This window comes from Pleurodeles waltl, chromosome 5 (assembly GCF_031143425.1).
Source record: "Pleurodeles waltl isolate 20211129_DDA chromosome 5, aPleWal1.hap1.20221129, whole genome shotgun sequence".
NCBI classification, from domain to species: Eukaryota; Metazoa; Chordata; class Amphibia; order Caudata; family Salamandridae; genus Pleurodeles; species Pleurodeles waltl.
Genome location: NC_090444.1, coordinates 1,215,034,647 through 1,215,178,825, shown reverse-complemented (window position 1 = coordinate 1,215,178,825; position 144,179 = coordinate 1,215,034,647).

Here is a 144,179-nt window from a genome sequence, read left to right as displayed (position 1 = left end):
CCACATTAGTGCCAAAAAATCTAAGAAATCAGATAGGCCAAGCCACATACATTTCAACAGCACTACTTGTATCAACAGAGCAGTTGGCTTTCTCAAAGACCGACTTGCAGGCCATTAAAATCACCTTTAGTAATCATCATCACGCCCGCTAGTCATTTTTAATGTCTATGCCCATCCGCAGAAAAATCGGAAAGTACTGCTCTATGATGAATTATTAAATAGGGTGGAAGAGATACGATGCGCTAATCCAGCATGGGACATATTAGTGACAGGCGACTTCAATGCTAACTTAATGCACACTCCAGAACCAGATGAGCAACTGGTAGCTGAAAATGCCATATGGTCAGTGCCGCTGCAAACACTGCCAGCGCAGAAAAGACTGGACACAAGGGGTAAACAACTGGTAGAGGCACTAGAGCACATGAGTATGAGGGTACTAATTGGCAGGAACAACAATGACGTTCCGCCAAGCTTTACTCATCATAGTGCAAAGTCCGCGACAATAATAGACTATACAGCCGTGTCACTTCCTTTGCTAGCTCATGTTAGCAAATTTAAAAGTAAACCTAATCTCCATAGTGACCAGTCATTTCAGCACATAGAACTCGTTTGGAACGCTCTGTGCCTTCTTCCAGCTATAAAGGAATTAGGAACAATAACATCTATCAACCTAAACTTCCTGATCTGGTCTCAGTCTTCATTACCAAAGCTGTGTAAAAACAAAAAATCTTTGCTTCATTTGGCAATATGTCAGGACCTACCAACAGTGAAAGCGTGGGCCACTTTTCTTCAGTCAGTACCCTCTCTTGGCCTCGCCAGGCGTCAATTGCCACATAATAATCAGGCAAGGTCTTCAAACCTACCAGTAAAATTTGTAGAACTAAGGAAGGAACTGAGGTGAAACCTTAGACTAATAAAAGATAGCTCTCCTACAGCAACCCAATGAGCCCAAATAAAAACCCTGTGACAAAAAAAATTACAAGAATCAGGTAGGGCAAATTCAAACCAAAAAGGAGGAAGACTTCTGGCTCAAATTACTTCATAATTCAAGGAAGGCTAATTCAAGGGCCTTCTGGACAACAATGAATGGAATCGGCCCTGCAGGTAAGAACAATAAACTTCACATCAGTCCCAGAAGGAAAATGGTTGGAATACCTTGCCAACATTTTCTTTCAACCACCCTCATCTGAAGTAAATCAGCCTCTGAAGAAGTAAATGAAACTCACAGATGTCAGTCAGAGCGGGACAGCGTTTAGTGCCAAGAACGTCACCCTAGCCACCAGGAAGGGTTGCAGGGGCGGGCCCCTGGTCCTAATGGGCTTCCGTAAGCTGTCTTTAAGGCTGACCCTGAATATGGGTCAACAACACTGTCAATCCTGTATACTGAAGTTGAGTGTAACACAATCATTCCAGAAAGTTGGAGAGGGTCCATCATTAACCCAATATTCAAAGGGGGCTGTAGAGCAAACCCAGCGAGCTACAGATTGATAGCGTTAATTGACAAGGAGGCCAAATACTTCGCCACCTTAGTCCTGGCCGACCTGCTCATTTGGTCAAACTCAAATAACCTGGTTCCTTTGAATCAAACTGGTTTTAGGAAGGGATATGGTACAGTGATTAACATCCTTACACTAGGAGACATTGCCAACCGGGCAACATGCTTAAAGAAAAAACAATATTTATGTTTTGTGGACTTCAAAAGTGCTTTTGACCGAGTCGATAGAGCACTTCTTTGGAGCAAATTGCAAAGGTGGGGCCTGCAAGAGCGAACTCTTAGATGCATAGAAATGCTATACGATAAAACTTGGGTGCAGGTCAAGGAAGCAGATGGCTCAAATATTTCTAGGAGGATACCGACAAATATAGGATTAAAACAGGGATGTGTTTTGGCCCCGCACCTCTTCAACCTTTTTACGGCAGATCTCTCCTTGAAGCTGGATACAACCAACTCGCACTCTCCAAGGATGGGAAGTTTGTCCCTATCACACCTTTCATATGCTGATGATATTGTTCTGCTAAGCATACGAAAAAAGGGCTGCAGCGGTTGGTCACTACTTTAGGTGAATACGCAAAGACAAACAAATTAGAAGTTAACACCTCAAAGACAAAAACCATGTCCATGGGATGTCCTTTGAATCTAGCCAACAATATAAAGTTGAATGGCATTACCCTTGAAACAACTCACTGCTATAAATACCTTGGCATCATTATCGATAATAAGGCCAATTTCGCGCCGCAGAAGCGCTACATTGCACAGAAGTGCAAAGCCTTAACGTTCGCTTTCTGTACCCTAGCAAAAAGATGAAATGGCCCATCGTATAAGCCGTTACTGTCTGTTATGTCGGCCAAATTCCTCCCAGCCACTACATACGGAAGCGAGGCTTTATATGGGAAAGACGTCCCCCTACTGGACCAACAACACATAAAAATCTATAAGCAGGTCTTTAAACTTCCTGGCTCCGCTTCTCCCTCACAGGTTAGGCTAGAATTTGGCCTAATACAACAGCAGTTGGGCAGGAAAGCGCATACAATACAGTCCTGGTACAAAATAAGAAAAAATATGACCAGCCCCCTAGTCATGGCTTTATGGTATTCAGTGAGCAACAATCCAAAATCAGTATATAAAAGGTATCTGTATAATTCTCTGCAAGAGACAGAAATGATGCATTTGTGGGACTCCAACATCTCATATTCACTGTTGTGTCGAGCGTTAAAAAAGGAAATGGGATTGCAGTCTTTTCTAGCTGATAAATCTAAATTTGCACAACGCTCGCACGCCTGGCTTCTTATGCACACTTACACCACCTTGGCACCATCACAATATTAGATTTCAACTTTCGCACTACATATCAAGCGTCGTTTTCTGGCTCTTCGTCTAGGCGTTCTACCATCCAGATCGGACCAACCATCTTGGAAGAATGGAGGAGAATCTTCCTGTAGGTTATGTAAAGGTCCCAAGGAAGACATGGTCCATCTGATTTGTATTTGCACGGCCTTAAAGGAAGCACGACGACAACTTTTAAAACCAGTCTTCGAGAGGAATGGGACTCGTTCCTGTCGGCCAGCAGTTATGTCAATGTTTGACCCTCACGATCCGCAGTCAATCTGCAGATTCATCAACTTTTTGACTGTCCACACCGCAAGCGTAAAATTACTATTTAGGACACACCCTAGCTGACAGTTGGCTCACTTTTAAGTGTTCATTTATTTTATTATTTGTGTATTAAAGTTTTGATAATGTTATACCATGTGGAAGGACACATTTTAAGATGACTCAGTTAAAAAGGCAAAAGAAAAGCCCGTAGGCGCAACAGCAGGTTCTCAGACTGTGCACATTGAGTTAGCATGTAACATCAACCGCACCACGGGCATCAAATGTCTGCAAAGTTAGTGTAATGGTCACCCCGCTCCTCGACTGCTCTAGAATTGCAAGTGTATTTATTTAAAAGATTTTATAGAATTTTTTCCTGTAGTTTGTACTTTCTTTTATAGAATTTTATATATTGTATATAATGCATTGATTGTTATGGTTTTTATTAACTAAACAATAAAAATTTACTACGGATGTTTGCTGCTGTACAGGTCTAACACTCTAAATGGCTACTGTATTGCTCTCTCAGTGTTAGTCTTGACACTGTGAGGTTTTTGCAGTGTTTTAATGATTTGTGATGATAGTATTGGATTTATTTTAATGTACATATGCGTGAATTTGTACTTTTGTAGCATTATCGTTGAAATAAAGTTATTAACAACAATATTTCAATAAAATAATTCAGGTCGTTGCCACTTTTGAGAACCAATTGTTTTTTTTCAAAACTCCGGGAGCAGGTCTATGCCCCAGTTTCACATGTTAACACAATGTTGTATTCATGGCTATGTCCTTGAGCTATTACACCATACAAACTGTTAAGTACAGTCAGCTCTACCTACTAATCTTCCATCCTGGCATCTTCTCCTCCTCATGATGGGAACCTCACTATCAGTCATATAATACATACTCAATGTCTATTCACTAGCTGATGAAAAGGCATCCGGAAAAATACAGCATTTGCAGTGGGAAGAAAAAAAAACAACTTGCAAAGCAAACAGATACAGATTGTGCACACCTTTTAACGTCTCTTGTGTAAAGTCACATCCAAAATGGCATTTATATTAAGCAACTTTGAGTTAGACAAACATATTAATTCAGATGCTACTTATAATGGCTAAATCCAGACTCCTACTGCAAATCATATGATTAATATGCACACATTTAACATTTTAAATCACAATTTATTAATTAATGCATTTAATTATTCAAATGCAAAATTACACTCTCCCAGAACTAATCATCAAGCTGATTTCATGGAATCGTCCCAAGGGATAGAGATTTCATTTTCCATAAATCCCACTACCTCATTTGAATCAAGTAGCACAAGAAGAATTTTCCTCTCCTACTAGTGAGGTTAATGTAGCTAAAACAATTAGGCCCAAACTTAAGAGGGCCTAGAGCCTCCTTGCGCCACATTAACGTAATTTTTTAGGACACTTATGTGGCTCAATCAGGCCAAATTCACCGTGTAAGATTTACAAAGTGGCCCAATGCATGCATTGCGCCACTTTGTAACTCCTCGTGCCACATTATGCCTGCGCCAGGCATAATGTATGCAAGGGGGCATTCCCCCGTTAGGGGACCGCAAAAACTGGTGCAGTGGAATCTATGAGATTCGACTGTTCCATTTTTAGTGGCTATTTTTAACACCTGCACAGAGCAGGCATTAAAAGGGGGCACACCATTATTTATAATGGGCCCCTATGCACCCTGCAGGATTAACGCCAAAATCTTTAGAGCTAATCCTGCAATGTACTACAATAGCGTCAGAAATGTTGACGCTATTGTCCCTAACCTGTTCCATGGTGCGCCGTATGCTTAATACAGCAAACACATGGTGGCTGGGGGGCACTAATGGGAGCAAGAAAAGTGGCACTGCGCCACTTTTCTTAACTTTGGGCCTTATTGTTTTATGATCCTCTAGTGTTTGTGGAGAAGATAGAATCCTCCATAGAAGTACCTCCATTTGCTGCACCTCACAGACATTGCCACTGACACCTGCTCTGCTGATACAGATGCTAGACTCAGGGAAGACAATCTTTTTACAAATACTTATACCACTCTGTGGGTTCATGGGGTGGGGGAGGGTGAGATGTGTTTGTTTTGGGATGTTATGTTTACATACATATGTGCCATTGAAAGCGGGTGTTATATGCTCGTAGCATAAATGTGTTTTTTGCCTTTTACAATTCTTCAAGTGTCAATAAAAGAGATTTGAACTATAGTCCAGAAATAGTGTAAGGATAAAATGCTAAGGTTTTTTTTTTATGTGTTTGGCCTAAGTTAAGCCTTCCTCCCTAAAACAAAGTAAGCCAGTATGACTACCCGTGCCAGAACCAAGACTTATTAAGAGAGGTAATAATAAGGAGAGACACTGAAACCAAAAGAAAAAGGAACAGAAAAACGAGAAGGGGGGGGGGGTAAAACAAAGAAAAGACTGAGCAGGAAATACTAGAGAAGAGTATTTCAAAACAAAGGAGGTTTACTTTGAGGAACTGATAGTAGATATAGGAAGCAAGGAAAAGGATGAGAAGTATACAAAATAAAAATTTTAATTACTTAACTGTGGTTTCTTTTTGTTTATACCGAGGTGCTGCTGGGCGGAACAGTTGGAGACACCCAAAGAACAAAGCAGAGGAGGAAATTATTATTCCTGGAACTTAGTAAACCAGGACCTAATACTAATAATTAAGACTATCACAAATTTGTTAATCACTTGCCATTGTTTAAAATTAAAAAATAAACACATAAACCTGCACCTGAACTAACACATGTGGAGAATAATTTTGCAAGCCATGCGACACCTAGAAAACCCAAATCCAAGTAGCTTTCTCTGAATCTCTTAAGTCTGTAATTTTCCTAATGTATCTCTTCAAATCCTTACTCTTATCAGGGATGTAGGTGCAGCTTTGCTAGACCTTTAACATACTGCAGACCCCGTCCTCCTTTGTAAGAAGGATGTCTAACACAAGACGATACTGCAACATCATGGACCTCATTGCTATCATTTCAGTATCTACAGCCAAGAAAGAACCTACTGTACTCATGGACAATTGATTGATCTTTGGAAATAAAACACACCCAAATAGCCTGTACCATGCCATTCTTTGGACAATGTGAAATATGCTCAATCCCCAAAAACATTATACACTTGGAGTAATGACAGAATCATTTCCCCCAAGAATGCAAGTCAAATATTGACAAATTTGAAATCCTGGTCACAATCACTCTCACTGATGAATATTTTATTAAGGGAAGATTCATACTTACTCACACATACTTTCCCATTGTACTGCCAATTTAAGATTAGTGCTGGCATAACTTCTAAGTCTCTATGTTTCACTTCTTCCTCATCCCTTTGTCCCTTATATTTCTCATCCCATCCTGTTTTTTGCCTTTCATCCATTGCTCTATTCCTGTCTTCTATTAAATCCAAAGGTTTCTTCTTAACTTCAGATAAAGAACATGTCAAATTGTGTCTATGAGCATAGGCCATGCCCAGTGCCGTGATTGATTTAAGGAAACTGCCATCTGTCTTCATTGTCTTAGCATCGAAGTGATGATTCTAATGCTTCAACAAATGAACTTCAGTAAATACCAAATCATAATTAGAAAAATAATACATATATGGAAAGACAAACTTAACAGAAGACTACCTAGACATAGCACCCTATGTAAGAGGAATATGGTGATAGGCAGTTCCCTCTGAGGGTGATACAGGTAACTGCATGCAGGCATAACAGTTCTTTACATCCATCGAGTCAACATATGTAAATCAATTTAAAGTAGGAATATGATGAATGATCTCCTCCAAATGTAAAGCCTTATAATCTTATTCGTGCAAACTATTATCTATAGGACTCAGGGTCAAAGAGGTGACATAAGGCTTAAGCTCATCTTCTGTAAATGGTGTGGGCGAAGACAATCCCATAAATAGAATTATTAATATTACAATAGTGACAAGTAACACTACTCCTAACATATATCTACATCTACGTATAGCTACTACTATGTGTGTTATCAGTTTCCATAAGTTGTCTAGAATCAGATCATTGATTAGAAATTAGTAGCAAACAGAGCTTTCTCTGTATGGTCTACTTGTGCAAATGTAAAAAAAGTTCAAACATTGTGCAATGAAATTATGTACAAAATCAAGCTGCTTCCTTAGCCCTATTCCTTCTTCCTCTAAATGTCACCCTTACGTTCCTCTTGCTGCCTCAGCCCTTGGGACTCTTCTTTATTCTTTTAAACTATGTCTCTTTTCATTTTTTACAAATCAAAATTCAAATCAAATGATCACAATTTCTCTACTTAGTTCATCTAACGAGGGTGCAGTTTAAACTCAGTTCAGGTTGCAGTTCAAATTTATGGAGGCTCAACTGGGAGCTCACTTTTGTCTTTTATATCACAGGTTTCCCATCCTCATCATTATGTATATAGTATAAGTATGTTAATTCAGGGGATGAGTACCTCCAACACAGCACCCTAACTATTTTTGATATCCTGAGAGCTAGTTGCTTACTTTCAATGTCACTCTGGTCAGACTCCTCAGTATCATTTGGGACAGGTCTCAGTCCTTGTCCCGGAGGCAATCACAATCTCTGTTTTTTCTGCCTCCTCAGCCAACTGTCCACAGTTTCCACTCAGCGTAACACAACAATAGTCCCTTTGTCAGGGTCTGAGTCTGGCTCAGGTAGAGGTTCAGGCCAAGACTCCTCAAATGTCAGCTCAACAAGACTCCCCTCAGGTTAAGGATGTGCTGTCAAGGGCTCTTGCCAAGTTTCAGTAGTTATTGCATCCTCGTCTCACTATCTCTCAGTTGCAGATAGTGATTCTGGAAGAGATACTTTCACACAATCAAGATGACACTCCACTCTTCGAGTGTGGTCTGCATGAATCCCATTGTGGAAGACTTCCACACTTGACAGCTGTGTTCGTCAAAAGGGTAACTTGGTACACCCATGCCATCTAGGCTCCGGACATGATTTTCGAACATGCTTCTTCACCAGGACCCAGTTGCCAGGATTGAGGTCATGGCACTGCTCCAGATGTGGAGAGGCGGTAACATATTCAACCTGGCAGGACACAGAACAGACCACATCAACTAGTTCCAAGCAGTAGTCAGGAATTATGTAATCCGTAATGTTCATAAGCACATTTGTAGACACTGCAGGCAGTCTCATGGCTCTTCCCATGATTATCTCATGAGGTGACAATCTGTTTTTCTGTCGGGACACTGCAAAGACTCACCAGCACAAGAAAAAAAAGCATCTGTCCACTTCAGAGATAATGAAGCACACACTTTTGCCAATCTGGCTTTCAATGTCCCGTTCACCTGCTCCATGATGCCAAAAGCCTCTGGCTGATAACTCCAAAGTATTTTTTGTTCCACCTGTAATGCTGCACACAACATTTTCAGGATCTCGTTATTGAAATGGGTGCCTTGGTCTGACTCCAGCGAAGTCTAGAGACCAAAACTAGGTATCAACCCCCTCAACATCAAACTGGCTACTGTAAGACTGTCATTCCTCCTGGTTGATAGGCTTCCACCCAAAGCGAGTAGATGCACACATCACTAGGACATATGTCAACCTCGGATTCCACTTGCATTTCACTGCAGGATCGGGGCTTGTGGAACCTGAATCATTCAGTGGCTGAATGAGGTGTTACTTTGGAGCTGTATAAACCCTGAATTTTGAACCGGGTTCTCATTCATCATCCTGTTGTGATTAACACAACATTCCTGCTTCCAATGGCCCAACTTGTTTCAATAATGACAGGGATCTCTTCAAAGTTACCACATCAATCCTAGTGCTCTTGTCAATTGGAACACCATGACCTTGGAACCCATTACCACCTTGCATCACAGGAGCTCCATGCTGATATACTCCCTGCGTAGAACCAACATTCCCTATAAAAGGTTGAGTCTGACATCCTCTCAGTACTGCTTTCATCTGTGCCATCCTCAACTTCTCCTTCAACCGCTTCTCTTTCATTCTCAATCCTGTCACAAAAAGGGACACAACATTTCCCATGTCTTTACCTTCCAGATTCTCCATTCTACAGTTCTGCTTAACAGCTCTCATAATAAGCATGCCTTGACTCATTGGGCTCTTGAATCGTTCTGTCAGTTTTAACCCTATCAATGTCTTTAGCTGATATTTTCCATTTCAAAAAGGTTACCTCCTGCTACCCACAAGTCTTTTGAAATTTTCACAAACTGTTTGTCCTGCTTGTACCATTCCATTTGTTTCTCTCTTAATTTTGGAAAATCATTAGTGAATGACACAAGATCACTCCTACTACACCGTACATGGACATAAACTCCACCAAGCTCTTCCTTCAATGGAAAATTTGAAGCGATCTCTCCATCTTGTAAAGGTCGAAGCAGCCCTTTCTTCAGCTTCTTTGGTTCTTTCTTTTTGTTCCGTCTGCTTTCCCATTTATCCAACCAACTCCATTTCCGTTTACTACCAATTAACCCCTTAATTTGCATTTCCATTCCTGATGATCTCATATTGCAAATGTCACTCTCATCAGAACACACACAATAGCTTTTCTGCAATTACTTGTTCAATTTAAATCTATCTCATAAGTTTGGGATAATTTAGACAATTTACTCTGAGATTGCCCTTCACGATTAATAGCATCTTTACACATGAACACAAGTTCTCTCTTGACTTCCTGTATTTCTGGCTTCATTTTTTCTGGCTTTAGGATTCTGGGCACATGCCACTGCTGAACATTGCTAAGGTGCATGTACTCTTTCCCTGAGACATGGCAACATTGGGTTATCCACAATTGGCATATTTAATTTACTTATAAGTCCCTAGAAAAATCAGCGGTGGCTGCCCCAAATCTCAAGGGGAGGGGCGGTTAGGGGGAGGGACAGGGATAGGGAGCAAGGAATAAAAATAATTTTAAAAAAAATACCTCTTCTCGTCGCAGCGGCCTCTGACTCCTGCCGCCCTGATCCTCTTCTGGTGTCCCAGCAATCACTGGGACACCCGCACAGGCTCCCCAGCAATCCTGACACTGCTTTCATGCTAAACCTAACATGAAAGCAGTGTCAGGATTGGTCTGGGTGGCTTGGACTGCAGCTCAGACACAACCCTGGGGTCTGTGCAGTTTCTCCAGCTGGCTTTTCAACACAGCCAGACTGGAGAAACCTAAGTGTGCATGTGTGTTTTGCCAGCCTGAGACAGCCGGCCAAACACACATGTGTGCTTAGGTGCACTCTCTCCTCCTCCTACCTCCCACCGCCAATGGCTCAGCCCATCCCTCCCTTCACATGCTGCTGGCCAAGCCAGCAGATGAAAGATAAAATGATAAACAAATATTGTTTTATCTTACATCTCCTGACTTAGCCAGGGGGTCGACGCACTTTTGAGATTGCGAAGGAGCAGCCCCTTAGTAAATGCACTAAATGTGGCGAAGACCTGTAAATTAAATGCTACTGGTTGGCCTGCAGCACCGATTGTGCCACCCATTTCAGCAGCCCTTCAAACATGGCTCAGGCCTGCCATTGCACAGTTTGAGTGTCCAGTTTTAAACTGCCATGTCCCCCTGGCAAGTTAACCCTCTTACCAGGCCCAAACCTTCCTTTTCAATGCATAAACATCACCCACAAGGTAGGCCATGGAGAGCCCCAAGGGCAGAGTGCAGTATATTCAAAAGGTTGGACATGTACTTTTTAGGTTTCCATCTCCAGGTAGTGAAAAACTCCTAAATTTGTTTTTCACTACTGCAAGGCCTATCTCTCTCTTAGGTTTACATTGAGATTACCTGATTACATTTTGAAAGTGTAATTTCCAATTGAGAAAAGATAGAACCCCCATGTTTGGTCTGTGGAATCACAATTTAAAAACATAACTTATGATGAAGCTGGATTATAGAGTGTAATTCCTAAACAACTACTTTTAGAAAGTTGGCATTTTCTTACTTTAAGTCATCTAGGGTTAGGTGTAGGAAATCCAGATTTTGCGAATTGCAAATTGCGAGTCTGAGCGACTCGCAATTTGCAATTCGCAAACCCGGATGCAGGATTGTGTCCCTGACACCATCTGCAAATCGCAAGGGGGTCGCAAAGACCCACCTCATTAATATTAATGAGGGGGTCGCAATTTGAGACCGCCTTCCGATTCGCAGCACTAACAGGGATGGTGACCTGATGGAGACAGCAGACCACCATGTCTGTGACTGCTTTTTAATAAAGCAGTTTTTTTTTTTTATTGCAGCCTGTTTTCCTGTGTTTCACATGTGTGAAGTCCTGTGTTTATAGCTATATAATGATCTGGAGTATCTTCGGGGGTGCCTCTTTGCCCTCTCAAACAGGTATTCTCACATCTCCCCTTATAAAATTTCAAATAGCCTTAAAGAATTTCATTTTCCCAACAATATTGTTAACAGTCACAGACGGAATTTCAATTTCAACCAAGAAATTATTTCTCTTCATCCTCAATTCTTGTTCGACCCATGCCAACCGTTCAATTCCAGAGTGGCACACTGTGACATCTCTCTCACTCCATGCAGCGGCACCCCCTCCTTTACAATTCTTCACAAACACTTCTATACAAGCACAGTAGCAATGCCAAGCAAAACTTCAACCCCCTTGTTTGCTCTACCAAGGAATCAACAGTATTCAATCACACAAGAAATGGTCTGGTGCGACACTTTCCAGCCTACTGTAACTCACACTTGAGCGACACGTCAACCAGTGGGGAATTACCTGGATTTCACAGCACAAAAGGATCCACCACACCAACCACACCTTACTCTCACACAAAGATATTTGTCCCTATCTCAATTATGTAGTCGATGGTGTCCCATGACTAACACTACCAACTTAGAAGACAATTACAACACAGTGTATTATTCTGATAACCTATTACTGTCCCAGGATGTTAGGCTACATTGAGCCCAATACCCACTTCAACTTTACCACAAACTACAACTAAAACCCCATTAGAGGTAACCAACAAGGGAAATATTAAATGGGCAGCAGTTGCGAATAAGCTTCTGGTGCAGACACAGGTACACAAGTTATTTGTGGACAAATTAGCTGGTCTAGATGCGATTGAAGCAGCAAAAACTGATTTTGGAACCCTCCATTGTCAGCTGATGACCCAGATGATACAATTATTTGAGATCGACGTAAAGCAGGGAAGCTCTCAAAAGTCCCTATTGAGGTGTTGCCAGGAAAAAAGGCATCTGATGGTGGCTGTCAAAGGGGGCAGTCCCTTTGAAATTAGCACAACTAGGAAAAGATACTATTCATGTTTGGTAAATGCCAAAAAGAACTGGAAATCTGAACAGTGATCTGACATTACTGATGATCTCCCAAACAGGGACCCAAAGACCTTTTGGAAGCGAATCTCCAATGGTTTGTCTCCAACCAATAACTGCCTTGAACTAGTAGTCCAACCTCAGAGATGGGTAGCGCACTTCGAGTAACTTTACAGTAAATGAGGTAAGGGTAAAGACTAGGACAAGGAGATTTGGCCATGAACCGATGAGCCAGCACCCATTGATTTATTGACAGCTATTGCTGGGGCAGATGAAGAGAGAACAGATCAGAGGGCTGGATGGTATCCATGGGGACTTGTACTTGTCACTACCAGAAGTCTGGGTTCCATATTTAAATGCTCTGAGCAATGCTATCCTGAGTGGTCGGTCAATTTCACTCTCATGGCATGGAGCTGTTATCATCCCAATATTCAAAAAGGGCATCAGGGAAGATACTTCATATTATTGACCAATACCCTGCTAGATAATACACAGAGGTTTTGGCGATGTTGCAAGCTTGGATATCAGATAAACAAATGCTTGATGATGTGCAGGCAGGCTTTGGGTAAAAGTCAGCACTACTGATCAAGTATTTTGATTTGGGGCCCTATGCTGGAGGTATGTTAACCTTGGGAGATATCATCTCTTTGTTGCTTTCAGTGACTTGAGAGCAGCATTCGATTTAGTCCCAAGGGACAATCTATTGACAGTCTTAGAGGCATATGGATCCCCGAGCCTCCTTATCCAGATACTGAGAGTCTTACATGCCGAACCTCACACCAAGGTCCGTAGGAACATGCACGTATTTAACAGACAGAATTTCCATTAAACGAGGCATCAGGGAGGGTCGCGACCTAGCTCCTACTCTTTTCAGGCTCTACATCAATGGAGTAGTTATTTGGCTGAGGTAATGCAAGCATGGCACTCGCAGGTCTGCTGGTACTCCTGTGCAAATACTAATGTTTGCGGATGACACCCTTCTTATTTCAAGAACCCTTATGAGCTTTTTATGAGCTATTGGATTCACTTGCAGCCTTCTGTACCTCAAGGGGCCCTGAACTGAATACCTTCAAATCTAAGTTTATGACCATAAACCCTCATTGGTCTTTTAGAGGCAAGATGTTTATTGACGGAGCCATATTAGAGCAAGGTAAAAGCTGTGATTAATTATGTGTGAGACTGACAGCTAACCTGGCCTAGGGGCTGCAATTGGAGAAGAGCAGAGTTACCCTACACCAGAGAGCTGCGGTAATAGGGAGAAAGTATAACTCTATTAAGTGGGGCTCCTTGTCACCCACAATAGAAGTTAATAGGGCCACGACTGTTGCAGCAGCCATTTATGGTGTAGAGCTTTGGGGCAATATTGAGGCATCTGCCCTCACTTTGATAAAAAACAATTTATAAAGGACCTTCTTCATGCACCCTTCTCGATTTAGGAGTACACAGTATCCATCAGGTAGTCTCTCTCAAACCCTTGCTTTACTGGGTGAGTCTCTGGATAACTCGTGAGCTAGCAAAATATACAGAATCCCTACTCGACCTCCTCTCCTGTGACAAACAACTCTCTACTCCCTGGCTGAAGCAGATTAAGGATACTTGTGTTCTGATTAAAATGGAAAACCTGTCAAATTCTCCAAAAGATATAGTCAAAGCTGATATTCCCAAACTGCAACATTTATACTGGGAAAATATTACTGTCTGGTAACTGGAGCAGACAATCACCAGGGAGCTTGACAGAGCAGTTCTTGAGTAACAAATGTCACCCTTGGCTCGAACCCTTCATGAATAGGATATTTTCTTTCCAGGCTTACCGTCTATATGTTGAATTTCGTTATGGTAGTTTTGCCGTTGAGGTCTCTAATGCCAAAATGGGATAAAATAGGATGTTCCCCTACTTATTGTTCACATTTTGTATTGTGTAAAGAATCGGAAGAACACTTTATATTTTTTTCCCCAATTTATGTACAGCCCAGAAAGAAGTGGATTATTGCATTATGTAGAACGGAGGGGGGAGAGACATTACTGGGAAGAAAGGAGAATCATGCAGACTGATACCAGGGAGTGCAATATGTTGGCTGTTTCAAAATGTTTGCATTGGGTGTGGAAAATCAGAGCAAACCTGTTGCTCCCTAGTGACACTTAAATCTTGAACATCAATCGAGGGGATGAATTGTATGACTAGGGGCAACAAATAACCTTCTGCCAATCAATGTGCCTTCATGTGACTTCTTTTCTAGATCCCACTGTTTGTTTTACATCTGCCTGTTGGGATTTCATTTTTAAGAAGGATGTGAGATCAGGTATTTTATAACTTATTTATGTGATTTTAGAACTTTTATCTTTTGTTTATCATTGTCGATTTTTTGTCTTTTTGTAAGTATTGATTTTATGGCTGTTTTAGTCTAAATAAAGTAAACTAAACCACTTCAACTTCTTTGCATTAAGTGCTTTCCATCCACACAACAACTTACAACATCTCCGCATCACACACTCTCAGCAAAACACCACAAGCAAGACATGAGCAAGTGCAATGCCTGACCCTATTAATACTCACTCTTCTGCTGCTACAACTTAATTCCAGATTTCTAGAATACCGCTGCTCCTTCGAACCAAGACATGGGCTTTGGATTCGAGAATGGGGTTAAGTAAACTGGACTCTCATATGGATGCAGTGACTCCCTCTGTCTCAGTAACAGAACCGTCCTCTGTTATTATCTGAGAGCATGCAAGAGCATGATTTACAATCTGTCGCCTGAGGATCTTTTTTGAGACATTGAGGAAATCAACAATATTAACGAATTTAGATTTATATGAAGCCAATTTGCCGCACAGAATGGACTAAGAATCAAGAGTTGAGGTTAAGTAATATATTTTCAATCAATCCAATGTATATGTAAGTCATGAAAATATTGAAAATGTACAGGATTATTGCTGGCATGCTGAAATATCACAATTCATTTGGCCTCATCAAATTAAGATACAAAGCAATAACAACCAAAGCAATAGTGAAACTGAGAATCAGAAATGTGTGCTCTGTAAAGAAATCCCTGCACTCTCTTTCAAACATGAAATCATTCTAAATCATCTAGGCAGAATCCTAAATCAGGAATAAGGATTGTTGGAATGTAATCTTAGGGAAATTCTGAAATGCGAGAAGATATCAGCATAGCAAAGGCTACAATAGAAGTCCTCAAGAAAAAGGAATAAGTGTTTAGCATAAAGCTTCACACTTGTAAGAATTAGGGAAGCAGAGAGGTCTGTATCCCTTGAAGTCTAAAAAGTTCTGCCCTAACTTCTAGCAACATAAGCATTATTAAAACAAAGAGAACCCTCAACATGAATGTTATCTTCTCCTCCCCTCAGATCCATTGTCTGCATTCGCAACATCACCTGAATTTCTCATCCCACAGAACTGGGACAGTTACTGTAACCCTGAACATCCCATGTTCCTGGTACACGATAAACAGAAGACTTCAGCTGCTCATTAGATTTTCATGCCTCTTGTCAAGGTTTCTTCTCTCAGACCTTACTACCGGCAAGTAATACATGAGACAATATTCCTTTTCTCTAGCTAACGAGGCCTTGAAATGCACTTACAAAGGAAGAGAACACACTATCCAGGCAAAACACATTATAGATTTAAGGCCTTTAGTCAGTTGTTAGCCACACTTTAACCAAACATTTAATGTGCATGTCGAACACATGGATATACGTGCACACGTTAACTTTCAGAATAAACATAAAATGTAAAGACGAGGGATACATTTGACTTAATTAAATGCAACTTCAAGTGTGAAAATAAGCGTGAATAATGAATACATGTAAGCATTTTAAATGAACATTAGCATGCACTTTTAGAAAGCTTCGTCATTTAGTCATTATATTTCAATAATACGTCAAAGTATGCACACATTAATAATAATAAAACACACAGTATATATAATGTCAAGTACAAATGCACATCTCCTCAATGATTGATGTGCAAAGGATGGCGTAAAAATTGCACTACTCCACAAGCCAACGGATTCTTCTTTTGCTTCATAGTCTTAAAAAGCAGTAAAGATGAAGCCACAGTGTTGCTGCTGTTGCCTCTGAAACCTATTTGTAACTAAGGAATTATCATTTTTTGTTCAACTCATTAGCTCAGCTCCTCAAAAGGTAGTGCAGTGTACTATTTTGACTATACATCTAGAAGTGCTCTCAATTGATAGTTTGTGGGGTTAGATATGGATCTATTTTGAAACTGGATACATTGGTAAGGCTTTCCAGGATTTGGGAATTGCTCTGGTTGCATAGCTTGCTAGAAAAATAATATGCATTATGGATGCCTAATATTCTTGTTTATGTTTAAAGACAGCTGCTGGAATACCATGAGGGCCTGGTGCTGCATATTTCTCACTAAACTTGATAATCCTTATTCTTTTGACGTGGTTGAGTCAGTCTAGGTGAACAATGCTTGCTGTGTGTGAGCTCCATAAGAACTTTGCACTGCTTGTCTCTTTATGGTGAGAATAATACACTTTTTGGACAGAAAGCACTCAGTCTGTCACATTTGCATTGTTGTTAGCCATCCACATCGTTGGGTCTTCGATTTGATTAGTATAACTTCAAAACTATTGTTTATTACCAGAAGTGTGAGCTCCATTCAAAACCCTCCATTGTTAGGGGCGAGCGCAAAGTGCTCCGTCCCTCTTCTAATCTCTCTTTAGGGGGATTTTAACCACACCCATGTTACGTCATGCACTTTCATTGGTTCATGGGCTTGCCTTTTAAAATCTGCTTGTCTTCATTTGTGAAAGGCACGCAGATGTCAGGTCTTTTCCGGTGTTTAGCCCTCCACGAGAGCACCGGTAAACTACTGGAAACATACGAGGCTCCATGTTTTCCATATGGTTTCTGGACTACTTTTTCTCTTTATTTTGCAGCTTGATTACGCGAATTTTTTTTTTTTTTCATTTAATGCAGCAAGAAAAGTCTGGTTAGGAGTTTACAACTCGAATAGCTTTAAATTTAACGTAACGTGAGTCCCGTTGCATTGCAAATGCTTTATTTTCTTTAAGTTAAAGTTTTGTCTTCCAAATTATATTTGTGTATTCCAGTCAGAGCTGTCTAATCTGCTTGACCCCTTCTTGCCTGAACACTTTCAAGATTCTTATTGCCATATTTAGTTCCCTTTTTTAATCTTTTGATTCGAAGCAGTGTCAGAAACTTCTTCTTGGACTACCTACAGTTTTTTGGTTGTCTATACAAAGTGGTTAAAACTGTATTCATGATGTAGCTCCACATGTGATGCGTTGATACACAACCATTAACGATGCTGTCCGGCACAGGGACAAATATAAATGACAAGTTGTTTTTTAGCCTTGATCCCAATTTGGTAGTACTATGAGTGTTCCTTTTGATATGTTTCAAATTGGGAGTTAGGCCTGGATGAGCTATTGCCATGGCTCTATGAACGGCATATGTAGTGAAATTCAGAGTTATGCTCTGCAGAAAATGATCACTTTCAACCCAGCTAAACATTTTAAAATGGTGATAGTGACTAAAGAGATCAACGGATAAAAACGTGCAGATTAAACCTGGAAGCCTTTATTTCAAGATATGAGTGTATTTCATTGGGTTTTGTTGCATCTCCTTAAGATTTTCTTGTTTTTCTTTGAGATGTATGTTGTGAGTTGTGGGCTTTCTGCTAGCAAATCATCAGTATTAGAAGCTGATTTCATTTTCTCACTAAACTAATTTAGTATGCCTCTCTGTTAAGGATTTTAGTAAGTGTTACTTGTGAATCTTTTATAGTTGGAGATTTTAGTAAAGGGGATTTAATGCGTCCGGCGATATTTTTGGTTTTGTTTAAGACAGGTCTGTTCATTTTGATTGATTTTGAGTGGGGGAATCTCATTTACTGAGTCATCCTTTTTTTTAATTTCAATTGACACTTCAATGAACAACCATAAACAACAGAGCAGTGCACATTTCAAGGGAGTACTATGTATATAGAAATATTAATATGAATTCAGTCCACATCGCACTGGACACATTGTAAAAAGATCTATTGCTCTTGAAGTCTCATCCCTTCCCGACCGCTGTGCCTTACTCTCCCCTATTTACTGAGCACCCTAAACTGTTTTTCCTTGGCTTGGACTTTTTAAGAATTGTGCTCACGTTTGTTCTTGTTTCAAATGAGATCTTCATCACGTGAGCACCATCTTGGTTTGAGAAAGATATACCAAACACTCACCTTTCAGCTTCTATGTTAAAGTATGGAATATTAATTAAAACGGTATTTGATATTAACTAAATAAAAACAAAATGTAAGATACAATGTTCTGAATAACTAAAATGAAAGAAACCAAAAGTGTCCCAAAGTCTATGTCCATCTACTTTGAATAGTCACTGTGATGAATCCTCATTTACTCAGACCACAAGTGATGCATGCCGTGTTGATGTACCTGACAGCCTACCAGGCTCTGGGGACATTGTGTTGCCTTTGGCTATGTCCTATTGCCCCACTTCAAAGCCTACTAAAAACAGCCTTTGGTAATGACAAGTGTAGGAAGTTGGCTCTGTATGTGCTATTTCAAAGTAAGGAATAGCATGCACAGAGTCCAAGGGTTCCCCTTAGAGGTAAAATAGTGGTAAAAATAGATAATACTAATGCTCTATTTTGTGGTAGTGTGGTCGAGCAGTAGGCTTATCCAAGGAGTAGTGTTAAGCATTTGTTGTACATACACATAGACAATAAATGAGGTACACACACTCAGAGACAAATCCAGCCAATAGGTTTTTATATAGAAAAATATCTTTTCTTAGTTTATTTTAAGAACCACAGGTTCAAATTCTACATGTAATAGCTCATTCGAAAGGTATTGCAGGTAAGTACTTTAGGAACTTCAAATCATCAAAATTGCATGTATACTTTTCAAGTTATTGACAAATAGCTGTTTTAAAAGTGGACACTTAGTGCAATTTTCACAGTTCCTAGGGGAGGTAAGTATTTGTTAGTTTTACCAGGTAAGTAAGACACTTACAGGGTTCAGTTCTTGGTCCAAGGTAGCCCACCGTTGGGGGTTCAGAGCAACCCCAAAGTCACCACACCAGCAGCTCAGGGCCGGTCAGGTGCAGAGTTCAAAGTGGTGCCCAAAACACATAGGCTAGAATGGAGAGAAGGGGGTGCCCCGGTTCCGGTCTGCTTGCAGGTAAGTACCCGCGTCTTCGGAGGGCAGACCAGGGGGGTTTTGTAGGGCACCGGGGGGGACACAAGTCCACACAGAAATTTCACCCTCAGCGGCGCGGGGGCGGCCGGGTGCAGTGTAGACACAAGCGTCGGGTTCGCAATGTTAGTCTATGAGAGATCTCGGGATCTCTTCAGCGCTGCAGGCAGGCAAGGGGGGGATTCCTCGGGGAAACCTCCACTTGGGCAAGGGCGAGGGACTCCTGGGGGTCACTTCTCCAGTGAAAGTCCGGTCCTTCAGGTCCTGGGGGCTGCGGGTGCAGGGTCTCTCCCAGGCGTCGGGACTTTAGGTTCAAAGAGTCGCGGTCAGGGGAAGCCTCGGGATTCCCTCTGCAGGCGGCGCTGTGGGGGCTCAGGGGGGACAGGTTTTGGTACTCACAGTATCAGAGTAGTCCTGGGGTCCCTCCTGAGGTGTTGGATCGCCACCAGCCGAGTCGGGGTCGCCGGGTGCAGTGTTGCAAGTCTCACGCTTCTTGCGGGGAGCTTGCAGGGTTCTTTAAAGCTGCTGGAAACACAGTTGCAGCTTGTCTTGGAGCAGGTCCGCTGTCCTCGGGAGTTTCTTGTCTTTTCGAAGCAGGGGCAGTCCTCAGAGGATGTCGAGGTCGCTGGTCCCTTTGGAAGGCGTCGCTGGAGCAGGATCTTTGGAAGGCAGGAGACAGGCCGGTGAGTTTCTGGAGCCAAGGCAGTTGTCGTCTTCTGGTCTTCCTCTGCAGGGGTTTTCAGCTAGGCAGTCCTTCTTCTTGTAGTTGCAGGAATCTGATTTTCTAGGGTTCAGGGTAGCCCTTAAATACTAAATTTTAGGGCGTGTTTAGGTCTGGGGGGTTAGTAGCCAATGGCTACTAGCCCTGAGGGTGGGTACACCCTCTTTGTGCCTCCTCCCAAGGGGAGGGGGTCACAATCCTAACCCTATTGGGGGAATCCTCCATCTGCAAGATGGAGGATTTCTAAAAGTTAGAGTCACTTCAGCTCAGGACACCTTAGGGGCTGTCCTGACTGGCCAGTGACTCCTCCTTGTTTTTCTCATTATTTTCTCCGGCCTTGCCGCCAAAAGTGGGGCCTGGCCGGAGGGGGCGGGCAACTCCACTAGCTGGAGTGTCCTGCTGGGTTGGCACAAAGGAGGTGAGCCTTTGAGGCTCACCGCCAGGTGTGACAATTCCTGCCTGGGGGAGGTGTTAGCATCTCCACCCAGTGCAGGCTTTGTTACTGGCCTCAGAGTGACAAAGGCACTCTCCCCATGGGGCCAGCAACATGTCTCGGTTTGTGGCAGGCTGCTAAAACTAGTCAGCCTACACAGATAGTCGGATAGGTTTCAGGGGGCACCTCTAAGGTGCCCTCTGGGGTGTAGTTTACAATAAAATGTACACTGGCATCAGTGTGCATTTATTGTGCTGAGAAGTTTGATACCAAACTTCCCAGTTTTCAGTGTAGCCATTATGGTGCTGTGGAGTTCGTGTTTGACAGACTCCCAGACCATATACTCTTATGGCTACCCTGCACTTACAATGTCTAAGGTTTTGTTTAGACACTGTAGGGGTACCATGCTCATGCACTGGTACCCTCACCTATGGTATAGTGCACCCTGCCTTAGGGCTGTAAGGCCTGCTAGAGGGGTGGCTTACCTATACTGCATAGGCAGTGAGAGGCTGGCATGGCACCCTGAGGGGAGTGCCATGTCGACTTACTCGTTTTGTCCTCACTAGCACACACAAGCTGGCAAGCAGTGTGTCTGTGCTGAGTGAGGGGTCTCCAGGGTGGCATAAGACATGCTGCAGCCCTTAGAGACCTTCCTTGGCATCAGGGCCCTTGGTACTAGAAGTACCAGTTACAAGGGACTTATCTGGATGCCAGGGTCTGCCAATTGTGGATACAAAAGTACAGGTTAGGGAAAGAACACTGGTGCTGGGGCCTGGTTAGCAGGCCTCAGCACACTTTCAATTGTAAACATAGCATCAGCAAAGGCAAAAAGTCAGGGGGCAACCATGCCAAGGAGGCATTTCCTTACAACAAGCATACTTCTACTGTGCCTGACCCAAGAATTAGGATCAGTGCGCTTGGGAGCAATGCATATCTTTGGCTAAGCCCTAAAAGAATCCCCTGGACTTCAGCCTCTCATAGCCCAAAAGGCACGGGCTTTCGACACGGTCAGAGGATTCTGGGCATAGAATGTTATCTTTATCTATGTCGTGCAACTGCCCACCTGACCCCTCGGTTCATAGAGTCCACAGAGCACTGATTTGGGCCATTTCCTGCACCTGATTTTGCTAGCCCTGAGAGCCAAAGCTCACAAGACACAGTCTGGCATTGACTTGTGGGCTGTGCAGCAGAAAAGGCCCATGGTCCTGCACCTTGTTTGCTGGCCTACGTCGTGTTTTGGACAAGAATAAGCAGGTTCTAGATGAAGAGCATGGGTGAGGGTCATGCTCTGTTCCAAGTACTCGCTGCCCCGATTGAAAAGCCATGGCTTCAGCTGCATCTAGAGGGATCTGGGATTTGAACTGAATACCTCACATAGCCTTCTTTTGCAGGGATCCCAGAGGCTGAATGACGCAGTCTTCAACTTGCCAGGTGGGCACTAATCACAGGGGTGGTGCTTAATTCCTTATGTGTTGTCTCCCTGTCCACCAAGCCCACAGGATACGCCTTTGGCCTTGCTCAATCAGCTTTTGTTGATAGCGCTGCCATTTATTATCTGCTAAAGAAAGGGCAGTTCGAAAACACCCTCATTTATGGCTTAATATAGACTTCAACCTTGCTGCTCACTCAATCATTTTAATATTGCTCATATATAAAGTTCATAGCAAAACTTGAATTTCCTCTTTGGTCACTTAAAGCAATTTCTTGAGGGGACACTGTGTTACATAGTCTTAGGTTTTTATTTAGTAAACGTGGTAACAATATGTAAAAAGAAAATGTGGTAAATGTATGTAAAGTACAATCATATGAGGTTAATGTTTAAAATAAAGTAATGAGAGCATCCTGTTACTAGACGCCCTTCTGGAGTAAGAGGTGGCCTGTATACTCCACTGGTATATCAACCAATCCCCTGTGTTGTGGCAGTAGGCAGCAAAACAGTGCAGTTACAGAGGCCACTGCAATATGCCTTTGCGGAGTCAACTGCAGGGGAGCAATATCACAGGCTTCTTCTCAATGTCCCTGTGGAGCTCTGCCTTGACACTTAGTAATGGTCTTTGGTACTGAATCATGATTTCTTTTCTCGCTGATAGGGAAGGACTCAGAGACAACTATGTTTCTTTTTTTTTTAAACAATACTTTGGAACTTGTCTGCAGGTGATGCAATATGTGACTTTGCAAGTGATATCATTAATTATATCAATTCTTTTGTCATCTGTGACATGTGTGAGGTCATAGACAGGGCACTAGAAGAAATATGATTCTGCAGATAAACATAATTGAGGAATTTAAGTTCGTACTATGTTTTAGTTTGCAGCTATTAAATTTGTGCAACTGAAGCTTTTCTAGGAGAATGTATACTTATTTTGTAAGAGATTTACATTTTTGACGTGAGTAAACAATGATCCTTCCAAGCCTTCCCCTACATATCCAAACAATTGTTACAGAGATAGTGCTTTCAGAATGTGGGCCAGTCACAGAAACTACTGCTGGTGCATTAGAATTTACAGATAACATTCAAGCATGGTGCATTTACATCAGCCCTCCCAGGCTTTCTCGACTTAGTTATGCATATAAATCAATAACTAAGCCCATCACTTCCTGCTTCTTCTCCTTTCATATTTCCCACAAATGTTCAACATCATCCTTTGAGACCCCAACTGTAGAATGCATGAGCATCATATTTTACTGATGGGTCCCTTTTACTGGCAATTATTTGCAGACCTTCTTGGGATTTGCTCTACATGAGTTTGAGGTTCCTTTTTAAAATTCAGTAACATTAGAAATGTATTTCGAAAACCTTTCACATTATCCTAACATTATAATAAGAAGAGAGATAAGAAAAGTTTCTGTCCACTGCAGTTTTTGCAAGTAATATCTTTAAGTTAAAAAAAGAGATTAAGCTTGTCATCCAGTAATTAATCTAAACCAGGATGTGATGCCCTTTCCTGGGAAGATTGGCTCACAGAACTCAATTTAAAGTAAGGGTGGACAGAGCGGGCAGAGTCTAATTCCACGGAATTCCGTGGAGTTAACTAAAAATTCAGTGGGATTCTGTGGAGTTCCAAGAATGGCGGAATCGTCTGCCTTACCCATCGGATTCCCCCTTGACTGAGGCCACACTCTTGCACGTGGGCTTTTTTATGAGTCAATCTAATTTATAGACTTGTTCTTATGCATTTCAAGTGCCATGCCCAATAGATAGACATACTGCTTGTGAGAATTTGTACGGTTTTCACAGTACAGTGGTTGAACAATATACATAGACCAGAATTTCTGAACTCAGCTGCTGGCCGTATCGTCTCATCAGTCATGGTTTGGGAACTGGACACAATCCGTTCCAAGCTTTTTATTCTGCTACCCTCTTTAAAGTTAGCAATACATCCAAAGAACACAGACCTTCTTATGATAAACAGCAGTGTGCAATTATACATTTTTTTAGAGTGAGCAAAAACCTCCTAAATCAGTGATGCTGCTTCAAATACATTGTTTTTGTTGTTAATTTATTAGATAGGTTTGTGATGGAAAGAAGTGAGGCTTTCTTCAGTTTGACTTTTAGGGCCAGATTTATGTCAAAGTGGTGCATTGCGGTGCTGCGCCAAATTTGGCAGCGCCGCTCCACTTTAGAAATGCAGGGATGTGCCGTGTTTAAGTGAATACGGCGCACCCCTGTGTTGTCCCCTGTGCTGGCGCTAAATTCAGCTGCTAGAGCCAATGTAGGCATCCTTGCACCATCGTGCAAGGATGTCTGCGTTGAGGGGTGTGATTGTTTATGTGCGGGAAGGTGTCCCTTCCTGCACATAAACAATCACTAATGGCACTTTGGCACTTGTGTGTGTGCCGCACAGTGCAGCACACACACAAGTGCCAAAGCGTCATTTTCAAAAGATTGTTAATGTGCAGAAAGGGACACCTTCCCACACATATACAATTATTTTTGGCATTTTGCTCTTTCTATGTATGCTGAAGAATACAGCACGCTTAGAAAAAGCAAAAAAAGAGGAGGAATAAAAGTATTCCTCCTCGTTGTGCCCTGCTAATGCCACCCTGGGGGGTGGCACTAGATTTTGGCACTGCCTCAGGTTCACGAAATGACATAAATCTGATGCAGGGTCAAAATGCAATGGGTGTTACTGTGGCATGCCCACAGCAACACCCATTGCACGCCCCTTCCACGCACAATGCTGCGTGGGAAAGGGCCATATTTGCAAGGTGACATGAAGCCATAAAAAGTGGTGCTATGGGCCTATAAATACGCCCCTAAGTTTCACTCAAATTGATTTTGCGATAGGTCTGAAAAAATTACTGAACCTGACGCCGAGGAATGCAAAGCTATAAAGGCACAAAAAGGTAATTAATTACGAACGCTTTTGCCCACTCAAGAAATGTAATTCATTTTTTCAGAAGAGAATATGAAGAACTGTTGCTCTAAATTATTGTTACTAGCTGTATAGAACATCATGCAAGGGAGCACACCTGAGCAGTATCCAAAGGTGATCGACCGGAGGGGGCCACAACCAGTAAACATCATGAATGATAAATACATTAAGGACGCCAGTTTGTGTAACAGCGCTCAACTCACTTTTTTAAGTGTGCTACGCTGAACCCATTGAGTTGATTCTACCTAACAAATGCCCCCCCAACTCTCCTTCAGTTCTTTTCTCACCTCCACTCTGGGAGGAGTGCCTAGGCTTCGTTCTACTGCCTGTGCTGACCTGGGTGCTGTCAAAAATGAGCAGTGTGGGGATCCTCACTGCCACAGGCCCCTGAACAAGAGCAGGCCCAAGGGGTTTTTCAGGCTTCACATAGTGCGGTCACTCACCGGCAGGGGAGGGAGTGATCTGTCCTGGCTGGTTTGGGGTGCTGCTTGCCGGTTCAGTCACCACCCAAAGCAGTGACACTGTAGCCACCTGATGGAGCCCACCAGCAAGCCTTCTACCTAGTATCGCTGCTCATGCATCTTCTTTTTGGCCCACTGCTGCTGGGGAAGCCCTGTCAGCCATTTCATGAGAGTGCTTGCTTCTGTTGACATCATCGGGCCTGCAGGGCATGACCAAACTTAAAGCTGTTAAAGCTGTTCTTGCTCCCATCTATACTGCCTCATTTACACTGCTCATCGCATATCACAGTGCCATCTGCTGACCACAGAGGAGATTTCACTTAACTTAAGCCTGCCTTCGTACCACTGACCAGGCTGAGCACTGGTAAACTCTGCCACGCAGTGTGGGCAAGTTTTTGTGAACTCCGCACTCAAAGCAGAGTGCGGAGTGACAAAAAAAAGGCAGTGAACTCCACTCACGGAACAGAGTTTCCCACCCAGGCCTAATTTCAAGGACAGCACTCCCTAATGTTTTACTCTCAAAGCACCAATGCAGACAGCTGTCACCTAGGCCCATATGAACTTTAAGTACCATTGGTGGCATTTTTTTGAATAAATAGTCTCAGGCTCATAATATGCCTCAACAACATGTTGATGATGGCACTGGAAAAGTTTTGCTTGATGTAGATGTGGCGGCTACAAGGATTCTGGAGGCACAAGGTTTCATTATAGACCATTAACTTCCTGGCCTTCTTGGAAGAACTCTGGATAAGGATAGTGACCGAATCCCAAGTTCCTTCATGACATCTTTTGAAGTCCACTTTGATTGTGGTATTTTGAGGATCTGTTCACTGAAACATTATTATGGAGCATTTCTTAGGGCAGTTCTATAAATCTAAACCCAGAAGCCAGTGGAAAGGTTGTTTTATGGGCTCAGCCAATCGAAAGTGTTGGAGCAGATATGTTAATTAAGAAATGATTAATGACTTATATTTGTGTTTACTAATGAGAAAAATGCATAGAGAAATTAATAGTAGAAAATAATGTGCACGTTTGAAAATGTGCCCTCGGGAGTGAGCACCATATGTACTAAATTGACCAAAATATGCAAAATAATGAAAATATATGAGAAAAATGTAGTAATATATCAAAATTAAATGTTTTGTATTGTTAAGTTAGCTGAACCAGAGACCTAGTTCCACTGGGCCTTGCTCGCTCTGAACATGGAGAATTCGAACACCTTGCAAAGGCTGGTAACCGGGGACAGAGACCTTGAACCGCTCAGAGTTCAAGGTGCTTAGCTAGAACATTCTGCAATGTACCGATGGACAGGAGATGATGAAGTTAATTTGATACAATTATGTGTAGTGTAGGCTAAATGTACTTTCCCAGGACATGAAGAATAGAGGCACTGACTGAAGAGCCATATGCAACAATTTTGATACCTGAAGAGTCGGATGAGGTCCTCATTGCGAGAAGAACCAATCAGCTTTCTGTGAAAAAGACTATGCGCAAATTAAGAGATTTGGTAAACAAAAACTATAGGTTAAAGTCATATCTTCCGACCGACCGACCAATTAGCAATTAGTGGGATGGACTGGGAGACCCTAATAAAAAGTCATGACAAGGGGCAAGGAACCAGAACTGCGAGGAGAAAATTTATGACGTCAGGAGACGCTGTCTGAGGTGCTGATATTGGGTTCATACTTTATGAGCCTGATCCGTAGCTGACTGATTGATGAACTGAAGATGAAGACTGCCTTGTTGCTGATCCATCCTGGATAGGTAGCTATGAAAATGTTACTGATGATTTTGTGCCTTTTCTTCTAGGTACCAACTGTGCTTTTTATAGAGACACTCTATTAGGTAAATTTTTTCCAAATTAATGTTTTCTAAAAATAAATTGCATGAAGACCCACATGTTAATGCTAATCTTGGTTAGGTAGGCTGTTAGGGGTGACGCTGACAAATGACTGACAAACGTAATTGCTGAATTACATTATTAATGCTGGTATTCATAGCTTATAGTTTTGCATTGTCGCTGGTGTTTCATAAAAAATAATGACTTTCTATTAATGGATTAATAAAGATTGATTAATAAAGATTAAATCAACGGATGCTTAGAATTGTAAACAATAGGGAATACAAATTGTTAGCTCCTTCCTGAGTAGTAGTTAATTTTGAGTATTATGGTTTAGAGTTGCTTTTCATAGAATGTTCCTTGAATATTAATGTTAGCTATTATTTCAGTGGTCACTGCATGACTAGGATACTCCTTGCGATTCAAATGGTTCATCGACCTATACGCGTCCCCTTGTAAGTTTACTTACTAAGGGCCAGGCGCGCTAATAAGAGGTAGAATGGCAGGCCAACTATCATGACTAAGCTGCATGTAGACATTGATTTCAACAACAAGCACCTTTGTAGGAAAGCTTAATGTAAAGTAATTTCCAAAGGTGGGGTTGTTGAGGTGGCTAGTCAGTGGCCTCTTCTCAGGAGAAATTCCTCCACCAATGTTTTTACTCTGTTGGGAGGATGAGTCACATTTCACAGTCTGACAAACAACAGGGGGAAGTTCTTTGTCATTCCAAAGATGAACAACATACCAGTTGTAGTCTATATGAGTCATATGGAGGGATTCAAGTGAAATGTTCTCTTCTGGGAAGCTTAGGCATTCAGAGAGTTCAAATCTCCAATGAGGCTTTTCACATTCTGTGAATACACTGGTTCCTCAGGACCATCGATGATGGCAGTAATTGAAAGCTGCATATGATTATTTTAATTTACCTTAGAGGGATTTTACAGACCACTTAAACATTTGAATTCTGAACTTCTTCTTCTAATGTCTACCTCTGACTGCTCGAGGAAGGACATTATTTACCAAGGTGGGAGTCTGGGTACATCTCTATTATACGAGAATATCATATAGTAAGGATGGACAGCTGCAAAAATAATGTAACCAAAATATCTATTGCCACAAAATCCAGAAGGTAATTATTGATAGTAAAGTGTATGTTTAATGTTTTAACTCCACAAGTTTGTGTCTTGATGATGTCCATATCTTCACGTTCGGTAGATGTGGAGTAAGTATATTCTTACCCTTTGTATACTTAGCTTCATGATATTGCAGTAGTCAATATTTTATCTATGATATTTTTGAAGCACAATATTCCTCTCCACGCTATTCTGACATACCACTGAGTTCATCATACACCTATTGCTATTTGCCATGATTGCCAGGTATACCAGTATGGTTCGGGTATAAGATCACTACATTACCACATCCTGCCTTTTGGCATAATTTTATTCAAATCTCAGTCTGAATTCCAAAGATTCAAATGTTGAGTATATTTCAATTTCAAGTGAGGAACAACACCGACTTTTCCCCAAGCAGTATATTATGCCACATCCTACCCAAATTCGTCTAATGGGCTGGGGGATTTAGGAGCATGCCAAGTGGGTATATATCAAGCAAAGTTCACTTTTCATTTTATGGACAAAAGGGGCATTTATATCTACAGTAGTGAACAAACAGACTCCGAGTGGAGCCAGAATACTGAATCTGCGTAAGAAATCCCACAATGGTTCATTGCACGTTTGTAAACTCCATGGCCACTTAGATCACAAACAGATTTCTAAATTGGACCAAAGTAGCTGTTCTTGTCTCAAAGCTTTCAACAAAATTAAGTAGGGAACCACTGCTAAAGTGGATGGAGTGTTCAACTACCTCCTCAGCTTTGTAAGGTCCCAGGGGTGCAGTTGACACATACACCCACATACACTAGCTACATATTCATCACACATACCAACTTGTGGGAATTTCAGTTGGTGCACTATATACAGTAAACTACAATTCCAAGGGAAATGCGCAGAGTTTCGATTATGACCCTACATGTTTTCAACACAACTACCCTCTGTACAGCATATTTATAGTCAAGTAGATAACTGTACTAGTTAGAACACAAGCTGCAGGTTTCATAGCTCAGTAAAAAGGTGCTGGATATATTAATTCCTTGCGTGAAACTCATTATTTTTTACATTAATGTGGCCCAACGTGGCTGAAATCCCTGTGCCGTATTTTTACAGCACATTTAACGCATGCTCAAGAGCAGGCGTTGAAACGGGGGCTTCCATTCTCTTAAATGGGCCCCTGTGTACTCGACAGGGGTAGTGCAAATATTTTGGCGCTACTCCTGCAGAGTACATCAATAGTATCATGGGAACTGATGCTATTGCCTCCTACCCTGCGCCATGGCGCACCGTATTTTAAATATGGTGCACACAAGGGCGCAGTAGGGGATGCTAAGGGGCGTAGGGAAAGTGCTGATGCACTCAGTGCAGTGCCACTTACCATAAATCTGCTCCTAAGACCTGCAGACATGAATAGAAATTTCGCCGTCAGACAGGTCTTACTAATACACTTTACTTTAGATGACGATCAGAGACGTTTTAAGGCATGGGCAAAATGGGCTCTGGCCCGGGGCCCAGCCTTTCAGGGGTCACCTGATAGAGCAATCTTGGTTCCAGACAGATGTGCCCTGATGACCTTGAATAAGTCTCACATACTGTATTACTTTAGTTTATTTTGAATGTAGGTGATGTTTGACATTCTATCAAAGGCATTTTTGCAGAGAAATGTTGTGCTTATGTTTCATAATACATTCATAAAAAACGTTTCATTTGGATCACAGCAGGACTTCACATATGAGAAATGGGATGGTGTCACAGAAATTATTTGCAGTCATGTTAGTGGGTTGCTGCTGTGTTACAATATTGAAAACACACTCCACTACCACTGAATATCAGATGCAAACACATTTAGAATTTGGTTGAGTGTGCCTGTGCACTGTGAGTAGCCTGGCAAAAGAGGGCATGAAAGAGCTAAAATTGGATCATAAGTTCAAAGCTGTTCTGAACAGGAGACCCTAAAATACTTTTAGTCAAGGGTCTCAAAAAGCTTTAAGATGTCCCTGATGACATTATCAAATGGAATCTAATTTAGCAAAAGGCAGAAGCTTCTTTGAAATCTCAGCACTGGAAATGCTTAGTATCCATTGCTTTCTTAGTTGCCAGCCTCCAAAAAAATCCGAACTCCAATTTACTCTTTACTCACATACCGAAACAACATGCAGCAAAGCATTCTTGGTGAAAGGTAGAGGCAGAATGAGTCAAATTGTAACATTTGCTCGCAAAATGCTCTCTTATGGTCTCTTAAATCGTGAGTTTGGAGAATGACCCTTCCTTATAGCTACTTTTAAAAATGATTGCACATTTTTTATATTTATATGGAGAAACCATTTCACTATTTTTGGGAGTTTCATTCATTGTGTCCTTTTCGCGTTGGAAATATTGCCATGCTCCCTGTACTTCAACGCTGTTAAATACTTTCCTTTCGTTTTTCTTCTGTTTTTTCGACAAATGTTTACAGAATGGTTTTCCTTCAGCAAGAGCCTGCATGCAGGTGCAATTAGATATGCAGCACAGTGCTCTATTTACTGAGCATGTAAAAGCCACTTAGATCAATGTTCTCAGCGGCCATTTAAGATCTGAAATAGGCTTTCTCAAGCAAAGAGCTGACTCACCATTCAATCAATTCACTGTAAACATTAATATCTGCAAATAAAGAGTCTGTACACTCTCTTAAGAATTACTTAGCACTTGTCCATAATCTATTGCTCTTTTAATGGCATCATGATGGATTAGAGTATTCTGTTATTTACATCCTTTCAGAGTAAGTATGCACTATGGTAAGGGAAGAGGCACATCATGAAAACATCCGGGGAGCTGCAAAGCACCTATTTAATTATGGAATACCATTAATATATAGAAACGTGATTTCTCTATTATTTGTCAGGCTATTTAGATCGATAGATTAGATAGCTACCAAGATACCGGGCCACATCTCCTTTCCGTTCACTCTGGTCTTGTATCTTCTGCATATTACACCAAATTATGATTACTATATAGTGAGGGAAACACATCTATATTGTCACCATTTAAATCATTTTTGTTAGCAGTCCACTGCCCACATGGTATGCTGGATTTGACAATGCCTCTCTGCCACAATCTGCTTTGACAACAGAGTGGAAGCATAAGGCAGAGCTGTAGAGCTCAAATACAAGCTGAGAATGGAGGCAATTTTTCATTGAGGAAACAAGGAATAAGAATCAGACATGGAAGAGGAAGAACAAGGAGTAGAAATATGGGGGGAGATTGGCAGCTAGGTGGGATCTTCAGGAAGTAAAACAGGGGACTGACTAAGGGCTCTAGTGGCTCCTTGGTGCTATTGAAAGATGAAAAAGAAGGGAGGGAGAGAACAGGAGCAGCACAGATATGGTAAGAACAAATTTGTAAAGAGAGGATGGTACGCACTATTGTCCGTCACACTGTAGAACTGACGGCACTGGAAAGATACATTTAAAACTGCAGGCAGAGAGAGACCACAAGAATACAGCAATAGCAAGATGGGCAGTTCTGGTTCCACTCCATCACATCAGCATATATTATAAATAACCTATATTTTTCTAATGGTGATAACATCTAGTACATTCTGGGCTCTCCGGGAATCTCATATCTATTGTAAATCTGACATTTGGACATTACTAAAAATGCTGACTATTGTTTGGCTCTTAGGCGGTCGATATCCAGTCAGTAAATTCATAACTGGTAACTGAAAAAAAACTTAGCACAGTATGAACCCATATATCATTACGCCTTCTTCTCATAAGAGTGTCCTGTGATGATCATAGAGTTCGAAAAAAGAACTATAATGTTCAGGTAGCTCTAAGAATGTGCCTGCAGGGAGACATAGTGCTGGAGAAGACAGTTTTAGAATAATTGACTTTCCTGTGCAGAAAGCTGAAAATGCACATAGAAATGATTGTTGTTGCTGCTATTACAACTTTCTTAAATAAACAAGTCCACAAAACATTGTTTTCCATTTGTTTGTGTTGCAAATGTGTGTTGTTCAGAGTCTGTGAAAATTACGCTAATCATGAAAGTTGGTGCTGTGTTTAAAATAGTAGCTCACAGTGCACATCAAATCTGGGGAAACGTCCTTTATGCAGGTGTAATCTCACATAATTTCCAGCATTTCACTTTATGGATGTGAGAAGTAACGCCCAAGAAGTAAGGGCCACATGTACAAAGCATTCACAGAATCAGCCTGTTTGGAACTAGAAAAATGCTTTTTGGGAAGTACAAAGCACAAACTGCGATTCGGTAACTTGTTACCGAATCGCAATTTGGGTTTTGCGATTCACTATTAGGAAGGGACGTGTTCAGGGTATCCCTTCCCAATACCGAATGTTCAGGGTGTCCCTTCCTTTTTTTTTTGTTTAAAACGAATGTTATTAAAAATATTCAAATATTCTGTTTAAATTGATAAGAACATTGAAATTAAAACAATTGAGTAAAATATAGGGTTAAACAAATAAGTTGTTACAAATATCATGTTGATGAAAAAGAAAAAAATAATAATTTACAAGTCAAGACATAATAAGAAAATGCTACCTTGTAATATAAAACTATGTTAGCCTTATACATTAAACAGCAACTTAAGAAATATAACCAATTCAACAATTAGCATTTAGATAGGTGATAAAGGAGATTCAAGGGGGTTTTAACACTTCTTCAGAAATGGATTGATGTCAATTAGTACTTAATGCAGAACAATTTAGCATATTAGTTATAGATAACCAACAGAGTTGTCTTTTAATAGCTAAAGATAATGGAGTAACAAAATTGGTATCTAATCTTTGATTGTAGCAAACACCATACCACCATGCCAGGAAATAAATATTAAGTGCTTCTTTCAAAAATGGTGTTATTTGCTGCAATTAATAAATCCACAATTTGCACATTCATTTCACAATTTATCCAAATATCAGAAAGGTTACCCAAAAATACATTTGTGAAAGAAAAGGGTATGGAGGTATGCAAAATTTGAATAATTTGAGTCCATACCTGAAGCCAAAATGTATATGTATGCGGACATTCAAATAACATGTGTTTTAAAGTTTAATTAGAGATTTGACATGTCCAACATGTTGACATTATAGAAGAATTTGTTTTATTTGAAATATGTGGTGTAAGTAATAATCTGTTATATAATGAAAATAATGTTTGAGTAATGTTAGCCGTACTAGATGTTTTGCAAATTTTAATCCATATCTTATTCCATAAAGGGATAGGAAATGAGATCTGTAATTAATTTTCCCATTGTAATTCCACTAATGTTTTCTGCCTCAGTTGAGCTACGTAATTAAGATGAGAGTACATTTTTGAGGCTGAGGGAAAGGTTGGTAAAATTTGTAGTACAGGGGAAGGTGTAGGAACTTGGGAAGTTACGTACAATAGAGAGTTATACGATTATAAAATAGCTGTGGTTAAGAGTTGGTATTTGTTTTGAAAAGAATTAGGAAACTTAAATAACTGTTTGGCCTGCGTAAAGGAAAGTAATGAGTGATTATCTAATAATTGAGATATCTACACTAAGCCCTTTTTATGCCATGACTTCCAAAAAACACATTTATTATTAATCCTAATACACTTATTGTACCAAATTGAAGTATTAAAAAAAAATGATCTAAACTGGAAAATTTTGTTAAATAAAGATGGGATGTAATATTTTACAAGCAGTTTTAAGAACAGGTAATGACATATTGTCTGGACGCTGGGTAAGAGAAATACATTCCACAAACGTAAACTGATGAATAAAGGATAATTCAAACTCAACCCATAAAGGTTTTTGGTGTAAAGCATCTTCTTGATGTAAATGGGATGAATGTTGTGGAAAGAAAAGAAGTATGATAGAGTTGAACATTTGGAAAATTAACTCCCCCATCATGCTTGGATCTTTTCAGTTTAATAAGAAACATTCAAGATTTTCTATTATTCCATAAAAAGGAGATTAAAATAGAATTGATTTTCCTTAAGACGGAAGAGGAAATATTAATGGGAATATTAGGGAGATAGAAAATTATTACAGGGACAAGCATCATTTTAATAGAGTCTAGTCTGCCCCACCATGATAGAAACAAAGGATTTCATCTTGTTGTTAGATTTTTAAGGGTAGATAACAGAGCGTCAAGATTAATAGAAATAGTATCTTTCAAAGAATTTGTAAACCAGATGCCTAGATATTTTATTTTTACGGCATTCGGATGAAAACTTAAAAATGCAAATTCATGTTTAAAGCACCATTTATTAAGAGTGAAAACTCTCATTTTTATCAGTGTTAAGCTTATAACCTGATTTTTTAAAAAGTTTGAGACTGTATCTAAAAAGGGTTTTAAGGAAAGTTCAGGGGAAGATAAATATAATAGATATCATCAGCATATACTGAACATTTGAAATGTATGCCTCTATATTTAAATACTTGTATATTAGAATTCTGGCGAATAGAAGATAAAAAGGGTTCAAGTTCCAAGATAAAAAGCACAGGAGACAAAGGAGATCCTTGTCTGACTCCTCTGTGGAGAGAGAAAGGCGAAGAAGTTATACCATTAACAACAACTGATGCTTTAGGGGCACTATATAAAATAGATACTAGTTTGATAAATTTCTGGCCAAAACCGAACCAAGAAAGGGTAGCAAAAAGATAATCCCAATGAATGCGATCAAACGCTTTTTTGGCATCTAAGGATATAGTAGCTAATGATTTTGAATAAGTCTTAGATTTATTTAAAATATCAAAGAAAAGTCTAGTGTTATCTAAAAGATATCTACCTTTAATAAAACCCGACTGTTCCTTGCCGATTAAAGTGGGGAGGAAAGATTCTAGTCTAATTGCAAGAATTTTAGCAATGATTTTGTAATCAGTGTTAACTAGGGATATTGGTTGATTTTTTTTACATAATTTAACATCTTTACCTTCTTTTGGGATAACGCAAATCAAATCATCTTGAAAAGTACCAGACGCTTTGTTAGATGTTTCAAAAAAGGTGAAGAGTTTGTGTAACTTGGGAATAAATAATTTTGAGAAAAATAAACAGAACGCCTCAGGAAAACCATCTGGTCCAAGGGTTTTATTTGTTATAATAGTATTAATTGCTCACTGAATGTACCTTGAGAGAAATATCAGCATCTAAAGGAGAAAAATCTGTATTTAAGTCAAACTCTTGCTTAATAGAATTTAAGTATGTAAAAATGTCCATATTGGATGGTGAATGTTCTGGTATATAAAGCTTGTTATAGTAGTCAGAGAATTCACGCAAGACATCTCTGTCATTAGTGGCTGGGGTATGATCATCACGTAGAATCATTTCAATTTTAGATCTATCTTTTTTAATCTTTTGGTAGTTTGCTAGAAGCATGCCAGCTTTGTTCTGCCCTCCATAATATTTGGCACTTGATCTAAGAAAAAATGAGGCATCATTTTCTGCAGAGAATTTATTGAATTGTAATTTAGCTTTGACTAATTCATTTAGACATTCTTTTGTTTTAGATGTATAATAAATATGTTCAAGGGATTTAATATGTTTAAAGTCGATTGATTTTTAATTATAAAATTTCTTCTTATTAGAGACATAAATCAAAATAAAATCCTGTGAGGGGGCTTTAAAAGCATCCCATATTGTCTGAAAAGGGAGTTCAGGTTATCATTTAATAAAAAAAAATAATGTATAAAGTCTTGAAAGTTAAAAGAGAGGTATTAAAGCACCAATGTTTAATTTTGGGGGTAACAGAAGATAATTCCAGATCCAGTGTGACTGGGACATGATCTGAAATTAGAATAGTACCAATCTATGAACTTAGAATATGTTGAGATAGTGATTTTGATATAAATAGATAATCAATCCTGGACTGTGAAAAGTGTAATGGGGAAAAAAAAAGTGTATTCTCGCAACATGAGATTACTAAGTCTCCATGAATCAGTAAGAGCTCTCTGTGCAATAGCTGAAGTAACTTGTTTATGCATGGATGTGGGAATAAAATTAGTTTTAGAAGAGCCGTCTAAAAAAGGATCAAAAACAAGGTTACAATTACCTTCAAAAACTAAGTAATCATCTGTAATAGACATCAAGTTATTGGCAATATTTGGCTAAAACGTTTTATCCAGATGAGTGGGTGGGTATACATTCAAAATTGTTATTAGTGTGCTATTGATACTAAGTTTTAAAAATAGCCAACGGCCTTCTATGTCATTTTCCTGTGATACTAGTTTAACATGTACATTTTTTTTTTACATAAAACTACAACATCATTACGTTTACCCATGCCAGGGGATGTAAAAGCATAACCTACCCAATTAAGTTTAAGTTTACTAACTTCTTTATCAACAACATGTGTTTCTTTTAATAATGCTATGTCTGTGTTCAATTTGGCTAGATGTGTGAGAATTCTTTGTCTCTTAATAGGTGAACCTAACCCTTTAACGTTCCATGTAGTTATTCAAAGAAACTTAAGAAATCATTTATATTAAAGTTAAGAAATTCTACAAAAGTAACAGTATATCTATGTTTGGTATACACATAAGCAAATATAGTAATGTCCAGAAGAGAACCCTTAGAATAAAACTTGTAAACATAGAGACACATAAATTGACCATTGAAATAAGGTAGCGACAAAGTAATAGTTAAATATAAGATGAAAAAATTAATAGTTTATAACAATTGAAAAAATATTGAAAAATTAAGGAACGCAATATCATTGAAATCAAATAGAAGAAGATGACAAAATAGGCAGATAAAGCTATGAGAAAGGAAGTTAAGAAAAGGAATGAAGAAAAGGGAAAAGAAAGGAGGAAAAAGAACAATAAAAGTTGCAATGTTGAGAAAAAAAAGACATAAGGTATAAACGAACATAATGAACATACCTATGTACCACATAAGGAATTGAGGGTGGTGACACCACAAAGGGAAGATGGCGCGACTGGAACTTCGACAAGGTCAACAGGAGAGGGATCGGACCAAATACAGAGATGATGACGTAATCATGATAAATTCAACAACCAATACCTGATAAAAGAGACAAAAGGTCAGTAAGAGAGATGAGATACATAAAATATTATTTATATTAATAAGATCGAATAACAAAACATGAAAAAGAAGGACACTATCCAGAAGTGAAAAAAGATTAAAAGAAATTCAAATTGCAGGTTGTTTTGAAATGTCCATGTCTTCTCCTCTACATGAGTTGATGAAACGTTGCAAAACCTTGGGACCTTCATATACCGTAGTTTTATTTTTATATGTTACTTTAAAAGAGCATGGATGAAAAAGTCAAAATCTTGCGTTTAGAGTACGAAGAGCCGGTCTCATATCCAAACATTGTTTTCTTCTGTCAGCTGAAGGTTTAGCATAGTCCTTTGAAAAGAACAAATGTGAACTCGACCATGAAATCTTTCCTTTCGATTTAGCAGCTCTAAGTATTTGATGGAGTTCAACATAATCTAGAAGTAGATAATAACACCTCTTGGCTTTCGTGATAAAGATGCTTGGTGAAATCAATGACCTAATCGGTGGGCTCTGTGTATATTCAGTAATAATGTAGAAGGAAGTTCTAAAAGCTTAGGAAGAAAAGATTGAACAAATTTCATAGGGCCTTAACCTTCCGTTCCTTCTGGTAAGCCAATAATATGTAGATTATTTATTCTACACTTATTTTCTAAGTCTTCAGCATGTTTCCTGAGGTGAAGTACTTCAGATTTAAGCAATTGCAAACTTTGAACTGTATCTTCAACATCACTGACTCGTTGTTCCACTTGAGTAACTCTATTTTCCATAAGAGAGCAACGATCTGTTAAAGTCTGCAATTTGTTACTAGTTTCTTCCATAAAAGGTCTTAATGCACGGATTTCGTCTAACAGTAGCTCCATTGAAATAGTAGTAGGAGATTTAATGGGTGATGAAGGATCCTTTTTAACACATTTTGGCCCTCATTCTGACCTTGGCGGGCGGCGGAGGCCGCCCGCCAAAGTCCCGCCGTCAGATTACCGTTCCGCGGTCGAAAGACCGCCGCGGTAATTCTGACTTTCCCGCTGGGCTGGCGGGCGGTCGCCTTCAGACCGCCCGCCAGCCCAGCGGGAAAGAGGCTTCCACGATGAAGCCGGCTCGGAATCGAGCCGGCGGAGTGGAAGCTGTGCGACGGGTGCAGTTGCACCCGTCGCGTATTTCACTGTCTGCGCAGCAGACAGTGAAATACATGTAGGGGCCCTCTTACGGGGGCCCCTGCAATGCCCATGCCAGTGGCATGGGCACTGCAGGGGCCCCCAGGGGCCCCGCGACCCCCCCTACCGCCATCCGGATCCCGGCAGTCGGACCGCCGGGATCTGGATGGCGGTAGGGGGGGTCGGAATCCCCGCGGCGGTGCAGCAAGCTGCGCCGCCGTGGAGGATTCAATGGGGTGGCGGTACACTGGCGGGAGCCCGCCATTGGTGCCGGTCCGACCGCGGCTTTACCGCCGCGGTCGGAATCCCCATTGGAGCACCGCCGGCCTGTCGGCGGTGCTCCCGCGGTCCTCCGCCCTGGCGGTCAAAGACCGCCAGGGTCAGAATGACCACCTTAGTTGCTGAAGTCATGCCCACATTTTCTTTGGAAGTTGACTTATTAATTTGCGTTAGAGTCCCATTGGGAGAAGTGGATGCCACATTTTCCAAAATATTGCTATCCATATTTGTTTCACGAATTGAGAATGAATTATCTGCAATAGGCAGTTGCAGCGGTAACAGGAGACCGCACCTGGCTCTTAGTTCTTCCCATAAAATATGTTTGTGTATAATTAAAATTATTTGTTGGGAAGATTGAGAAAATAATATTTTTACATATAGAAGATATTGGAAGAGATTCAGACTAAATCTAACAGGGCAAAAATATATGTGTTAAAGTATGAAAGCCCTGGAGACAGAATTTCTGGAACAGAAAGTAAAAACAGTTTTTTTGAAAACATGAAGGATATTTAAGCAAAAACAGCATTGTTTATGAAGAAAATGAAGAGTTGCTTGAATACAAAATGGCAGCCGTAGCATTCTCCTCAGAGTATTCACTCCATTAAATAAATATAGAGAAGGGCATGCTTCTAGAAGAAAACCGACGTGCAGGTAGCAGAAACATTATTAGTGGTTTCCCTTACATTCAAATGAAATTTTTGTCCCTTCTAATAAGAAAAACGGCCAATTTTCTCCTGCAACCACGCCGGAGCGCACGGAGGTGTGGCCATCTTAAATCGGTGCCAAGCCATGCCCCCTTCCAGGGCGTCCCTTCCTAATACGGAATCTAAATGGTATGTATGATTGTTTTGTGACGTGATTGCGGTTGCAAAACAATTGCAGTTAGCACCAATTTCAAATTGGTGCTAACCCATTCACAAAGATGAAGGGGTCCCCAAGGGTCCGCTTCCCCTTCGTGAATGCATGCAAAAACATTTGTTAAGAGCAGCAGTGGCCCCACAGACCACTGCCTACTCTTAATAAAATGAAACTGAAACATTTTTTTTTTTTTCTTTTTAAACGTATCCTGTTTTCCTTTAAGGAAAACGGGCTGCATTAAAAAAAAATAGATTGCTTTATTCAAAAGCATTCACAGAAATGGTTATCTGCTGACACCAGCACGCCACCATCCCTGTGATTTCTGCGATTCCCAGTGGGTCACAAATTGTGACCTACCTCATTAATATTAATGCGATAGGTCTATTTGCGACCTACCGGGAACCACAAAAGATACTCAGTGGAGTTTCTTACATTTAGAATTGCAATTTCCTAATTGTGATTCGCATGGAATCACAATTAGGAAATTGCAATTCCAAATGTTCATACATGTGGCCCTGAGGTCAGTAGAATAGTTCGCAAAATGTATGATGCTAAGTTAGGGACTACTGTTTTTTCCTTCTTTTGCATATTTTGATTTTGTCTGTTGCTGTTTGGCCAAGAGCCATGGTTCCCAACCTTTCGCCTCCTGAGGACCCTCACTGATCACTGCTGGAAGCTGGGGACTCCCAAGAAACTTCTACCATTTAAATTTCAAACTTTAAAACAGTATTTTGAAAAAAATACACAAACAAGTGCACATCAAACAAATACTGGAATTACTATAGATATAGGGGGTCATTATGACCATGGTGGTCTTTTGACCGCCAGGATAAATGTGGCGCTCCCACCACCAGCAGGCTGGCAGTGTAGACTGCCACAATATGAGTGTAACGGGTTGGCTTCCTCCAACCTGCCACACCTCCACTCATACCGCCATGGCAGTTGGAACCGCCTGGCCAGAGATGGTCATCTAGTACCCGGCGGTGCACAGAAAACTGCAGGCGGTATTAGGAGCCGGCTGTCCTCCATGGTTTCTGTGGCAGTAGCACCGCCACGAAAACCATGGTAGAAAGGCTGCCAGTGACAGGGAATTTCTTCTTTGTCACCAGTAGATAATTCCCCCCCAACAAGCACAATCCCCCAACCACCCCAGCAAGCACAATCCTGGCAGCCCCCTTAAACCCAGCACGCCCACCCTTCCAGCAAGCACAATCCCGCCACCACCCCTTCAGGTACAGCGCCCCCACCCCTCTTCTGATATAGCGCCACAAACACCCCTCTCCCATCCCTCCACCCCCCGGCATACATTCACAGAGACACCAACACACACCACTCATACACCCATTCACCTACACTTACATACATGCTTCCATGCACGCATTCACAACTACATCCATACATGCTTTCCTGCACGCATACTCACACCCATCCATACACACATTCCTGCAAGCATACTCACACCCATCCAAACACGTATTCTCACACGCATACATACTCACATTCAAACATGCATACACACTCACATTCAGACATGCATTCTCACACGCATACACACTCACATTCAGACATGCATACAACCATGCCTATACACATTCATACACACATGCAGACACCACACACTCACACACAACACCACACACCCTCCCACTGCCTCTCCTGTCAGACAATCACCTTACCTGTTCCAGGGAGAAGGTCGTCTGTCAGGGAAGGGGGGCTTCCACCGATGGCAGCGCCCCACCAGCAGGACACCGCAGGCCATATTATGGCCCATAATATGGCTGGCAGTGTCCTACTGGTGGGGCGGTGACAGTGGTAGAACCACCAGAGCACCTCCACTGCCAGCACGACTACTGCCAGATTTCCGGCCAAAGTGTGGCGGAAATCCGGCAGTACCCATTTTATGGCTGGCGGTCTCCTGGCACCCGGGGCTTTGGTGGTCTTCATGGAAGAGGGCCATAATTAGTTTGTATTGAAAAAATATGCAAAAATCGAAAAAGTTTAATGGGAAGGTTGGTGCTGCATCTTGGCCACTAACTTTTCAGTGTTTGGTTTTACTTCCGAAACGTGATGGTCAGATTCTACATTTCACAAGCGATTTCTGTAGTTTATTTAGATACATAAGATCTCAGAAAGCTTTTTCACATAAATATTTGTGAGGAAAGAAAGTAAAATCTTAAGTGCCTTTCCTCTCTCCATAGCCCCTCTGTCACATGAATTTCCTCTGTTTTATATCACCTCTCATACCGTTGTTGGGTGTTGAAGCACTTTACATCACATACATATAGAGACAATTAATCAACCATGTGTTAATCAGTGTATAGAAAATGTTACATAAGGCAAAGTGGACTACAAGGTGTAGGATTCACATTTGATCAATGCTGGATGACATGTGTGAACCCTCCGACTAATGGCAGCAGGTGAGCCGCCATCTTGGGTTGCGGTCTAGTTGCCACCCATTGCTTCCCTGACCTCATATAAGGGTTGAGATGCAGCAAACATGCAGTGGACCCTCAGACTAATGTCCGCAGGTGATTCCTGTTTTACTAAGCATCTTTTAAGCATTTTTTAAATAAGAAAGTTTACACAGACAGTGTTTTTAGCAAATTTTTATTTCAGTCCTTGACCCCTTAGGTCCATGTTCAGTGGCCTCAGGTTGGTCCTAGCTAGTTTGCAGCGTTGTTTGAGGTGTTTTAAGGGTATTGTTATGAAGGGCTCCTTACTTTAGTTTTATTCTATTCCACTCTCCTTACCTTATGCCTCTTTTATCTATTTCTCCTGGGACAGGAAACCTGCCTTTCAGAGGGCCCCTGGCTCTTGGTATATAGCCCCCATTTTCGGATGCCATTTTCTACTCCTTTGGGGTTCCACCAGGGAGCAGCCATCTTGGGTTGCGGTCTAGTTGCCGCCCATTGCTTCCTTGACCCCATATAAGGTTCGAGATGCAGCGGACCTATGCAGTGGGCGTACCAAAGGCGTCATGGACTCTGCTCATTCTATCTCATAGAGGCTCACTTATTTTTCCTACCATCTGCACTCTCTCAGACCCTCTACATTGGAAGCCTGTCAGCACACTTTTTATCCATGGTCATGCACCATCTGTTACTAGGCACCTCAGATTGAATGTGTGACAGCCTCAGTTGATTTTAGTAGTACATTTAGCCTGCTCCTCCAGCTAACTCTAGATATTCACCGCCTTCTGTGTGACCTTTCGCCAGAGGCCCTGTTTCTAATGGAAACATGGCTCCATGAAGAATCCTCACCGGATGTGGCTCAGGCTCTTCCCCAGGGCTACCTGATGAACAGGATGGATAGGGTGAATACCAGACGTGGCGGAGTTTCCATCATTTATAAGGAGACTGTAAAATGCACCTCTCATCCGCTAACCATCACTGGCTGTGAAAATATGTCCTTCTCCCTTAAACTCAATCCTACATATACATTCTCTGGAGCCTTAATCTACCACCCCCCTCGTCTCAATGATCTCTTCATTCAATCCCTCCCTGACCTGGTTGCAAATTTTGTTTGCAATAACCCAAATTTCACCCTCCTTGGGGACTTCAATATCCATGTAGATGAAACTAGCAATTCAGCTGCCAAATGTTTTCTCCTAGATCTTGCAGCTTTGGATCTGGTTCAACTGATCTGTGACTCTACACACTACAAGGGTCACAACATCGACCTTGTCTTCAGTAACATCACAGACTTGATGGCTTTGCCTCCCTGCCCCTTCGTTTGGTCGAATCACTTCCTAATTATGCTGAAGCTGCCCATTCCCTCTATTTCTAAACCACCCCTTCTAACGAAACAACTACGCTGCTGTTGGCATAAGCTTAATGTTCATGATTGGTCTTCCACTCTAGAACTCTTGAAACCCAACCCCGTAGACCATACAAGTCACTTTTCAGAGAAGTTCAATGGTTGGATCTCCAATGCTCTTGATACAGTACTACCATTAGGCACTAAAACAGGAGGTCAATGCAACAAAGTGTTCCCATGGTTTTGTAAACACCTTGAGAGAAGTTTTAGAAAGACTTACGATAATTCTTTAAAAGCTGAGTATCAGCAAGCCATTAGACACTTTCATTCAGAAATCAGATCAGCCCAGGCATCTTATTACACCTCTAAAATTGAACAGTCCTTAAATGCTCTTAAGGAGGTCTTTCAAATTCTTAAAGGGATTATCCAGCCAGTCTCTCATAATGCCCTGATGGAAGCCTCTCAAGAACTTAGTAATAACCTTGCTTACTTTTTTCAAAACAAAATTCTAAACATTTATTCGGCTTTCCCAGACCCCCTAGGGTGTTAGAATCCCCTTGTCACCTGACTGTGCAACATCCCACTATTTCTCTTTCAGACTTCCCTCATCTTATAAAATACTCTGTCATTAAGTTCCTTCACTCGCTAATGTCGGGAACTCCACTTGATCCAGCACCCACGCATATCCTAGCTCTGGAGTCAACATTCATTGCTTCGGTTTCGACGAACCTCCTCGATTCTTCATGAGTCACGAGTCATGTTCCCTCTCATTGGAAGCACGCTATTGTCAAGCCACTTCTGAAAAAAACACATCTTGATGCAGCTCTTCTTACTAACTACAGGTCATTCTCTTTGTTGCCTGCTGTAGCCAAATTGATCAAAAAAATGTAAATAGCCATCTCTCAGGCTTTCATGAGAACCACAAATTCTCCACCCCAATCAAATTGGTTTTAGGTCCCAACACAGCATGGAGACTGCAGTGTTTACAGTAATAGAAGAGGTCAGAAGACGCCTGAATCAAGGTGGTGCTCCTGCCATAATTTGGCTCGACCTTAGTGCAGCCTTTGACACGGTTGACCACTCCATTTGTATTCGGAGAATGGCTGAGGCTGGTAACAAAGGCAGTGCATTAAAATGTCTCTCTTCCTTCTTAGAGGAATGGACTTTTCAAGTCTTCAACAGAGCCTATTTTTCTAACTGTCTCTCTCTTAATTGTGGGGTACCTTAGGGCTCCTCTCTGAGCCCCCCCATTGTTTAATTTCTATATGTATCTGTTAGCAGAGATCATAAAACCATATGGTCTGTGGCTGGTGTCATACGCTGATGACACACAACTGTTTTTTTCTGTCTCCACCATATCAAATATGGATCACTCCTCACTGACCCCCTGTCTCCACGCAGTAACCAGATAGATGTCTGACTGCAAATTTAGGTTAAATGAAGCTAAAACAGAGGTGATGTTATTAGGGAACTACTTTCCCCAGGGGCCCCAGTTGCCTATCCCATACTGATTGGGAGCCCTGCTTTATCCTAAGGAGAACATAAAGAGCCTGGGAGTCTGGCTCAACTCACGGCTGGTTATGGACCATCAAGTGAAACAGTTGGCCGCTACCTGTTTTAGTCTTCTTAGACTTTTAAGGAAAGATTTTAATTCTCTTCTATTTTTAGCTAAAAAGCTCTTAGTCCAGGTTCTTATTATCTTGTGTCTGGGCTATGGTAATGCTCATTACCTCTGTTCCCCTAAGTATGTGGTTAAAAGACTCCAGGTGGTTCAGAATGCCACAGCTTGGTTCCTTATGAATATTCCCAGTTACTACTCTGCCAAATCTGCCATATTCTCTCTCCATAGGCTCCCAGTGGAACAACAGATGAAGTTCAAAACCCTCTGCCTTAGAGTATTGCACAAAAGAGGCCCACCTCATTAAGATCAGTTGCCTCATTTTATATGCCTCTCAGGTCCCTCAGATCCTCGACGGCCGCCCTGGTCAGGCTTCCGTTGGTTAGGAGAGCATGGTGGGGTGGTAGGTCCATGTCCTATTTAGGAGCTAAACTTCGGAACTCCTTCCCTCCTGAGCTCCGCCTGACCAGCCATGAACTCTCCTTCCGCAGATCTCCAAAAACGTGGTTATTCAGAATTTAACCGCTGCGCTGGTCAGTCTGGATCCGTGTTAGTGCTGGGAGTCCACCGGTTAGCCATGTGCTCTAAAACGCACCAACTCTAACTGGTAGGCATATGAGAGTGCTTGGTCTGGAGAAGCACAAACTGATTATTCGGAACATTCAGAACACAGTAGTTAGCATTGGCTTTAATAATAAAAATGTATTTCCATGCAAACAAGCCTTTTTAGCAGCATCAGGATAATGAAATACTGGGAAAAAACATAACTTTCTAATTCTTCTATGCAGTATGTATGCAGCTCTTTGATGGCAGTGGATAACTCACTCTGCTATATTAGGATTGTAACCTCTGAACTACACAGTAACAAAATAATCTCTGTGACAAAAGCAATAACCCACTGTGCTAAGCATATAAAATACAGTTTTTTGATATGCATGACACATTTTCTTTGTAGCAGGTATATTAACCATCTGCACTACCTTAGATGAGTCAAACTGCCACAAGACAAAACTTCCATCTCTTTCCGCAACGTTTATTAATCACCAGCGTTATCTTGAAACCTTTATTTTTGCCTGAAAGCTGCTGGATTTACAAAGAAGTTTGCAGTGCTTTTAAAACTGCAAAAAGAACAGATGATGGATGGAATGCTGAACAATGCAAACATTAACCACCAGTCACAAAGGCCTAGGTTTAATCCATCATTTTTTAGCTTACCATGCCACCCCAGTATGGACCCAGCCATATGCAAATCAGTCTTGACCCTACTCCCCATGGGAACAGTCCAGCTCAAACTGCCACGCCAGGTCCTCCCTGGATTGGAACCAAGCATCTTAGGACCGGTTTCAGGGTATCACCCTTCATCAGCCAGGCTAGCTTAAATCCTGCAGCACAAATGAAGTAACAAATACAAAAACAGTCACAGGTTTCTGTCGATAGACCCCAGCTAGAAAAGGGCCTTCCTGCTGGCCCAGGCCTTTAGATGCCTGCGGGCCCCATATGAATGTGTCAAGAACCCCTGGGGGTCCATGGACCACAGTTTGGGAACCTGTGGCCTAGAGTTTGAACTAGGAAGTGGACGGCAGCCCATGTAGCATCAAGGGATGCAATTGTGAGGGCAATTGACGTGTTGGGATGGTGGAGGCTTGGGGTTATACGTATGTTGTACATTTCCTTGTGATTTTGTCTAGATATGTGATTATTCAGTGCCATTTTACTGTTTGGAGCCCAGTCTGCTGTATGCTATGGATGTAGTCTGCAATGTATTTTTCACATTTTTAGTGCTGCTGTGCTGATAATATATATTTTTTAATTATTTTTGCGGTTTGTGGATTACTTTGAATTTAGTTTATTTTGGTCTACATGTGCCTTTCGATGACCAGGGTGCTTGTTGTTCTTGTCAACAATTGTGTGTGTGTGTTTCTGCTAGTTTAAAAAGTCCTTGCCTCTGGCAATTTCTGCCTAGAGCTCGTGATGTTTTGGGACATTTTAATGCACATTTTATACAATTTTGTCAGTTTCCAAACTGCTGGGCTTTTTATTTTTTTATCTTGTTATTGTTTAAGTTCATATTGTTCCCTTACTCACTGGTGGTGTTAGGCCCAAGCACAAAATAGGTACATATTTGTGTATTTGTGTATGAACTAAAAAGGCCACCAGTGATGCTCCTGCTGCCCCTCTAAGATACAAAGGCATCCAAATACATTAGCTCTTAACAACCACACAGAATAATGAACCCTTTCTCCTACATGACACCCTAAATAATGAAAAACACATTATTATATTTGCTACAGCAGATCATTCATTAAGTCTAAGGGCCTCATTACGAGTCTGTCAGTCCAAAACCCGGACCTTCAGACCCGTGGAGTGGAGACAGCTGCGGAGCTGGTGGTCTCCCTCCTAGGAAACCGTGCGGGGGCATTGGTCTCAGCTCGGAGCCAAGGCCTATGTCGTTGCACAAAGGGTGCCACCAGCACCCTTGGATTGCATACTGTCTGCCATAGAATACAAAGACAGTGTGTATTCTAAGGGTGCTCAGCAGGGGGGTCCATACACTGCCCACCACATAGTCGTGGGCAGTGCAAGGGTACCCCTGTGGCCCCCAGCACTGGGTTTCCACCTGCATTTTCAAGGCACGGTCCCCACCATGAAAAGGTTGGCAGAAACTGGACTTGTGATCAGCATGGCTGAGCACGACTCCGACTGCCGTCAGGAACCATGTTCCTGTAACAAAGGTAGCTAGCCACTAAAACCTACTTATTTTTTGCACTCCTTGGGTAATTATAGAAAAGATAGAATCTTTCTGCATATTCTACACATTCCAAGCTACGGTATCTTTTATAAAAAATTGGCTTGTAATAAAGTGATTCTAATATCCTTTGGCAACAAATATCTAACAATTTTATTGTGTGTTTAGGTTTGTACTGGAGACTGGATTTTAATTCTTCATGTTTGCAAACATGCTCCTGAAGTAATGATGCTGACGAAGCTATTGATGTAATTTTTATAATTAGAAGAAGATTTATTGCAATCGGACAAACACGGCTCCTCCAGAAGGCCAGTCACATCCCAACTGCCTCGCAACGACCCGCTCTGTCATAATGAAACATTCTGATAGAATGTCTCTACATCGGAAACTTAAAGCAACATCTCATAATACATTATAACAGCTCCCTCATTCATTTGGAAGAGCTATGCACCAAGGATTTAAGTAGCTCATGGGAAAGGTTATGCTGTGACCATGTTTTTTAAGGAACATACTACCCTCTCTGTACATGATGAGGATATTGCAAGCTCCCTCAGAGTTCCAAAATCTTACAAAAAGGAACTCAGCCTTCTACATCATACATCTATATGGTCATGAAACTCTTGGTGACTTGCGCTATCCATATGATATGGCTAGGATATGATTGGTTAATAGACCAGAGAGAAATTGAGCTATGGAAAACAATTGTTTTCTTCGGTAAGAAGAGAGCAGATTGTCAAGGCCTTGCACTTACAAACGGCGACTAGAAAATAAAAACATTTCTCTGCTATATATAAATATTAAGAAAGGTGATTGAATATGTGCTCTACAGAGTATATGAACACATAGATGAACAGAACAGAGATTCACTCAATGATGGTTTTCAAAGAGGTAGACCAGTTATGATATTATGACAGGCTTGCTCTACTCATGCCTAAGTATAGCACAGTGAGTCAGCCACTTGAAATAGTCTCCCTTTATCACAAACAGACTTTGAAGCATTTTCATTGCCTAATTTTAGCATAATAGTCAAGAGACTGCCATAGGTGGTAGGCTGGATGAGGTGAATACTCTCAGTGTTACTGGGTGGGCCCTGTGTTCTAACTGCTCATAAGGCAAGATTTATTTTACAACTTAACTGCAAATGACACTTGTTAACTACCCGCTATACTGATGGCACGCTTAACCACCTACTATACCGAGACAACTCTTGGTACACTATCATCATTAAGAAATCTAGATTTAATGTTAGATTCTAGATTTAACTATCGTCCATTGGCAATTCTAGATTTTTATTCACAGGAGCTGGGGTGGGCTGAGTCCTGAAGAATGCTGTGCATGGAAAAGGATTGCCCAAAGGTGATGGAACTTCCTGGGGGTAAATAATTTTTGTTGTTTGCCTATTCAATACCTACCTGTTGGTGTCACGCATAAACCAACCAACATGGAAAGATGTCATGTATATTGCAGACCCATTATACTAGTCTTCCATCCATTGTTTTCAGTAGATATCAGACAAGTACTGACTTCTACTAAGAGGCACATGTTGCGCAATAAAAGAGAGAAGGAAGCCATTCCGAAGATGGCAAGAGCCACTTGGCTGCTGCAATGAGAAATGGTGTAAACATGTCTTTCCGTATGTAGTTGTCAAGAAAGGAGCTGATTCATATAGGTGTCTTTCCTTTGAATCTCAAACACCCTTTTAAGCATTCCGGAAAATCCCAGTGACTCATTGTGTCAAATATAACTAAGAGCTTCAGAAGAATCAAACCTGCTCCACTAACGTCAGTTGGCACTCCAGATGTTACTGAGTGTCTTACTGACACGATTTATTGTCTTAATGTTGTCTCAATGCAGTCACCTTGGATTTGCTGCAAACTCCTGTCAATTTAGCAAGGAAGTAGGTAACTTGGACTGAGGAGGCAAGAGTGAAATTATTAAGAGCAAACTTTAGTAATTTTAGCCTTTAATGTTGTCAAATACTTTTTGCTATACAGAGCTTAGAGGAGATAATGAAATTATAGTAAAAGTGCACATATCTGTCACTTACACTTAAGAATTGGTGACAAATATAAATTGTGGACTGTGTGAGGTATCTGGTGAAAGTAATTCTACCTGAGTATGTAGAAGTGTCTGTGACTGAGCAACTACCATTGCTACTTGATTGGCCTTGATTTTGCTTTAGGAAACCTCTGTAGAGCATCACACACTAAATGGGAATGAGAGGTGTTATTGATCATTTGAGTAATGAAATATAAATCACAGTGTCATTAAGATCCTTGCAATCTTTGTTGCCTTTAAGAAGTATCCCTATCTACATTATATATATTTTTCTTCAAGACACATTATCTCACTTAGCATGAAGCTAATTTTGTTTAAATTCATTTTTCTGTCATGCTTGGTGAGTTAATATGTACCTCTGGGTATTGTGCCATTTTTCAGGTTTCGTTGAGATTTTATGGTCTTATCTTCAGTGTATCTATAAAAGTCAAGTATGTCTCGATCAATACCTTTTTTTATTAATAGCACTTTTTATTGACTCATTTTGTTCTGCTTTTCTCGGTTTACATAACAATTAAGTGCATAATCAGCCTTTTTGATCACAGTAACAATTGACATGCAGGACAGTAATATTTTGATTCTTGCAAATACAATGTCTAGTGTTATTGAAGGGTAATGTAACTAGTTGATCAAGCAAGTGTCAGGTTATATGTGATTAACAAATGGCAAGCAATATATCACTATGGGGTAATCATATGGTAATTCTTATGGAACCAATGGAGGACCAGCTGCTTGTATCGCCAAAGTCTATCAAAAAAGATTCTATTATATGAACATGGAGCAACAGCTACATGTGGAAAAAACAAAATTTTGGACCCTTCAGCTATCTCCCACGGATAGCTCATCAAATCAAAAAACACTTGATGACACTGGAGAACCTGAAAGAGCAGGGAGGTTGTCGGATCTCTACTGGGTACATTCTGTTAATGTGATTTGTGGCCAATTTTCATTATTACTTCTACCATCCAGCAGATCCATATCACTACTGTCCCCACCCTATATTCTAGTATAGAGATCTGTCAAGATGGTGTCTCAATTAGTCATTATAGGGTACCTAAATAACCCCAGGGCATCCTCCATGAGGAGAGCCATACTTTCTGCCTGAGCCCATGTAAGTAGAGATTTTATTGATGCCTCGAGTGTTGGAGGCTCAGATGCTTTCCATCTGTGAGTATGGAGGTATTTGGCTTTCAAGAAGCCCAGATCAAGAAAATGGAGGGTAACCCTCTCTTTTTGTCCCTATGGTAAAGACCCAGAATGCATATCTTTTACTTATACAGCACTGGACGCCCTGTGCAAGCCAACAATTTGGCCGTAACACCTTGCCAGTAGAGTTGAAGGGATGGACAAGACCATAAAATATGTAGCAGATCTGCATCTACCAGGTAGCAGTGAGGGCATGCAGCGGTGACACTGTGGAAATAGCAGTTGATTTTGTCAGGGGTGAGGTAAGCTTTGTGCATATTGTAAAACAGTATACGTCTGAATCTAGCATTGTGTGGTGTATGTATAGGACTTCCCAGCACAGCAGTCCATTCCTTATGAGTGCAGGGACAGTTACGGTTGCCTTCCCTGTGGCTGTGCAGAGTTGTATACGACTGCTTAGTGTGGAGTTGCAACAATTCAGCAAAACAATGTATTAGGTGTTGGTCTGTTCCCATTACATGAAGATACTGCACCATTCCTATCTGTGAGTAATGAGGCATTTGGCCATCAAGAAGCCCAGATCAAGAAAACGGGAGGTAACCCTCTCTTAAGGTCTCTATGGGAAAGACCCAGAAAGCATATCTTTCACTGGTAGAGCGATGAACGTCCTGTGCAAGCCGACAATTTGGCCGTAACACCCTGACAAATGAGATGAAAGGATGGACAAGACCATAACATATCAAGCAGATCTGCATCTACCAGGTGGCATCACAGGCATGCAGCGGCAACACAGTGGAAACAGTAGTTGATTTTGTCAAGGGTGAGGTAAGCTCTGTGCATAATGTAAAATTGTATAAGTCGGAATCTAGCATTGTGCGGTATATGTATAGGACTTCCCAGCACAGCAGTCCATTCCTTATCAGTGCAGGGACAGGTAAGGTTGCATTCCCTGCAGCTGCATAGAGTTGTATATGATGGTTTAGTGTGGAGTTGCAACAATTCAGCAAACCAATGCATTATGTATTGGCCCGTTCCCATTACATGAAGATACTGCATTGTTAAGTGAATCAGATGTTCATGAGTCAGGTCACCCTGTTTACATATCAATGCTGTGAGTAGTGAGTTGTATAATAGGAAATTACAGAAACTTTGTAGTATCCATTAATGTCTCATATGGGATAAGGGTGCCATCCTGGTAAAGTTCTCCTAGAGTATGTAGGCCAGCAGCATGCCAAGTAACGAGTTCCTCCATCAAGGTGGAGGTGAGGTTTCTAAGTGTGCCTAAGAAGGCTAGTGCTGGCTCATAAGGAATGACTGAGCAAGTGGGTTGGAGGCTCTGGCGGTAACAACGAAATGCCACTCTCAGTAGCAGAGGGTCAGGGGCCCTCACTCATGTGCATGGGTGAAACAAGTGTTATATATGGGCCAGTGTCCAAGCTGGTATTGTTATGGTTGTGTCAGTCAGTTGTAAGGCAGATACCCATTTGGCCACCCAATGGAGCTGGGGTGTTAGGAAATATTGCTCTAAATTCAGCACAAGTACCCCACCCTCATCTAGGGGAGAATATAGTTTTGGTAGGGGTACATTGTGCCTCATTTCATTTCAAATAAATTATGTTATGTGCGTTTAAATTCCTGAAAAAAAGTTGCCGGGAAATACAGGGTGAGATTGGAAAATAGTATGAAAAGCAGGGAAGGACCACTACCTTCAGTAGGGCTACCCGGCCTGTAACCAACAATGGCAATGTTTGACAAAAGGTCATTTAGGATCTGATAGAGGTGGCTGTGTATGTAAGATTGTCATCAAATAAATCCACCAGAAAGTGGTATACTTCATCACCTAAGTACCTGAACTTCCTGGGCTGCCAGGGTATTGGCGTTCAGGGAATCTGACATGACTCACCCCCTTGACTCTGAGGCCAGAGAGGATAGAGAAACCATGGAGTGTTGTAGTAATCATATCATGGATGTTATGAACATCTCTAAGGTATCATAGCAGGTCATACAGGTAAAGGGATATGGTGTGCATTTCATATCCCCATGGAATAACCTAAGTTTCACCCTGACATCAGAGGGTGACAGCCAAAGGTTCTATAGTCAGGGAGAAGAGTAACGAAGAGAGCTGACAACTTTGGCAGGTTCTTCTGTGTATGGGCAATGGTTCTGAAACAAGGGAGCCAGTCTTAACCTTGATCAGTGGGTGGGTGTTTAGCAGGCGAACTAAGTGAAGGAAGTGGGTTTCAATATCATTATGGGTCAGCGCTTAAAACAAGAAAGGCTATTCTAAAGAATCAAAAGCCTTTTCAAGGTCTAGCACAAGGCATCCCACAAAAGGCCAATTTTGCTAAGAGTATTTCAGGCTACAAAAACAAATCTTATATTGAAGGAGGTGTTATGCACTGGCACTAATACATTTTGGTCCGCGTGGACCAAGGTTGGGGCCAGAGGTGACAGACCAAGAATTTTGGCTAGGAGTTTATAATCTGTATTGAACAAGGTCAAAGGCCTGCATGACCCTAACTCAGTGGGGTCCTCGTCTGGTTTGGAAAGCTGGGAGGCAGATAAGGTTGAGGCTGAAAGGGCTACCGCATATAAGACTTGCAGACGGGAAGTGATAAGTGAAGCATATGCCTTATACAATTTTGCAAAAAGGCTGTCAGGACCTGAAGTCCTACTGGTGGCGAGTGCACGGATGACTTCCTGTATTTCAAACTGAGTGATGGGGCAGTTTAGCTCTGTCTTTTGGTCAGATGTGATGCTCGGCAACATGACTGTGTGAAAAAAATTGTCAAGTTCACTAATATTGGAGGTGGAGACAGAGCAATAAAGTGGTTCATAATGTCCTGAGAGCTCATCATAGATTTCGTGTTGGGTGTGTAGTAAGGTTCCTGTAGCAGAGCGTAGTGCCATTATAGGGTGCCTCGATTGGTGTTGGCCAATAAGCCACATCAGCAACCAAACCGATCGGTCAGCAGTGGCATATGTGAAAGCTGAATGGGCAGTGTAGTCTCTCTAATACAGAGGGGCTCTCTGAACATGTTTGCCAGGTGGTGAAGCTTAGTTGGGTTGTGAGCCAACTGGGATTCACTGCGGAGAAGTACACATTCAATGTTGGTGATGTCGCCTTTGAGGTGTTTGCGCACATTCCATTGTGTTGCCCAAACAGTGCCCTATGACTTTGAATGCATTCCACTGAATAAGTCTGGTGGATTCTGTATTAGCATTTTGTTTGAAATAATCAGTTATGAATGCATCAAGAGACGCACAGAAAAGTGGGTCTTCCAGTGTCTTTGTCCGTAGATGCCAAGTGGGGATAGCATGGGGGGGGCGTTATCCCAGACGAACTGCAAATATGGTAGATTAAGGTTGGAATGGATACATCCTAGATAGTTAGTGTTAAGGACTGAAGGTAGTAGGTGTGCTGTACTGAGTTGCCAATTCATTCAGGTGTGCAAGTGGTGTTGGGCAGAGAAAAGGGATTACACTTTTGTGGCTTTATCAGACAGTCCCAAACGTCAACTAACTGGAGGTACTGGAGCCAGTCACGTAGAGTCCAGGCAGTGGATACAGCAGGTGCGTGGGGTAGTGGAGGGAAGAAGCGGTCGAGGCTTGAGTAAGGAACACCGTTAAAGTCTCCTTGTAGAAGCCATGGGATCCCGCTATAGCAGGATCCCGTGCTAGATAGTCAATTAAGGAAGAGGGGTTGTTCCAAGGACGTCTAGCTTTAGACCCGATCTCGGGCTGGAGGCAAGATAGGCATTGAAGGATGAGAGCCTTTAAGTGATTCATTACTGATTGCAAATACTTTGATATTGAGCAGTTCGACCACTACGCATGGTACATCCACACTTTTGAGCAATTAACAAAAACCCACCAATCAGATACTTAGCCCAACCGCTTGGCAGGAGCTGTCATACCTGGTGCACGACTTCAGCACATAGCGCTTGCTCATTTTATGACACTATTTCATGTGGGGTGCATGATTGGCTTAGGTGTGTGAGAGCCTACATTTGATACAATTGTGGAGTTGACCATAACTGGCTTATTAGCTGCCGTGACCAACCCTAATGTGTAACACATGAATACATTGGTATGGGGATATAGGTGTGGTATTGAACAGAACCAACCTTCTTCACGCCAAGTTCGACCTCTTGGCGACAGCTGTCATTCCAGGTGCATGCTTCCATCATGTGACCCTTTTGCACTAGCCTTACCAGTTCTAGCCACTGTACCTGGGGAATGCGGTTGCAGCAACTACAAATCAGAACCTACGTGTAACACATTACGTCCTACAATTCTGTTACTTATTGCTCGATCAGAATTCTACAATAGGACAAATTCAGAGGCCACTGGTCTACATACATGAGATAACTTGTTACCATTTTGGTGACTAGAATTAGGCTACCTTGTGAATCTGCGTCTAGGGATACAATCCTGCCCTGGGGGCACAGACACTCGAGCCTCTTTAGCTTTCACAGTGGCTCCTTTACATACAGAGGACTACCAATTATTATTGTTCCTATTTGTTGTAGGAGACCTACACCATGTTGGTGCATAGTAACCAAGTTTCTGTTCTTTATTCTCTTTTACCATGTTTTCAGATTAATATATTTGTTGAACAACGCAAGCCCGGAGTTATCCCCATTGGGCCATTCCTTCTGATTAGAGGAGGGTAAGAGTCATCCTATCTAAAGTAGGACATCTGTTTACTGACATGTGGTTGCCAGCACATCTCACGTTCCTTTGAGCACTGAATTTGTTTGAGGTGGTTCCACTGCGATGCTTGACACCAATTTACACTTGACAAAATGTACTACTTGTTGTCAATATTCTGCATGAGTAACAAATTAATTTTTACTCCACTTCCAGGGTCCTGTTTAGATTGCCATATCAACAATTTACCATATGGTATGTGTCTACATGATAGTGAGGATTAGGTTGTTTACCTATAGGTCCTGACAAATCGCCAATAGATCCTTATGACTACTGGAGCGAGAAACTTGTTGACTAGTTTTTGACAGGCTGTGTAGGAAGTACGAACACTTGACCACCTAAGTCAGTCCCTAGAGTAGGGGTACATGACACACAACTAGACATACTTGGGGGGGGATTGGATCATTGTACCTAGCCTCCCTCGCTTTCCTTGTTTGTAACCTTGACAGGGGCTCCATCTACATAATAAAGGTTTGTCCTTTGGATCCCCCTAGTCCATTATACCAGTTTTTCCATCAGTCCCACAATCTTGAAATCACCATCTGCAAAACTTTCTAAAAGATCTCCAGCAAAGAACCCCCTTGAGGGACCCGTCAGGCATTGTAGTGCCGGCCTGATGAGGAGCAAAACCCAATTATGAAGCATGTCACCGAATGGTGAGTGAGGGCTCTTGTTCCGAGTCCATAATGCTTGTAGGGACAGACTGACTTCTCCCCTAATTGGGAGTGAGGGTCCGCATTTCCTGTGGAACTGTGCATACTTGTTTGTTTTCTTCCTTGGTAGAAGAGCACCAGGAAAATGAGTCAATGGAGCCTGCTTGCTGATGCCAGTCCAATCTGGGTGCTGCAGCACAAGTAGCCCCAGTGCACTTAGTGGTAATACGTGTTGGCTGAGTTGCTTAGGAATATCCTGCATGGAGAGTAGCTGCGGGGGCAATGCCTTTGTTAATTTAAGCATGAGTGCTCAGTCAGTAGTTATCATAGGAAGTGAGGGGTCACTGGTTTTCCTGTTGTAAAGCACAGCAACTTGTGACACAGTTGCAGCACTGTCCTGAGCGCGTACGTTATTCACTGCAGGACCATGAATGCAGGGACCCGCTACCTTACACCAGTGTGTTGCTGAGTAGGGTAGCAGCACGTGCAGCCCAAGATATGTCTAACCTCGTTGTAAAGTAGCATAACAGCAGCCTAAGGTATGTCTAGGCAAGTTGGTCATGTTGAGGGCAGGCAACAGCGCTACATGGCCCTGGAGCAGGTATAGATTGGTAAATAATGTAGCTCCAGGATTGGCCTGGGTTTGTTCTATGACCCTCCACTTCATTGTTCGTGCTGTGATCAAGTTTGTCCTTGAGAGTTATGCTCTGGCGTTGCTTGATGTGAGGTCGTAGTGCAACATCACTCACTATTAAAATAAAATAAAATAAGACACCAAGGGCCAGACGTAGGAACGAAAGAAATTGTGAGTCGGAAATAGCTACTCCATGTGAATCGCTATTTCTGACTCGCAAAACGATATTCCAGTAAAAACCGCTATTCCAAATAGCGAATCGCAGTGGGGTCGCACCACAATTTGCGACCTAGCTTTTAGCGAGGTCGCTATTTGCGACCTCGCAGGAAGCGAGGTCACAAATTGCACGAAGGGTGTGGTCCGGTGTCACAAATTGAGACTGACACGCAAATTGCATGCAGGTGGAAATTAAACTTTTGAAAAACCCACTTCCTGGTTCTGAGTGATGACATCAGAACCAGGAAGTAACCACATGGAACAGGAAGGAGCCCACCCAGCCCAAACTGCAAAGCCACACCCAGGTGAGAGGAGCTGTAGCAACAATGGCTACACAGGACAAGGAGACACCCAGGGGAGGCAGAAAACGCAAAATGAAGTTTTCTGAGAAGGAGTCGGAGTTGCTTATGAGGAGTGCTGCCTGCATCATGAGGAATTATTTGGCAAGGCAGCAATGAGTGTCCCTGACAGCCAAAAAAAGAAGATCTGGCAGGACATCCAGAACAAAATTAATGCCATTGGTGTCAGCCACCACACTCTGGATGAAATCCACAAAAGGTGGTATGACCTTCGCTCCAGGATCAAGGAGAGGGTGGCGGAGCGCATGAGGGAGATGCATGGCACTGGAGGAGGGCCAGCTACTGTTCCACCCCCTACAGCAATTGAAAGCATGTTGGAGACAACTCTGGAGCCGGAGATTGTACTGGCCATTGGAGACCTAGACAGTTCTGCGCCAGGAACATCAAAATGTAAGTACCAAAATAAATGTATTTACACCAGCCTATGCACTATGCACACAATCACAGTATACATCAGCAGGCACCTCCAGAGTAGCTCCATTCACAGTTTTGCAAACTATAGAACAGTACATCATGAGCAATGTAGTACAGTAGTCCAAATATAGGCAAATGTTTATTTTGAGGCATCAAACATATGTGCAGTACTGACAGTGTATCCCATAGGTCCCACAGGTCTCCCACAAGGCCCCCCCATCAGCGCCACTTTGCAGGGAGAGGCTCATGGCACAGACCCACAGGAGGAGGCTGCCACAGACACCCCAGGGGACTGCAGGACAACACCACCCATTTAATCGGCACAGGAGACCATGGACGATCCTGCTCTGGGTATGGAGGCAGCCATTGGGACACCATGGCCAATGCCTATGGAGAGCCAAACACATGGATCATCAGGCACTGTGTGTAGACGACACTGCAAAATGCAGTCTGTGCGTAGGAAGGATGTTTCCGATGAGGATTTTTTGGGAAATGAGGCATCCTCATTGCAGAGTCAGTGCCTGCAAAATAGACAAATGCGGTTAATGAACCGTAACCTGGCAAATGCGGACAATGCACTTGAGTAAACTGACTACCTCCATAGACAATTTGGTCAGGGAACTGGTGGCTGACAGGGCACAGGCACGGCGCAGGGAGCGCAACACTGCTGCCTGTTTAGATAGGCTAGGTGTGTCCATAGGGTGCCTGGCAATCAATACAACCTGCCTAGCAAGGTGCACTGTCAGCCTGCAAGTGAAACTAGGGAACTTTGCAGGAGATGTGGCATGAGGACTTGCCGCATCAGCCATGTGGTGGATCTGCTGGAGACCAGAGAGGCTGCAAGGGGCATTGGGGATACCCCGCAGGACAGTAAAGAGGTCTCCAGTGTGAGTAGTGTGTCTGCCACTGATGCACGTGTGTTGGGGAGTAGCAGTGCACGGCAGGGCTCAGGGGACCAAGCTGGAGTGAGCCATGGTGGCCGTATTCGCAGGAGGCTGTGAGCTACTGACATGTAGTGTTACAGAGGCACATGGACATAATGGGCCTGATTCCCCGCCGCCCGCCAAGCGGGAACCGCCAGAAGACCGTTCCGCGGTCAAAAGACCGCAGCGGTCATTCTGGGTTTCCCACTGGGCTGCCGGGCGACCCCCAAAAGTCCGCCCGCCAGCCCAGTGGGAAACACCCTTCCCACGAGGAAGCCGGCTCCGAATGGAGCCGGCGGAGTGGGAAGGTGCGACGGGTGCAGTTGCACCCGTCGCGAATTTCAGTGTCTGCAAAGCAGACACTGAAATTCTTTGTGGGGCCCTCTTACGGGGGCCCCTGCAGTGCCCATGCCATTGGCATGGGCACTGCAGGGGCCCCCAGGGGCCCCACGACACCCCATACCGCCATCCTCGCCCGCCAGGAACAGGATGGCGGTATGGGGTGTCAGAATCCCCATGGCGGCGCAGCAAGCTGCGCCGCCATGGCGGATTCCCATGGGCAGCGGAAAGTCGGCGGTACACCGCCGGCTTTCCGCTTCTGGCCGCGGCTGTACCGCCGCGGTCAGAATGCCCAGCGGAGCACCGCCAGCCTGTTGGCGGTGCTACCGCCAACCACCGCCCTGGCGGTATTTACCGCCAGGGTCTGAATGACCCCCAATGTGTCAGATTACACTTGTTTTTTTTGCATACAGTAGCATAGTTAACAAATATTTCAACATTATAGTCCTTCAATAAAAGGGTTAGTTTGTTCAACTACACAACTGGGCTATGTGTGTCTTACATTAGTGAGTGTTGTCATGGTTGCTACGTACCTGCCATAGTAGTGGGTTGCAATGTGGTTCCGTCTCTGTCTGCCCTCCATTGCGATGCTTCTATCCCCAGGCTGACGGTGGGGTAGCTCTTGCTCCTCATCCTCTGAATCTGTGTCGTCAGGGGTGAGATATAGCCCATGTCTGATGGCAATGTTGTGTAGGATGGCACAGGTGACAACTATCTTGCATGCTCTTTCTGGGGCATGCCGAAGTGCTCCTCCACTTTTGTGAAGGCATCGGAATCGTGACTTCAACAAGCCAAACGTCCTCTCAATTACAGTTCTGGTCTGCCTATGTGCAATGTTATATCTCCTCTCATTCTGATTGCCAGGTGTTAGGTATGGGGTGAGTATCCATGGTCTCAGGGCATATGCACTGTCACCTGTTTGACAAAAGAGGCAAATTTAGCAGGGCATCACAGGGTTACTCAGTGACATGTATGTACGGCTTCAGAGTGTACTCGTCAGTACCTAATAAATATCCTTCTCCAAACTCCCCACGTTCTAGGCATTGGTGTATCCCACTGTACCTGAATATGTATGCATCATGTGTACTCCCTGGATATTTAGCCATTATGTCAGTAATTACATTATGCGCGTCACATACCACCTGGATGTTTAGTGAGTGGGTACATTTCCTATTGCAGAACACATAATCCAGATTTGCTGGTGGGCAAATTGCTATATGTGCCCATCCACACACCCATTAAATGGGGGAAGTTGGCAATTCTGAAGAAGTCCAACTTGGTTCTGTTCATTTCGGCCTCATTTCTGGGAAGGTATATATATCTGGACATGTGTGCGAGTGTGGCATCTAGGAAATGTCTGAAGAATCGTGAGAGTGCACTTTGGGATACCCCACCTGCCACAGCAATCACCCCTGATAGCTACCCGAGGCCAAGAGGTGCAGTGTGCAGAGCACTTTCACATGCGTGGGGATGGCGCTGCCGCCCATTGTCTGGCGTTCGAGCTCAGGTTTCAGCAGTTCAATTATCTCTGAGATAACAGCGCTGCTCAGTCTGTATTTATCATAAATCTCGTCCTCAGTTTGTTGGAATAGTGTCTTCCTGGTTCGGTATATCCTCTCCTGTCTCTGCCTCCTCCTCCTCCTCCTCTGCTGGGCAGCCTGGACTCTCCTCCTCCATACAATCACGTATAGTGCAGCCATTTTGAGTAGCCCAGATGCCTTCTGGATCTCCTTTTATACTTTGGTTCTGGTTACCACCTGCTATGAATCAGTGGTAATCTGGGTGTGCAAAACGGGCTTTTTGAGACTAGTCGCAATTTGCAACTGGCTTTTGCATACGGTTTGCGACACACAATTTGCGACTTCCTAATTGCGGGTCATAAAATCAGGTCGCAATTTTTGCGAGTTGGTAATAGGTTGCATCGCTATTTGGTACTCAGAAATGGGGTTTGAACATCCCATTTCACATTTTGCGGGGTCCCAAATAGCGCTGCAACCCTTTTGTGACTCGCAAACATTTGCTACATCTGGCCCCAAATCTGTACCAAATTTGCGTTCTTACCAAACGCTCAATGATCCCACCAGGCAACTGAATGAATAGCTTTTTTTGGAAGTATTTTAGTAATTGAAACCACTTCAGTAATCTCTAATTATTAAACCACGTATGTGTCCCTAAGTGAACCAGGAATATTTCACTAGCAACCGGGCAAGAGTTTGCACCTGCACCTCACTGAGCCACATGCCTCCTCTAGTCAGATCTTCTCACGTGCATAGATTCTCTCGTACAGTGACAGGTTAAATCCCTGTCACATTCCCTCCCTGAGATGCTCAGAGAATAGAGAGCCTAATAAGCTTTCCTCACACCAAATGTCTTGCTCAAGCCACTGTCACATGAGGCCCCTAGGACCACAGATCAAAGGAGCTGTTAACAGTGTCTGGCAGCTTGTAGGTTATACAACAGTAGTGTTTTCTGCTGGATGAGATCAGAAAGCAAGTTAATTAAATCAACATGGACCACAGTGTGTGTCTCATCTCACAATGTTGCAGTGAAAACCAGCACAGAGTGAGTATAGCAGTGGGAAGTATGATGGTTGCCATTCTTTCATGTCAGCATTACAGCTCTATATGCAAGTTCAGAGTCCGGCTCTGTGGTTTCCTTCTCTAAAGACACCAACTGGATGGTGGCCCATGTCTCCAGGTTTTCCCTGTACACATAAAACCAACTTCAGAAAGTACTTCTGTTTTTATGTATTTAATAAAAAAGAAACATTTTCCAACTGTTAAACTAATTTGACACAGGTGCAGGGCTTTTAAGTTGTCCCCGTTAGCCGTAAGCACTGACGCCTGGTGCTCTTGATTCACCCCGCCACTTTCACATGTCACTAGCCTCCACTGCATCAGAAGCAGGCTTTGCTCAAGAGAATAATATATAAAAAGAACAAGCCCTTGGTGCCATTCACACCAATATATTTCTCTAAAGAACATTAGAAATACAACGCCCTCTTGTCAATTTCATGCTCCAATAAAATCTCAGTGACAGACCATATGTCACAGTGTAGATTTTCCTAGGTATTGTGCCTAGGAACCTTCAAAAATATTCAGAAGTTATCAACCAAATTACTGTAAATGCCTCACATAAAAGACCACCATGAGCCGAATAGCTATTGCTCACCAACTGGCTCGCTGTATCATCATCGGCACTTTACTATAGTGACAGAAGAACTAAGCACCATGCATATCACTAATGGTGCTCAATGTGCATATCTACTAATTAACTTTACAAGAGTACATACCTTCCTAACAAAATAAGGTAAAAAGGATTCAAACAAGGCATGTCACATAAATTTTGCTCCTAGGCTCATGATTTAAAACAATATAAAATGCATAGACCACTTTTTTACGGCTGACATACTCCTTTGTCAAACAAGACTTAAAGGCAAATTAATTTGGGCATGAGGATCAGTTTCACTCAATGGTGCAATTTGTATAAAGCATTCCAAAATATCACTTTGAGTCATGGCTGTACTTGGTTTCAAAATAGGTTTAGTAACTGTAATACCAGTTTTGATACATATAGACTCACAAGCAGTTGTATTTTGCAGTATATTGGATTTACTACTTGTAGGGGGACGATCAGTATGCAATAGCATATCAGTACCTTGGGAACATTTTCTGTGTCTGCTCCGCTTTGTTTTTTCCTTTTTGCCTTTTTTTGCCTTGTGACCTTTTTCCGGCTCTTGCCGGTTTCCCCGTCCCTGACGCTGCCTCCCCTGCAGCCCCGCCCCCCTAGTACCCCCATTGGTCACACCTTCCCACCTACCAGCAGCTCCTCCCTCCCACCTCCCCTTCTCAATGGCGACTGCTGGGTGGCCACGCACAGCGGGCATGCCGCTGGCGCGCCAGATGCATGCCAGAGGCATGCCTGTCTGCGCCGGCCGTGCCTGGACCGCGCCAAGCACCCGTCCCCCTGGTCGACGCGTCTCCCACACCCCCACACGCCTCTACTCCACCACAGAGCTCCACGCTCTCAACCCCGGCGGGCAAACCACCTGCGCCCAGGCTGAACCCAGACACACCCCTACAGACCTTTCACATGTCACTCATGCCACTTCTTCTGCACTCAAGCCAACATACACCAAAACAACACCAAACACCCCAACCACCTCAGCTGCGTCCTCCTCAACGCCCACTCCATCCACAAGCAAGCCATTGAGCTTTGGGACCTACTTACGACAGCCTCTCCCGACATCGCCTTCATCACTGAAACATGGATGAACCCCTCATCAGAACCCGACAACACCATTGCCATCCCGGCGGGTTACAAAATCACCCGAAGAGACCGTATCAACAAACCAGGAGGGGGAACCGCCATAATACACAGAAACTCCATCAGGATCTCCACCAACACCAAGGACACCCTGGACGCTGCAGAGCACCTACACTTTCAGACACACATCAACGCCAACACCACCTTGAGAGGAACCCTTATCTAAAGACCACCAGGCCCCGTCCCCTATTCTGTGACGCCATCGCTGACGCTATCAGCCCCCGCGCTCTCGCCTCCACAGACTACCTGCTCCTCAGCGACCTAAATTTCCACCTGGAGAGTGCCAGCAACTGCAACTCCATTGCCCTGCTGGACAACCTCGCAAACCTCAGCCTCAAGCAACTGGTCACCTTGCCCATCCACTCAGCTGAACACACTCTTGACACCATATTCTCCTCCAGTAGCCACATCGCCTACCCTCACACCACCGTACTCCATTGGACTGACCACCACTGTGTCCACTTCTCCTTTCTGAAGCCCACCACCAACAACATCCTATCCCTCACCGCAAGTGGAACAAGATCTCCAAGGAACAACTGATCTCCAACCTCGCCCAGTCTACACCACCCATTACCAATGACCCCAACACCGCCGCCCTCAACCTCAAACGATGGCTCGACGAGTGTGCAAACTCCCTCTCTCCACTCAAAAAAACCAACACCCGCATCAACAAGACAGCTCCCTGATTCACCGCAGAACTTCAGACCTCCAAACGAGAATGCCGGAAAACTGAGAAAGCCTGGCGCCAAGAACCATCAGTGAGCAACTTCTCCGCCCACAAATCAGCCATGCGCAAACACCACCAGCTCATCTGGACCACCAAAAGATTCTTCTACAAAGAACGCATAGACAACAACGCACACAACAGCAAGGAACTTTTCACCATCATCAAAGAACTCACCAAACCCAAATCCTGCACCATCGACCCTCTGCACTCGCAAGACCTCTGCAACTCCCTCTCCAACTACTTCCACCGCAAGATCGCAGACATACACGAAAGCTTAATAACACCGCCACCCACCATCACCACCACCGACGCAGCCAACCCCACAGCACCCTGCCGCACCAATGTACTGAGCACCTGGACCCCCGCAAATGATGAAGAAATCAGCAAAACCATGAGCTCCATCCACTCTGGCTCTCCAACAGATCCCTGCCCCACCACGTCTTCAACAAGGCCAGCCAAATCATCGCTCCCCAGCTTCAGTCCGTCATCAACAGCTCCTTCGAGACCGCCACCTTCCCAGATATTTGGAAACACACCGAAGTCAACGCCTTGCTCAAAAAACCCAAAGCAGACCCTGAAGACCTCACAAACTACCGACCTATCTCTCTACTCCCCTTGCCCGCAAAGGTCATAGAGAGATAGTGAACACACAACTGTACCACTTCCTGGAGGACAACAACATACTGAACGTCTCCCAGTCTGAATTCCACAAAAAACACAGCACCGAGACTGCCCACATCGCCTACACTGACAACATCAGGACCAGACTTGACAAGAGTGAAACCGTTGCCCTAATACTTCTCAACCTTTCCGCAGCCTTCGACACCGTATGGCACAAAACCCTTCGCACATGCTTCTTTGACGCCGGAATCCACCACAAAGCCCTGGACTGGCTCACTTCCTTCCTCTCCGAAATAACCCAAAGAGTTTGCCTCCCTCCATTCTGGTCTAAAGCCACCAAGACCATATGCGTAGTCCCCCAAGGATCCGCACTCAGTCCCACCCTCTTCAATATCTACATGGCTCAGCTCGCCAACTTTGCCCGCCCCCATGGCCTCAACATCATTTCCTACGCCGACGACACCCAGCTCATCTTCTCCCTCATGAGAAACCGCTCTACCGCCAAGAACAACCTCCACGCCGGACTCCTCGCCATCGCCAATTGGATGACAGCAAGCTACCTCAAACTGAACTCAGGAAAAACCAAGATCATCATCTCCGGACCCAACAAGACAGCATGGAATGACTCATGGTGGCCTGCCACCCTAGGACCACCCCCGACACCCACCACCCACGCTCGCAATTTCAGCTTCATACTAGACTTCTCTCTTTCGATGGCTCATCAAGTCAACACTATATCATCCTCTTGCTTCAACACACTCCGTATGCTACGCAAGACCTTCAAGTGGATTCCGATAGAAACCAAGAGAACGGTCACCCACGCCCTTGTCAGCAGCAGACTGGACCACGGTAACGCCCTCTACGTGGGACCACAGCCAAGCTTCAGAGAAAACTCCAGCGCATCCAGAACGCCGCCGTACGTCTCATCCTCAACCTCCCTCGCCACAAGCACATCTCCACCCCCCTCTAATCCCTACAATGGCTGCCCATCAACAAAAGGATTGTCTTCAAAATCCTAATCCACGCTCACAAAGCCCTCCACAACACCGGACCAGCCTACCTTAATGAACGACTTAACTCCCACATCCCGAACCTCCAGCTCTCCTCCGCTCCGCCGACCTTGCCTTCGCAACAGTCCCCTGCATCCAACACACCACCTCTGGCGGAAGATCCTTCTCCCATCTCGCCGTCAAACTTGGAACTCCCTCCCCACCAACCTACGCAAGACCCAGGACCTCCTAGCTTTAAGAAAGTGCCTCAAAACATTGCTCTTCAAGCAGTAGCACCTCCCCACTCCCACCCCAGAGCCTCAAGACTCTATTGGGTGAGAAGGACACTTAACAAATTACTGATTGATTGATTGATTGACTAGTATGACCACCAAGATAATTGCCCAAGAAATGATCACATTTTTTTCCAGGGTGGGTTTTCCACACAAGCTCTTTACTGACCAGGGTACACCATTTATGTCACATATAATGACTCATAGAGCGATATAAGAAGACCATCAAGACACTCCTAAAAAAGACTATTTCTGAATCGGGACGTGACCGGGACAAAGAACTCCCATTAGTCTTATATGCCATTAGAACACATGTGCAGTCATCCAAGGGTCGGAGCCCTGTTGAGTTAATGTATGGTCGACCGCCCAGGACTTTGTTGGAAATGGGGTCCAAACAATGGGAAGAGAAAGAAGAAGAGGCATGGGACCTCTTAGAATATACCCAACAGCTGAAAGACAAGATCCAAACAGTCTGGGAAGATGTGAGAATACATATGAAGGAGGCACAAAACAAACAAAAGAAATGCTTTGACATAGAGCACAAATAAGAGAGGTCCCTATTGACAGTAAGGTCCTTTTTCTTCTCCCCTTGTCTGACAATAAGTTATTGGCCAAGTGGCAAGGGCCCTATCAAGTATTGGGAAAGATCACACCTGTTACCTATTGTCTGGATATTCTCCATACCTCATGGAAGAGGCAAATATACCATATTAACCTCCTAAAAATCTTGGAAGAAAAAGAGCCAACATTGAATGAGCCACTTAACACATTTCTAATTATGAAACCCCTGGGGATTCCCCGCATGCCGTCAGCAGTTGGTGAAGATGATGTAAAACTCCCCCTAGGGGATGGGTTGTCCCATACTCAAAAGTAACAGATGGCCTAACTGAAGAACATTGAGATTTGTTTTTCAAGATACCCAAGCATACCTCCCTAGTACAGCATGATAGAAAAACAGAAGAAGGCAAGGTGGTATGTTTAAAATCCTATCGCATATCAGAGGCCAGAAGACAGGTAGTCAAAAAAGAAGTATAAGAGATGTTGCAGGGTGGCGTTATTGAATCTCTACCAGCCCCTTGGTGTTCTACCGTACTCCTTGTGTCAAAGGCAAATGGAACCATATGTTTCTATATTGACTTTCGCCAGTTAAACGCCATCTCCCGATTTGACACATATCCCATGTCACGTGTAGATGAGCTAATTGGAAGATTAGGAAAAGCCTGGTACCTCTCCACCCTTGATCTCACAAAAGGGTGCTGGCAAATCCCACTTAATCCGACAGTTAAGGAAAAAACAGCATTTACCCTACACTCTGGGCTCTACCATTTCAATGTCTTTCACGGAGCCACAGCTACCTTCCAACGTCTCATGGATGCCCTGCTAAGACCCCATAGGCCATACACTGCAGCATACCTAGACAATATAGTCATTCATAGCCCACCTTGGGAACACTACGTAAAACAGATATCCCCAGTATTGGGCACTCTGAGACAAGTAGGCTTGACTGCCAATCCAGAGAAGTACAAACTGGCCAGGGAGTCAATAAACTATCTAGGGTACATCATTGAGAAGGGCCTCATACGACCACAAGTGGACAAGGTCGAATTCATTAATACAATCCCTTATCCTCGAACCAAGCGGACGTCTGATCTTTCCAAGGATGAGTGGGACATTATAGGTGGTTTGTTCCCCATTATTCTACAAATGCGGCTTCCTTAAGCGATCCCCTGGAAAAAACCCATCCAAACAAGCTAGCTCCATTAACTCCATCACAGCACAACAGCTTTAATCTACTTAAAAACGTCTTATGTACTGCACCAGTCTTAAAGAGTCCTGCTTAAAAAAATACTTGCAAACACGGGTCAGGGGTTGCTTTTATTCATTCCAGGTTGGCTTGGATGATATTTCACCAATCCAAAGCTGTAATACTGTGCCTGGAGTGGTGAAAGTCTTTTGTCATTTTACAGCTCGGTACGATGGCACTGGGCCGTTTTGTTGTACAAATGGCAAAAGATGTTGTCGCTTTCGAACTCATGTGGATGGCACTGTGCCAATCCTATGCTTATACACTTTGCGAGAAAAACAGACATTTGAGGTGAGCAAATCTAGAGTGTTGCTGGTGTTACAGGGTGCTTCTTACTGGAGCTCCTCTCCACCTAAACTTGGAAACTACCCAGAGTTCTCTCTTTTGTTATATATAGATATATATATATATTTAGACCTGGCGTCCTTGGCGTAGTCTCCTCTGTCTTTTTTGCCTCTGATTCCCATGTTTTGACTGTATGCTGGACTCTGTTTTTAATGTTTTTGGTACTCTGGACTCTTTACCGCTGCTGGTCAGTGTTAAAGTGCAAGTGCACTCTGTGTAAATTGTATGTATGATTGGCTTTTCCATGATTGCCATATTTGATTTACTAGTAAGTCCTTAGTAAAGTCCACTAGAGGTGCCTAGGGCCTGTAAATCGAATGCTACTAGTGGGCCTGCACACTGATTGTGACACCCACATGAGTAGCCCTGTAAACATGGCTCAGGCCTACATTCAGTGTCTGTGTGTGCAGTTTTAACCTGCCAATTCGATCTGGCACGTGTACCCACTTAGCAAGCCCAAACCATCATCCCTTTTGGTACATGTAAAACACCCTAAGTTAGGCCCTAGGCAGCCCCATGGTCAGGGTGCCTGTATATGTTAAAGGTGGGACATATACTGATATGTTTTACATTTCCTAAAAGTGGAACACTCCCAAATTCGGTCTTCACTGTTGAAAGGCCTATCTCTCTCATAGTTTAACATGGGGGCTGCCTTTAAACAACCTTAAAGTTCAGTTTCCGTTTGAGAGCAGACAGAGATGTGGAGTTTGGGATCTCTGAACCCACCACATTAAAAATACATCTTTTGGGAAAGTTGGTTTTTAAATTGTCTTTTTGAAAATGCCACTTTAAGAAAGTGAGCATTTTCTTGCTTAAACTATGATGTGACTCTGCCTACTTGTGTATTCCCTGTCTGGTTCAGACTGACAGTGGGCTGTTTGTGAATCCCCTCTAGACAGTGACACAAAGGGAGCTAGGGTGTAGCCTGTGTATTCTCATGAGCCATCTGGGATAGAATGGAATGGTCACTTACACCTGAATGGGCTGTGCCTGACTCACACAATCCAGTCTCCAACCCCCTGGGGTGTGTCTGGGGCCAGGGCTTGGCAAGGCAGGATATTATGAACAACAGAGACTTTCCTTTGAGGTTTGCCTGCTTCAAAGGTAGAAAGGGGTATAAAAAGTGGACCAAAAACTCCAGATTTAGAGATGACTTCTGGATTCAAGAGGAACCTCTGCCAAGGAGAAAAGCTGAGGAGGAGTGCTGCCCCTGTCTGTGACTGTGCTTTGTTGGGCTATTTTGAAGTTGGTGCTTCTGCCTGTGAAAGGGAACAAAAACTGGACGTTGTGGTATATTCCTGTTTGAGAAGAATCTCCAAGGGCTTGAATTGAGCTTGTCTCCTGTTTTGAAGTCTCAGGGCCATCATATTTTTGATGCAAACCAGGTACTTTGTGTAACAGCCATGTTTCCATTGTTTTCTATAGAGTAAGACTCTTGGGCCCTGATTGATACTTTTTGATGCAAAACAGTGCTAATGCAGTGTGCATCAAAAGGTAAGGCACCAGCATGCGCCATTCCCGGACGCCAGCCAGGCGCCATATTAATGGAATGGCAAAAACCTGTGCAAAGGGTGGGCTAGCCACAAAAAAAATTACATTAGCCAGGTGGGGGTGACGGTGTGGGAGAAGGGGTTTTTTCACCAATAAATTACGTTAGGCTGGTTAGAGTCAATAAAAATTACTTGATGCAAAACCATCCATACACATGACTCCTGTCTTATAAAAGACAGGAGTCATGCCCACCACCCCAATGTCCAAAGGGTCCCCTGGCCATGACCATCGCACCCAGTGCCATGTAAGGGGGCCCATTTCAGTCCCCCAATGGCACTTTAAAAAATAAAACAAACTACTTCCCTATACTTACCTGGGATGGGGTACCCCATCCCCTGCGGTTCCCTTTGATGTGGGTGGGGGTATCCCTGGGGCCTGTGGAGGGCACCTGTGGGCTCTGGGGATGGGTCCACATGTCTCCTAATGCCTGCCCTGACCCAGGTGTTAAATAATGGCACTAAGCAGGCTTAGCGTCATTATTTAGGCCTGCCTCCCCCCCCCTCCACGTGCACCATTTTTGCACTGGAGGATAAATAAGGCGCTAGGGCCTTAGAGTCACTTTTTGGATGGGTTCACGCATCCAAAAAATGAATTTAACTCCAATATTTAAATATGGAGTTAAGTTTGCGCTGAATTTGCGTCAAACAAATTGACACTAATTCAGCACAAACAGAGTATAAATATGCCCCTTATTCCTTTAAAAATCCACATCTTGACTTGTGAATGTTTGACTTTTGTGGTTTTGGTCTTGTTTGATATAGATAAATATTGCCTATTTTTTTAAAGTGGTGTGGTGTCCATTTTTTGGTGTTTGCACTGTATTACTGTGTGTGTTGGTACAAATACTTTACATGTTGCCTTTGAGCTAATCCTGACTGTTTGTGCCATGCTACCAAGGGGGTGAGCAAGGGTTATCTAAGTGTGTACCTCCCTGCTTGGACAGCATGCAAACTGACTGCCAACCAGAGACCCCATTTCTAACATATGTATATATATATATATATATATATATTTATATACACACACACATTTTGTAAATAATATTGTAAATAATAATTGTAATTTTTGTATTTAACAAAGGGGGAGATGTAGTGTCTTGTCAGTTTCATGACAGAACCCTTTTGGCTCCAAACGGACTCTGTGGAAGTGAAACATAGGTGTTACATCAAAATGTAATGAAAGCTTGGTTTAGCATGTTGAGTTCGCAGTTACACGCAGATGAATAAAGAGGTGTAATATTCAGCTCTGTGTGTGGCATAGTCATTAGCAGGTACCCAGGGTGGGAAGGACGCTACAAATACTCCTAGTAACTGTAGTTTAAGCAGTAGCAACTGCAGAAATGTGAGCCCCACTCAAGGATGTTAAGAAAAAAAACAAAAAAACAATGAATTTACTATTTGGGAGCAAACTGCTCTCTAATTTAGTCTGTGCATGTGGAAGAGCATGAATATATTTTGCATAATTACATACAAACCGTTAAAGTTTGTAGCCTCGAAAATAATCTGGCAGTGAAATTTATAAAGTGGCAAAAATGACATGATAGGGAACCAGATGTGACCCCGCGACCTGTATTTTGGGCCTTACTCCCGCTAATAATACAATTGCGACATGGCCACCACTGCATCTATACAGCTGAGAGGTGTACCTTCTGTGCAATAACCCTGAGAAGTGGTTTGTGATCCAGCCAGGGACTGCAAAAAATAATTTTAAGTTTAAGATCCACTGCAGTTCACAATTTGATGGATCTAAAGATCCTTAAGCACACCAGGAAAGAAAGGATGCTCTGAGACGAGTTTAATAGCGTCTGGTAGACTGAATGTCTAGATTCATGAACTGACTGAGCTACAGAAATGAGTATTAAGCTTTTTAGGCCCTTCCTCTAAACAGCTAGGCCAACGTAGTCTTAATCTGACACATCACTAGAAGATGAAGAAGGGGCCAGGTAGCTGGCATGATTCCATTGGAAACACCTATTCTGCATTCTGGGTTACAAGGATGAAATCCACCTTGACCTTCAGAAGACTGGTCAGTAGGTTGGCCATTAATGGAAAGGAAGAACTTTCATAGGGGTGAAAGGCAAGTCATTCAAATGTAAGTGAGGCTGTTTCCCAACACCCGTCTTCTTGGTATCTAAACAGAAAACCTGACGGAAGCATTTTCCTTGAACTGGCAAAGTGACCTATCTGTTGGTTCCAATCTTTTGCATATTTCCTTGAATTTGAATGTATGTAGAGCCAGACAAAAATCATGTGCTCCACTATCTATGTATCCCACAATCCATGAGCTTACCCACAACATCTTTGCTGTTGAGTCCCTTTTTACAATACGGTGTGGATGGCATGAGTAAAGATCCATGCCCCCAGGGAAATGAAGGAACATCCACTTGTGTTTGTATTGGAATTCATCCTCCGCACATAAAATAAAGTTGAAGTACAACCAGCACCTTCGGGTCAGATGAGAAGGTCACTGTATAATATCTGAAATTCTGTGGGCACAGGGGCCTGCTGATTTGGGCATTACTGGTTGGTGTGGTGCTGTGCCGGTGAAATGCTGACCGAGGCGCGTGAGGCGGTGGCTAGCCTGTCTGCTCAGACATGTTTACTTGTAAAGAAAAATACTATCTGCATATACTTTACTAAATGCATTATTGATTAAGACCCAGGGTAAGAGTGGAATATATATGCTCATTGTATAGTTAGTTGTTTTTCATGATTTCAGTTTTATGCTCTGTATAAAATCGGTGTATTTTATTAGAATGTTTTCTAAGAAGCAAAACGATGTCACGTCTTTGTTAGACCGGTACCATGGAGTCATTTGACTACTTCTTATAACAATCCCTAACACTTGCGCATTAGTTCTGCAGGGAGCTAAAAAAAGGGGGAAGAGGAAGGGAACCTGTGAAGTATTTTTAGCATTTGATCACACAGGTGCGCACACGTTCCTGGACATATTTGAGTAGCTGTTTCCTGATTCACTTCAAGAAACATGAACAGAAACAGAAACTCTAACTGGAATGGCTCACCAGGGAACAATTCATGCAGCGTAAACCAAATTAATGTGACATCATTATATTTTTTTGCATCACAGTTGAGTAGAAAGCTGTATTCTCAGTAACATTGGCTCTTCTGCTTAACAAACTCATCGGGCTTGTTTAGGTTTCCCCACATAAGCGTGTAAGCATTATAAATGGATAAAGAAAGTCGGTCTGTAACAGCACATTTTCAAATAAATTGGGAATATGACTACTAACAGATCACATTTAAAATCTGATTCAATACTTAATTACCACTAAGGCCCAGATTTATCAATACGTGTGGATGGCATGAATAAAGGTCCATGCCCTCAGGGAAATGAAGGAACATCCAGTTCAAAGGCATCAACAGTGACACAAACTTGCAATCTACAAGATCTACAAGATTTCACTGTGTCATTCTTTCATAATTTTTTAACGCCTGCTCAAGGGTAGGAGTTTGAGTGACGCTAGACTATTTAAAATGGGTCTCTCTGAGCTTTGCTGGGCACAATTTTTTACGCTAGTCCAGCAAAGCGCCACAACTGCGTCAGAAATTCTGATGCAGCTGTGCTAACGATTGCCATGATGTGCTGTATTGTAAATACATTGTTACCATGGTGATGTTAGGGGAGTGCAGGGCGGCGCAAGCAAACTGGCGCATCATGATTGATGCACCAGTTTGTTGTAAATAAGTCCCTTTATTTGCTAGAAAGTTGCCAAAAAGTGACACTAAGTAAAGCTATGTGCTCCTTTGCGCCAAGAGGGCATTATGTGTGGCACATGGGCACTCTAACTTTTCCACTCATGATTTTTAACACAAAGCTAGGGTCTTGATTTTGTACAATTGTATTTTGTAAGTTTGCACCACTTTTGGGTCAAAAAATGACGGTAATGCTGCACAAAAATGTATAAATCAGGGCCTAGATTTACTAATATTTTTAGACTGGGCTTTGCAGCAAAAAATATGCCTCCTTGATGTAGGCGTAAAGTAAGCGAAAAGTTTTTTCTCCAAACCTTTCAAACTTTACATGTGTGCTGCACTGTGCAGCACACAGACGATAGTCCCATTGCAAAAATGTTAGTAAAACTGTATCATAGTAGAAGAAAACCATGCATATTACCAGCAAAACGTTATTGGTATCATTTTTTTTTATTACCTTCATGTAAAGAAAAAGGAAAGATCATTTCTGAGTCCATATGCTATATGAAGTATTCCCTCATGGATATTCACTCTCGAACGCATGGTCTCTTCATGATTTTTTAATTATTCATTGCGTTCTTTGAAATGTTGATTACATTTTGATGTCAAGCAATGCCACAATTTTAATTTTAATTGTTAAGAAATCATGTGGATATGTGAATTGGAGGTGCCCACATCCATAATTGCAATGTTTTGCTTATCATGTATTTTCTTATCACGATCTGGGAGTGTGGCTAGTTTTGTTAATAGGATATCTCCCTTTTTTGTTGTTCCATGCTCATTTACTTATGTACCTCTCTATGATTTCTATGATTTCAGCCCCCTCTTTTCCACAGAGAGTTAAATAACAACATGAAATTTCAATTCCAATTTGGCGGTAAGCAGCTTAATATAGGTGTGTAATGTTCTTTTTTTCCTGCCACACCTTCAGTCTGTCAAGCTGATTTAAAACAGTCATCTAAAGTTCTTCAAAAAATCAAATCCTCACACTGGATGCATAAATAGAGAAAAAGAAGTATAACAGGTAGGTTTGATCCAGAAATTCCGATAACACAGTCTAATCTGTCTTTTATGATCCTAGGATTTCTTTTGAGAAACAAAAAAAAGCTGTCTAACTGGTTGGCCTGAATTCCGATTATATGGAACATAAAAGAAGAAAAAACTGAACAGGGCAAACAAAGGCGAAATATCTAATTAGGTTAACTTTTACTGAGATTTCTCAGCGAAAATGTGAATCCAGACGTGAGCATAAAGAACAGTACCATGTACCCATCCCAAAATGCAACCTCTCCTATTACCTGGAATATTCACTTTCTGGAATTTTCCACTGGTCCCTGTTGACTCAGATAAATTATTACTTTATTATGTGCGTGAGCTCTAATCCATTCCATAAAAGTGTGTGAGAAATTATCTCTTTAGGTGCAGTCACCCGCATATTCTTCTGACTTGTAGTGCTGGTTTTTGAACTTTGCACACTGGGGCACTACTGTTAATGCCCCAGTGTATGTGTGCTGAAGGGTAAAACATGGTAAAATTGGCTAAGGGCCTCATTATGAGCCTGGCGGTGGCGAGAGCACTGCTGCAGTTGTAGCGGTCTGCCAAATTACAAGTTTGGCAGTCTGATCGTCACCCAACCACCATCTTCGCCAGGACCCTACGGTATTGGTTGCACTCAGCCAAGGTGGCACTGAATTCAGCACTGCCCTGCTGATTACAATCTTGTTCTCCACCAGCCTTTTCATGGCAGTTTCACCACCATGGAAAAGCTGGTAGAGAACAAGTACAGGGGCCCTCAGGGAAGCCCCTGTGCTGTCCATGCCCATGGCATGGGCAGTGTAGGGCCCCCCTGACCAGCACCATCAGCTACGAGACAGCACTCGCCTCCTTCAAGGGAGCCAAGTGCAATCTTGCAGCACAGTTCCGCCAGTCTGATTGGCGGGAATGCTCTATTTCATTGTTTTCGCTGGTCAGCCAGGTCGGATCAGTGGAAGTTTTGTAATAGGGCAGATGCGACCGCCATGCTCGCACGTTTGGCGGTCCTGCGTTGGGACCACCAAATTTGTAATGAGCCCCTAACTCCTAATTAGCTAGCATAACTTTCCTTTAAGGCCAAAGTATATGGTGTAGAAAAATACACCAATAGCATGGACATGTTAAATGTCACCTATGGACTGCAGCACACATTCTGCCATCATTAGCCTGGGAAGGAAAACATGGCTTCTGGGTTACCCATATAGCCTGACTGCCACAGCTTTTAAGCCTGCTTGGAAACCCTTTTTGACAGAAAAGAACCCTACATTTCAATATCAAACAATACCAAATAATCCACCCCTATATAGGCCTTGTAGAGCTCAAAGAGGGGTTTCTAGTATTTAGAAGGGGTACATACATGAAATTAGTGTTGTACTGTACCAACAGTGACTAGCTCTGAAAATCTATTTTCACTATGAAGGGTTGTAGCTGTTGCATGAGAAAAATCAAAGTTCAAACTAAAACCAACACTCTGGGGGTCATTCCGACCCCGGCGGTCAAGGACCGCCGGGGCCGGGGTCGGCGGTAGCACCGCCAACAGGCTGGCGGTGCACCGCCGGGCATTCTGACCGCGGCGGTACAGCCGCGGCCAGAAACGGAAAGTCGGCGGTGTACCGCCGACTTTCCGCTGCCCATGGGAATCCGCTGCGCCGCCATGGGGATTCCGACCCCCTCACCGCCATCCTGTTCCTGGCGGTTTCGACCGCCAGGAACAGGATGGCGGTGAGGGGTGTCGTGGGGACCCTGGGGGCCCCTGCAGTGCCCATGCCAATGGCATGGGCACTGCAGGGGCCCCGTAAGAGGGCCCCACAAAGAATTTCAGTGTCTGCTCAGCAGACACTGAAATTCGCGACGGGTGCAACTGCACCCGTCGCACCTTCCCACTCCGCCGGCTCCATTCGGAGCCGGCTTCCTCGTGGGAAGGGGTTTCCCGCTGGGCTGGCGGGCGGCCTTCTGGCGGTCGCCCGCCAGCCCAGCGGGAAACACAGAATCACCGCGGCGGTCTTCAGACCGCGGAGCGGTGTTCTGTCAGGGGAACTCTGGCGGGCCTTTCTGTTCATTGTTAATTGTCGAAGGAGACCTGGGGAAGTGGTGCTTTTGTTTGGCTACCCACCAGCCTAGTGGTATGGGGACACAGCCCTTGGTGGCACAGGAGCAGCCTCTAAGAGCAGAAAGATGCTACCATCTTGAACTTGTCTCAGAATAGTGCACTGTGGGATAGTTTGCAGGAAGGCAAAATGATGCACTGAAACAATGGGAACTGTTGATCCTGGATACATTTTGTTCCATTATTTAGGGAGTGCCCAGGAGTCACCCCCATATAGTAAGTCCTACAAAAGTGACACCTCATCCAAAACTATTCAGAACACTTTCTGTACCAGTGGCTAAACAGAAGAAGACTCAACTTTCTGTCTGTGACCTTTGTGGACAACTGAAGGGTTGGGTGTGCTCTCACTTGTACCCAAGACAAAGATGTAGACTAGAAGAGTCAGTTGACTGACCTCCTGTGTGGCTACAGGAACACAATAGGCTGCAAGGGACCTTTTTTGAAGTTGCCATCTGACCAGTAGCAACTGGTCCTGGACCGGACCCTGCTGGCGACCTCTGCTGGATTGAGTTCTGGTCACTAAGTGCTGCCAATGAGATCCAAGGACTGTTAGAAATGACCAAGAAGCCCTACCACAGATAATCTGAAAAGTTAGGATCTTCAGAGCGTCAGTGGGCCCTCACAGAAATATAGGGTGATAAAACATAGAATTTTGAGAGGACTTTGTTAAATACTGCTCCGGGCTTGTCCCGTTGGAGGGTTTTGAGTTCCATAAAAAAAGACAAAGGCCCTGATTATAAGTCGGCTGGTGTTTTTTGACCCCCCCTGTGTAAACCCCTGCTTGTGCAAGGGCTGAAACTGAAAGTTTGGTGGTATTTACCACATCCTGTAATTACCAGATCCATTAACTATCTCAAAGTTACTTACATTTTATTAGGTTATATCTGGTGGAATTTAGACCCAGTTGGTGTATTTGACCTGAGCTCCATCGCAGTCGATCTGAAATTGCTTCTAGGTCTTGGTCACCTGCAAACTCTGACTACTGATAAGTGCTTTACTTGTTCTTGGAGCTTTTTGCCTTAAATGTTTAAAAATGAATCTCCCCAATTCCCCGTATTGGATTTGTGATGTTTTTGTGAAAGTTTGCTCTTTTTTTAGAAATTAGTTGTGTTTCAGGTTTCAAGTTTATTGATTAATTTGCTTGGTTAATTAAAACCATTGCAACAGTGAATCATAATATAAAACAGTGTGTTTTAAAACATGCAGAATGTGAAGCAAATATTTAAAATAGACAATATTATCAATTTTACTCAGTTAGGAGGCAAGCCAATAAAGTACTATGTCCAGTCTCCACCTCATTTAGGACAAGCTACAATAGTGTGCAATGGTGGGCTTTCTTCTGTATCAAGAATCAATTCTAAAATAAATAAAAGTGACATGTATCAAGTTAATAGCATCTAGCCATCCACCCTTTGGTTCCCCTAGCCTCAGGTTAATAGAAGCCTTTTTTAATTTGAGCCACTCCTCACCAACCTGCAGTTTAGCTGTATTTCTTCTGAGCTGCATGGAATAAAGTCACAGTTTATTTAGCCCCAGAGTATAAATGCCACCTGTAGCTTAATGCGATCTTGTGCCTGCTCCCTACTGTAAGTCTAGACACTTAACTTTTTTTTTTCCATTTATCTTCAGGTACCTCACCAGGTGACAGTTTACCTGTAAATCATCTGCAGCAAAATATGCCAAGACTGTCTGTCTCCAGCTACTAATGCCTCTAGCATTGAAGTAAGGACATGGCATGGACTTACGTTCACTCAAATGTTCTTTGCATTTGTAAATCATGTGGAGCATATCTTCAGTGCCAGTCCCATACATCTGACAGGCTGAATTCGTTTTCCAAGGCAGGAGGTGTAGCAGCAGATGCGGGGACATCCAGGCAGTAACATAGGTGTTCCTCTTTGACAGTTTTAGTGAATCCTGTACACAAGTAGGGTTGAGGAGAATCCTTATTGTAACTATGTAATAGGAACCAGCCATGGGCTCTGCCCACCAGTATCGCCTTGTCCTCTGACAAGGAAACTTGCTTGATGGTTTTATTGACCAGCCGTTTTGAAACTTGCATGAGTTCCGGTGGATTCCCATAGGCTCTCTATGTCCAGTCGCTTGATGGATTCGTGGAGGTAGTATCTTGCAGGACAGGTTTCCCTGGTTGACAGTTTGGCCCATAGATGGGTGGCAGGGTCCCTGGTTGTGTGCTTTTGATCTTGTGCCACCATTTGGTGTACGTGCCTCTTCATGCCAGATTATTCTGTAGGCACCTACTAGAATGCCGTTTAAGGTGGGTGCATCACTGCCTCTCATTGCTTCACTACCATAGGTGATTGTAGGCACCAACTTGGTCTGGACAACTTGAAGTAGTGAAGTTTGGCTGACTATTTTACTTTTTAAGATCAATGAGAATGCTCTGAATCTCGTCCTGAATGCCTCCTTTTGGGGTACAAAAGAGCCTTTACCATCCAGTAGCACCACCAGGTATATGTACTCATTTACTGTCTCCAGAGTTTTTTGGGCCAAATGCAAGAAAAAGGCCCTCTTAAGCTGGTTTGTATTCAGGTCCATGATCTTGGATTTGTCTAAGTTTATACTCAGGCCATTCCTGTCTGAGTAGGGTTTAGTGACATCTAATAGATAGCCAATGGGGTGCAACTTATGAGCACCAGATCATCAGCATGTAAGAAGTTTGAGAGATCTGTGATGCCCAGATTAGGCTCATGGGACTTGGTGCTGTTTAGCCTCACTGTTAAGTCCTGCCTAAACAAATTGAACAGGGTGGGGGCTAAGACACAGCCTTGCTTTAGCCCTAGGATCAGTAATTTCAAGACAATTAATGGAGTCATCAATTTGTTCAATTTATGCCACAATTTCCCCCTACCAATATGATCGAAAGCTGCATTGTAGTCTATGAAACAGAGATACAATGGCATCTTTATCCCCTTCACAGCATCAAACAGTACTGAAAGGGCTAGAATGTTAGTGATTGTGCCTGTATACTTACAAAAGACAGTCGTATTTGGAGGGATGATGGTGTTGTCATTACCGCTTAGGGTTAACTCCTCCAGAAGCACCCCGGCAAAGTATTTGGCTTCGTTACCAATGAGTCTATAATTTTTTGCATTATTCTTGTCACCATGTATGTAAATTGGTGAAATCAGGGAGACCCTCCCGGGTGCTGGGATTACCTCTCCTTTCATAGTTTATTGAAAGACTGGCACCAGGCTGTCAGCCCAAAAGGAAGGATACACTTTGAATAAAGAGGTGGGGGGTATGCCGTTAGGACCAGGTGCTCCCTCTTGTCTGCCCTTGGATATCTGCCTCCACGTCACTGACACCGATGTTGCTAGGGAGATGGAGTGTGGCTCAAGAATTAGTGTTCCTTCCTCTGCTCCCCCACTGGTATTCGCTTCTGATTTACAGTTGAAGTGCTCCCTGAAGTATTTCCACCAAGCCTCCTCTGTTAGGTGTGAGGTAACTCCGCTGTGAGAGGGACTTACAAATGTGTTTAGCCTTCACCAGAAGTGCGGAGTGTTGTGGTTGTTTGCATCATAGAGTAGCTTAACCCAAAGAAAGTTTTCTTTTTCCTTCTTTAAGGATCAGTTTAGCCTCTTTAAAGCTGCTTTCTTTTGTCTCAGTTCCCTTTGTAGGTTGAAGTTTGGTGTGCTGTAGTGCAGCTTTCTTAATATTTTGTTTATGGTTTTTATTAAGAATCTTAAGGCCATATTAACAAGGCCCTAGAGCTTCCTCCTTGTGCCACATTAGCATATTCTTTTTCCGTTAATATGGCTCAACATGGCAAAAATCGCTGTGCCATATTTAGAATGTGCCACAATGCATGCATTGCGCCACTCTGCGACCCTTGCGCCATATTATGCCTGTGATAGGCATAAGGCATGCAAGGAGGGTGTTCCGGCATTAGGCTGCCCGCAAAAATGGTGCAATGAAATCTAGAAGATTTCATTACGCCACTTCTGGTGTCATTTTTAATGCCTGCTCAAAGCAGGCGTTCAAAGAACGCACCCATTGAAATCAATGGGCCCCTTGCACTTTGCTCCACTAGCGTCAACATTTTTGACGTTAGTGGAGCTAAGCGCCACAATAGCGTCAAATATTTTGATGCTATTGGCGGAAGGTGTCCCATGGTGTGCCATATTGTAAATACAGCGCACCCATGTCGTTAGGTGGCGTGGGGGTATTGCAAGGAACCTGGCGCATCAGTACTGATGCACCAGATTCTCGTAAATCTGGGCGTTAATTTGTATTGCTGTGCGGCTGTTGTTTTCTTCTGTTGGGCTCCATCCATTGTCAGCTGTCCTCGTTTCATTGTAGTTGCATGTGCTTCTCCTAAAGCTTTTGTAAAGCTCTCCGGTACAGCTAGTAAGTCCATGTTTGCTCCTTTTTGTTCTTCCATTAGTCTTTTCACTGATTTCATAATAATTTCAAGCGACCGGGCTTCACATTTTATGCTTTTATTATTCACGCTATGAATAGAACCAATAGCTTCTTCTGGTTGGACAGTTGTTGTTGCACTTACTTTGAGTGTGATTTCTTGGGGGAGATGGTCGCTATTATCTTTTTCTCCTACATGGAAATCAGTAATTGATGGAAATAATGAAATAGTTGTAAAAGTGTAGTCTATTGATGTGCTGGCTGTTGCAGAGTCTTCTTGGAAACGTCCATTCAGGGCTCTGAAGCTTATATGCTTGCGGCCCCCCCAATGGCTTGTTTGCAGTTTTGTTTTGCTTTCACCGTTGATTATTTACCTGAGCGGGGACATTCCATTGAAGAGATTGATTTGCCAAAATATTGTCTTGTTGGATGCTAGTAAATGCATGTTGAAATCTCCTGTGATGTTCTGTGATGTTGAAGGCCGGTGCTGGCTCCTCTTCTAGCAACCTTACATAGTAAAAACGTGGATCCCGTTGCCTTAGGTTTTGGATGCAGATATATGCCTATTATTACTATGTTTTCATGTTTGGCTGTTATTCTGATGGCTTGAAAGTGCAATTGCTGTAGTTGACTGAAGATGCAACTCCCTGATCTTCTAAATGCTAACTATTGAAAAATATATTGCAAGACCTAATTGTAAATGGCAAAACGTCCTGTAGAACAAGTGATTGATCCAGTCAGGTCTCCTGCAATGCGATGAGGTCAAATGATTGAAAGTAAATTTGGTTTCTCAGTTCATTAATGATCGATGAGCATAGATGTAACACACTTTTTCTCGGCTTGAGCGCTGTTGCTGGTTTGTCACTGGGTCTTTTGCCGGCCGTTTATGGTGCTGGCTAGCCAGGGCCAGTCTGAGGTTACCATGACTTCTGAGTTCCCATTGTTTGAGGGATTTTTCATGTGTTGTGTTTTGACATTTTAACTGTTTTATTACAATAAAGTATTTTAGAGATTTCTCTAAGTTAAGCCTGTCTGCTCTGTACCAGGTTTGTAGTCTTTTTTTCTCGAGGTGGACTTACATTCAGCCCAATTAATAACTCCCTTTCTTACAAGCCCTCCCAGGCATTAATAGAAGGAGGTTCTTCTGCTTTCCAGCCAGTGGCCATTAAAATTAATAAAATTCCAGTTACAAGTGTTACCAACATCTAAATTAATGTAGTTTCCTGATTATGCCAACAGCTTAATCCAAACATGCAGGCCTTATTCTCTCTCTCTGTATGTGCATCATATTTCTGGTGAGGGGAGATATGATGAGGGAGTTGGGTGGCAAAGACATCTTTATGAATGAGGGACCAGGAGTGATGAAGTAGAGAATTAGAAAATGTCACTTTTGGATATTCAAGGCATAACAGATCATATGGTGCCGAGTAGCAGATTCTGTCAGGCAGTTAATGATGTTGGCCTACAGTGGGGAAAGAGTGATGGAACATAGGCGAACTGTGTGTTATCAGTGGGTAGGTGGTATGAAATGTTAAAGCTGGTATGATAGCCAAAATGGAGACAGCGTAGAGTGAAAAGATTATAGAGACGAAGATAGATCCTGGAGACACCTAGGGCCAGATGTACTAAGATTACAGTTTGTGATTTCCTTATTGCGAATCTTTGCGATTCGCAACTAGGATATCGCAAACTGCAATGTACAACAGTTTCTCACACACTGTTTGTGTTTCCCGAATGGGTCTCAAGGGACCTGCCGCAGCAATATTTATGTGACAGAACACAATTTGCAACCCATTGGGAAATGGCAGACATGGATGGTGGCCTGCTGGGATACCACCATGTCTGTGACTGCTTTTTCAATGAAGCTTTTTTTTTTATGCAGCCCATTTTCCTTAAAGGAATTTCTGTTTTTTTTTAGAAGAAGGCAGTCGTCCATGGCGCCACTGCCTGCTCCTACAAAACGTTGGCACCCACTTTCACAAAGGAAAGGGGTCTCATTTGTGAATTACCACTCCCTCTATGGAATCTATAAAATATGAATGTTTTTCAACCGCATTCCAGTTGCAAAACATTCATTCATACCAGCACAATTCGGTATTAGGAAGGGACTCCATAAACATGCCCCTTCCTAATACTGAAATACAAGTTACCAAGTCACATTTTGCCTTTGGTACATGGCAAAAAGCATTTTCCAGTCCCAAAAGGCCATCTGGGCTGTTTGCAACCGGAAAAATGCTTGGCTCATCTGGCCCCTAATGTTAGCAGAGTAGGCCAGGAATGAGCTGAGCATCAAGATGTTTAAAGGAGTAGGATGAGAACAATTATTGGCCTGTGTCACAATGTTGAGTGAAGCAAAGCAGTTTGGGAGATCAACAGTGTTAAACGTGGATAACGGTTCATGGAGAAAGGGATGATTAAGTGCTGATTACAGAAGGTAGGCATGATGAAATTAGAGAAGAGTGAGCTACCAGTTTCAGTAGGGTAGAGGGCAGCAAAGTTTGATAGAAATTTCATAGTAATTGAGAAAATGATTAATTGAGAAGCTTGTTTATAGCTGGCAGAGAGAAAATGTCAGTAATGTGTTTTTATAATTGGTAAGACAACAGCAAACAAAAAATTGTGGGTTCACTTTCATAACGAGATAGAAATTGAGTAGTTTAGAGAGAGACTCTAGGCTGCTAGAAGAGAGAGGGAGTATTGATGTAATGATTGGAGGACTGAAAGATGCACAGGAGGGTTTGTGGTTGTCAGAAATGGGACCATTGTATTTGGTGATGCAGTAGATAAAGAGGTAAACGTGACATGGCAGATTGGTGGAGAAGGGTGATGCTGGTGGTTTAATGATGTTGATCTAAGTAGGATAAAATGTGGTCGTCTGCAGAAAGATTAGATGGCATGAGTGAAGAGATTGGAGAATAATGGTTTGTTGTGATATTGTGGTTGTGATAAAGTATATTGATATGTATTTATTAAACCATTTTAATTTTTTTGACTGTAACTCCATACCAACAAAAGGAAAATATATCTAGTCACTTAGAATGACAGCTTGTGTATGGCTATTTCAGCACTAGTCCCTTTCTGTCAGTCAAGGTAGATATCAGCATATATGCCAATACACCCAATTCAGACGAGGGACACCTAACTTTTGAAGCTAAAAATGGCTACATTTTTACTGTCTCCCTACTGAAATGACCTCTGCTTCAATAAAAGTTAAGGGAGAAACAACATTCCCTTGAATTTTTCAAAATATCCTGCTTTCCTGTTCTGAAATCTTGGAATGCATGCATTAAAGACACAGATTCAGATCTGTAAAGTTCAGATCTGTAAAAAGCTAACACAAAACTTCAAAAGGTTTTACCTTTTTATTGCTATGGACCACCGCCCAAGTTGTATTGATCTACCTGAAAAAGTACTCCTCTGTATGATATAGTAAATAGAGTAAATTAGAAATGTGCGTTGTAGCCCATCCTCTGATTTAGTGCATTTTTTTTTATTTCTAGGTTCATAATACATACAATTCTATTACATGTTACAATGTTCTCATCTTTACAAACATGAGCCTTCCAAAATAACTAATTGCCTTATGAAAAATGCAGTTTTAAGTTATTTGCCTATTGATCGCGGGCACCGATCGTGTCCTATTGCATTTATTTAAGGTCCAATTATTTTGCATATGATGTTTCTTTAATATAGACACTCCTTAATTTACTCATCCATGACTGAAAAAAGTAACTCTTTTGATTGCTAATGTGATGTAATTGTAGATACGGCTATTAAGATGGCAATAAACCACAAGTGCCTTGGTGTTTTTAATACAATCTACTAGGCAGTTGCAGATATATTTCAAAATTGTATCCCAAAATGGATATAAATGAGTACAGTTACAAATCATTTGAGTTCAAGTTTCTATCTCACCACATCTTGGGCAATTAGCTAAGATATTTGGTTTTTGCTTATTATTGCTCATTGTTTGAATAATTCCATTCTACTGTAATTAGCTGTTAGAAAGTTTTCACAAACTTCTTCCCAAAATACGTGATTGAAACCACTAATTACATTCCTCCACTTTTGAAAAATGTGATCATGTAATGAAGGAGCGATATCAACTGAGTTCAATAATATGAAACCCAATATACTATCGACGGGTTTGGAATTCTATAATATATCTGCTTTATTGCCCGTGGGTGGATGAATTGTTTGCCTTACACTTAGTTAAAAACAAAATTATCAGGGTGCGACCAAGCTGAGCTTGGAGACAAACGCACATTAAGAGAGCTCTGCTCCACTTTGGCTTACTGCAGCTTAAAACACCCAAATTTCAGAGGTGAAGACACCCCATCACTACCTCAGGGTGATGCTACACCACCGGCCTCATCTACAGCATCCCCATAGTAGGGGTGGCACTGATGACACTGCAGCACTTTTGCATCAGAGACGACTGAGCCATGGCCATCTTACCCTCCGAAAATCCAAGAGCTGCCCTGGGGATATGCCGTCTTCCCTCAAGCCCTTGGAGGTGCGGAGGCAACAACCAGATGACACACCTGCGAGGAGGAGGACTGGATGTTCCTCCCGCTGAGGGCATTTGCATCCCCACAGGACCCCTGCTCAACGTCATGGGAGATGAGTTGCCAGCAACATCCAGTCCCCCCCAGAAGAGGCCCACAGTGATGACAGCAGCTCTGCACGTCTGGATCAGGATGACCAGCCTGGCCCATCAGGGACCACTGGACAGTCGGTTACCCTGCCACAGTCCCATACCACCACAGAGCCTCCCCCTCAGGAAACACCAGCACAGCACCCACCCAGCGGGTCCATGCCACTGTCCCCAGGACACATCAATCAGCAGTGTGTCCACCACTACAGAGACCCCAGGCCACCCCACAAACATGGGACAATCAGGGACCTGGGGTCAGTGGCAGTGGGCACACGGTTCAGGGGATAGAGGCACAGGACAATAGGGAAGCTGGGAGGACTGCTGTGTGACAGGGAGAGGACAGGCCCAGGGAACCGACCCTCCAGGAGGCACTCACAAACATCCTGGGAGCATACCTCCATTCTCAGGAGACCATGGGCCAGATACTGGCCAAGTTGCAGGAGACCCAGCGGCTGCAGGAGGGACAGTACCTGGGGATCAGGGGGGACCTCAAACTCATCTACACCATCCTGGTCACGATTGCAGGGGTGCTGGGTGACATGGCCAACACAATGAGGGAGGCAGTGGCACAACAACGGGCCCCTGACACTAGCCACACTGAAGAACAGCCCTCCACCTCCTCCGGCGCTAGTGGACAGGAGGCCCCGCCACTGGAATAACAGGCCATCAGCACCCCACCTCCTGCAGAAGGAGAGAACCACCACGCAAACGGTCCCTCTGATCCAGGCAGAAGCCAGAGAACATTGCCAAGACCCCCGCAAGGAAATAAGACTCTCCTGATTGTCACCCTTCTGTCCCACTCTGTCACCCTGTCAACCTTGAACTGCCATTGCTCCACTTCCTATGCCCCCTTGGACAATGCACCAGTGATACCAAGAGACTGGACTCTACCCTGGACTTTCCTCCACCATCACCCCAGCCCATTGCACATCCCCCTCTACTAATGAGCACTTAAATAAACACCCTTGGAACAAATACAAATCTGGAGTCTGTCAAACGATTCAAATATGTTCCAGTACAACATTGTTAAAGCATAGCAAGAGTAGGCCGCAGAGATCGGAAAATAGAGATGCCAAAGGGTACAGTAAGTGGCCATAGATATAGGGAAATCAGGCTGCCATGTACAATGTCCAACAGAAAAATGAAAAGTAAAGTGAAGTTACAGTGTCTTACCTGTGTGTCACTGGAAGTACTGCTGTATTATATTACTTCTGTTGTCCACATCTTCTTCCTATGCCTCCTGTTCCTCACTGTCCACAGGCTCCACCGCTGGCAAAAGACCATCTCCAGGCTCGTCCCCCTGCAGAAAAGGCACCTGGTGTCTTAAGGCCAGGTTGTGCAACATGAAACATGCAATGATGATCTGGCACACCTTCTCGGATGAGTAGTACAGGGATCCACCAGTCAGATGGAGGCACCTGAACCTGGCCTTCAGGAGGCGAAGGTTCTTTCAATTATCCACCTTGTTTGCCCATGTGCCTCATTGTAACGTTCCTCTGCACTTGTCCTGGTATTCCTCACTGGGGTCAGTAGCCATGAGAGGTTGGGGTAACCAGAGTCACCTGCAAATATTGAGGGACAACTGTTAGACACACACTAACCCTTAGGGACAACCCCATACCCAGACACCTAGTTATACTGGGTGGGGACCTTGGACTCACCTATTAGCCACACCTGGTGCCTCTGGAGTTGGCCGTCCACATATGGGATGCTGATATTCCTCAAGATGAAGGCGTCATGCACAGAGCCAGGATCCTTGGCATTCACATGGGAGATGTACTGGTCCGCCAAACATACCATCTGCACATTCAGAGAGTGATAGCTTATTCTATTCCTGAAAACGTGTTCCTTTCTCTGGTGGGGGGGGACAAATGCCACATGTTTACCATCAATGGCACCAATGATGTTGGGGATATGTCCCAGGGCATAAAAGTCAGCTTTCACTGTGGCCAAATCCTCTACCTGGGTGAATATAATGTAGCTGCGCATGTGTTTCCGCAGGGCAGACAACACTCTGGTCAACACATTGGAGAACTTTGGCTGAGACATCCCTGATGCCATGGCCACTGTAGTTTGGAAGGAACCACTAGCCAGGAAATGGAGCACTGACAGGGCCTGCACTAGAGGGGGGATACCTGTGGGCTGGCAGATAGATGACATCAGGTCTGGCTCCAGTTGGGCACACAATTCTTGGATTGTGGCCCGATCAAGTCTTTATGTTATGATAACGTGTCTGTCCTCCATTGTCGCAAGGTCCACCAGGGGTCTGTACACCGGAGGATGTCGCCATCTCATATTCAGCCTCAACGGTTGAAGCCTATGGAAGAAAACGGTGATCAGAGAGTGATATTCACACATCTATTGCACTAATGATTCATTTTTTCCATTACAGAACCAGTATGTATATCCCAGAGTTTGTTGCTGTGCCAGTGTCTGCTGTGACGCATTAATGTGCCATGCCTTGTGCCCCCTGAAATGGCGGCTGGCTGACCTGTGAGGAGGGACAAGTGAAAATGAGGTATTTCCGCTGGCGCTGTGTTGTTGCGATAGGCAGTCGAAGTCCGCCGCGCAACTTTGCATTGGTTATGATTGGGGCCTATGGGTTCGAGGAGCCAATGGAGATGTACGCCATCGGTGACGGTACACACCGCCGAGGACGTGACCGCCATTTTCTGTCTCTTCACTCACTTGCTACCTGACCTTCAACAGGAGAGGACCTATACTGCAAGTGCTGTTGTGACCTGTGTCTGGAAGCGACAATGGCTCATGTGTCTGGGGAAAGGGCCCCTGCCTTCACTGCGGAGGAGTTGGAGAAACTGGTGGACGGGGTCCTACCCCAGTACACGTTACTCTACGGTCCTCCAGACAAACAGGTGAGTACACTGTGAGCATGATGCATGGGCCATGAATGGATGGAGTGCTGTGTGTGTAAGCCACATGTGGGGGGGAAGAGGCATCCTGGCCAGAGTGCTGCATGTATGGTGGCCAATGTATTTGCGTCAGGGATGGGAGGGATCTGGTGAGCCATGAGTGCGACGGTCCGGACGTTTGACTAATTCCCTTTTCTGCCTTCTTTTCCATGCAGGTCAGCGTCCACCAGAAAAAGGGTATTTGGTGTGCCATCTCCAAGGAGGTGCAGACCCTGGGGGTCTTTGTCAGATGGATCAGCCACTGCCGCAAATGGTGGGAGGACCTGCGCCGCTGGGCAAAGAAGACAGCGGAGGCCCAGCTGGGGCTGGCCTCCCAACGAGGAAAGGGTGCCTGTCGCACCATGACCCCCCTGATGTTCTGCATCCTGGCAGTGGCCTATCCAGAGTTCTATGGGCGCTTGAAGGCATCACAGCAGCCACAAGGGGGTGAGTACAGATTCTGAATCCTGACTTTGCACGTGTTAAGGGTTACCTGGGTGGGGGATGTGGGCTGTGGGTGCACCTAGGCCGAGGCGAAGGTGGCAGGGTAGGTCCCTTGTTGGGCAGGCTCCGAAGCACTCCTACCCCAATGGTGTTAGTGGGCATCTACTACTGGGCAGGGTCCTGTGAGTTTCAGGTGTGCAGCTAATGGCGGTAGGCATTGTACCCCATGGGCTGGTGACTATCTTAGTAACTGGTAGTTAATGGCCTAGTGCATAGGGCTGCTACCTGTGTGATGTGTACAACAACGATGGTGGTGTTGAGGGCATTGACCAAGTGTATCCTCTGTCTCTCCCCCCCTTTTGTTTTGTCACCCTGTCCTTGTGTGCATTGGCATCATCTGGCGGAGGAGCAGAGGCACCGGCGACGAAGGGAGCACCATCCCACATGGGACGGTGAGGGCACCAGTAGGATGGAGGGCGAGGGGAGCACCACAACGGGGACAGGAGGGGAGACCACAGACAGCGACTACTCCGATGGAAGCTCCCTGGCAGTGGTGGACTATTCTGTGCCCACCTCAACAACAGGTACAGCCACCACCCCCCTACCAGCACCGCCCTCCCAGCAGCCCCTCAGCGTATTTTCCTTGCCCACTCACCCAGGAAGGTGGGCATCTCCTTCACTCCAGGCACCTCAGGCCCTGCACCAGTCAGCCCTGCTGCCCTCACTGAGGAGGCTATTGACCTCCTGAGATCCCTCACTGTTGGGCAGTCAACCATTCTGAATGCCATCCAGGGTGTCGAGAGGCATTTGCAACAAACAAATGCATACCTGGAGGGCATTCACTCTGGCGTGGCGGCCCAATACAGAGCATTTCAGGCTCTGGCCTCAACACTGATGGCAGCCCTTGTCCCTGCCTCTAGCCTCCCCCATCCAACTTCCTCTACCCAGTCCCAATCCCCTCAACCCCAGCCTATCCCGAGCACACTTTTAGACCAGCATTCACCCACATCAACACACAAAACTGTCTCAGGCAAACACAAGCACCCCACTTCATCTCACAGGCACTCACATAAGCACCATCTCCATGCAGACACACCAACATCCACTGCCTCCACTGTGTCCCACTCCTTCTCGTTATCCACCTCCCTCCCAGTAGCGTCTCCACTCACACCTGCATGCACTACATCCTCATCCACTACCTCCATCACCAGCACACCCATCCCAACACACCCCTCACTGGCAGTCACCACCCCCACATCCATGCACACGTCCCCTCTGTCCTCGCCCAGTGTGTCTGTGACCCCTCCTTCCAAAGTACACAAACGCAAGCTCCCACCCACCAAACAACCATCCACCTCACAACAGCATCCAGCACATGCACTTGCACCCAAATTCAGCGGACAGACACCTCCTACAACCACTCCCTCTTCCTCCACTCCCAAGCCTTCTCCCTCTTCTTGCCCCAGTGTCTCTAAGAAGCTTTTCCTGGCAAACATTGACCTCTTCTCTGCCCCTCCCTCCCTCCTTCCCTTCAGGCCAGGGTGTCCAGAACCCAGCCCAGCACCTCAGCCACCAAGTCCGCTGAGGTTCCTGCAGCTAACAGAGGCTCAAAGGGGGCACCCGTCAGCCCAGCCAGTGTGCCACCAACACCTGCCAAGGACAAAACCATTCCACCACCTGCCAAGGTGAAGAGGGGGACAGCATGCAGCAAGGGGAAGGAACACCAACCACCCAGCAAGGCCACCCCAAAGACTCCACCTGCCAGACCCAAGGTGACACCACCATCTGCCAAGGTGAGGAAGGGGCAGAAAACACCAAGCAAGACACTTCAGCCATCGGAGGCTGCAGGTGAAGGGCTGGTGGCTACCACCACAACCGCCAGCATTGCCAGCAGACCCGCCGCTAGCACACCACCTGCACCGCCACCTGCACTGCCGCAAACACCACTACTGTCAGCAGCAGTAGCCCCAGTGGGCAGCCGTTTGAGGCTGCAGGAGAAGGTCTTGGGCCTCCACCCACCACTGGCAGCACCGGAACCTGCACCATGGCCAGCACCACCACCTGCCCCACCCCTAGCACCGCTGCAGGCACCGCCGCAAGCATCGCCACCTGCACCGCTGACAGTAGCACCACTACCAGCAGCAGCAGCCCAAGTGGGCAGCCGTCCGAGGCTGCAGGAGAAGGGCATGGGCCTCCACCAACCACTGGCAGCACCGGCACCTGCACCACAGCCAGCACCGCCACCTGCACTGCTGATAGCACCGCCGCAGGCAACGCTGTAAGCACCGCCACCTGCACCACTGACAGTAGCCCCACTACCTGCAGCAACAGCAGCCCCAGTGGGCAGCCGTCCAAGGCTGCAGGTGAAGGGCTGGAGCCTCCCACCACCAATGGCAGCACCCCCAATAGCACTGGCACTACCACCAGTTTGCAGCCTTAACCGCCGCCAGGTGGAGTCTAGCCCTGCCTCCATGGACTATCATGCAACGTGGTCCCTGCAAATCTTGTGGCTCAGACACCCATGTGAGGGACTGTGAACTGCCACACCCCAAGTGTTGCCTCACTGGGCACAAGGCCCCCTCCAGAACCAGTTGGGATATGCATCCACTCACCCCCTCCTTGGCAGGATGAAGCACACTGGGCTCAAGGCCCCCTACAGAACCAGTGGAGATATGCATCCACTCACCCCCTTCTTGGCAGGATGAAGCACACTGAGCACAAGGCCCCCTCCAGAACCAGTGGGGATATGCATCCACTCACCCCCTCCTTGGCAGGATGAATCACACTGGGCACAAGGCACCCTCCAGAACCAATGGAGATATGCATTCACTCACCCCCTCCTTGGCAGGATGAAGCACACTGGGCACAAGGCCCCCTCCAGAACCAGTGGAAGAAGGCATCCACTCACCCGCTCCTTGGCAGGATGAAGCACACTGGGCACAATGCCCCCTCCAGAACCAGTGGAGATATGCATCCACCCACCCCTCCTTGGCAGGATGAAGCACACTGGGCACAAAGCCCCCTCCAGAACCAGTGGAGATATGCATACACTCACCCCCTTTTTAGCAGGATGAAGCACACTGGGCAAAGCCCCCTCCAGAACCAGTGGAGAAAGGCACCCACTAGAGAGACTGTGGCTTTGCACTCCCCAGGAGCAAGCAGTGGGCAAACCACCCACTTGAGAGGCATGAGAGACTGTGGCTTGCACTCCCCAGGACCAAGCAGTGGGCAAACCACCCACTTGAGAGACTGTGGCTTTGCACTCCCCAAGACCAAGCAGTGGGCAAACCACCCACTTGAGAGACTGTGGCTTTGCACTCCCCAGGACCAAGCAGTGGGCAAAATACCCACTTGAGAGACTGTGGCTTTGCACTCCCCATAACCAAGTAGTGGGCAAACCACCCACTTAAGAGACTTGAGAGCCTGTGGCTTCGCACTCCCCAGGACCAAGCAGTGGGCAAACCACCCACTTGAGAGTCAGTGGCTTTGCACTCCCCAGGACCAATCAGTGGGCATGGAGCCCCCTCGAGGAGCAGTGGCATTATTCCATCTTCTGGCTGAGGTGCCCCCCTCTTTACCTTCCCCCTGAGGTGCCTGTGTGTTTTCGACCTGATGCCCCTGCAGTGTTCTCTCTGTATTGAGGCAGGAGGCAAGTGTGGGCTTGGCCTATGATATTTGACCCAGTGGCCCACAGACATTTTGAATGGACAATGTACAGCCTTATGTACGTATTGTATATTTTTGTAAATACTGTTTTTCTATTTATTACGTATATCTGCCTATTTCTAAAATTTCACTGATTTAACTCTATTCCTTTAGTCCTTGCCTTCTTCCAGGGGTTTACGAGGTGTATGTATAATGTTGATGCATGTGTTTGTGTGTATGGTGTTGTGGGTGAGGGTGGGGATGTGGGGTTGTTGCATGTTGCATGTGTGTGTCACTCTCTTTTTCCTCCCCCCACCCCTGTGTACTAGGTGCACTACTCACCGTGAGCGTCGCCTCCGCCTTTTGTATTCCTGGTAGATGAGGAGGTAGACCAGCAGCAGCAGGACATGCAGCTCGTGCTCCATGGCGCCTTGGTTCTTCGTTTTTGGCGAACGGTGAGTGGTTTCCTTCCAAGTCCAGTTCCGCTGTGGTTTTGATGGCGTTGGTACCTCCCCAGAAAAGCTGGCGAATAGGCGGGTTGTGATGGGGTGGGCAGTACATTGTCTTCCGCCTGTCTGTTGGCGGTTGCCACTGCGGTGTTTGTTGCTACCGCTGTGGCGGTTGGAGTGTTAAAGTGGCTGGCTGTGTTGGTGGTTTCTGCCATCGTGATCCAATTTTTTTTTACTGCTGGCCTGTTGGCGGTATTACACCGCTTTAACACCGACCGCCAGGGTTGTAATGAGGGCCTAATTTCTCTCCAAAATACGATCTGATATAGGAATGCTGCGTACGGACTTTAAATACTGAGTCCAGGAGCTGCAGAGAGAGGTGAGAGATGTGAGGCTCAGTATAGATTACCTAGAATGCACTCTTGACACCAGAACGGAAGACTAGGAATGGCTGTGGCAGAGGGTGTTAGGATTAGAGGAACAAAATGTGGAAATACAAATGAAACAAGAGGATCTCGAAAAACTCCAGCTGCTGCAATAATATCTGCATCAGGGGAATACCTATAGACACCAGACAATTGGGGACCCAGACAGATCTCCCGCCGCACAGCTAGACTGGGACCATCGAGTCACAATGGAAAAAGCATTTGACCGTGTAAGCTGGGTCTTTCTGGAAGCACTGTTATCCAAAATCCATATTGGATTTAAAATTAGTAATAAAATAATGGTGGTTTATACCATTCCCACAGACATCATCAGGGTCAGCATCACTAGCCACAAAATATCACCATAGCTGGGGGGACTTGTCAGGGCTGCCCAATCTCTCTACTCCTATTTGCGCTTGGCCTTGAACCCTTAGCCATTAAAATTAGACAAACCCCTGAAATCACAGTTCTTCCTTTGGGGGGCTCTGACAATAAACTCAATCTCTTTGCAGATGATGTTCTCCTTACCCTAACAAACCCCTCCACCTCCCTTCCCGTCTTACTTGATATATTATTGGAATTTGAATTTGCATCAGGCTTGAAAATCAATGCAGACAAATTGTATGCTTTCAATTTCACAATACGTTCACAGGAGATACCTTCCCACAATCTCAAGCCCCTTTTCAATGGGCCTCTTCCTCAAATCGCTATCTGGGCTTCCAGTTCACACTTTATCTTGAGGATAGGACAAAAACCAACTGGAGGAAGCTATGGGGAGCCATACTGAAAAACCTTCAGAAATAGTGTCCACAATGCATTTCAGCCTCTGGCCTCAACACTGATGGCAACCCTTGTCCCTGCCTCTAGCCTCCCCCATCCAACTTCCTCTACCCAGTCCCAATCCCCTCAACCCCAGCCTATCCCAAGCACACTTTTAGACCAGCATTTACCCACATCAACACACAAAACTGTCTCAGGCAAACACAAGCACCCCACTTCATCTCACAGGCACTCACATGAGCACCATCTCCATGCAGACACACCAACATCCACTGCCTCCACTGTGTCCCCCTCCTTCTCGTTATCCACCTCCCTCCCAGTAGCGTCTCCACTCACACCTGCATGCACTACATCCTGATCCACTACCTCCATTACCAGTACACCCATCACAACACACCCCTCACTGGCAGTCACCACCCCCACATCCATGCACAAGTCCCCTATGTCCTCGCCCAGTGTGTCTGTGACCCCTCCTCCCAAAGTACACAAACGCAAGCACCCACCCACCCACCAAACAGCCATCCACCTCACAACAGCATCCAGCACATGGACCTGCACCCAAACTCAGCGGACAGACACCTCCTACAACCACTCCCTCTTCCTCCACTCCCAAGCCTTCTCCCTCTTTTTGCCCCAGTGTCTCTAAGAAGCTTTTCCTTGCAAACATTGACCTCTTCCCTGCCCCTCCCCCCCTCCTTCCCCTCAGGCCAGGGTATCCAGAACCCAGCCCAGCACCTCAGCCACCAAGTCTGCTGTAGTTCCTGCAACTAACAGAGGCTCAAAGGGGGCACCCGTCAGCCCAGCCAGTGTGCCACCAACACCTGCCAAGGACAAAACCATTCCACCACCTGCCAAGGTGAAGAGGGGGACAGCATGCAGCAAGGGGAAGGAACACCAACCACCCAGCAAGGCCACCCCAAAGACTCCACCTGCCAGACCCAAGGTGACACCACCATCTGCCAAGGTGAGGAAGGGGCAGAAAACAAAAAGGCAAGACACTTCAGCCGTCAGAGGCTGCAGGTGAAGGGCTGGTGGCTACCACCACAACCGCCAGAACTGCCAGCAGACCCGTCGCTAGCACCACCACCTGCACCGCCACCTGCAGTGCCGCAAACACCACTACTGTCAGCAGCAGCAGCACCAGTGGGCAGCCGTCTGAGGCTGCAGGAGAAGGGCTTGGGCCTCCACCCACCACTGGCAGCACCGGCACCTGCACCATGGCCAGCACCTCCACCTGCACTGCTGATAGCACCGCTGCAGGCAACGCTGCAAGCACCGCCACCTGCACCACTGACAGTAGCACCACTGCCTGCAGCAACAGCAGCCCCAGTGGGCAGCCGTCCAAGGCTGCAGGAGAAGGGCTGGAGCCTCCCACCACCAATGGCAGCACCCCCAACAGCACTGGCACTACCACCAGTTTGCAGCCTTAACCGCCACCAGGTGGAGTCTAGCCCTGCCTCCATGGACTATCATGCAACGTGGTCCCTGCAAATCTCGTGGCTCAGACACCTATGTGAGGGACTGTGAACTGCCACACCCCACGTGTTGCTTCACTGGGCACAAGGCCCCCTCCAGAACCAGTTGGGATATGCATCCACTCACCCCCTCCTTGGCAGGATGAAGCACACTGGGCTCAAGGCCCCCTCCAGAACCAGTGGAGATATGCATCCACTCACCCCCTTCTTGGCAGGATGAAGCACACTGAGCACAAGGCCCCCTCCAGAACCAGTGGGGATATGCATCCACTCACCCCCTCCTTGGCAGGATGAAGCACACTGGGCACAAGGCCCCCTCCAGAACCAGTGGAGATATGTATCCACTCACCCCCTCCTTGGCAGGATGAAGCACATTGGGCACAAGGCCCCCTCCAGAACCAGTGGAAGAAGGCATCCACTCACCCCCTCCTTGGCAGGATGAAGCACACTGGGCACAATGCCACCTCCAGAACCAGTGGAGATATGCATCCACAAACCCCTCCTTGGCAGGATGAAGCACACTGGGCACAAAGCCCCCTCCAGAACCAGTGGAGATATGCATACACTCACCCCCTTCTTGGCAGGATGAAGCACACTGGGCACAAAGCCCCCTCCAGAACCAGTAGAGAAAGGCACCCACTAGAGAGACTGTGGCTTTGCACTCCCCAGGAGCAAGCAGTGGGCAAACCACCCACTTGAGAGGCTTGAGAGACTGTGGCTTTGCACTCCCCAGGACCAAGCAGTGGCCAAACCACCCACTTGAAAGACTGTGGCTTTGCACTCCCCAAGACCAAGCAGTGGGCAAACCACCCACTTGAGAGACTTGAGAGACTGTGGCTTTGCACTCCCCAGGACCAAGCAGTGCGCAAAACGCCCACTTGAGAGACTGCGGCTTTGCACTCTCCAGGACCAAGCAGTGGGCAAAATACCCACTTGAGAGACTGTGGCTTTGCACTCCCCATGACCAAGTAGTGGGCAAACCACCCACTTGAGAGACTCGAGAGCCTGTGGCTTTGCACTCCCCAGGACCAAGCAGTGGGCAAACCACCCACTTGAGAGACAGTGGCTTTGCACTCCCCAGGACCAAGCAGTGGGCATGGAGCCCCCTCGAGGAGCAGTGGCATTATTCCATCTTCTGGCTGAGGTGCCCCCCCTTTACCTTCCCCCTGAGGTGTCTGTGTGTTTTCGACCTGATGCCCCTGCAGTGTTCTCTCTGTATTGAGGCAGGAGTCAAGTGTGGGCTTGGCCTATGATATTTGACCCAGTGGCCCACAGACATTTTGAATGGACAAAGTACAGCCTTATGTACATATTGTATATTTTTGTAAATACTGTTTTTCTATTTATTACGTATATCTGCCTATTTCTAAAATTTCACTGATTTAACTCTATTCCTTTAGTCCTTGCCTTCTTCCAGGGGTTTATGAGGTGTATATATAATGTTGATGCATGTGTTTGTGTGTATGGTGTTGTGGGTGAGGGTAGGCGCGTGGGGTTGTTGCATGTTGCATGTGTGTGCCACTCTCTTTTTCCTCCCCCCACCCCTGTGTACTAGGTGCAGTACTCACCGTGGGCGTCGCCTCCGCCTTTCGTATTCCTGGTAGATGAGGAGGTAGACCAGCAGCGGCAGGACATGCAGCTCGGGCTCCATGGTGCCTTGGTTCTTAGATTCTGGCGAACGGTGAGTGGTTTCCTTCCAAGTCCAGTTCTGCCGTGCTTTTGATGGCGTTGGTACCGCCCCGGAAAAGCTGGTGGATAGGCGGGTTGTGATGAGGTGGGCAGTACATTGTCTTCCGCCTGTCTGTTGGCGGTTGCCACTGCGGTGTTTGTTGCTACCGCTGTGGCGGTTGGAGTGTTAAAGTGGCTGGCTTTGTTGGTGGTTCCTGCAATCGTCGTGATCCAATTTTTTTTTACTGCCGGCCTGTTGGTGGTATTACGCCGCTTTAACACCGACCGCCAGGGTTGTAATGAGGGCCTAATTTCTCTCCAAAATACGATCTGATATAGGAATGCTGCGTACGGACTTTAAATACTGAGTCCAGGAGCTGCAGAGAGAGGTGAGAGATGTGAGGCTCAGTATAGATTACCTAGAATGCACTCTTGACACCAGAACGGAAGACTAGGAATGGCTGTGGCAGAGGGTGTTAGGATTAGAGGAACAAAATGTGGAAATACAAATGAAACAAGAGGATCTCGAAAAACTCCAGCTGCTGCAATAATATCTACATCAGGGGAATACCTATAGACACCATACAATTGGGGACCCAGACAGATCTCCCGCTGCACAGCTAGACCGGGACCACCGAGTCACAATGGAAAAAGCATTTGACTGTGTAAGCTGGGTCTTTCTGGAAGCACTGTTATCCAAAATCCATATTGGATTTAAAATGAGTAATAAAATAATGGTGGTTTATACCATTCCCACAGACATCATCAGGGCCAGCATCACTAGCCACAAAATATCACCATAGCTAGGGGGACTTGTCAGGGCTGCCCAATCTCTATACTCCTATTTGCGCTTGGCCTTGAACCCTTAGCCATTAAAATTAGACAAACCCCTGAAATCACAGTTCTTCCATTGGGGGGCTCTGACAATAAACTCAATCTCTTTGCAGATGATGTTCTCCTTACCCTAACAAACCCCTCCACCACCATTCCCGTCTTACTCGATATATTATTGGAATTTGAATTTGCATCAGGCTTGAAAATCAATGCAGACAAATTGTATGCTTTCAATTTCACAATACGTTCACAGGAGATACCTTCCCACAATCTCAAGCCCCTTTTCAATGGGCCTCTTCCTCAAATCGCTATCTGGGCTTCCAGTTCACACTTTATCTTGAGGATAGGACAAAAACCAACTGGAGGAAGCTTTGGGGAGCCATACTGAAAGACCTGCAGAAATAGTGTCCACAATGCATTTCAGGCTCTGGCCTCAACACTGATGGCAGCCCTTGTCCCTGCCTCTAGCCTCCCCCATCCAACTTCCTCTACCCAGTCCCAATCCCCTCAACCCCAGCCTATCCCAAGCACACTTTTAGACCAGCATTCACCCACGTCAACACACAAAACTGTCTCAGGCAAACACAAGCACCCCACTTCATCTCACAGGCACTCACATAAACACCATCTCCATGCAGACACACCAACATCCACTGCCTCCACTGTGTCCCCCTCCTCCTCATTATCCACCTCCCTCCCAGTAGCGTCTCTACTCACACCTGCATGCACTACATCCTCATCCACTACCTCCATCACCAGCACACCCATCACAACACACCCCTCACTGGCAGTCACCACCCCCACATCCATGCACAAGTCCCCTATGTCCTCGCCCAGTGTGTCTGTGACCCCTCCTCCCAAAGTACACAAACGCAAGCACCCACCCACCAAACAGCCATCCACCTCACAACAGCATCCAGCACATGCACCTGCACCCAAACTCAGCAGACAGACACCTCCTACACCCACTCCCTCTTCCTCCACTCCCAAGCCTTCTCCCTCTTCTTGCCCCAGTGCCTCTAAGAAGCTTTTCCTGGCAAACATTGACCTCTTCCCTGCCCCTCCTTCCCTCCTTCCCCTCAGGCCAGGGTATCCAGAACCCAGCCCAGCACCTCAGCCACCAAGTCTGCTGTGGTTTCTGCAGCTAACAGAGGCTCAAAGGGGGCACCCGTCAGCCCAGCCAGTGTGCCACCAACACCTGCCAAGGACAAAACCATTCCACCACCTGCCAAGGTGAAGAGGGGGACAGCATGCAGCAAGGGGAAAGAACACCAACCACCCAGCAAGGCCACCCCAAAGACTCCACCTGCAAGACCCAAGGTGACACCACCATCTGCCAAGGTGAGGAAGGGGCAGAAAACACCAGGCAAGACACTTTAGCCGTCGGAGGCTGCAGGTGAAGGGCTGGTGGCTACCACCACAACCACCAGCACTGCCAGCAGACCCGCCGCTAGCACAACCACCTGCACCGCCACCTGCAGTGCCGCAAACACCACTACGGTCAGCAGCAGCAGCCCCAGTGGGCAGCCGTCTGAGGCTGCAGGAGAAGGGCTTGGGCCTCCACCCACCACTGGCAGCACCGGCACCTGCACCATGGCCAGCACCACCATCTGCCCCACCGCTAGCACTGCTGCAGGCACCGCCGCAAGCACCGCCACCTTCACCGCTGACTGTAGCAACACCACCAGCAGCAGCAGCCCCAGTGGGCAGCCATCCGAGGCTGCAGGAGAAGGGCATGGGCCTCCCACCACCAATGGCAGCACCCCCACCAGCACTGGCACTACCACGAGTTTGCAGCCTTAACCGCCGCCAGGTGGAGTCTAGCCCTGCCTCCATGGACTATCATGCAACGTGGTCCCTGCAAATCTCGTGGCTCAGACACCCATGTGAGGGACTGTGAACTGCCACACCCCAAGTGTTGCCTCACTGGACACAAGGCCCCCTCCAGAACCAGTGGAGATATGCATCCACTCACCCGCTTCTTGGCAGGATGAAGCACACTGAGCACAAGGCCCCCTCCAGAACAAGTGGGGATATGCATCCATTCACCCCCTCCTTGGCAGGATGAAGCACACTGGGCACTAGGCCCCCTCCAGAACCAGTGGAGATATGCATCCACTAACCCCCTCCTTGGCAGGATGAAGCACACTGGGCACAAGGCCCCCTCCAGAACCAGTGGAAGAAGGCATCCACTCACCCCCTCCTTGGCAGGATGAAGCACACTGGGCACAAAGCCCCCTCCAGACCCAGTGGAGATATGCATACACTCACCCCCTTCTTGGCAGGATGAAGCACACTGGGCACAAAGCCCCCTCCAGAACCAGTGGAGAAAGGCACCCACTAGAGAGACTGTGGCTTTGCACTCCCCAGGAGCAAGCAGTGCGCAAACCACCCACTTGAGAGGCTTGAGAGACTGTGGCTTTGCACTCCCCAGGACCAAGCAGTGGGCAAACCACCCACTTGAAAGACTGTGGCTTTGCACTCCCCAAGACCAAGCAGTGGACAAACCACCCACTTGAGAGACTTGAGAGACTGCGGCTTTGCACTCTCCAGGACCAAGCAGTGGGCAAAATACCCACTTGAGAGACTGGCTTTGCACTCCCCATGACCAAGTAGTGGGCAAACCACCCACTTGAGAGACTCGAGAGCCTGTGGCTTTGCACTCCCCAGGACCAAGCAGTGGGCAAACCACCCACTTGAGGCACAGTGGCTTTGCACTCCCCAGGACCAAGCAGTGGGCATGGAGCCCCCTCGAGGAGCAGTGGCATTATTCCATCTTCTGGCTGAGGTGCCCCCCCTTTACCTTCCCCCTGAGGTGTCTGTGTGTTTTCGACCTGATGCCCCTGCAGTGTTCTCTCTGTATTGAGGCAGGAGTCAAGTCTGGGCTTGGCCTATGATATTTGACCCAGTGGCCCACAGACATTTTGAATGGACAATGTACAGCCTTATGTACATATTGTATATTTTTGTAAATACTGTTTTTCTATTTATTACGTATATCTGCCTATTTCTAAAATTTCACTGATTTAACTCTATTCCTTTAGTCCTTGCGTTCTTCCAGGGGGTTACGAGGTGTATTTATAATGTTGATGCATGTGTTTGTGTGTATGGTGTTGTGGGTGAGGGTGGGGGTGTGGGGTTGTTGCATGTTGCGTGTGTGTGTCACTCTCTTTTTCCTCCCCCCACCCCTGTGTACTAGGTGCAGTACTCACCGTGGGCATTGCCTCTGCCTTTCGTATTCCTGGTAGATGAGGAGGTAGAACAGCAGCGGCAGGACATGCAGCTCGGGCTCCATGGCGACTTGGTTCTTCGTTTCTGGCGAACGGTGAGTGGTTTCCTTCCAAGTCTAGTTCCGCCGTGCTTTTGATGGCGTTGGTACCGCCCCGGAAATCTGGCGGATAGGCGGGTTGTGATGGGGTGGGCAGTACATTGTCTTCCGCCTGTCTGTTGGCGGTTGCCACTGCGGTGTTTGTTGCTACCGCTGTGGCGGTTGGAGTGTTAAAGTGGCTGGCTGTGTTGGTGGTTTCTGCCATCGTCGTGATCCAATTTTATTTACTGCCGGCCTGTTGGCGGTATTACGCCGCTTTAACACCGACCGCCAGGGTTGTAATGAGGGCCTAATTTCTCTCCAAAATACGATCTGATATAGGAATGCTGCGTACGGACTTTAAATACTGAGTCCAGGAGCTGCAGAGAGACGTGAGAGATGTGAGGCTCAGTATAGATTACCTAGAATGCACTCTTGACACCAGAACGGAAGACTAGGAATGGCTGTGGCAGAGGGTGTTAGGATTAGAGGAACAAAATGTGGAAAAACAAATGAAACAAGAGGATCTCGAAAAACTCCAGCTGCTGCAACAATATCTGCATCAGGGGAATACCTATAGACACCAGATAATTGGGGACCCAGACAGATCTCCCGCCGCACAGCTATACCGGGACTGTCGAGTCACAATGGAAAAAGCATTTGACCGTGTAAGCTGGGTCTTTCTGGAAGCACTGTTATCCAAAATCCATATTGGATTTAAAATGAGTAATAAAATAATGGTGGTTTATACCATTCCCACAGACATCATCAGGGCCAGCATCACTAGCCACAAAATATCACCATAGCTAGGGGGCTTGTCAGGGCTGCCCAATCTCTCTACTCCTTTTTGCGCTTGGCCTTGAACCCTTAGCCATTAAAATTAGACAAACCCCTGAAATCACAGTTCTTCCTTTGGGGGGCTCTGACATTAAACTCAATCTCTTTGCAGATGATGTTCTCTTTACCCTAACAAACCCCTCCACCTCCCTTCCCGTCTTACTCAATATATTATTGGAATTTGAATTTGCATCAGGCTTGAAAATCAATGCAGACAAACTGTATGCTTTCAATTTCACAATACGTTCACAGGAGATACCTTCCCACAATCTTAAGCCCCTTTTCAATAGGCCTCTTCCTCTAATCGCTATCTGGGCTTCCAGTTCACACTTTATCTTGAGGATAGGACAAAAACCAACTGGAGGAAGCTTTGGGGAGCCATACTGAAAGACCTGCAGAAATAGTGTCCACAATACACACACTGGCTAGGACGCATCAATATTGTAAAAATGAACATCTTTTCCCGCCTACTATACCTCTTTCAACCCCTCCTCACAACTATTTCCCCACAACCATCCCTTTGACTGACATAACACTGATACAATCTCACATCTGAAAGGGACAATAACTCCCATGAGACAATGGAGGCATACCTTGCCCAGTCTCTTAGACTACTACTGGACTCTTCATCTGCACTTCATCTCTGAATAGATCACAATAGAGAGTGAAAAACACTGGTTTCACATGGACAGGGCTGCGGGCTGCCACCCGCTCTGAGACCTTGCGTGGCTCCCTCACTTCTCCCACCCCAAGAGTGCCGATATAGCAACACCCATAAAAACTGTCCGCGACATCTGGGACCGCCTTGCCAAAAACACTGAATTCACACCCATTTTGGACCCCATGTCCTTCCGAGAGTAGTCCAAGGAGGAGTGCCGAACCCTGGATGACCTTTTTCATGGAAAATTGGTTAAAACATTTGAACAGTGCAAACTAGAGTTTCATACACCAGAGACAGCCCGACTACAAATTATGCTAACTGCAACACTGGGCCCTACATGCCACCAACATAGCAAAGGCAAAAAGGAAACTAACAACCTTTGAAAACCTAGTACACACATTCTTGAGCACTAAGGGCCTGGTGTCGACAACCTGCAGAGCCCAACAACACTCAAGATCTACAGCACCACACAAATACCAAACCCTAAAGGAAACCGATCTCCAAAGGGACTTCCAAATAGAGATTTGGACAGGCTTTGGCATGATATTCCCAAAACACTACGCAGCACACCCCAAAGAGAATAAAAATAAAGTGATGTATCAGTGGTATCTCATGTCAACATGCCTACACAAAATGATCCCAACAGCCTCCATACGGTGCTGGAGATATGGACAGGAGGAAGAAACATCCCTACACATATGGTGGTCTTGCAGAGTAATACACACCTTCTGGAAAGAAATAAAGACAGCATAGTTTTTCCAGTCTCCAAGGATTCCCTCCTTACACTCCCTGGCATGCATTAAAGGCATGTTGACCTCTCACAGGACACATTTTTTTTGTAGTCAAACTTTATTGGCATTTTCACAACATCATAGTCACAGATTGGGACCTGTAACAAATGCAAAAGCAGTCAGGATCAAACCCCAGAAACAAAAATAAGCAAGTATGCATCCTCATCCAGGGCCCCTACCACCCATGGGTAACCCCCAGCCCTGTCATGTGCCAACCCAACGGCCAACTCACCAACTACCTGCCCAACCACCCCATTTTATCCCCCAGGCCCTATCCAACCCATCTGAATTGGTTTCTTTTAGTGATGTAATGTATGGCTAAGCCAGTGAAGTGCTGTCACTAAGGATCTGTAAATCTCTCTAGTGTGTACTTGTGCGGTGCTAAGGGGGGGAAACAGGTGTGCTCAGGTGTGTGTTCAGGCAGCCCTCTGCAATCGACAGCCCTATGCCCCATGCAGGTACTTTTCAGTGGCTCTTCGTTGAGCTTCCCCTCCTGACAAATGGGAAGCAATTTCCAAGTTCCAGTCTTCTTCTATCAGCTCCTCCACCAGCTCCTCCCATGCTCTTACCACATCCATGAAACCCATGCCTCTTTTTGCTCCTCTGAGGAGCTTGCCACTTTCATGTAACTAGCAACTAGATCTATAAATGTAGTTGTGTGTTATGGGTTAACAGGAGGTGGGTAGAGACCCAACAATTGCATCCTCAGAGCCCCCTGTGATGGTGTGTCCTGTGACAGTATTGTTCAGTGCAATAACATCTCATTAACAGGAGGTAAACTGGGGGCAATCCCAGAACATATATAGCATCTCTGCCCCAAAGGATCCACACCAATGGCATGTGGCATGATCATGGGGAAAAAGTATTAATTTTGCCAGGTGTAAGGTATGCCACATGTAAGAAATAAAAGTTGATCAGTTAAAACTGCATTCCTGGATACCTTTGGCTTCCATTCCAGTATTTTTTTCCAGGCATCATACGCAATAGGAGCCCCCATATCTGCCTCCCACTGATCCTTTAGGGCATCCAAAGGAGCCTCCATTTCAGTTCTGATGGCTTGATAAAGGTATGAAACCATCCTGATGTCTCCCGAAGAATTACAGAGAAACTGGCAGCACTGGTGTCTTAGGCTCCCGGCCACATTTGCCTAATAGCCGCCACTATCGTCCCATATGCTAAGAAGCGGCCCGGTCAAAGTCTGCCCGCAGTTCGTCAAAGGTAAGCAGCTCTCAGGTTTTCAAGCTTCTCAACATCTCATTCCACCCATACTGTCAAGGCGCCCCAGTGAGCCATTGAGAAAAGCGACACCAGCCATGTCAATGGTACAGCGGGTGTGTAGGGATGTTTTGTCCTGGTCTTTAGCAGGCAACAGGTCCAGCAATATTTGTACACCGCCCATAATTATTGTGTATCCCCGCTCAGCACAGAGGGGGGGAGTTCCAACACCAATCATGCAGGCCACCATCTCTTTCTGGCCTTCAAGACCATCTTGGGCAGCCTTCCCTCGCCAGCTTGCACCCACTGAGTCACCCACTGCAGCTATGCTGCTAAATATTATGTCCAAAAGTCTTGGGCTGCTAGATCCTGCCTCTGTAATCGTATGCTGCAGCTTAGAGATCACCACCGTCTGTCTACCAGTGCCACATATTAACCCATCAAGCTAAGAGCCTAGTTCCCTAAAGACCACTCTGGGACCCACAACTGGTACTGTGCTAAAGAAATATAGGAGCCTCAGCAGTGCCACCATTTTAGCAACCTCTATCATCTGCACCACCAAGGGTGGAACAGAGTTCCAGAATGTTATCGCTGCTCTAAGGGATGCTATGGCGGCACCAATGTTACCTTCAACACTATCTTTTACCCTTCTATATATCCGGACTCCCAGTAGTTTGATCGAGGTGGTTACCCACTCTATTCCCTGTGTGGTATGGGCTGCATCTATAGTCAGATGAACTGAAAACAGGCAGGTTTTATTCCAATTAGCCTTCAGACTCCATAACAACCCAAAGTGATCAAAGAGTTGTAAGGCTCTGTCAGGGTCTGAGCACCTGTCCCGGAGAAACAGCAACATATGATCTGCATATAATGTGATATGATGCAGCCTGCTATGTCAGGACACACCCTTATATTGAAAACCCATGTGCACTCCTCTCACCAATGACTCCACCTCCAATGCAAACAGCAGTGGAAAAGCAGCCAGCCCTTTCGGTGCCCCTCTCTAAGGTATAGGCACTAGAGATCACTCCCCCATCTTAACCCTTGCTGTAGGGTTGGCATATCATAACTGCGTTCATGTAGGCCAATTCCCAGGATCTACATAAATGCACATAAGTGATTGCAATCCAGGCTGTCAAATGCCTTCTCATTATCAACAGACATTACCACGGCATTAGTAGCAATATCCGAGGCATCCAACAAAAGGGCTATCATGTGATGTATATTAACCACCAAATTCTGGTCAGATATAAATCCTGCCTGGTCCGTGTGTATGAGAAGTGACATGAACAGCATGAGGCGGGCTGCCAAAACCTTGCTTCAGGTTTTATGATTGGCATTTAACATCGACAAAGGTCGGTATACTTTGACATCCCTGTGGTCTCTACCATGTTTAACTAAAGGCATTATCAGCACCTCACTAGTTGACTAAGGTAAGCAGCCATGCTGTCTAGCCACTCTATAAACATCTCCCAGTCTGGGGGCCAAATGCTCAATATACACTCCACTGGGAGTCCACCACTTTCAAGAACTTCCCTCTGGCCATGCCCTTAACTGTTGCTACTATTTCTGATATTGCTATGTCCTCACCCAGATTCTCCCCTTACACAAGGGTGAGTGTCAGTAGGGGCAATGGGTGCAGGACAGCCTGGATATTGGGCAGGCCATTCCAATCATCCCAAGCATATGTTACAGTATAGTAATGCCAAAACACATTATTGATGTTAGCTTGCCAATAGATTCTGACCCCATCAGGTCTATCCATTTCTAGAATTTGCAACTCATTCCTTTTGGGGTTTTACAATGATGCCCATAGTGACCCAGTGACTCAGCGTGCATGATTACCTTACATGTTTTGTAATGAAGCACCTAAGGCACTCGTCTTTCTCTGATGGCTTCACTTCTCCCTCCAACAGTATATCCTGCTGATTTGGATTTTCAGGCCTGGTCTTGTCCAGTCCCCTCAGTACCTGCTCCTGGGCTCTAATCTCATCTACAAGCATGTGGCGGATCTCCACTACTATCGCAATGCACTGCCCCCTAATCACCATCCTAAAGGACTCCCACTCCACCAGTGCTGACAAAGCCATTCCTGCATTATCCGCAAAATAATTATTGATTCCTTTCCTATGGTGGGGTGAAATACCTGATCCTCCAAATTCTCAACCCTCAACCACAGATTTGGAATAGCTGTCAGTGGTGTCAGCCAGGCCAGCGCAAGGCTATACCCTTATGATCTGAGGTCCTTCTGGCTACGTACTCAGAACTGCTGCATGTACATCCTGTGTGCAGAGGAAAGTATTGAGCCTAATGTGTAGCTCATGTAGGGCAGAAAAGAAGGAACAGTCACAGGTCTGTGAGGTCTGTGAGTGGGTAACTCTCCATGCATCTACCATCCCTTTGTGACCCCAGCAATCCCTAACCATTTTTGCCAAATGATCTGTTGGTGCACCAGGAAGGGAAGGATGCAAGTGATCGAGCAGGGGAAATGCCACCCCATTCAAGTCCCCTGCAATCAGTACCCCGCCTGGGATATGTAGACGAAGCACATGTAACAGTCCATCCAGAAAACAGCCCTGATTGCTGTTGGGAGCACATACATTAACCAAAGTGATGTTTCTGGGCCCTAGGTGCCCATCAATGAGTACATAGCATCCTGCAGCATCAATACCCTGATGAGCATTCTGTAAGGCAACTCCAGGGTGCACCCAGATCAGAATCTCCCTACACAAAAGTGTATGTTGTATAATATGTTTGCCCCCGCTAGCACCTATGAAGGGCCTGCCCCTTAGCCTGAGCCAATGTGTCTCCTGTAGCAGTGCTATATGGACCACTGTCACTTCAAGTAGTCCGGCACCTTGTACCATTTAGTCATGTTGTTGAGCCCCCAAACATTCCAGGACACAATCTTACAATGTGCATGGTCATCTACCATCAGAGTATGCACTAGGTTCTAGTCCCCCAACGCTTCTCTAGAGCCAACCACATGCCCTCCACTCAGCACAGGGACAGTGAGAAATAATAGCTGTACACCATACTGACTCCACAACAAACATGACCCCAACTCTCCCACCCTAAGACAGTAAGGCAACATCCCCCCATCCAAACTAGGCACAAAAAGCATCATTCGACCACTGTGTAAAGGAGGGACATGAGAAACTTTAGTGCAGAGGGGGTGTGCACTGCAGTAAGCAGTTACCCGGCACCACAGTCACCATCCAGCAAGGCATTTGAATCACCAAACCATGTGTGTGCACCATGTTGCTCATTAGTACAAGCAACTCCCTTCCCACAACATCATCTTAGTATACAATTAGTGCACTTTCCACAGTAGTGACCTCACAGCCTTGATGCCACTGCAGCTAACAGCACAAGTCACACAATGTCACCTTTGTAATAGGAATCAAGTTCAGAGTCTATATGCTGCGAAGGTGAGTCATCCCGGTCGAAAAGGTGATCTCGCTCCACATTCTGGAATCCCGGAGTCCCGCAGCCATGGCCACTCACCACACTCAATCGGTTTCTATGGGATGGTTCCTTGGTGGGTACGTCCTCTTTAGCAGGAGCTGTATAAAGGCCTGACCATTTTTGTCTAAGTTTCCGTTGCTGGGTAATTGAGTTTCCATGGGTAAATGGGTGCGTGTCAACCTAGTCCCACACTTCACGTGGATCAGTGAAGAAGCGGGCACCCGAGTTGGTAACCACCCTAAGTTTAGCCGTGAAGTGCATGACATACGTAATGCCCATCTGTCGGAGGCATCTTTTAACTTTGATAAATGAGGCCCTCTGCTTTTAAACTAGCATCACAAAGTCCAGGAAAATCATTATCAACAGTTCTCTAGCAGGAGTTCACCTTTCTCATGAGCTTTAGCCAGAATGTGATGCCTGTCCCTACAATTGAGCAACCTTGACGCTACTGGCATAGGGTGGCACCCAGCAGCGGTGGCTGCACTAGGACTCTATGCACTCATTCCAGCATGGAGGAGAGACCCACAGGATTCATGGTGGTCATAAGCCAGGATTCCAGAAAGCAATCATATCTATACCTTCCACACGTTCTGATAAGCCAATGAGTCAAATATGTTTTCTGCAGACTCAGCCTTCAGCATCCGCAGACTGTAGGCCATACATCACTGGCTCCAGTTCAGCCAGAGCTATCTCATTGTACTTAATCCTCTTAGCCATCGTTCTCTGGTCATCCCACAGTAGGCCATAGTTAGCCACTACAGTACCCATTTACCACTCCAAGGCCTCCCTTGTAGCCTTGATTTCCAGAAGGATTGCCTCTCATGAGGTGGAGTATACCGTGTCCAGTATCTAGGAATGGCATTGTGCTTGATCCCCTCGTCTGGAGATAAACGCAGCCCCTTCAACCTGTCATATTCTTACCCTTTCCATTTCAAGTTCCTCCCCATTGTGCTCTGGAGAAACCACTTAGGGGCAGAAAAGGGACCAGGGGCCCAGTAGTGGCAATTAATCACGCAGAGCCAATCGGCCCAATAAACGTTCCCTGGTTAAAGCTGTTTCGTCCAACCTCTTCAAGATAAATGCAGCCACAGAACTTGGGCGCTCTTAGGCTCCTCATGAGGAGGGTAAACACCCTCCACTATCTATATGAAGGCATGCAAGGGAGCACACAAATGTCTCTCACTGCAGGATCAACTGTGGCAGCAGGTGCACAGCCTGTGCTCTTCATCTCACAGGCTCTATGCACACATCATCTGCTGTGGCAGATATATTGGCCCAGTTTTAGATCTCCCAGACAGGCCCCACACAGTGCACTATATCCATAAGGGTTGGGTGACTGCGTGATGGGCACCTTCAGTCCCCGGATGAACTGCCCAGCCGCAGGCAATGGCCCCTTACCAGGGGCCCCATGTCTCCCCTCCACTCCCCAGCAGCATGATCGCTATGCACTGCAGTGCCAGACGGCCGTTCACCACACTGCAGGCCACCTCTCTTCACTAGCACCGCCCGCATCATCAGCAGTCTTGCACTCACCGCAGGGCCCTGACTCACCAATCATTCTCCATAGTCACAGCAATCAGTTGAAGGCCTGTCAGGCCGCTCCAGGTCAAGCTGGACTTCACCGTGGCCAGACAGAAACTACCATGTCACCCTGGCCACTATCTTGTAAAAGTTGTACAAGGACTATAAGCCCCCAACAATGCCGCCCAGTCCACCATCTGTGTCCCACTTGTGCCCCATGTGTTCTGAGGGCTCAAACAGGAGCATGGGCAAGAGGATCCTGCTGGATGGCGGCACAGCACCGGGAGCCTCACAAGGTGCTTCTTATCTCATCAGCTCCAAGTCACGCCCCCCAGCAGGACACATATGAGACAGGTGAAGGGAGCAGCAGAACTGCTGGTTGCTATTAACTGGAAAAAAAGAAACAAGCCTCCTACCCCTCTCACTGGTTCTACAAGAAGTGGTAGGACCTGTCCTTAGAATGAATCACACACAGCATACACAGAGCACAAATTCACCCGCACTTGGCAGCCCCTGATGGATCACATGACTAAACTGGAATACCAATACCCTACCCCACAACACCTTTGAACATTACAATTTTTCAACTGAATCACATAGTCAGGGTCTACAGGCAAAAGAACACATGGGCACCCCACGTGTCATGCACACAAAATACTAATCCCCAAGTACCCAGACCCTCTCTGGCACTTTTGATACATAGAACCCTACACCTACCACAGAGAATCCATCCCATTGAATAAATCCAACAAGTTGGAAATGGCCTTTCTGCAGGGTCACCCCCAAACTTTTTACCTTCCTCCTTCTCTTTTTCTGACCTCATTTTTGCTGGCTTTAGGACTCCGCGCACTTTACTACGGCTAACCAGTACTAAAGTGCATATGCTCTCTCCCTTAAAACATGGTAACATTGGTTCATACCCAATTGCCATATCTGGTCTACTTGTAGGTCCCTAGTAAAAGGGGCACTACATGTGCCCAGGGCCTTTATATTGAATGCCATTAGTGGGCCTGCAGCACTGGGTGTGCCACCCACATACGACGCCCCCTTATCCATGTCTCAGGCCTGCCATTGCAAGGCCTGTGTGTACAGTTTCACTGCCACTTCGACTTGCCATTTAAAATTACTTACCAAGCCTTAAACTCCCCTTTTTCTACATATAAGTCGCCCTTAAGGTAGGCTCTAGGTAATCCATATGGCAGGGTGCTGTGTAGGTAAAAGGCAGGACATATACATATGTGTTTTATATGTCCTGGTAGTGGAAAACCCGTTTTCTACTATTGTGAGGCCTGCTCCTTTCATAGGCTAACATTGGGGCAACCCTCATATATTGTTTGAGTGGTAGATTCTGATCAGAAAGGGGTAAACAGGTCATATTTAGTAGAGCCTGGATGCTAATACAAAATCCTACCTATTGGTGAGGTTGGATTTTATATTATTTTAGAAAGTGAGCATTTCTCTGCACTTAAAATCCATCTGTGCCTTACAGCCTGTCTCCAATCCACATCTGGGTTAGGCTGGTTGACAACTCCCTTGTGCATTTCACCCAGACAGCCACAAACACAGGACACTCAGTCATACCTGCACTCATCTGCATACTGAATGGGTCTTCCCAGGCTGGAAGGGGGGAGGGGCCTGACATGTACATTCCAATGGCTAGTGGCCTGCCCTTACACAATGGACTGCCAAACCCCCTACTGGGACCCTGGCAAACAGACCTGTACTGAAAGGGGACCTTTTGCACTTCAAAGCCACTCTTTAAAGTCTCCCCCACTTCAAAGGCACTTTTGGGCATATAACCTGGGTCCCTGACCCCACCAACTCAGACACTTCCTGGGACAGACACTCTGAACCAGATCCTGTAACCTGCCAAGAGGAGCTGCCTGGCTGCTCAAAGGACTCACTTGGACTGCTTTGTTGTGAAGGAGTCCTATCTTGCTTTTGCCCTTCTGCCTTGCTGGCCTCTTGGGCTCCTGAGAAGTGTTCTCCAAGGGCTTGGATTGAGCTTGCCTCCTGTTCCTGAAGTCTTAGGGCCCAAAGACTTCTATTTTTCAGGGAAACTCCTTGCGTGGTGAAAATCAACGCACAGCCTGCCAGAATCAACCGACGCACAGCCTGCCCAGCAGTCAAAGAATCACCTCATCAACGAACCGGAATGTCGCAGCCTGGCTTCCGGAGTGGAAATCGACGCAGCGCCTGCTTTGTGACCGGAACTTCAATGCACAGCCCTACCGGATCGATGCATCTCAAAGCCAGAATGACGCAGCCCGACTTCCTGAGTGAGGAATCGTCGCAGCTCCTGCCGTGCGACAGATACTCCGATGCATGCAACACCGGATCGATGCAGGACCTGTGACTTCATTCTGCATGCTCAGGATTTCCACACATCATCCGTGGGCGTCAAAAGACCCCGAATTGCAGTGAAGATCCAAGCCTGCATGCCGGAAATCAACACAAAGCCTTTGTTGCGTGGAAAGAATCAATGCATTGTCTGTGCGCGTCCGGAAATCCAATGCACACCTTCCTTTTTCCTTGCATCTCCTCCTCTGTGGTCTTCATGTGTGTAATTTTGAAGCATACCAGGTACTTTGTGCACACAAGAAACATTTGTTGATTCTTAACGACTTAAGATTCTTTTTATCATTGCAGAAGTGATATTCCAACTTGTGGTTACCAAATCTTGCTCGTTTTGACCTTAATTTACTCAGAGAAATATCTTATATTTTTCTAAACCTGTGTGGTGTATTTTTGTGGTGTTTTCTCTGTGTTATTGCATGATCTATTGCACAAATACTTTACACATTGCCTTCTAAGTTAAGCCTGACTGCTCAGTGCCAAGCTAGCAGAGGTTGGGCACAGGATAATTTGGATTGTGTGTGACTTACCCTGACTAGGATTGTGGTCCCTACTTTGGCAAGGGTGTATACCTCTGCCAACTAGAGGCCCCATTTCTAACACAACCCATCATGGTCTCATACATTTTACGTGTAAGCTCACTCTGATAATCGTGCACGAGATTACAGCTCACCTTTCTCGTTTCTACCTCCCAAAGGACAACACAAACTCCTGATCCCATCCCTACCATCTACACTTTTCCCTGTTCTCCTTGCTTTCTCAACCATATTGGATCTAAATTTCCTTGTATTCAAAATGTTGTGCTCCCTGAAACGTACTACATTTCTGAATTGAAAAATTATGTATTGATACTGTATACGCCAATATACTGTCTGTATGTCTTTTTTGTACAAAATTCAATAAAAATACTCATGCCAAAAAAACTGTATCAAAAACCAAGCCTTCTAGTAAATTCTATTAAGAGGATAAAAAGATGGCTTGATAATAGATTTGAAAGTCAGGAAGGACAAATCCCCATTTTCCTTTGGGACTTGAAGTTTTGTCGAGCTTATTAGAAGCTAAGCTATATTTTTTGCAAAGAAAGCTGCTGATTAGCCCTTCAAATGTATTAGAAAACATCTCACATAGAACACATGGGAGTGTTGAAGATTGAAAGAAAAGTAATAGGAGGATGTTCATTTTGATAATGGTTACTATGTGTACTACAGAAAGTGGTACATTTTTCCATCTCTTGTGTAATTTACAGATTTTTTAATTAAGGGATCGACATTTAATTTATATATATCTTTAAACTCCTCAGAGATCCCTATCCACAAATATTTCTTTGTGGATTTATTATAATTGCAGGCTAGAAAATCTAGGTGCAGGTTGATGTGGTAATTTAATAAAAGCACCTCTGTTTTTGCCTTGCTCACCTTTTACCCCAAACATTCTAAAAATCTAAAATTAATTGGAATAGAATTTCTACTATATGTTTTTTGGGTGTTGCGAACACCACTAAACTATTTGCATAAAGCTTAAGATTGGGAGACCCAAGGGCAATAGTTCCTATCTCCATGGTAGGTGTTATAGCAATCGCTAATGGTTCTATATATAAGGCAAATACAGTTGCTGAAAGTGATCAGCGCAGCCTTGCGCCACAAGATGTATTAATATCCTGACTATTGGTCCTGTTAACGCATCCTTCTATGTTAATTTATTACGCATTAGGACTCGTTTTAGGCCAATGAATCTTGTGACCCAGTGAAGAGACACCGTAGGACGAGATAACTGATTAATATGTCAAGCAATATATCAATAATGTCATCAATATTTACCACCACAATGCACTTTACTTTGGATAAAGACATTAATCAAATTGTCGGCGCAACCATGACCTTTCAGCCATGAACAACCACACCTTTGATAGAATTTTATGAATTTTATTCCCTATTGATTACAATCTACGAAGAAGAGTTAATCTCAGGAAACATAAGAGCATAGTCACGATATGGCAACTGTGATAAGATTTCATTAATGCAAGAATCACAAACATAAGAACATAGCACGGCGTGAAAATAGATCAGAATACAGCAAATGTCATATACGTCTCAGTTCAGCATAGCGTAACATCAGTCATTTGTCTATTTGCGTCAGTCGAAGTGAACTCCTGTCCTAACCACTAATTAGCATCAGCATGTTGGACTTCATGCATAACAATTTAGAACACCAATTTAGAAAACATCTAACTACGGTCTCCATCAAAATAAGCAGTTGGTACCTAGAAAGGAAAAGCAAACAGACAAATTACAAATTGCATTGTCATAATTACCCTCCAAGGATTAGGTCAGCACACAGGATCAGTCTTCGTCTTCAGGACATCAGTCAAAACGCCATCAGTCTAAACTTAGTCTAAAGGACAGGGGACACTTCCCTCATAAGGAGGAGAAGTGTATAGGGGTGGTCTATGGGTGAAGATGGTTTTAATAGGTCTCAAAGTCACCAAACAGAGTGACAGAGTTTCTGGATACAATCAATAGCATTCCCTACCTAGTTCTCTCGACCCTTCTGTGACATGGATTTTTATCCCTTTTTCATAATACCTTCCCCCAAAATTCTATTGGACATTTACTATACCCCACTATCTTTAACCTATCAAATTATACATTAGGTAATTCCAATTGTCACCCCACATTTATTCATAACACTTTGATTGGTCTTCATAATAGAGGTCTTCGGAGGTGGCACATCTGGGGGTTACTTCACATCTTGGCACGTCTTCTTGGGTCAGCATTTCCTTTGTCCATGGTTTAAACGTCCTTGTACATTACATTAATCTACATTTGTTTCAATCTTGTGTATAAAACTTAAACTTAGGTAGCAAATATGCGGATGAGAACAGAATTGTAATGATACATTCATCTTCCAAGTTGAAGAAAAGAACATTTGCAGGGTCATGGCCCTTTGCGAGTCAGCACACTGGAAAACAGAAAAATGCTTTTAATATGAGAGCCAGGCAGCTAAAACCCACAGCTCACGCTAACTTAAAGCCTATGAGATTTTCAATATAAATGCAATATCGTAATCGTTAATATAACTTGATTAACCATAGCATTAATGATTTTATTTATGAGTTATGAGTTCGCGTATACGTTGGTGGCCACACACATTATAGTCATAATTCAAGTGCACGTTTAAGCAAAATCACTATTATTTGTCGGTTTTATATGCAACATCGTTAAGCATTGATATAAGCATTTCATTTTAATATGTATTATTTAAACTACGCTCTCTCAGTCCCATTTATTATTAGTAAAGCTGTTGCTTCTTCACATAATGAGGAGAGAGTCCTCATTAACTGTGTAGTGAACCCCATTTTATTAAGTACCTGTACCAGAAATGTTCATCAAATCATATCAAACACTTTATTTTAATCTAAAAAAGTAAATGCAGCTTTAGTATTAGTGGAAGTGACATAGACTAATGTCTTCCATCATTAAATAGGTATTGGCATATAGTTGATGTCCTGGAATTAATCTGTTGTAATATTTATACATTAATTGATACATTGCAGCTGCTATCTGTATTGTCGCTGGTTTGGAAAATATTTTATAATCTGTATTTAGCACAGGTATTGGTCAGAATGAGTTTAAATTAACTGGGCCTTTCTCGTTTTTAGAAAAGCAAACATGATTTTAACTAAAATAAAAAATAAAACAGTGTGGGACCTTGTCTCCTAGAAAAGGTGCTTAAACAGATGTGTCATAGGGGCTTTAAGCTCATCCACAAAGGTCTGGTACCACGGTGAAGGAAAGCTATACTCTCCCATTGCTTTGCCTTTCAGGAGATTTTTAATAGCAAGGGCTACATCTTCCTGCTGAAATGGGCAACTTCTTAGCTATAAAGCCTGATGAGATTATAACAAAGAAATGTTTCATTGGTTTGTAAACTCTGATGTTGATCCTTCTGGAACTGTAGCCTGTTCACAGTAAATATTTTGAAAGGGTCCCTGAAAAGAAATTTCTATCAGTGCTGAGTGTGTAATAAGAGAGTATGTCTTAGGAACTTGAATTTTTGCTATGGCATTTGATGTGAAGTGATTTTTAATGCACTTACTAGTCTTCTGCTACATTTCTCTGTCTTCATAAAATTGTTTCCCTAAAAATTACGAATTTACTCGCTTTCTAATAAATAAAGTTTCAAATCCTCCTTTGACCGTTGCCGTCTATAATATTTAGACAGATTGTTTAAAAGGGCTTCTGCTCGTTTGAGCCTATCCTGTTTAGCAACAAGGTATTGACCACAGTTTCTATTTAATTTGGGATTAAAGGAAGTCACTTCCCTATTAACAGCAATATCATATGCTACATATTCAACCTAAGTTGCGTGAAAAAATTATTCTATTTTTATTATCTTAAAAGACTCGAGCCCATATTTATACTTTTTGAGGCAAACCAGCGCCGGCGCTGGTTTGCGTCAAAAATGTTACCGCCGGCTAACGCCATTCCTATGCGCCATACGGGCGCCTTATTTAAGGAATAACGTTAGCTGGTGCTGCGGACTGGTCAGAGTAAAAAAAATGACTCAAGCCAGGCAGCGCCAGCGTAGGGAAGAATGGGGGTTGTGCGTCAAAAAATGGTGCAAGTCAGGTTTGAGGCAAAAAACCATGCCTCAAACCGGACTTGCGCCATTTTTTGACGCACAACCCCCATTGAAATGACTCCTGTCTTAGCAAAGACAGGAGTCATGCCCCCATGCCCAATAGCCATGCCCAGGGGACTTCTATCCACTGGGCATGGTCCTTGGGTACAGTGGCATGTAGGGGGCCCAAATTAGGCCCCGCATGCCACTTTAAAAAAACAAAAAAAATACTTACCTCAATTTACCTGTACTTACCTGGGATGGCCCGCCCCCTCCTGTGCGTCAAAATGACGCTGGAGTATAAATAAGGTGCACAGGCCTTAAAGTCGTTTTTTGGGTGGGAATGCCTACCGTGCATGTCATTAACGCAAGGCAGTTTCCCGCATCCAAAAAATTACACACACAGAGGAATTTTGACGTCCGCAGGCTCGGGCGTCAAAGTTTAAATATGGTGCACGGTTTGCGCTGAATGTGCATCAAAAATTTTGACGCACATTCGCGCAAACAGAGTATAAATATGCCCCTCATTATTTAGCAATAGCATTCTGTCAAATTTCCATCTGGGAATAGATTATTTCCATAGGCCTTAAATAAGAATTTAGTATTAGAACTGTGTGATAGGAAAACACTTCAGCAAAAGTTGAATGAGGAATTCATCACATTTTCTAAACTAAAATAAAGTCTTTCCACAAAGCTGTTTGAAATCTGTTTAGAAAACAATGTAAAGTGCTGTGAAGTGTTTACCCTTCATGGATTAACAAGTCCCATTTCAGCTGTATGAGTTTATAATGCACTGGCAACTTGAGGTTACCTCTGCGTCATCAGGTTTGGAAGAATTAAGTATAGTGGATTGAAGGAAATTTAATTCCACTCTCATTGTAATTAATTTAGGGAAATCTCTCTATGCTGCAATTAGATCATAGAGAGGTTTTAGATTGTCTTCCAGAGAATATTAGTAAGACACTAGTGTAAAGTATTTTGATTAATCTTAAATGCTGCATCTACCAACATTGTCCGGTGCAGTTCTCAAACTAGTCCATGAGAACTTCTTGAGGAGTAAAATTGCCAACCCTCTGTTTACAGTTGAGGCTCATAAAGTGACTATCAAAGCAAAGGAAGAACAAAATAGTATTTCTTCTGTGGGCCCTTTTCCAGGTGTTATCTCCTGAAATAAAGTATTGAAGTATTCTGATCTCAGGCCCATGGTAATTAAGCTTTCTTTTTCTACAAATTATTCAATCCATTATTATTTATATGTAACATTTTGAACTGAATCAAAAGGACAAAAAGAAACAAGAAAAAAACATTGAACTGCTCTCCTGAGAACTCTTCTGGATCAGTTTGAAACCAAGATTATTTTCCTGTCTCCCAACCCCCAACCAGAAATCCAACCCATCTCTCCCTTTTTACCATTCTAGTAGTCCCACCCTTTTACTCCACCATTGGAACTCTGCCCTGCCTGACTGAAAATCCCACCCTAACTACTTATGGTGTGATCCTATGCATCTGGATCTCCTCAATAAGAACATGATAAAGCCAGACACTCCACATCCCCCTTCCAGTGACATTGTGTAACAGTTAGCGTCTGCCCTTCAATAAATCCAAATGTATGGTATACCCTGACAGTAGAAACTAAACATTTAGGGGAAACAATTGTAGGAAAGTACCCTCTTTTTGGCATGTTACCCCCAATTACTGCCTGATGTCAGTGTGTCTTTTGACTGTGTCACTGGGATCTTGCTAGTCAGGACCCCAGTTCTTATTGTTCATGGCCTGCTTGTCAATGTGTTTCACTGTTTTCTAAATTGTCACTGGAGTCCTGCTAATCAGTACCCCAGTGCTCATGCTCTCTCTGTTTCCAAATCTGTCCTTACATACTGGTAACTCAGTATTTCACTCCAAATTGGCATATTGGTCCCCCCTTATAAGTCTCTAGTATATGGTACCTAGGTACCCAGGGCATTGGGGTTCCAGGGGATCCCTATGGGCAGCAGCATTTCTTTTGCCAACCATAGGGAGCCCATGCAAAGGCTTCTACAGGACTGCTATTGAAGCCTGTGTGAAATAGTGCATGCACTATTTTGCAGCCATTGCCACTGCACCTGGTCACTTATAAGTCACCTATATATCAGGTCTTCCAACCCTTAAGTCTGGGTGCAAAGTAACTGTATGTGAGGACACTCCTGAACTCACAGAGGTGCCCCCACGTCATCCAGGCCAATTTTCCCGGACTTTGTGAGTGCGGGGATGCCTTTTTGCGCGTGCACTGGACATAGGTCAATACCTATGTCCAGCTTCACAATGGTAACCCTGTATATGGCCACGTAAGGTGTCTAACAACTGGTAATTGTACCCAAAACTGATTCTAGTATTGGTTGCACAATCCCTTGCACTCTGGGGGCTCCACAGTGGACCCCCAGTATTGCCATACCAACCTTCTAAGGTTTTCCAGGCTGCCCCTGCTGCTGCCACCTCACAGACAGGTTTCTGCCCTCCTGTTGCTTGAGCAGCTCAAGCCCATTTCATAAGGGATAACTGAACCTGGTATAAGGTGTAAGTACCTTTGGTATCCACTACAAACCAGGCCAGCCTCCTACATTTAAATCAAAATATTAATAATCTAACATCTTTTAAGCATTTATTTAATGTTTTTTCTTCTTTTGTTCATCTTTCAACGGCTTTGCTCTGGATCAAGATCAAAAAAGATTGTAAATTAACCAGTTACCAAAACGTCGTGTTTGCTGGTTAAATAGGTACAACTTGAACACCCTCATCTTTAGAAAGAGAAATATTTTATCTAAACTCCCTTTTTTGTTTTGGTATTTCAAAAAACATATCTGAATATATTTTAAAATTAAACTCTTTAGCTATTTTAAAATCTTTTTGCCTAATCGTCAGACCCATAATTTTCACATTAGTCAGATGGTCTCATAATTCAACAGCAGACTTCTTGGAAAATGAGTTGGGTTAGTTGAGACGGGAACCACTGTGCCCTGGGGATTGTCAAATCTTCTTTGGTACCCAGTTGAATTTGAGATCGGATGAAATCTTAAACCAGTTCTATGGCTTGAGAATTCTGTTCTTTCTTCTCAGGCATTCCTACAAACCTCAAGTCTGAACTCTTGTTAGTCCTGGCATCCTTGGTGTGGTTTCCCCTAACTTTTTGCCCTCTGACCTCCTTTTTTTCAGAGTAATTTTTCTCTGGCTTTTAGGATTCTGTGCAGTTTGCCACTGCTGACCAGTGCTTAAGTGCCGGTTCTCTGTGCTCAGAAACATGGTAACGTAGTCTTATCCACAATTGGCATATTTAACTTACTTGTAAGTCCCTAGTAAAGTGCACTAGTTGTGCCACGGCCCTGTAAATTAAATACTACTAATGGGCCTGCAGCATTGATTGTGTCCCCCAATACAAGAGTCTTCAAACATGTCTCAGGCCTGCTACTGCAGAGCTAGTGTGGATAGTTTTGAACTGACGTTTTGACCTGGCAAGTGTACACCATTGCCAGGCCTAAACCTTTCTTTTTATTACATATGTCACCCCTAAGGTAGGCCCTAGCTAGCCCAAAGGGCAGGGTACAGTGTTTTTGAAAAGTTTGACGGGTACTTTTTAGTTTAACATGTCCAGGTAGTGAAAAACTCTTACATTTGTTTTTCAATACAACAAGGCCTATTCCCCCCCACCCCCCATAGATTAACATTGGAATTGCCTTAAACATCTTTTAGGAGTAAATTTCCAGTGGGGGAAGGTAAAAATATGGAGTTTGATGTCTCTGGACTCACAATTTAAAATCACAACTCATTGTGAAGTCGGATTTTAAATTCTAAGTCTGAAAATGCCGCTTTTAGAAGGTTGGTATTTTCTTACTTTAATCATTCTGTGCCTTAGCCTGTCTCTGAATACAAGTCGGGGCTGGGCTGGGTGACAGCTACACTTTGTGAATTCCCTCTAGACAGACACAAACACAGGACACTCAGCTGCAGCTGCATTCATCTATATTTTGATGTGTCTTCCTGGGCAAAGGAAAGGGGAGGGATTAACCCTTAAACTTCGAAAGGTGGTGTCCTGTCTTCACACAAAGGACTGTATTACCCACCACAGACAGCCAGGCAGACAGGGCTAGGGATAAAGGGATCTTAGTGCACTCCAGAGGATTTCTTTGACACATCCAAGGCTTTTTTTGGTATAAGTACTGGATCCTAAACCCCACCAATCTAGTTCATTTTGGAGTACTGCGAAGACTGCAACCAAGAGGAGCTGTGCTGCATGGAGGGACTACCACTTGGTCACTTGCTTTGCTGTGTTGGCCTGCTGCTTGCTGATTGCTGTGCTGCCAGGAGGAACTGCCATCCAGCACTGTGCTCTGCTGTGCTGTGCTGGCCTGCTGCCTGCTACCTCTGCAGTGAGGGGGGACTGGACCTGCCCTCTACAACCTCTACTCCAGCCTGAGTGACTCCAAGGGTTTGCCGACTTGCCTCCTGTTTAAGAAACCTCGGAAACAGAAAAGGCTTTGTTCCCCTCTACGCTGTGACTGCACTCCACTACCCATGAGTCTTGCAACCCAGGTCAGCGCTTCGCTTTCTGACTTGCAGAGTGGCCCAACACAGGTCAAATGCTTTGGTCTCCGATCTGCACCATGAGAAATACAAGGAACAGCAACTGAGCTGATCACAGACAATGCTTCAGTTTTCTATCTCTGCGGCACCACTGAGAGGAGCCCTTCAAACGCGGCTCAACAGCATTGCCATGGTTACCAGAATTCCCTAAAGATGCTGCAGCAGTCTGCCCACAACCGCAGCCTCTGAACTGCGTCCTGAAAACCTCGATGGCCCATCCAAAAGGAGCAACAGCGCAGATCCTGATTACAAAGCCACTGAAATCCCTGCAACTGCTTTCGTGTCTCAGAACCATCTCCCGGCCCAGTTGAAATCGGCGTCCTCCACCACAAGGTACAATGTTCAGTATGGTCTGTGTAGTGCCTGCAGCCTTGCGCGCTCTTCTGTGAGCGAATAGACACGTGGCGCATACCCTGAGAAACTTGACTGTATTATCCCAGTCTGGAGCGACCGCCAGTCCTGCATAACATTTATACATTGTGTCTACTTGGATACTTTAGTCAGTGCATAATCTGTGACTTATTAATAGGATTTTTGTGGTTCTGGTCTTGTTTTAATCAGATAAATGCTATCTATTTTTCTAAACTGCTACTGTGTCTTTTTGTGGTGTCTTTTGTTACTGTTATTAAGTGTTGCACAATTACTTTGCCAATTGTTTCTTAAGTTAAGCCTGACTGCCCAGTGCCAAGCTACCAGAGAATGAGCACAAGTTAATTTAGGGCATGCAACTGACTTACCCTGACTAGGATTGTGGTCCCTACTTGGACAGGGTGCATATCTCTGCCAACTAGAGAGCCAATTTCTAACACCTCTTAATTCTGTTTCCTGATACTCACTTTTTTATGTGGAGAGATCTTTAGCAAGTGAAGGTGATTCTTTTTGTAGGGAGAATTGAGAATCTTCACAAACTTAGACCATTTGCTGCTGTTCCTCTATCTGTGTGGAGAAGCAATCTAACTTGTTTGATCTATTTATTGCATCTGAATATGTAGAGATGATGTTATTGTCTTGATTGATTTTGACTAATTTTACTTCTGCAAGTATTAATTGAATTAAACATTCATTGGTAGATTTCGGACGCTATGCATGCATCCGCCTAGTGCACTATAGGAGCTGAGTCATGCCCCTCTTGAACATGGTCCAGTAACTCTTCTGCGACTGCTGCTGAGTCATCTCCTTGCAGCATCCTTTACCAGGGCCAGATTCCTCCTCCCAAACACGCACACACCCCTCCTACGAAAGTTTACAAAACAGCAGTAACGGCAGTGGGGAAGACCAAGCTACATATATTTGGCATTGTAGTCAGGTGTTGCTGCCTTTCACGTTTTTGCAGCATACAAGAGCTTTCACCAAACCTTCCTGCCTGCCCCACTCCCTCTCACGGGGATTTATGAGCTCCTGCATCCAGCCTTAAGGCAGGGGAGAAGTGAAGGTCGTGTGAACACCACAGAGAGATCCCTGCTGCTGCCGAGGGAGAATGTGCACTGAGGTACATGACCCAGCAAGAAGCCTGTAAGTCTGCATGGCTACTAGGCTCTCGGACACCACCACAGATCATCAAGACTGTACAATGAGAGCTGTACAATGCAACTGGCACAAACAGGTAACTGGAGTGCAACAATTGATACAGCTTTCTTTTCATTGGAAGAGGGCTATCAAAAACTGATGTACTAAAGGTGCAAACTCAAGCGAGGTCTGCCGGGGTGTGTGTAGAGGCGTGCAGAGCGACCCTCGCCCATAGAAGGAACAGCAGAAGTCAATACAGTGACCTTTTCGGGTACAGCCGATTCACCAAGAGAACAAAAGCTTGCAATTGCCCCCTCAAACTATGACAGCATACTTCTTCGTCCACCCGCCAATCCCGAGAGACACCAGCGCGAGTACAGCAACACTGGCTAGGGATGACATTTAAAATGTCCCTTTTCTCTGCACTCTCCGCACCTTGCGTCTTTCCACTGTCTTATGCTCTCAACAAGACCTACCTTATTGTTGATTTGTACTGAGGGCATTATAAATATTAAGGATACTTGAGAAGCAACTATTAGAGTAGTAACTTTGTCTGAGATGCCTAAGGGTAAAACCAGATCTGCACCTCTGAGGAAAGGCCCAGGCTATCCGTTAAAAAACTAAAGAATCCAAAATGTCAGTTGCACGAAAAAAGGGTGAGCACAGGAGGTCTCAGTCTGGGCTGCATCTCCCTCCCGCAAAATCTTGTCGCACTATCAGGAAAAAGTGTAAACTCAAAAACGTTCAACAATTTGCCTGATAGTCCACATCCAGTTATAAGAGGAGTAAGGATGACGGCTATTAAACACAATACAACATCAGCAATATGTCAATACTACTGATGCTCAATTAGTAGATTTTCGAACGTTGTGCTTTCTGATAAAGAATGTATGATTCGGTAATTACTCGTAAACTAACAGTACTCCTTCTCAGGCATTCTTAACCAATCAACTTCTCATAGCTAAAAATTGATCCATGTGTCGCGGAAGTTCAAGTATTTTAGAGGGGGAACTTGACAACATTTAAGTTATCAAGTAGGCAGAATGAACCACTGACAAAAAATCCGAGGTCTCAAACAAAAACTGTCTTGTTCTCAATTTGATCCTCTCCGAAGCACAAATACGAAACACAAACAAAAGATTACTCAGATCCACCAGCTCAGAGTGCCAACCTAGCGCTTTAAAATGGCTCTAAGTCTCTGGTGCAAATTATATTTATTCAAAGCATCTTTTGCCTCAAAATCAAGATAACAGTTCAGTAACTGGCGAGCAGATTATTCCAGAAAAGGCCGACCTGCAATCTCTGAAGAGAAATCTGTGAGTTTTAGAGCAACAAAATCATCTTCTTAAAATACTTCGTGTTTTCTAAAATTTTGATGACGTCTTTCATGTGCAACTAAATTAAGGGAACTAATGAGAAGGGCAGTTGATGAATGATCGGAATTAGTTTCTGTTTTTCCACATGAACATTTTGCAGGATTACCTGCAATGCATCTTTATGTGAGCAATTTGGTAATTAATGCGGGACAATTCAACACCGACGTTTACAATGATTTAACCGTGCAAAATACATTTCTCACTAACTGACTAGTGCAAAAACATATGCTGGATGAAATTGATTTCCCTGCTACACTGGCGCAAATGCTGGTCGAAAACTTTTCATCATAGGTGTAGAAATGCTCATTTACAGGTGCAATGCATGCAGTTTGGCGTAGTGATGTATTGTCGCTTTAAAACGCTCTCAATCGGCTCCAAAAATAACAGTCTCATAGAACAAAATAAACTATGTTTTATGTTAAGTTCAGGAAAGGATATCAGTTGAAGGAACATCTTTCCACCGCTTGTAATGTTTTTCTGCTTCAAATAATCACTGTGGGACCTGGAGACAATTGTTTCAAAGAAACAGGCAGCGCGGCAGTAAAATACTCCCGAGATCTTTATTACCCAAGACATCATTTTCTGCACAATTCCACTGTTTCACGCTAACATCTCTATCAAGCTTTCGCTCAATAGGCACCGCTCTCTCTTCAAATAAAAACAGAGATTCATTTTTGCGAGAGCAGGAGGTTTTGCATGGCCTGTATTATCTATGTCACAAATTAAATCAATAGCTTCTTGTTAACAAATGTCAGAACAGTGCATTCGAGATTATCAATAACAAAATGATTTCCACTAAAGTAATAACAATAGCAAGTTATGTTTTTGTCTAAGGAAACTTAAAGGTCATTTGCAATGTCATTTTTATCAATTACTTAAAATGTGTTTTTTTTCCTTCTAATTTTATGTTGAAGCCACGATTTTAAAGCTTGGTGTAATGCTCTGAAACCATTTGAAACACAGTATGGATTGACAGTGTAAGGAGGGCAAAACAATTGTCAACAAAGCATTACTCAGGTCAGGAATATCAGAGGTTTTTGTGTGGGCCCCATTTGGTTACTTTGTTCTCGGTATAAACACATATTGGCAATGCCAGTTGCTTAGTCCTTGACTGTCAGTACATATTTTGTATTCATGCTACAAAATATAAATGCGGTCTTTATCGTTCACACAAGGGCTGGCTTTAGGGCAGTGCGACCAGTGCGGGGGCACTGGGCGCTGACCTAGGAGAGGGGGGGGGGGGCTGGAATCAGGAGGGCACTGTGTTTAGCAATAACTTAAAGATTTACAAGCACCTGCTGCATAGTTCTCTCTGCCTCCAGCTTTCAGGCAACAATACAATAACAATGTCAAGATAACGCTTGTGATTAATGTTTCTGCTATAGAGAGAGAGAGTGAGAGTTTTGTCTAGTGGCAGTTTTGACTCCATAAAGTAGCACAGAGGGTTAATATGTTTGCTGCAAAGAATGGATCTGTAATTTATGTTGATAGCTGAGTGGATTCATGAAGCCAGCATTTACTAGCAATTTGAAGCAAATGACATTTATGCAAGAGAAGCGCTATGGAGAGATGAGGGGCACTTTTGCTGGGTGGTATTGAGGGAATCCGAGGAGGAGGTCATTGGGGGAGGGGAGGGTGCCAAAAAAGATTGTCACATAACCTGCCTTGCATACAATGAAGTATTGAAAATATAATCAACATAAAATGAACACACTGTGCCACATCTGACATAACATCTGTTGCTAGCACCATTTCGAATCAACATCACTAACGTATGTACTGTATAGCAAACACAAACTCATATAACTATTACACAATGTGTGGATTGAGTTTATGTTCAATACAGTTGACAGTTAAATTAGTCCAGTCAATTCTTTCCTTAACAAAGAAGAACACAGTCTTTATGCACTTTAACAGTATAAATGCTAACCAGGTGTTTGGTTGAGTCGTTATTAAAAGTATATTGTAGTTATAACTTACCAAAGTCAAAAACTGAAACTTAAAAGCAAAAAACTGCTTGGCAGTACAACACTTTCACACTTACCTGTGTCGTTTTACAAAGAATACTGCTCACAGTTAAATTATTGCTTCTAGAAAGACAACCTTGCACAATAAGGTCCTATCCAGTTTTGCAAGAATAATGAATAAACAAACGAAAGTCCACTGCTCATTTACTCACTGTTGCTGCCCAATCAAATCCTAGACTCCTTTGTTTAGGCAAAATGCCACAACACAACATAATTTACCATAATGTACCAAAAGTGTGTCATTGGGCTGATTCAAAATAAGAGTGACACTGTTAACCAAGGTAAAAACGAACGAGGGCAGCTCCATTTCCCACACCGTATTTTTGCTTTCCTGCAGACTTACCCAACATGTAATTTGCACTCGAGCAAGCCAAAGGCTGAAGGGGGTTGACCCAAAGCTCATTTGTGTATTTAATATTGCTATTAATATGAAGTATTATTTTTTTAGATTACATTAGCCTGGTGAAACAGCTAAAGTTGTCTGTTAAAAATATGTAACCTGCTCTATTTGGGCTTGAATGTCAGTGTCATGTTTAAAAAGTTGTGAGCTGATGATTCTGATGTCCTAGAGGTCCACCTGAGGGATTTACCCAGCCACTAAGCATCCCCTCTCAGAAGTTGCTAAAATACAACATGACATTATACTTGTTTGGTCATGCCCAGCTAAAATTATAAAATCTCTGCTGCTGCATTTCAAAAGGGAAGAGGTAGAGGATAACAATTTAGTTTGATCCTACTTTCTCCAGCCTGATTCAATAACACTAAGGTAACTTACACTTTTGAATAAGTTTACACTTTTGAATAATTTTACTGCTTTTCGGTATTGACAAACTCAGAGTGTAAGTTACTACTAAGTAAGGTAGCAAGTCCAGCACTACACACAGCCAACTGGTACTAAAACTGCTTCTCATAGAGGACAATAGAGGTAGACACTTAAAATAAAACCGATAGGAAATATTATTAAATTAAATTATTCAAAAATTAAAACATGTAAATAGCAATTAATATTAAACATATTAAATCAGATTACATCTATTATTTTATTATACAATATTTGAATAACCTATTTCAAATGTTATAAATAATTTAACAATAAATGTTATTAACTAAATTATTTGTATTCATGTCTATCCATTACTATTTACAATTATTAATACACATACTAATATTGTTTTGAGTGTGAATATATTTTGTGATTTAAATTCCAGAAAAATAATTTTTATTTAAATAATATATCTCCATTACAGTTCTAAATAAAAATTAATTGAATCGTACTGTCGCCTTTTTATTTTGTTCTAAAATTAAAGATATTCAATTAATTTACATTAATACTACGCTGAAATATTTGTAATATTTATTTTTTATGAAATGCATTAAAAAAAATATCCATATGCTTTACCTACGGGAGACTCTACAGTCAGGGCAGATTCTCTCTGTGGTAATGTGTGGTGCATTGCTAAAGTATGGTAAAGCATGGTGGGGAGGAAAGTGGTGCAGTGATGGAATATGGAGTTGCACTGTGCAGGGTGTTAGTGTGGTCATAGGTATGGTAGTGCAGTAGTGGAGCTGCTGGTGCTTTGGTGGCAGCTGGTAGTGGATAACTGGGATGTGATACTGTGGTGTTGTATTGGTATTGAAGTGATTGAGGAGGTAATGTTGTCTGGAGGATATTAGTATCTGCATGTTGGTGGTAAGAGAGGGCTTTATTTGGCATCACTGTGATGGTATTAATACAATGCTTTGGGTTGGTATTTTGGGAAGAATTGGGTGGAAGTACAGTTCAGAGTAGCAGTGTATTGATGTGTATTGGCGGTAAGGTCCTCGGGGGATTGTGGGGCCTTTGGATTTTACGACACAATGTTGACCAATGATTGTTTTAGATTCAGAAATTGTATTATGGTTCTGTGGGGTTGCAATCTGATGCTGGGAGCAATGAAGAAGAAGCAGAGGTGGGAGTGCACTGATAGGAGATTGTATTGTAAAGCCAGCAGATTGGGGATTGGTAGCATTGTGATGGGGTGCTTAGTCTGCAGTGTGTGGTCAAGTTCTGCAAAGTGATAGTGTGGGGCTCAATTAGTAGAGCAGTAGGCAATTTGATAGTGTCATCTTTTAGGGTAGTTCTGTGTTGCTTCCAGTGGACAGTTGACAGTGCAATGATGGTTTGGAAGAGAGGTGCAGATATCAGAAGCACATTTCTAAAAGTAGTAGTGTGTTTGGTGGGTCTAGTGTGGTAGCAACCTTGGTAATGTATAGCTGTAAAACGGTGGTACACTGGTATACATGGCAGTCTAGTGGTCAGCTGTGGGGATGACAGTGATGTTAAATTAATAGAAGTGGATAGTAGTTCTTTGACTTGAGGCTGAGGTAAAATTGTGGGTGATAAATTGGCCCTACTAGTTAGTTTTGATATTCATGTGGTTGGTGCTAAAGATTGCCAGTCCTTGTGATCATGTAGCGGTAGAGATACTGGCAATATTAGTACATTATTGTCATTGTAGTCCAGTAGTGGAGGGATAGAATGGTTTATAGTGGATTGTTGATGTTATAAAGCTGTATTCAATCATGGTAGTGTAGATGTTTGTGAGCCCAGAATGCAGTTGTGTTGAATTATAGTGCAGTGCAAGTGATTATGGTTTGTTGCAGCAGGGAAAGTAATGCAGTGGTCAGGCATGGACTAGTGACTGGGTGTTTTGGTTGCCTGTCTGAGTAAGAGTAGGTTTCACTGCCAATGGGGCCAGTTCTGTTACTCAGAACCCACCAGCCACATTCCTACTTACGACACTTCTAAATAAACAATGTCAAAGCAAATTGTTTTAAAGCATACTTTAAAACCATTTGTTGACAGACAGGGTGGTAATGCAATGCAGGGGGTAGGGATGGGGTGAAAGGCCACTGTTACAAGATTGTAGTGCAGTGTTTGATATGCTAATGTATTAATATGAGAGATAGCAAACTAAAGAAAGGTGGTAGTGGTGTACTGAGACTGCAGTTCTGTGGGTTTGTATTTGTTTGGAAATGTGCCCTTCCTACAGGGTCCACTGAGATTCTTTGCTTTTTTATTGAACACTATTTTTGTTGACTGTAAAACTCTGCAGATTTCACCCCTGCTAACCAGTGCTTGTGGTTTCCCTAGTAAACATGGTAAAATAGGTATACACCTGATTGGCATCTTTAATTTACTAATACGTCCCTAGTATAGGGTGTTAAATGTATCCAAGGCCGATAAATTAAATGCTCATGGTGGGTTGCATTACACTTTATAATACCCACTGCAGTAGCAATGCAAAACATTTCTCCTGGCTGGCCACAGAAGCCTGGGTGTGCATTTTAAAAATGCCAGTTTGACCTGGCAAAATAAACCTTTTACCAGGCCTAGGACTTCCATTTTAATACTTGTAGGTCACCCTAATGTAGGTCTTAAAAGTTCATAGGACAGGTTGCATGGTATTAAAAAGTAGGAAATGCATATGTAATGGTTTACATGTGCTGGCAGTAAAAAACCTCAAAATTCATTTTCACAGTGGCAAGGCTGGCACTCCCATAGGTTAATACTGATACACTGTTACTTTTAATACATGCTTAATTCAGTTTGGGGATTGCCAGAAAAACATTTAAAGAACTCAATTTATTAGTAATTTTAAATTCAACGTAATGGTCAAGTCGGATTTTTTATTACTATTTTGGAAATGGCACTTTTAGAAAGTTGTAATTTCCAACCTAAAACCAAAAGCTGTTTCTGCCAGTGTCCAGCTGTCACTTGACTCCTGAAGCCCCCCTTGTGGTGAGATATGTATTGGTCCCAGGCAGTGGGCAAAGGGCTCCTAGTGTTGGAGGAGGGTCTCCTCTCTTGAAGGATGGTCTGGAGGCTGTGCCCATGCTCTTCCTGAGCTTCAAAGGATGTCTTCCCTGTCAGTGGCAGATGATGCTCACAGCTAGACCTATCTTCCTTTTGTCTTTCTTATCAGGTTGGATCCAAACCCAGTGGGATGGAAAGAACTGACCGGAACTGGTTTAGAGGTTGTACAGATGATTAGCCTCCACCCACAGACTCGTATTGGGCATAAATATTGACCCCACAGACCTATCCTTAGAACACTCCTGGACATGATGTGAATCAAAAGACGGACTGCCTGCTGTATGAAGACCATAAGGGAAGACTGGGCCTTCTTGTCTTGAACTATGGACCCCAGAAGTGACTCCAAGGGTCGATTTGCTAACCTCCCTTTTCAGCAACAGGGCACAACAAACTTCCAGAGGTTTCTCTCCCTGCAACTGCCCAGCTGATCAATTACAACTGGAGCTGCCCTGGACCCTCCTGCTGACCTCCGCTGGAGTGAGTCCTAACCCCCAAATGGTGCCTCCAGGGTCGTGGACCCTTGGCAGGTGTTAGAATGTACTCCTCACATCCCAAGAAGTGGGGCTTATAATATTTTTCACAACTTTCTGCTTGGAAAACTGTGGGGGACTGGGTCACCATCAAAGCTGCACCCTAAACTTACAGGTTTGCCCCACTGAAGGAGATCTGAATTCTAGGATAATTTATAAGTCTGAACGTAGTGGGCTTCACAGGGACAAATGCTGAGCAGCATCCAATTGATGTCATGGCTTTCTTGGGCATGGACTTCAGATTTCACCCACTTGGAACTTTTCTGTCTTTGTTGATGGCCGCACCAGGACCTTGTTCTTCAGCTGCCCACCATCATTCAGCCCCACTTCGGATTCAGCTTGCAACTTGCCCTGCTGCCGACTCATCGATGACCACTTTTTCTCCATCAAAGTATCTAAGTTTGAAGGTAAACTTTGCACCTCAACTATTCTGGTCCCTGTAGGTAACCAGTGACCCCTCGCAGTTGGCCTTAACTTTTGACTTTTGCCCGGTCTAGTATGACCAGCTACCCGCAGTTGGCACATTGTACTTTTTGTTGCTATTTTTAATACAAACGTTAAAACTTCATATCTCTCGCTCTACTTTTTGTTATGTGTCATTTTGGTGGTAGTTTATGTGTTAACATGTTCTCTATGTTTCTAAATTGGTTTAGGATTTGTCTTGTGTTGTATTGTCACTTTATTACTATTTGAGTGCTGCATAAAGATTTCACAAATTGCCTCTAGGTTAAGCCTGGCTTCTTTGTGCCATAGCTACCAGTGGATTGTGCACGTTTATTAAATGACTTTCGTGATTCACCCTGTCAAGGACTGTGATTAATATTTGAGGTGGGTTCTCACCCCCTTCAACTAATATTCTGATTTCTTAAAGTATTAATGTGTCATGGTAGTGCAGTGCTCATGAAAGTAATGTAACCATATATAGTTTGGGTGATTTGAAAGTTCTACTGTGGTGATGTAAGAGGTAGTGCTGTTCTTGGGGTGGTGGCATGTGATTGAAATATGATGAATCTTCTGCGACTACAGTGCCAGTGTGGGTGAAGTACATTGGTGCCAGTATTAGTGTAGTCATGGTGATGGTAGCACAGTAACAGGGGTGATAGGATTATGATATGGAGATGAAGAAATTCTGGACTGATTGTGCAGTGCTGAGGTGAGTAACATGGTGAAGGTGAGCTGTAGTTATGTATTGTGGACAGTGTTGTGGGAGTGGGAGTGTTGTTTTCTAGGGATGGGACCATGATGCTGGGCAGTGGTAATGAGAGACTGGTTGTGCAGCACTTGTTTGTGGTAGTAATGTTCTTTTGAAGTTGGTAGTTTAGTTGTGGGGTTATAGTGTACTTCTATAAAGTGAACGTGCAACGGTGGTGGGTTATAGACGAGTGGTTATAAATGATAGTGTGCAATAAAGTTATACTGTGGTTGTAAGGCCGTTAATATGTTGGTGTAGATAGTGCTGCAACAGTGGTAGGTTTTACAGCAGTGGAGGGGAGTACTAATGTAGTAATGTAAGGTGGTACTGCAGTACTGGTGCTGTAACATTATTGCAGAGTTGGTTGATGCTGTCCGGTAGTAGTGTTTTGCTATGAGTGATTGCAGTAGTGAAGATGGTAGAGCTATAAAGGGTGTGGTAGCCTCAGTGGTGGAGTACACTAGTGTCTTAATATGATGTGGTTGTTCAATAGTGTGAGGAAGATATTGCGGTCCCTGTCAGCATTGTTATGGTTAAGTCAGTAATGTGGAAAGGAAAATGTAATGCCTAGAATGCTTGGATTACCATCAGCCACTTATCATTACTAAGATCTCATTTAAGTCCACTTTTTGTCCACTACGCAACCCTAGACACAGACCAGCAGCAAGCAAATCAGCCTTGATCCTACTATTGTAGGAATAGTCCAGACCAAACTACCAGTCCAAGTCCACTCCCAATGGTAACACAGAAACCCCAAACGGGTATCAATCTCTTTTGGCCTTGTAAGTGAGGTATTGTTAGAAACTGAGTCTCTGGTTGGCAGTCAGTTTGCACTCTGTCCAAGCGGGGACCCTCACTCTATTCAGGGCAATGGAGATACACACTTAAGATAGCCTCTGCTCACCCCCTTGGTAGCTTCACACAAACAGTCAGGCTCATCTCAAAGTATTTGTACCAACAAACACAGTAATACAGTGAAAACGCTACAAAATGGGTGGGCATGTGTCAGAAAAGTCAGCGATGCATTGATTTCTTACTCGCAAGTGAGGCCGGGTATCATTTATTCTCTGGTTGGGTAGGCGATGCATCATTTTTCTCTCCTGCAAGAGAGTGGTGCATCAATTTTCAGACGGGCTCCTCGGGTCCAGGCAGGTTCACGCCGATTTTGACACAGTGATGAGGAACTGCAAAGCGTGGGGCTTGTGTCAATTTAAGCAGCCGCAAGCGGGTGTTGCATCATTTCTCTAAGTGCAATGCAGGTGATTCGTCAATGTCCCAGCCGCAATGCAGCTGGTGCATCGATTTCTCAGCAGCAATGCAAGTGGTGCATCGTTTTTACAGTCACGTTGCAGGTTTTGCGACACATTTTATGTGGCATGGCTCCTGTGCGTGAATTTCTACCATGGTTTCACCAGCTTCACCTTTCAAAGGCCCAGAGACTGGGGTGGGCACCACTTTGCAGGGTAGGAGTCTCAGCAGAGAGTCCAGGTGCTGGCAGAGGAAGTCTTTGATGGCCCTGAGACTTCAAAAGAGGAGGCAAGCTCAGTCCAAGCCCTTTGAGACACTTCACAAGCACAAATATAGACAAAATCCAGTCTTTGCCCTCTTTCAGACAGAAGCAGCAACTGCTGGCCAACCCAGCAAAGAACAGTCACAGGCAAAGGGGCAGTACTCCTCCTCCAGCTCTTCAGCTCTTCTCCTTGGCAGTGGTTTCTCTTGGTTCCAGACGTAATCTAAAAATCTACGGTATTGGGTCCACTACTTATACCCTGTTAGAAATGTGGTCCTTGGTTGGCAGTCAGGTTACCCCCTGTCCAAGCAAGGACCCTCACTCTAGGCAGAGCAAAGGAGAAACACACCCGGTTAACCCCCACTCACCCCCTCGGTGGCTTGGCACAAGCAGGCAGGCTTAATTCAGAAGCAATGTGCAAAGTATTTGTACCAACACACACAGTAATACAGTGAAAACACTACAAAATGGACACCACACCAGTTTACAAAAATAGCCAATATTTATCTAAATTGAACAAGACCACCAAGACAAAAATGCAAAATACACAAGTAAGGATATGAATTTTTAAATTAAAAAGAGTCTTACTCCGTAGAAAACAATGGATGCATTGATGTTACACAAAGTACCTGGTTTGCATCAAAAATAAAGCTGCACGGGCCTGCGTGTGTCAGAAAACTCAGTGATGCATCGATTTCTTACTCGCAAGTGAGGCCGTGCATTGTTTCTTCTCTGGTCGGGTAGGCAAGAGAGTGATGCATCAATTTCCATACGGGCTCCTCGGGTCCAGGCAAATTCACGTCAATTTTGACACCCAGCGACGATGCATGTCAAATCCAGCCACACGGAGATGGGGAACTGCAATGCGTGGGGCTTGCATAAATTTAAGCAGCCGCAAGCGGGTGTTGCATTGTTTCCTGGTGCGATGCAGGTGATTCTTCAATTTCCCAGCCGCAATGAAGGTGGTTCTCAGCAGCAATGCAGGTAGTGCATCATTTGTACAGCTGGGGGGTTGTTTTTCTTCCTTGCAAGAGAGTGATGCCGCGATTTCTGGATAGGGCACCTCAGATCCGTGAAGAGTCGGGTTGACTTTGACTTCTCCTTGGCAGAGGTTCCTCTTGAATCCAGAAGTGATCTTGAAGAAATCTAAAGTATGGGGTTGTGGGTCCACTACTTATACCCCTTTCTGCCTTTGAAGTAGGCAAACTTCAAAGGAAAGTCTCTGTTGTTCACAAGATCCTGCCTTGCCCAGGCCAGGACCCAGACACACACCAGGGGGTTGGAGGCTGCATTGTGAGAAGGCAGGCACAGCCCATTGAGGTGTAAGTGACCACTACTCCCTCCACTCTAGCCTTGATGGCTCATCAGGATATGCTTGCTACACCACACCTCCCTTTGTCTCACTGTCTAGATGGGATTCATAAAGAGCCCAAATGTCAAACTTATCCGACAGGGAATCCACAAACAGGGAGAGACACAGAATGGTTTACTCAAGAAAATGCCCACTTTCTAAAGGTGGCATTTTCAAACTGACAATTTAAAAACCAAGTTTACCAAAAGATGTATTTTTAAATTGTGAGTTCAGAGACACAAGACTCCATATTTCTATCTGCTCCCAAAGGGAATCTGCACTTTAAAGGCAGCCCCCATGTGAACCTATGAGAGAGATAGGCCTTGCAACAGTGAAAACCAAATTTTACAGTATTTAACTGTTAGGACATGTATGCACATCAGTACATGTCCCACCTATAACATGCACTGCACCCTACCCTTGGGGCTACCTAGGACCTAATTTAGGGGTGCCTCACATGTATGAAAAGAGAAGGTTTGGGCCTGGCAAGTGGGTGCACTGGCCAGGTCAAACTGACAGTGCAGGACTGCACACACAGACACTGCAGTGGCAGATCTGAGCCATGTTGACAGGGCTACTCATGTGGGTGACACAACGAGTGCTGCAGGCCCACTAGTAGCATTTGACTTACAAGCCCTAGACATCTCTACTGCACATTACTAGGGACTTACTAGCAAATCAAATATGCCACTCATGAATAAACAAATCAACAATACAATTTACACAGAGCAAATATGCACTTATGTACTGGTTAGCAGTGCTAACGTTCCCAGAGTACTAAAGCCAGCAAAAACTGGTCAGAAAAAATTGGAGGAAGGAGGCAAAAAGATTGGAGATGACCCAGCAAAAAGGGCCAGGCCCAACATACCCCTTTCTGCCTTTAAAGTTGGCAAACTTCAAAAGAAAGTCTCTATTGCTCACAAAATCCTGCCTTACCCAGCCCTGGCTCCAGACATACACCAGGGGGGTTGGAGATGGCATTGTGTTAGGGAAGGAACCCTTTCAGATGTAAGTGTCAGCTCCTTCCTCCACTCTAGCCCAGATGACCCATCAGGATATGCAGGCTACATCCCAGCTCCCTTTGTGTCACTGTCTAGTGGAGATTCAAAAACCGCCCAGTTGCCAGTTGGACCCAGACAGGGAATAAACAAGCAGGCAGAGTCACAGAATGGTTTAAGCAATAAAATGCCCACTTTCTAAAAGTTGATATTTTCAAACTGACAATCTAAAAACCAACTTTACCAGACGATGTATTTTTAAATTGTGAGTTCAGAGACCCCAAACTCTATGGCCCTCATTATGACTCTAGTGGTAAATCCCACTTACTGCCACGCTGACACCCGCCAACTTACATCAGCAGCAGTGGATATCCGTTCACATATTATGACACACACACACACCAATCCAACAGAATACAGCCACATACACAAATCTGCCAGACCAATGGTCAGTAATAAACTGGTGGTACCAAAACCCACACCGTTACTCCAACAGAACAACGCCCATCACATTATGACCCACGAATCACCACGGTGGACATTCAATGGCAGTAAACCATTGGCGGTACATACCGCTGCGCTCACAATGGACACCCACAGACAAAACAACACCACATTGGCCAATTCAAACAACACACACCTGACACCCATGCACACACCACACCCACATACCCACACCCCTATAAAACACCCACCCACATTACCCACAACCCCTCACCAATACACATCACATAACACCCATGGCACCACAAAGGCATCCACGTTTCACTGAGGAGGAGTTAAGGGTCATGGAGAAGGAAATCATCAGGGTAGAGCCACAGCTGTTTGGAGCACAGGTGCAGCAAATATGAATAGCCAGGAAGATGGAGCTATGGTGGAGAATCGTGGACAGGGTCAACGCCGTGGGACAGAACCCAAGAACAAAGGACGACATCAGGAATAGGTAGAACGACCTACGGGGGAAGGTACATTACATAGCAGCAAGACAAAAGCTTGCTTTACAGAGGACTGGCGGTGGACCCACACCTCCTCCCCCACAACTCACAGCATGAGAGGAGCAAGTCTTGGCAATACTGCATCCTGAGGGCCTGGCCGGAGTCAGAGGACGACTAGACTCTGGTAAGTCAACTTTCAACAATTATCACCCCCATACCTGCATGCCATCAAATATCCTCACTCTTGTCACTCCACTCCATCCCACACACACCACCATCACATCTCACTTTGAGGAACCAGGCAGTTCTTATTGGCAGGTTGCAGGTTCTGGTTCAGGTTCTCTTCTCCAGGAAGTGTCTGAGTTGGTAGGAGCAGAGGCCCACTTTAAATACCCAAATGTGCCTTTGAAGTAAGGAGACTTCAAAGAGTGGCTTAGAAGTGCACAAGGTCCACTTTCAGTTCAATCCTGTCTGCCAGGTTCCCCGTAGGGGGTGTGGCAGTCCTTTGTGTGAGGGCAGGCTACTGCCTTTTGACATTTAAGTGTCAGGCCCTCCACCCTCCCATCCCAGGAAGACCCATTCAAATTGCAGATGTATGCAAGTGAGGCTAAGCATTCTGTGTTTTGGGTTTGTCTGAGTGAATGCACAAGGAAGCTGTCAATGGAACCTAGCCAGACGTGGATTGTAAGGCACAGAAGTGCAGAGAAATGTTCACTTTCTAAAAGTGGCATTTCTAAAATAGTAATATTAAATCCAACTTCACCAGTCAGCAGGATTTTGTATTACCATTCTGGCTGTAATAAATATGAACTTCCTACTCCTTTCAGATCAGAAGCAACTACTTAAACAGTATATGAGGGTAGCCCTAATGTTAGCCTATGAAGGAGCAGGCCTCACAGCAGTGCAAAAACGAATTTAGGAGTTTTACACTACCAGGAGATGTAAACTACCCAGGTACATGTCCTGCCTTTTGTCTACATAGCACCCTGCCCTATGAATTTCCTAGGGCCTACCTTAGGGGTGACTTACATGTAGAAAAGGGGTAGTTTTAGGCTTGGCAAGTACTTTTAAATGCCAAGTCGAATTGGCAGTGAAACTGCACCCACAGGCCTTGCAATGCCAGGCCTGAGACATGGTTATGGGGCTACTTAAGTGGGTGGCGCAATCAGTGCTGCAGGCCCACTAGTAGCATTTAATCTACAGGCCCTGGGCACATATAGGGGGTCATTCCGACCCCGGCGGGTGGCGGGCACCGCCCGCCTGGCGGGAACCGCCACTTGGCCGCTCCGCGGTCAAAAGACCGCAGAGGCCATTCTGACTTTCCCGCTGGGCTGGCGGGCGCCCCCCAAGGGAGCGCCTGCCGGCCCAGCGGGAAAGGCCCTGCAACACAGAAACAGCGGTGTTGCAGGGGTGCGACGGGTGCAGTTGCACCGTCGTGATTTTCACTGTCTGCTATGCAGACAGTGAAAATCATGCTGGGGCCCTGTTAGGGGGCCCCTGCACTGTCCATGCCAGGGGAAATCCCCAGGGGAAACCCCCAGGGGCCCCACGACACCCGTTCCCGCCATCCTGTTCCTGGCGGTAAAAACCGCCAGAAACAGGCTGGCGGGAAGGGGGTCGGAATCCCATGGAGGTTCAGCCCAGCCAGGGGAAATCCGGCGGGAAACCGCCGGATCCCCTTTTCTGACCGCGGCTTTACCGCCGCGGTCAGAATGGGCAGAAAAGCACCACCAGCCTGTTGGCGGTGCTTTCTGTTGTTCACGGCCCTGGATATAATGGACTCGTAATACGGCTGGTGGTATATCCGTCACTTTTGGGACGGATTTACACCTCCTCCAAAGTTGTAATCAGGCCCTAAGTGCACTTTACTAGGGACTGATAAGTAAATTAAATAATCCAATTGGGCTTGATCCAATGTCAGCATGTTTAAAGGGAGAGAGCACATGCACTTTAGCACTGGTTAGCAGTGGTAAAGTGCGCAGAGTCTAAAAACCAGCAAAAAGTGGAGGGAGGCAGGCAAAAAGTTAGGGGTGACCACCCTAAGGCTGTCAGGTCTAACAATTACCAATGTAATAAAAATTATCAGAAAATGAGGTTGGAGCTTGACACTGATAATGCAAGACACTCCTATGTTATTGGCATTCCTTTTGCCACTTCTGAGGACAGGAGTTGCAAAAGCAGTGCCAGGGGTTGCAAGCAGCAAGAAAGCGGCCCCAGAAGTGACCCCTGGTAAACCTCTTAATGATGTCCATAGGTGAGCTACCCATGTCTTATACGGAATAATGATCTCTAGTTTACTTTCTATGTTGCACTTGACACTATTTAGGCAGTAATGAGTAGTTAGTTTGCTTATCAGGTATGCGCAGTAGTGGATTCCTGGACCACTTTAAAGGGGACCACAGGGTTCAACTCCGGTGGTGCACAGGAATCTCTAAAAGATACTCTCGGCTAGTGCCCAAAGAATACGTTGGGAAGACTCTGGAGTAATCAGAGTAATTTTGGCAATTCAACATTTTACTTTGATGCGGAATTACCAATAATCACCTGATTACTCCTTCTTGCATGGTTATGAATAAGTTTGGGGAAAAATTCCTCCCGCAAGAGCACATTTACCGAGCACGAGTGGTGGCTCATACCCACTATTCATCTTCTTTTGTATTTGTATTTGTATTTTGGTATTTATTAACGAATTCCGGCAGAGGCATCGAAGCGCTCAGAAGGGAGAAATACGTGACTGAAAGCAAGGGGAGAATAGAAGACCAGATTAACGCGAGAAGAGGCAAGTTTTAACTAACCTCCTAAAGGGCAAAACGTTTTGTTCCTCCCTAATGAACAGAGGGAGTGAATTCCAGCATTTGGCAGCAGCTACCGTGAATGCCTTGTCACCCCATCTAGCCATATAGGTGCGAGGAACCTGAATCCAGGAAGCTCCCATGGACCGATTAGGTCTGTACCAGCATAACCTAGATGATAACTATTCAGAACCACTTCCATACGCCGCTTTGTAGGTCAAGCATAAAGTTTTAAACCTAACGCATTTAGCCACCGGTAGCCAATGCAGTTGTTTCAGGCTGCCACTGGCCGAAGCCGAGCGAGGAAGATTTAGTATGACACGGGCAGCTGTATTCTGAATTAACTGAAGCTTCTTCAGTGATGCCTTATCCAGATTAAGCATCAAAGTATTACAATAATCCCATTTATACATTACCAATGCTAGGGTAACTGTGACTGTCCACTCCCTTTGTAATAAGGGGGAATCTTGTTCAACATTTTCAAGGTCCACAAGCTGGTTTTAACAACATGATTAACATGCAAATTGAAGAGAGGAGAGACAGTTGTCAAAAGTGACACCCAAATATTCAGTGGCGACAATAGGAGCCTGGGGAGCTCCACATTCTATCAGCCACCAGCGAGAGTTCCACAGTTCCTTGCCAGAACCAAAGCACAAAATTTATTTTTTGTCACCATTTATTTTGAGTCAATTTAAGCCCATCCACCTATTGACTTCTCGCATACATTTATTAAAGCGGTCTGCCACTTTCTCCCAGTTCTTAAAAACCGGGATGATCAATTGTGTGTCATCAGCATAGGAAGTAGGCATAAAGCCAAAAGTGCGAATTAGTCTGGCTAAAGGTGCGACATACAGATTAAATAAAGTGGGGCTAAGTGAGGAGCTTTGGGGGACACCGCAAGGTAAGTGATATGCTGGCGAATGAAAGTTACCGCAGTTCACCATAATCGGTCTATCTTTCAAGAAAGATTCAAAAATCTTCAAAGCGACATCCCTAGTCCCTGCTCGATATAAGCGGGATATCATAATCTGAGGCGAGATAGTATTGAATGCCACAGATAAGTTCAGCAGGACTAATATGGCTCCTTGTCCTTCATCCACAATTCTGAGAATCATATCAGAGGTGGTGATGAGCGCTGATTCAGTACTGTGTTCCTGCCTAAAACCATGTTGGGAGGAATCTAATCCTCCTGAGGGGGTTAAGAAATTGGCTAATAGTGTATTGATATGTTTCTTGAAGATCTTGGCCTATAAAGGGAGTAAAGAAATGGGCCGTAAATTGCTAAAATCAAATCAAAATTTGTCTAACTCCATCAAGTTTCTTTTTCTGAGGGATCACAGTTGCATCCTTCCAAGATGGATGATAGACTCCGGAGGCAAGGACCTCACAGAAAATCGTGGCTAGGGCTTTCAAAACAAGGTCCGGGACCTGTTGGAAAACATGAGGAGTACAAGGATCACAAAGAGAACCTGATTTAATTTCTAACATTAGCTTTTTAATTCTCTCAGGAGGAAGTGGTTGAAAATTCATTAATAGATGATGGTCTGTATCTAAGGTACTGTTGACAGTATCAAATCGACCATCCATCTCTTCAGAGTGATTAAAGCTAGCGTATATTTGTAGAACTTTATTTTCAAAGCGAGTAGCCACCTTGTTACAAAACTCTTGAGAATTTTCCAACTCTGGGGGAGGAGGAGGAGTTGTCAAGGTACTAACTACCCTGAAAGGCTCTCTGGGGGCATTGGATGCCTCTTTAATTTTTTGGGTAAAATACTCAGATTGGCCTTAGTGCACGCCTCTGTATAATGTTTAAGAGTGGCTCTTAGTTTGTCTTTCTCAGCCAAGTTAGGGTTTAGCTTCCATCGCCGCTCTTGTTGGCGATATTTCCTTTGAAGCATCTTAAGGTCCTTTGTAAACCAGGGGTGACTATATTTTTTTCATTATTCATGAAGCAGAAGACTTAAATGGGGACAGTTGATTATTAGCAATAGAAATTCCCTGATTGAAACTGTCTATAGCTGACAAAGACAGATTTTTAGTAGCTGCCCAACCTGCCTCCAAAGCAAGTACTAACTGTTCCTTCTTGATACGGTTCCAGTGTCTGACCAATTTCCCTTTAGAACTGGGTTGCTGGAGCAGGTGAACCTCAATAAATCCAAAGGTTAAAAAAAAAGATCTGTCCAGCTAAGCGGGGAATTAGCCAATAGCAACTGATCCTTAGAGCGAGTGAAAATCCTGTCTAACAGATGGCCAGCTATATTGGTAGTTAATATGACTTCCACTTCCCAGTCTAAAGCTGCCATAAAACATATAAATTCTTCAATGTGTGGGCTTTGAGTGTCGTCAAAATGAAGATTAAAATCCCCTAATATAATGGCATTAGTTGACATAATTAAAGGTTCTAGTAAGTTTGGCCAATACTGCAAGAAGTTAAAAAAGGGACCAGGTGGCCAATAAACTAGCAATGCTTTAAAAAATAAGGAATTATTTTGACATATTTTAAAGTACATACCTCCGCACGTCTCAGAAAAGGGGGTCATCCCATTCCATTGATATGTAAAATGTGACCTGCAAATAACAGCTAATCCTCCTCTTCTACCAGCAGTTCTATCCAATCTGTAGTGTGCATATCCCAGTGAGATAGCATCTATGAAGTCAGGATTAGAATCATTTTTTGCCCAGGTTTCTGTAATAAAGAGGCAATCAAATTTGTGCTGCCCAATGAATCCTGCAATTTCTATTTTAAACTTTATTAAAGAGCGGGCATTTATTAAAGCACAAATTATCGTATCCCTGGTAGAGGTCATACCCTTTATTTGCTTTTTAAATGCCATAGATGAACACGTACTAAGAGCCCTAACATCATCTGAGCTCTGGGACGCCCAATTACATTGCTTGTAGCTCCATTCTTTTGAATTATCTAGGACCATCTTATGCAAGCATGGACTTCCTGCTAATGAATATAGGGTTTGGGAAGAGTAAGAAAGGTGGTCTAAGGTAGCATGATGAGGGGCATATTCAAGGCCCCCGGTCGGGCGCGGTCCGGCGCATAACGGCACGGATGGGCACAGATGCTCTTGCCTTAGGCGCGCCTTCAGCTTCTGAAGCATTTAGTGCCGTCTCTTAGCTCAAAATGCATCTTCACATCCATTTTGGATGTAATGGTCTCTGTTGTGGTAAGTAAATAGCACTAAACATCTGTATTAAGTTGGGAAAAATTTTTACCCGAAGAACACATTTAGCTCGCGGGAGCGGTTGCTTGCAGATGCTATTTGTGCTCTGTTGCATTTAGCCCTCTTTCTTGTAACAAAATGCAGCGTCGTGTCCATTTTGGGTAAGGGCATTTTTGTGGTAAGAAAAATGCTAAACGCAGAATTTTTCTCTTTACATATTTCAATCACAATTTTGGGGAATTCTGAGGTAATTCCCGTGATTGCACTACACAGAGTTACACGAAGTACACCCAAACCTACTCTTAACTACTCAGGTCTCTGAACTCTGGCTGATGTACTGCTGCCACTGCTCTATCGAAAACATATTTGTGCACTCCCTGAGCTAACCACTGGTTTAGTCTTGAGGCCTCCTACTGGTCTACATCTGTTTCTCATATATTACACTTTCTTTTAGGGCCTATTGAGCAGATTCTATCTTGGTCTCCTTAGGACTTACATCCATTTTCCCTAGGAAAAATCAAGCCACCTTTCCTCTGTGCTCCAGACTCACCCACATTTATTCTGAAGAGCTGCATGGTTCAACAATGGCAGCTAATTTGTGAAGGTCTTTTTTGGGCCGCATGTGACGGTAATGTGGGACCTCTTACTGTAACCTCAATATCTCCTGTATACGTATTGTTATTTTGGATGTCCATAGCCTTCATTCATTTTGAGCAACATACTTAGGCCTGTGCTCAGGAAGTATTACCCTACTCGGAGAATACATTGATATAAAATATCAGATTCTGTAGAGAAAATCCAGAAGCAGTTCCATGAATTTTGAGTAGAAAATGACCCACTTGCTTAAAACTGGAAACAGTCGGTACATGTCGTTTTGGCAGGGTGGAATTAGACAATATATTTCGTGGGGGAGGACCAGGCAATGCTTAATTTGTAAAAAAAAAAAAAAGACCACTACTGGTTATGTTGGACGTCAGAGTTAATAAATGC